Raw genomic sequence first — 144179 nt, 5'->3', positions numbered from 1 at the left:
CCTCAGTGCCCAGAACCAGGTCCAAACACCAAGAATTTATAAGCTTGAGGTTGTTGTGTTTAAATTCCATAGCTAAACCCCATGATCTTCCCTTCGTATCAGAGGTCACAAAAGACCACTTCGACATTATTTTACTAAGAAATGCTGACACAAATTCTCCATTACCCAAGGTTTTTTGTTTCATATGTACATCAGGGCACGTATTCTTAAAAATGTATTTCAAAGATAGCTTCTTATGGGTGCTAGAAAACCCTTGATAATTGAAGGATAATAAAATCATTTGTCACCCATGTCAGGGGATTCGCTGCTCTAAGCACCCCTTTTAGAGAGAGTTTTTTCCCATCCACTATATCCAGTTTTGATTTAATCTTGGCCCTAGATATATTAGATTTCCTACTTCTAGTCTTCCCAGATTTTGGAGGCTCTTTAATTCCACCTAGACCTCCTATGGAGGCTATGGAAATTTCCTTCTTGTTTGATGGACACAAGTTATAGTGGGAGGCAAAAGAAAATGAAGAGGGGAGGAGGTCAACTCGGGATGAATCGGGGAAGACATATAGATGTTAAGAGTATGGATAGTTGTAATGATATTGTCCATACCAAACGATAAACTTGAGATGGAGGAAAGTCTAAAAACAACAACCTAGAGGGACGAGGCCTTCGTAATACATCAAGTAAAGAGTGAGAAGTATAAGATAAAGAGTATGAGGGAGGTAAACTAGCACCTGTAGGCTGGGAAGGAGGACCAATGACTTCAATATATCCTTGACCTTCCAGTCTCTGGCCATTCCCCTATTCATGTTGGCATCCAATTATCTGGTGTTGTGCTTCTTCAACCTCCATTGGGTCGTGCTCAAGATCCCGCTGCTCCCCTGCTTCCTGATTTTGATTTTCTCCTTCATCCTCTACATTTTTTGGCTCTTCATCTCTTGGGACTCCCCTTTGTCTTCTTCTTTTACCAAAACTCAAGGGACAGACTCACACCAAATGGCCATGTTTGTGACATTGATGGCATCTAAAGTGAAATTCATCATAATAATTTATCTGAGTGTGTGATTACCCCTGTAGGTGCAATTTGATTTTTTCTATCAACCCCTCCCTTGGGTCTAGCTTTACAAAGGTTCGAGCCACAATCCTGCTCTTGGTCTCCTTGAAAGACATGTCTTCTTCAAGAAATATCCCCAGTTTTTTCTCAATCTCATTAAAAACGTCTTTCATCCAGAGCCGAGGAGGCAAGACTAGTGGCCGGACCCAGACTAGTATCTCCTCAAGTTTTTATCTTTGTGCATTGAATAATGAAGTCCATTTATTGAACAAAATCGTTGAAATCGTGAAGCACCAATTTCGCTCAAGAACCCATTCAAGTGCTTTGTGTTTTCTAAATAAGACCATAAACTACCCCCTGGCCAATATGATCACCTATGATTGATTTTCTTGTGCCCCCCTCCAAGCCTTTTGTAACACCCTCCTCCCACATCTACCCAAGCAACTGGCTAGTCGGGGTAAACATGCGATGAGAGGCTACTATGATATGATTCAACCTCCTAGGTAACCTTAAGGAAATGGAATTGATGGAAACACAACACACAAACCTCCCTCAGGTGCTTCAAGACCCCTAGGAACTAATCCACCACTCCAAGTGACAAACCCTTGAGTTAACCTAGCATTTACATGAATTAAACCCAGATTCTCTCCCATGACAAGGCATGCATGTGACTGTAAACCTATAGTCACTCCCACAGCTCCTGCAAGGGAGAGACTATAGTCTCTATCAGCCAGTTTTGTGCTAGAGACTGCGAGATTTAAACCACTTTTTCATGGCTAGTCTCCAAACAAATGCCCAAAACTTGATGAGAATTTCCAAGGCAATAAATGACACCAAAGAAAATCCTCTAACACAAAACTTGATTAAGGGCTTGACCTAACCAATCCTAACCATGACAGAATTTGTATCAAACACTTAGTAAGTATGCAACCTACAGGGGTAAATAACAGGTCTGAGCATAGGGGTCTCATACTTATATGAGATTTTCTATGGAGCATTGTCTCCTTATCCAATTAGCTTACATTTAATCCATTAGGTCATAGGTACATTGGTCATTCAATAACAAGTAATAACATCATGAGAGCCATACATAACTGTTGTCATAAAATACATACATAACCAGCATGGTAGGGACATATATAACAATGAAATAGCAGCCATATAAACCACATATAATCCATCATAATGCTCATATATACAAGAAGAAATAACCTTTCATTACTAATGCAAAATCCAAACCCAGGATTGGACTTCCACACTCCACCCGACCATAGAATGGTTGAGCCAAATCTCTCTTCATCCATTCACCCCCGTGCCATATTCCAAGCATGAATGTGGGATCTCATAGAACACATCAAGCATAACTCATCCAAGGATTCTAGAGGCCATCCACCTCAACCCATTAAACAATTATTCCACCTCACGGTCATACATCACAAAACCAACATCATATTGACCTCTATCCTAGCCTTCCAAGGCTCCAAAGTGTTTGTCAAACCAAGGCTCCAGGACTAGAAACTCAACCCACATCTTTTATCAGGCTCGAGAGCATTTGTCAAACCAAAGCTCTAGTACTAGTAACTCAACCCATCAAGGGATCCAGAGTGCTTTTCGAAACAAGGCTCCAAGACTAGTAACTCAACCAAAGCTAAGGAACATGAGAACCAATAAAAAACAAGCAATGCAAGTAAACCCACAATCACCATGGCTATCTCGAAAATGGAAAGGTTAGGCAATCCAATGTTAATCCCAGCCATCCTCCATGCCAATGATAGATCATAACTAAGAAACCACATGCACGTGCCATGCATGCCAAAAATAGTGAGGAAAAGATACATGCAACTTGGTATCTACAAGTAAATCCTAATGTAGTTGTTGATCCCAATGCCCTCTTGCACTTTCCTATTCTCCCTTTGCCTTCTTGATCCAAGAATCCAAGTATGCCACCCCTCTAAGAGTGCTCCAAGAAAACTCTAAGTATCCAAGAGTATGAGAGAGAGAGAGAGAATAATGAGAAAGCTCCAAAACTGAACTGACCAAGTCTTTCCCGCTGATCCTCATAAGCCTTTTTATTAATGAGGCCTCTATTTTTTTCATTTTCCGTTGTTTTCCTTCAATTTCCCCTCACATCCAACCTGTGACCTTTCACCTATCTTTTCTATTAATTTCCATTATTTTCATTAATAAAATTCCAATTAATGCGTCATGCCTTTCCAAAACCTTTTCCATTGCCTTTGCCAATTTCCTTAGCCATAATAAACTGAATCAACACCCACTAGGATGTTTCCCCCACAATTCAGCTTGGAATACGTGTCCCATCACGATGGCCATATATATATTTTACATGGAATTTTCACCAGGGATGTTACAGAACCCTCCCCCTTGGGGGAAACTGTCCTTGGTGTTCAATGACACCTACAACCAACAAGACCACTGAAAACAAAACATACTGCCAATGGAGCTTTATAACATAGCTCATTTTTGTATTTACAATGACGTTCTACTAAAATAAAACATCATGACAACATGACAACATATCGCATAGTGTAGCTTTATAACACAGCTAATTATAGTATTTACAATAATCACATATACACATCTGCTTCAACCAAAAAATAACCATACTATCTATGGAGCTTTATAAACTAGCTTGATATTGTATTTACAATAATATACACATATATAGATATGCACATTTGCTCAACTAGCAAATAAAAGTATACAATGCTTGCATCCGCAATAAGGGAATCCAGAGGCTCACACCTCCACCCTCAAAGTAATACTAGGATTCACCTCCTTCATAGGAAGTCCAGAATCCATTGCAAAGTCAGATTTACATACAATGTCTAGTGCTATAATCTCGTGCCACTTGTCCTCTCAGTGAACAATTACCAACTCATTGTTCCAGGGCACACTCCCAATGTGCATTTGATACCATCTAGTAATGCTAATGACCAAAACAAATCCATCAATGACCTTCCCTTCTCTGCTACTTAGTCCCTCAGGAAATATGAGCACCCCTTCTGTGTAGTCACTCACCTTCCAAGTTCCACTGGCACCCCCATCTTGGGAATTCCATCCCTTGGCAAGGCTTCCTCGCATCGGAATTTACAAAAACCAAGGCATATACCTGCCTCAAAACCATCATACTGGTCATAACATGCTCATAGAAATCAATGGACACAATTTGGTACCAGTGTCCCACAATTGCCCTATTCCTAAATTCTTTACTAGCATACTACTGCATTTTCTATTTCCTTTTGTTGTTGCAAATTCTTGCATTCGATTTCAATCACCCAACTAGGCATTTCATGCATTCCTATACCAAACACATAACTTCCATTAGATTTAAAGTATATTGAAATAAATTCACATCATACCTCATTGGTAGCTCATCAATAGGGTACATTTTCAATCATGTTCGCTTCTTGTCACAACAAGTCAAACTAGCATATTAGACCAAATCAACATGTATAAAAAAATATTTCATTAGGTTAGCTCAAAACATAACCAACATAGATCAAAATCATAAATCACATGTAGCCATCATAAACCAGAATCATAATTCACATGAAATCATCATATATCATAATCATAAATCGCATGCATAATAAAACTGAAATAATATACCGATACTTATCCTTTAATCGATCTTACTTCTACCTTTATTCTTATTTCATTCACACATTGGATTGGTTGCGACACCCGAAAAATACCCAGTGCCTTCTCCTCAACTAGGTGCACATATAAATAGTGTGCATCACACACATTCAACCACACACAACATACAACTCCATGCAATACATGCACCTACACTTGACATACAACACATACACCTACACCCAGTGCATAACACAATACATACACCTACACACGGTGTACAACACAACACAATACATCTATACCCAATGTACAACACCATACAATACATTTACTTACACCTGGCGTACAACACAACAAAATACATTTACTACAAAAAGTAAAGCACAAGGAATACACATGTCACGATACCATGACTACACAATGCACATACATAGTACCACATGCCTGCAACGCCTCATGTATGACATGCACGTAATACCACATGTATACTAGTACCATATGTACAACATGTACACAGTACCACCTGTACAAAGCACCACCTACATCATGTGTGCATAGAATCACATGTACATGGCACCACCTGCACAATATGTACACAACTCCACATGTACATAGCACCACATGTACAATGTGTACACAATACCACATGTACACACTACCACATGCACACATGTACATGACACTACATGTACACAACACCACTTGTACAACATGTACACGTCACTACATGCACACAACACCACTTGTAGAATCATGCACACCACACCATATGTGTATAACGCCACATGTACAACAGGCAAGCAAAACCATATGTACATAGCAATGCATATACAACATGTACATGGCATCATCTATACACAATACCACATATCCAACATGCGCAAAGCACCATATGCACACAACAACGCATATCTGTCATGCACACAACACCATATACCCAATATGTACATAGCACCATCTATACCCAACACTGAATATGCAACATTCATACAAGACTATCTGTACTAATACCCTGTACATAATATTACATTGTTGGACACCTAATCCTCTAAGGGTTGGTGTGGAAGCTGAATAGCCAAAGGGAGTCCAAAAGGCCACTTGGAATATGAATCCAAGGGTCACACCATGTACTATAAATGTATATCTTGTCAATAATAGACGTACTTTCATGTGTATCTTTCATATTCTTTTGCTGCCATGTATGTATTTAACATGGTATGAGAGTGGGTACCTTCCTAACTTGCTCAATATTGTGTGAGACACTAGTTTTTTGGCATTAGTGCGCATTTCAGCTCTGCCATCTATTATTTTGTTGTCATTCTCAGCCTGGTGTGCAAAACGCTCCTCCTCACTATACACCTACTCTAATGCTCTGAATTCTGCATGAAAACCTTGGTGCCCCTCATAACTGTATTTTTTAGTATATTGTTCCTATGCATGCGCTATTGCGTCCTGTCAGATAAACCATAATGTGTGGCCTTCACCGTGGGTTTCTCAACCACTAGTGTGGTTTTCTTCATCACTACGCATTTATGCATTAGATTTTTTTTCCCTACCTTTCCTTGCCAACTCTGTCATAACTCCTATTTCGCTACACAAAACCACCATTTTTTCTTGACTGTGCTAACATACTAGTTCTTTTTCCTTGAATTCTTGTCAGACCAGAGTGTTATTTTTGGCATAATCCATAATACCCATCTGTGCCAAACTCCTGAGGCCATCGACTAAAAAAAAAACAAAAACAAAAACCCTTGACCTTTTCGTTCTTGGGATCTCTCTATGAAACTTGGTATAACGCTCCCTCTCCTAGTGCCATCATGATTCAATCTGTTAAGTGATGTGGGGAATTCACGCTATTACACTTTCGATATCTCTCTACCTACACAATTCATAAAATCCTTGTGCATTGGTTCTAACCTGGACACTGGTATGACCTATCATTGTCGCCTCCCTCCTTCAACACCTTAGATTCTAGTTGCACTCCCAAACAATGTCCAAATCATCTGAGTAACAAAACGATGAAAATAACCAAAAGAGAAGCCTGAAAATTTAATTTTGTGAAGCTGTACATATAGTTTTAAAGGTGTGATTCGGCACGGGCACGCCGAAATTTTTCAAAATACCTAGGGGACAACTTTTGATAAATAGATTCCATTAAATTTATAGAGTCGTGCTCTCATTTTTGTTGTCCTGCTCAGCCAAAGGGGGCAAGTTAAGATCCATCAGAAAAGGGGTCTTCCTCTACGAGGAAGAAGAGGTCTTTTGCTCATAAATCGCAGCAAAGGGAGAATTGTTATGAGATTCGAACTCGGGCCGGAAGTTACTCCCCAAGCCGACTTTACGTCTCTTGCTTGAATCCAAAGTCAGAGCGGATGGAAAATCCAAGCTGAGGCCTTAAGATCATGAGGCCACTGGTGCTAAGCGTGCAGTGTTCTAATCTAGGAGGGGTATCTCTCCCCATACTAGTGCCTATTTAGTTTGTAATTCATTAGCCCACACTTCTTGAATCTTGCAAGTTGCCTTTGGTCACGCCTATCATATACAAATATGGCATGTGTGTTCAGTTCACCTTTGGTTGCTCCAGGTTTTTTACATCAGTTTCTTCATGAGTGTTTGGCATAGGCAGCTTCCTTCTCCCAACTGTTTAGATTGGTGATTTCTTCAAATGTGCTTGGGATACTAGCATATATCGTTTGGAGCGTGCAATTGAACATCGATAGCTGAATGTAGGTAATTTAATTCCTCTCTATTTATCATATCAATCTGAGATTTGAAATCACACTCTGCAACTGTAAGAGGTGCTTCCTTCACTCCTGGTAAGTTTCTAAAATTCTTGAGGTGCTCCTATAGCTGTCTATGTACCTCAACAACCTTCGCGGTTCACTCTCTTAGGTAGTTTTCATTCTTTTGAGCACCATGGAGCTTCTCCTTCACTTCCTGCAAATGCAATTGCTGATCATCGACAACTTTGTTTAGCCGAAGGCCATGATACTTGAGTTCCACATACACCTTATGTGCATATTCAACATATTTTTCATGGAGTAATTTGTAATGATCATGAAGAATAGAGTGGCCTTCAATAGAGTCAGCAGTCAAAGACCATCCTGATGATGAAACTTGAGGAATAGGAATGTCTTTTGGCCCAAGCAAAAGTTCTTTACTCATAATCTCCATACTTCCCATTTCAGAAGCTTCTAGGCTCTGATCATTTTCTTTAGAGCAGTCGATTTGAAGAGGGTGCAACTCTCTTTGAGTCTTCATCTCTATTACAACACACTCGCAAGCAGAGGTAAGCGCTAAGAGCCACGATTTACCAAATGAATCTAGGAGGGTAGTGACACCAAGCAATATTATCACTTGCGTTCTCCTACAATTCCAGGTTTGTGTGTGCTTCCTGGATCGCTTTTTATATGCATGTATCCACCTTTACATCAAAGACCGAGTTGATTTCTTACACCTATAGCAGCTTGTTTGGAGTGTCAAGTTGGGTTCAAATGGTCCTAGATCATCCCATTCAATCTTTCTCCATTGGGATAAATACCAGGTATATTCTCTGCATTATTGTTGTAAAAGTTTGGCATTGCTCTCTGTGTTGGTTTGAAACATTGAAGGTTGCGAATTGAGTTTTATTTATTTTATATTATTGTTGATGAATTGAGTTGACCTATTGAAGTTTAAAAATGACTCAGATTAGCAATTTATTAGAGTTATTAAGAACTCTAATTATTTCAAATACTGAAAGCACAATCAACATTAGCCAGGAAAGTATTTTTTACATTCAAACTTGCTTGCAACATACACAAGAGAAGATTGATTTTTTGGAGCTTGAATCTCAGCTTCAGCAAGATGATTTACAACAACATAAGCATCATGACATCCATCAGTAGCCAGCAAGTGGTCAAATCAGTAACATTGAGACAATATCCCATCAACAGAAAATCAATAATGTCAATCTAGTACCCAATGAAGGAGTAGAATTGCATGTATAAGTAGAAGTTTATTTTTCACTTCCCAAGCCCATCGTCATACCTTGGGAAGAGCTTGTCCACAACAAGAATAGAATAGGTCTTGGAAATAATAAGGAGGCTTTCTTTCATATTCTAGATTACTCATATCCCATTCAGTTTCAGAGTGTTGGATTCCTTCATGATATTTCACCTTCAGTTGTTCCAGGTTCTGCTCCTCTTCCACAGCAGCAACAACAGATTATGAAATGGAAACATTGTGACTGAGTTTTCCATATGAAAGATCATTGTTTTGATCTTCATCCATGTAATAATTGTCATAAAACCAGTCATTCTTCAAATATATGCTTCAAAAACAAGTCTACTGTAAGAACAAAGATTCATCTTGGATGGATCACTTCTTGACAATGGGCATCAACAGCCAAGAAGATATTTCAGTCATATGTCATAACTTGTTCTAGAGTATTGAACAGTCTTGCAGTTGATTTTTCTCCATCATCTCACCTTGTATCTGACAGGGGGGGAAGTGATGGTCATCTACAAGCTTCATAGCCACATCGAGCAAGCCTGAGCCACAACCTCCATACCAAATTCAGAGTTGTAGCCAAAGACAAAGATGCCCTTGATAATGCCTTTAGTTGGTGATGCCTCTTCAAAGAATTGGAGACTCTTCCTCTAGTAGAAGAATTCAATTTCTTGCCATTTTTGGAAGAGTTCTAGAAATTGCATTAAGCATTCCAAAGTTGTTGGTAATCCTTAAACCATCACAGGTTGAGACCTCCCTTTCAAGTTGAGGTTCTCCCTTTTATTCGTGGGGAGACCTCCCTTTCAAGGTTGAAGGTTTCCCTCTTCAAAATATCAGGAGCACTTCCTCTAGCAGAAGACCTCAGCTTCATGCCAGATTTGGAACAGTTCTAGGAAATGCACTAAGAATTTGAGTTTTGGTGGTCATCCTTAAACCACCTCCCTTATACCAACATTTCAGAGAGCACATTCATACACAACCCTTCAGATTGGGGGGGAATGTTGGACACCTAATCCTCTAATGGTTGGTGTGGAAGCCAAACATCCAAAGGGAGTCCAAGAGACCACTTGGAATATGAATCCAAGGGTCACACCATGTACTATAAATGTATATCTTCTCAATAATAGATGTACTCTCATGCTTATCTTTCATATTCTATTTCTGTCATGTATGTATTTAACATACATAAACAACATGTACATACACTACATATACACCACACCGCATGCACACAACATCATAGATGCAAAAAGTACAACATATACAACATATGCACAATAGTTGTACCACACATCAAAAACTACACTGACTCTTTACAAAGCAACCTTGCTCGTTGTGTCTTATCCATGCTTGCCCCAACATGCCGCAAACCACACTTCTTTTCATTCCAGCTGATATACTTGGTATATACATGTCCATAACATAAACATAATACAATCACATAATATCAACTCATAACCACATGATATTAAGCTCGTATATTTGTCATGACTACTCTTCCCGCTTGATTCCCATAAATCAGGAACCTCGTCATGCCATTCTCCTGCATAAGCAGTCATTCCTCAATGAAAACGATTCCTAATGACCTATCAGATAGTGACATAGATAAATGGATACATACATATGCATAAACATCAACATATACATATAAACATCAACATAATCAAGATCATAAGCTAATTAACACATGACATAAGGTCTAGCTTAAGAGAACTTCCTTATTTGTGCATAACATGCACAACACAGAGAACAACATTTTCCAACATGGCCAAGGAATCTGACACGTCAGATCCATTTACTTTACCTTCTCTAGTTACCTTTCTTATATTTGTACTCTCAACATCCATTTACCACAATGGACACAACCAATCCAACCGATTGTCATAGTCTTATCTTTCACTGCGCTTACTCATGCATAGAGCTTCATTTGAATCTTACATTACCTCTTGGGTACCACACAGCTCTCCCGAGCTCCATCAACTTTCCTCTTTCCCAACCAATTCCCAAGACTCAAAACATAAAATGCAAGCACGAGAAACAAACAAGAAGAAAAACCGTGAAAACCAATAACAACACGAATCTGCAACCAAATTGGTATGACCATACACTAGACATAAAAAAATCCACAAATCAAGCGCAACAAATCATGAAATACCAAAAGCACAAGACTGAAAAAAACACTACGACTCAATCCCCATGGTTCCTAGGGAAACTCAACCAGATCCTTCTTCAAGATTTCATGGAAATTCCTTTTTCCATGTAATCCATTACATCATACTGCTATCAACACATAACCGTCAATTCATAAATAAACATAAAAATACACTGGTTACCTTATCTCGCTATGCTAAGCACATTGCTTTCAACTAAAAACATATGAGCCATCTATTAAGGGACTCGAATTCTCTTGACAGATCCACCTATGACTAGAGACTGGATAATATACATGTCAAGTAAATGTTCATGAATATAGCATGTATCCACATAATTTCAGAAAAAATCAAGGTTAGGAAGACTTCCTATATGCAAAGCACTCATTCATTCGAAATTAGGGTTTCCAAACATAGCCAAAGGAATTCCTGTCCAATTCCTTTCTTTTACCCTTTTTACCTTGCTACAATTGAGTCTTACTATGTGCTATCACATCATCCCACTATTAGTTATATAAACACATCAACTATTACATTATCATGCTAATACCAAGCATGTTACCCTACAAAGTCTCACACATGTCAACCATATGTTTCAAACATCAAGACACTCATATGTATCAATTTGAAATCAACCTTTACCAAGACTAATAATCATGTCATAATCCATAGTCAATTCTTAGTCATTATACCTAAAGCTACAACTATCACCTACTTACATACCAACTGTCTCAACACATATGTATTAGTACAACCATCTTAAAACGAGATCATTTGAACACATACTCATATTATGAAATTAATCATTCACCGATTTGCAGACATACCATGTTAATTAAATCAACTAAGCACATAATAGACACCAAACTCTCAACACCAAATAGATGACATAATCAAGAATGAAGCACCAAGTATACTACATAAGAAAAATCATACCTTAGCGTACCTTAGAGGAGGCTATCTTGTCTACACAATCAATCTAGTTAGCAAGATATAACTTTACAACATGTCAACTCAAACATAAATAAGATCACGATATACATAACACTGACTAACTAACATCTTCACATCATAAACTCATGAGCATTTATCGTTCATGCATAACAAACATGTGTGCAAAGTCATCACAAATATGTGAGCTCATACTTGAATATGGTAACCATAACTATCTACATAGGCTAATTCATTTTAGCATGATACAATTTTCATCAAGATATTAATGTTAAAACCCTAGTCATCAAGTTAACTAACATATAAAAATAACAAGTTAACCTATGGCATACTCATCAATAACATATAACATGATCATCAAGTTATCTAACATAAACAAAAATAACAATCCATACAACCACAGGTTAATATGATTCATGACTATCTGAGACATGTGCATATGACTATACTAATCAACTATCATCTATCATGTATGTAACCATAGCATCACAACAAGTTATAAACCTAGTGCATATAATAATCCTTAACTTACATACCTACACGCTAAACATACAATACATGTATGACGATCTACTCTTGCCTCGAGGTCCCATGCTGCAACTTCAATTTAATGATTTGCATCTCATGTTCTGTCTCAGCCAACACATTAGCATCATAATAACCAATAGCACCATGATGACCCAAATTGCAGACAATGACTTCACAAGGCATATTTGACCTACTGTTCATGCATAACTATAACCAAGACCGTACATGCATAACAACTGCATATATATATATATATATATATATATATATATATATATATATAGATAACACATGAGTACAGAACCATATACACGACATTATAGCTAGAGTAAAATCATCAATGCATGACCATATTACCTACTACCAACCATAGTCCTAATTACGCTCGTTAGTAATGAATCTGGTTGGCTAGCTTTGGGAGAGCAAGGAAGATGGAAAGATATAACGGAAAACCTATGAACCCTTATTATATACGTAATTACATATAATAAAGTAACTTGAGAGATAAGACAAAAAAATGTTGCTATTATATATGTCATTATTCATGAATGAATGAGATATGTCATTATTAATTTCTTCCAATAATGAATGAGATATATTATATATGTCATTATGGTCGAAAAATATTATCTTACATTACATGAGCCATTGAGAGAGATTGGGGTATTTTTGACCTACTTTGATAAATATCGTCACTCATCTGATTAGGAGAGAGTGGTTCATGAATTATATATGTAATTATGCATTCATTCATTCTCTATCTACCTACCTTACTACCTAACCCAGCTAACCTACCTGTACACCTCACCTGCATACCTAAACTACCTTCCTAGCCTACCTTTCTAGAAGCCCATGCAAAAACAGATGTTTGATCATCCAATCAAATCTCTAAATACCAAACCCATAACTAGGCAGGAGATACTTTCTAAACCTTCTGGTCGAGCAAGATCCTCCTCTCCCTCTGCCTTATGGTCGAGCGGCCTTACAGCACCTTATGGTCAAGCAACTGAAGTTCCTCTCCTACTATTGAGAGCCTGCTTACGCATCCTCTCCCATTGGTTGAGCCATGCTTCGCATCCTCTCATTGGTCGAGCCATGCTTAGCATCCTCTCCTGTTGGTTGAACCTTAAAAATGCTTCCTCTCCTTATTAGTCGAGTCATGCTTACGCATCCTCTCCTTAATTGAGAGTGTGCCAATGCCACCTCTCTTTCCTAACATCAAGTGAGCGATAAATCCCTCTCCCTCTCCCTTTGGTTAAGCATTTAAATAACCTCACCCATATGAATGAGTGAGTGACTCCCTCCCTTCTTCCCTTCATCCGGCAGAGGCAACAAACAAAGTAGCCTCGGTGATAGATCCATCTCGTGATCTTGTGGGCTATTAGTCCTTCACTACTCTATGCTCTGATATCTACGTTCCTACTCAAATTGTTAATATGTACAATTTTTGGGGAATCCTTTACTAGGGAATGATCAGGGATAATGATTTCTTGATAGATAATGCAAAGAACTACTAATGACCTATTGATTTCTCGTCCAATTAAAACGCTTTTGCCTCAGTTACAAGCCCTTAGTTCCATTGATCCTTCGTCAACTAAGGTCCCGCCCAAACGATCGATGTGTAATGGAGTGGATTCGGGGTGAAACTAGCGGCAATTGAAGTGCACAAAAATCATCCCCACTTAGTTAGTTCCTATAGAACTTGAAGGGCCTTTCAAGTATTTGAACTTTGGGATAACCTGGAGTGCAACTAGAACTAGCGAGTCAGAAATCAGGGTGCAATGAGCGAAGGAATGCACGAACCCTTAGTTCCACCCAAAGTGAACAAAATTGATCCAACCAATGATTTTTCGATCAAGTACCTTAGAACCAACCTTATATCCTAAAGAAATATTTCTTTCCTCTCCCTCTCCCTCTCCCTTATGGTCGAGCCTGCTATAGCATCCTTATGGTCGAGCGGCCTAACGACACCTTATGGTTGAGCTTGTTGTAGCATCCTTATGGTCGAGCGACTATGTTCCTCTCCCTTATGATCAAGCCCTGCCAGGGGCATCCTCTCTTGTTAGTTGAGTAAGAAATACCTCACCCTTATGGGTGAGAAATAAAGAACCTTGGGTCTTGAGATCCAGCTTAATGCTTCCAAGGCCTCGTCGCTTCGATGAATCACTTGAGCCCCGATACATTTTTGGTGCCATGGAGCTAGACCAACAAGCTATTATGCTTTCTTCGAAAGATGGCCACCCTTTCAGCTTTCAATATGTAACTAAAAGCCTATCTAAGAAGTTAGTGACTTCTAACTTTCAATATGATACGCCTTACTTAGGGGTGTGACAAGTACACAAGCTCCTTCCCCTCCCTCTCCCTGGAACTCACCAAGTGCTTTCCTATTGTTAGGTCCCTTTGGGGCAGGTGGGTAAATAGTAGGGGGGAGGGTGAGCGGCTTCTCGCTCCTCACCCTCGACTGATGCACTTCAATGAACCACACTTCCGAAGGCTTTAGGTAAACTGGTGCTTTATCAATTCCCTCACATCCATCTGATGCATCCGATACATCAGGCATTGGACCTGCTTCACACTGCACCAAATTCCCATCAATCGATCAATCACTCAGGACGGAAAATTGTTCATGATTCCAGTCATGATGCACAAGCAGGCTCGACTATAAGCCCACCAGCCAATAAGCATCAAGGAAGGTAGGGCTCGTCTAACAGGAGAGGAATTATAGCAGTAATTACACCATGACCTTCTGCATGACAACACCAACCACATCACGTGGACTTGATAATATGTGAACACTGATGTGCATAACAATGCATATTCAACCAAACACACATGAAGCCATAATCCATGACAACACCTTCAACCTTTACATGTCGACATCACTACAACCATGCTCAACACCATGCAAATGAAACAAGCACATGGAATACATGCACAAGGAAGACATATGAAACCAACATGAATGCATGACCAACACACAGCCCAAGGAGAGCACAACCACGCTTTGATAACACTCTGTAATACCCTCCTCCCACATATACCCAAGAAACCGGTCGGCCAAGGTAAACATGTGACAAGAGGCTACCATGACATGATTCAACCTCCTAGTTAACCTTACAGAAATGGAATCGATGGAAACACAACATACAGACCTCCCTCAAGTGCTTCAGGATCCCAAGGAGCCAATCCACCACTCCAAGTGCCCAACCCCTAAGTTAACATAGAATTTAAATGAATTAAACCCAGAGTCGCTCCCATGAAAAGGCATGCATGCAACTGTAAACCTATCGTCGCTCCCATAGTGCCTACAATGGTGAGACTATAGTCTCTATCAACCAGTTATGTGCCAGAGACTGCGAGATTTAAGCCACTTTTTTAGGGCTAGTCTCCAAACCAATGCCTGAAACTTGATGAGACTTTCCAAGACAATAAATGAAACCAAGGAAAAGCCTCTAACAAAAACTTTATCAAGGGATTGATCTAAAAAATCCTAACCATGACATAAATTTTGTCAAACACTTAGTAAATATGCAACCTACAGGTGTAAATAATAAATCTAAGCATAGGGGTCTCATACTTATCTGAGATTCACTATGAAGAATTGTCTCCTTATCACATTAGCTGACATTTCATACATTAGGTCATAGATACAATGATCATTCAATAACAAGTAAGAACATGATGAGAGCCAAACATAATTGTTGTCATAAAATACATACATAACCATCATAATAGGGACATAAATATCAATGAAATCATAGCAAAATACACCTCATATAATCCATCATAGTACTCATAGAAATACCAGGAGAAATAACCTTTCATTGATGATGCAAAATCCAATCCCGGGTTGGGACTTCCATGTTCCACCTAGTCGTAGAATGGCTAAGCCAAATCTCTCTTCAGCCATTCACCCCTATGCCTTATTCGAAGCATGAATGTGGGATCTCATGGAAAACATCAATTAAAACTCATGAAGGGCTTCCAGAGGCCATCCACCTCAACCCATTAAACAGTGATTCCACCTCACTGTCAGACATCATAAAACCAACATCAGATCGACCACTATCCCAACCTTCCAAGGCTCTAGAGTGTTTGTCCAACCAAGGCTCTAGGACTAGTAACTCAACCCGTAGCTTTTACCGAGCTCCAGAGCATTTGTCCAACCAAGGCTCTAGGACTAGTAACTCAACCCAACAAGGGCTCCAGATCGTTTGTCCAGCTAAGGCTCCAAGACTAGTAACTCAACCCAAGATGATACAAAACTCTAGAGTGTTTGTCCAACCAAGGCTCCACGACTAGTAACTCAACCCAAGCTATGGAACATGAGAACCAATAAAAAACAAACAATGCAAGTAAACCCACAATCACCATGGCTATCTAGGAAATGGCAAGGCTAGGCAATCCACTGTCAATCCCAGACATCCTCCATCCCAATGAAAAATAATAACCAAGAAATCACACGCATGTGCATGCCAAAAATAGTGAGAAAAACATACATGCAACTCAGTACCTGCAAGAAAATCCCATTATAGTTGTTGATGTCGACGCCCTCTTACGCTTTCTTTCTCTCCCTTTCCCTTCTTGATCCAAGAATCCAAGTATGCAACCCCTCCAAGAGTGTTCCAATAAAACTCTAAGTATCCAAAAGTGTGAGAGAGAGAGAATAATGAGAGAGAGATCCAACACTGAACTGACCAAGTCTTGCCCACTGATCCTCAGAAGCATTTTTATTAATGAGACCTCTATTTTCTTCATTTTCCATTATTTTCCTTCAATTTCCTCTTCACATGCAATTTGTGACATTTCACCTTCCTTTTCTCCTAATTTCCATTATTTTCATAAATAAAATTCCAATTAATGCCTCATGCCTTCCCAAAGCCTTAGTGATTGCCTTTGCCAATTTCCTTAGCCATAATAAACCAAATCAACACCCACTAGGATGTTTCCCCTACCATTCAACTTGGAATATGTGTCCCATCACCGTGGCCTTATATATATTTTTACATGGAATTTTCACCAGGGATGTTACACTAGACCCACCAAATTTTTGTATGCTTGATTATGTTTAAACAAAATATTTCAGTGAGTTTTGGATCAATATAACTATGTCTTGATCCATAATAATTAACATGGATATGGGATAATAAATGGTTTTGTCTCCTCAATAGATTTCTATTGACTACTTATTTTCCAGAATCTTAGCTCTCGGATAAAATTTATGACCAATTGAAGTTTGGCCTAGTTTCCCCAATTTGTTCCTATATAACATATTTTTGTTAATTTTTTGGAGTTTTTGGATACCAAAATTACAATTTGAAGTCAATCGCTATATTCTATCATCCAAGATATTCTCATATATTTTTCTATGCACAATATGAGATCTAAGAAAGGATTTATACCTCCTAGAATTAGATTGGTGCTTCATTTACCTTCTAAACTTTTCAAGCGAAAATTTTACATAGAGACTATATTTTGCACATGTAGTATCTTACTAGAAAGATACAACTAATCTCTAAGAAGTAAAACAACAAATATAATATAAACACAATAAGAATACTTATCTTACAATAAGCACCAACCGGTTATAAACCTTAGATGTTATACCCCACCATGTGACCTCACTACTCTAGTACTTAGTATTGGATCACCCTCAAGTTGGGGCTAGGAGTACTCCACTAGGGCAAAGGCTCACCTAAAGCTACCTATGGTCCACATTCAACACAAAACATGGTTAGGGACAATATACCAAACCTAACAACACTCCAACCTATATGTTATGGGGAAATTTCACTTGAGTTAGTGGGTTACTTCTAACTTAGCAAATCAGATAATGGTTTGCCTAGATTTGTGTTTGATCGTGAAAAGAGATCAAATCAAATTTAAGACAAGAAATTGTTAGAAAAAAATCTTTAAAAAATGATTTTTCACTCTATTTCTAAGTGCATATCTATTGTTGGCCTGTTTCTGATCTTATTTCTTGCCTTGAATGGGAAAGATCAATTATGGTAGATTGAACCTTTTTCAGCTACCTAAAAGGCTAGATATCGGGACTAACCTTTTTCCAAACTTTAAACAAGTTGATTCCACCCACATTTCTAGTCATATCCATGAATGGCGAAGATGCAAGAGGTTAGTCTGAACTAAACTCCCTAACGATGTTCTTAGAGGCTAGTTCACTTGATCCCTTTATCCTTAGATTTCCCAAGGTGGCCATTTTATGTGCTCAAGGTCTCGATCTAGTGGGCACTTTGTACAATATTCTTCCTAATTCTCCTCACCGTTCAACAAAACCAGCCTGACCCAAACGAAGGCCACACTCTGAGGCAATTATTGGTTATTTTCCTTCGATACAATGAGCCAGTTAGTTGCTCATCTCAAAAAATGATGGTCACTTCTCAAGCCCCAACAAGTGCCCCTAGCTCTGAAGAAGAACCCACTTCTTCTAAGAATTCCATCGAGGTTCTTACGGTGAAATCCACATCGCCTAAGAACCCTCAGTGACCTAGCAAGAGAAAGAACATTGTTATGCGTAACATTGTTATGCATGAACATTGTTATGTGTAATGTTTAGACAATATACTCATTTAATAAGAGTTTGGACCATATGAATCTCATGGATTCGAGGCTTTACATTCATTATCTCTCTAGCTTAGTCTCGTATATAAGTAGGGTACGATAATGAGTAGATGTGAATTGCATTGTTTAGAGAGCATCTCCATTTCATTACATTGCTATGTTAGACCTAAGTGATTTCACAATTGGATACTATCGAGTGTCAATATCATATATGCGTCTATGATGGATTTCTTCATAAGTAGATCATGGCACACTCTTCTTCTTCTTCGTCTTCTTCTCTTTTTCATTGAATGGTGTAAGGATAAAATATTACAAGAAATAACATAAATTTTACATTGTGATTTCAATTTTTACGCATAAAAATATAAGGGGGATTTACTTTAGTTATATTTTCATCCTTTTAAATTTTATACATCAAATCAATTGAAATTTAGAATCATCAATCATATACTTTAAAGATATTTTGTATACAAGATAATTAATTTTAACATGGGATCACAAACATGTTAATATATCATCATTTGAAATAACTAAAAAGTCATATTTAAATACTTTAATACAATATAAACTTTTAGATTGTCTAAGGTTTGAGATGGTTAGTCTCAAAATTCTAAAAACTAGTTTTCAATAAGATTCTATGCTTGGGATATTACTACCACCCAATTTGAAGTAATCACAAGCACATTTAAAAGTGGAATATTGTCAAGTTCATTGAAACATATCCCAAATGATTATCATAGACCATATTCTCAATTTATTAACCCTAGTGTCATGGATATTTCAAGACTTAAAACACTACCAAACATCATTGGAAATCTAGCATGTAGGGCTCTTGCTACTACCTTCAACATTGATGATCTGAACCACCCAAGATATTAATATCCCCATCTACAAAAATATTACTACCACCATTAGTTGGTGATCAAATTCACAATAAACAATGTCATCCTACTCTTGAAAAAAAAATTACTACCACCTTATAGTCTTTAATGTTTGAAAACATACAATGCATTGTGGTTTCCTAAGAATTGTTCCCAGGAGAGTGATATAAGAATAAATGAATATTGATCTTAAGTATTTTGCTTAACCAAATTCCTAATCCAAAATCACAAATACTATGATCATAAAATTGTAAAATAGCATAGCATTTCATCAAGAAACAACCAACATCAACAATGGGCATGAAACCTCTTTTATAATGCATATCATTGTAACATTTTCAAATATTTAATTATTAACCTTCTCTCCTCTCATATAAGAGCTATTTTTTCCTTGAGAATGAATTTTCAAGTGTGAAAAATAAGATAGAATTAAATTACTTCTCTTTTCCTTTTAAATATTAACTTTAAGATAATATTTACGAGCCCTTTTTAAATTCAAAAACTTCCTAATTTCTAAACTGAAATATCCTTCCTCTTAAGTGCATTTCCCCATTCTTCACCAAATTGTCCGCTTATAATAAGTTGATTCCTTGAAAATACTAGAACAATGATTACACCAACCACATAAAACCTATACATAAAAAACATCCCAACATGAATTTTGTTAAAAAAAAAAAAAAAAACATGCACATAAACCACATTGCAATAAGGCGTCTAACAATGCATCCAAAACTTATGATAGAGTTTTCCAGTTGTTCATGGAAAGATAAAAATAATTATGCATCCAAACTTATGATAGAGTTTTCCAGTTGTTCATGGAAAGATAAAAATAATTACAATCCAAACTTATGATAGAGTTTTCCAATTGTTCATGGAAAGATAAAAATAATTACAATTCAAATTTATGATAGAGTTTTCCAGCTGTTTATGGAAAGATAAAAATAATTATGCATCCAAATTTATGATAGAGTTTTCCAGTTGTTCATGGAAAAATAAAAATAATTACACCGTAAGACGTTCCCTGTGAGAAAGACTACCCCAGGGTAGCACCTTCTAAATATTAGATAATTGAATAATATTCAATCATCAGATAAATAGTCAGGTAATAGTTAATAACAGTTTCACCCTAATAGTGAGTTAATATAATAATAGCTAAAGGCCCCTCGCCAACATTTTGTATTGCGTGTCACCGCCTTTGAGAAATTGTCTGTTACATTTTTCTGAGTTATGAAGCTTCTGATCTCCGAGAAGAACATCACTCTTGTTTCATTGCTGAGAGTTTTCCTAAAGGAGTCGACAACATTGGAGAATCCCTGAATTCTACAATACACAAGGCCAAGAGAAATGCAGGAAAAATAAATAGCCCAGGCATTAAACTTGACTTAGGATAAGCTCAACGAAATACTCCACCAACAGAGTCACAGCTGAACAAGGATAAATTTGCATTCTTCAGTGAGAAATGGTCAAGTGTTGCATAACACATCTATCTGGGAAGCGATGTTGTTTCCAAAAATAGAGGGGTTCTCTGTGAGAATAGCATAACTCACATTGAATTGTATTGGTTTTGTTTGTCCAAAATATTTTAAGTCAGATTTGGTGTATAATACACTGTGGTTGCAAGATAGCCCTTCCGAAGACATCAAAAGTATTATGTATGATGTGTTTGATTATTTTGAGGAGGTAAGAGAACTAAGTTGCAGAGTTCTTATTCACTGCTGTGAGGGAGTGTCTCGTTCAAACTCCTTGGTAACTGCATATCTTATGTGGAGAAAAGGTCAGAGCTTTCAAGATGCATTTCAATATGTTAAAACAGCTCGCGGTATCACAAATCCAAACATGGGTTTTGCTTTCCAATTATTACAGTTCCAGGAAAGGGTACATGCAATGAAAATATTTGGCCTAGCAAAATATACAACGGGAAAAATCAACTAGGCAGTGCAATGTTAGAAGCATCATCACCTGCGCACGATATCACTGATCCTTCCTTTCTCGAAAGTGATTCATCCCATGCAAGTATATTGAAGGAGAACAATGACCGTGAATGGAAGTGTCCAATTTTGTATGAGTGACCCAAGATAGAAAAAATTGACATGTTTGATCCACATTATCTTGGTTCTAGAGAAATTTTCATTTTATTAGCACCAAGCAAAGCCCGTGGGGATGCAGAGTTTCCAAAAGTAGTCTCTCTTTGGGTAGGTTGTGATTTGATGGTTGAGAAAGAAATAGTTCAATCAAATGGTAACATAGGTAAAAGTCAATTCAGAGATATTGACTAGGTACAAATTCGTGACAATTTCCTCGAGTGAATGAATCTGCAACAAGATATTCCTATCATAGTATACAAGGTCATCACTAGTATTCAGAAGTTGTTTTTCTTATTTTAATTGAAATGTTTGATTTTGTTAATTAAACATAGTTTTTGTACCCCACACATATTTATCATTTTTGTGAGATACACAATTATGTCAAAATATCATAGATATGTTAGTTAATAGTTACTAATAAACACAATAAATATTTAGTGAGAAGTGAAAACTTCCTTACCCTCGCATGCTAGATACTCCAAATACCTTTCATATGATGAACTAAAATCCACACCATCTTTGTAAAAAATTACCTCTAGAAATATAAATGAGAAAATACATGAAAAAAATTACCTTTAAAGATATAAATGACAAAATACATGAAAAAGAACTTTGCTTTTCCCAACTGTGTTCCTCTTTGGTTATTTTTATTGTGTTGGGTTCTTTCTTCTTTGGGCGGGGTGAAGCAAAGGGTTTGATATTTTTTTCCTTAAGCTGCATTACATTTGATTTAGTTTTTTGGATTACCAAAGCATTAAAACCAATTTTAATCGTGTTTAATTGCTCTTTGATTCTGGTCGTTGAAGTTTGAAACTAATTCATGTTGTTTATATTGATTTTTGGGGCATTTGATTTTTTTGAAAATTATGTAAATCTATTGACTCTAATGTTTGGAGTTTGGAATTTTAGAGTAGGAATTTTTTGTTGTTGTTGTTTAAGAATAGATCTTGCAGATGATATAAAAATATTTGATATTTTTTTGCGTTTATTTTGTTGATGATGATTTACAGGTGGTTAGAGAAAATGAATAACCGAATGAGTTTTGGGATAATTTCATTAGAAGATTGAAGCCAATAACATGTATATAGAAAAGTTGAAAAAAAAACGAAATAATAAGCTCATCTGCTGCATTTTTATAAAGATGGTGAGAAGAGGACAACCTGATCCTTTTTAGAAAAAGGTATATTGTCTTCCAGTCTCGATTTTTCTACTTGCAATGTTTTTCATTTTCTTCATTTTTTTTTAGCTTTGTGCATGCAAATATTAATTTTCCTTTCGGGCTTTTATTTAGACTACTCTGGCAGTGCTAAACTTTTATTTTTAGTATCTCATTTTCTTCAATTTTTTTTTAGCTTTGTGCATGCAAATATTAATTTTCCTTTCGGGCTTTTATTTAGACTACTCTGGCAGTGCTAAACTTCTATTCTTAGTATCTTATCGATTGCAGTATATCCAAATAAACGGAGCTTGGCAAGGCAGTGGTCACAAGCTCGGGCTTGGTCATGCAACTATTATATCCAAACGAACTTTTGTATTAGTGGCAAGCTTTTTTAGTGTAGATTATTGCAAAGTAACTGTAATTGATCCGCAGCTTGAAAAATTCGATGCAATTGTGCATCTATTGACTGCACCCAAATCAATACATTTGTTAGGAACTGTATATGCTCTAGTGTCTCTGCAGTCAGTTTTTCACAGCGAGATGATTTACAACACCAAAGGTGTTCACAAGAACCTCCTATGTCCCTTCTCCATCTCTTCGATGGAGTAGCCAGAATAAATCAAACCCAACAAATTCTTTTCCAATAACAATTTAAAGCAAAATCTAAATATTGTTTGGGCAATCAGCAGAATGCCGGGTGACACAATTAGCAGTAGGGATTATGGGGTAGCTAACTACACTGGAGATTAGTTACGCACAAGTATCTCAACAAATTTGTGGTCTTTAATTGCATTTTATTAACTTGAAAGCAAATCTCTGAAGGCATTTCTATCCTTTTTAATGACCTTGGTCTTGGTGAAAATCACTTTACTGGGCAACTCTAAATCTTGTTAACATGGCACTTAGATTTGTCCTCTTGTGGGGTACCTTTATTGCAATTGATATTCAGGAGCTTATATTTTGTCTCACTAGTGTCTTGTCATTTAACCTTTGACGTCCTTATTGTGGGTCTGAATTGAACCTCATATAACTCTTTTGCCTGACCTCAAAATTTATTCCACAACCTTGTTTTTTGAAAATATATGATGCATATCATGAGACGGTTCAATAAAAAGTTCCTCTAGATTTAAGATTCAATTGTCGTCGTTATTTTCTTAAGATTGTTCAAATTTCACTGCAATTAAATAAGATATTTTTCCCTTCAAATGTTGTTATATAACTGTGCTTTACAACTAAGAAACAATAATGTGTGGTCATTCATTATTCAATTGAATTTATGGTTTTGGTTTTGTTTGATAAGTTACAGTAACCACCAAATTTGTTGATATTTTGCTGCAAATTGGTTGCGAACTAAATGGTAGGTTGTTTTTTACTTGAGAAGCTCCCGGTTGGAAAGGCAAAAAGAAAAACACAATATTTAACACACACAAACCATAGGAGCTGCTGCTATTTTATTGATCACACAAAATTTGATTTTTACAATGAACCATGTAAAGGGCATTTAAACTTTTTCTACTAGAGACTTGCCTACAATAACTTGACATGCAACCACACACTAAACTAGTCTATCACTTAAATTTACTTGAATCAACACTCAATTAACTGACTCTCTAATTTTAACCAATCATTCATGCATGCAGAAATAATTACAATTTCTACCAGAAACCATTTTGACTTGAATCAACACTTAATTAACTGACTTTCTAAATTTAACCAACTATTCATGCATGCAGAAATAATTACAATTTCTAACAGAAACCATTTTGTAATAGAGCTATGGATGACCATTTTGGAATAGAACTATGGATTGTACAACTACTTAATTGAAATAGAAAAATTAAGGATTTTGTTGAGATGCAGCAGATATATAAAGTAGATGTCTTTGTTATGCTTTATTGAAAGTAAAATAATTTAACGGAGAATCATACACAAGAATCTGCGTTCTACTCTGGGATTGGAAGTGGTTAAGGGTATAAGATTGTTTTATTCAATATGTTATTGGTAATTGTTTTGGAAGTGGTTAAGGGTATAAGATTGTTTTATTCAATATGTTATTGGTAATTGTTTTTTGTTGTTGAGGATATGGACCTTACATCTTATTATGGATCTTTTGTGTAGATGTAAGAACACTATCAAAGACCAAAACAACACTACAACAACATTGAATGACCAAAACAACACTGCAACAACATTGAATGGCTTACATACATTACTTTTATAAGCAACGGAAAATATTGTAACTAAACTTACATATGCAAGAACTAGTGATATGGGAACAGTTATAAGCAACGGGAAATATTGTAACTAAACTTATAAGGGAACAATTAGAAATGAAGCAACTACAGGTGAACAATTGCACATTCACAATCTTAGAGGTGAATAACAGAAGAAACCACTTGAAAGTAACAACAACATTGAATGGCTTAGCATACATTACTTTTATAAGCAACGAGAAATATTGTAACTAAACTTACATATGCAAGAACTAGTGATATGGGAACAATTATAAGCAACGTGAAATATTGTAACTAAACTTACAAGGGAACAATTAAAAATGAAGCAACTACAGGTGAACAATTGCACATTCACAATCTGAGAGGTGGAGTATTAATAACAGAAGAAACCACTTGAAAGTAACAACAATGCCACCTCATGCATTTACATTTCCATGTAATATAAATTAAAAACTTGAAATGGAAAACAACCTGCAAGCTGATATATAAAACAAAACGAAACCGAGGTTATCTATATCCGAATCAAAGATTGTGTTCAATCTAAATGGTTATTTGTTACAGGACAGGTCAGAGATTAATACTTTAATCTTGTTAGAGATTATTACCTTAACCTTGATATGTGGTGTTTTAGTTGTTTCTGATGTTCTTATTAGGTGGTTGTTTTTAGTTTTATGGATTCCTTTGGATTTGATTTTTGTCCCTTGTTTTTCATTTTCTTATTCTTCTCTTTATTATTAATATTCTAATCGGTATTATTAATAGTCCAATAGGTAGGGTTGAGTACATGCTATTTCTAAAACACTTACTCTTGAAAATAAAGGTTTTGTTCTAAGGTCTTTGCTATTATTTTCAATGCTACTGCATTAAGTTAAGGTATTTCCTTAGCCACATTTCCTTTGCCATATGTAATACAATTGGTAATAAATCATCCATAGTAAAGATGGCATCCCCCTCCAGAGGTTTACCAGCGTTCCGTGCAATATTATTATACATATTCAAAGCATAACACACGAATATTCATGTTCAGAAATAAATATTTCATGCGATATAAAGAAAGAAAATCGTCCGAGCATGCTCATCTTCTAGTTACATGCAACATAAGAAGTTATCATCGTGAGTCATTGGGATATACATTTGAGCATGATAATGAGCCCAGGACCGTGAATTGTGGGTGCACATCTCGGAGTACGGATTTAACGATTCAATCCCTTTGTCCCTTCCATCTGAATTTTAAGTCTGATCGTATCTATCTTTAGCATAATAAAAAAAGAAATCGATAGCTATATTATGTGAAGCAAAATGGAAAGATGGTTCTCTATAACTACAGAAAAATGGAAAACATCTCTCCCAAACATTATAACTACAGAAAAATGGAAAACATTTGCTTGGATTGAATTTGATGCCGAACATCATATTCGATTAAATTCAAAATAAACCCTTTCAATAAGCAAAAGACTATCGCCTGGTCAATCTCCATCATCTGTATGTATTCGCCATGCCAACGATTTATTCATTGTTGGCCAGCATCTTTCCTCCTGGTAGAACCAATCTCTGTGCTAATCCGACTCTACATTGTACAAGATCCAAGGATGATCTACATGATTCCAATCATCACGATTAAACAAAGTTTGGACCATCCTAAACAAAGTTTGGATATCAAGAAACTGGAAAGAAAATAAAAACTCACTCAAGATTTGAACCATCACTCCAACCATCACGTTCAAACAGTAATTTAGTACCTCGCCCATCCTAAAAAATGTTTGGATATCAAGAAACTGGAAAGAAAATAAGAACTCACTCAAGATTTGATTGCAAGAAAATCTGCGCGTGCGGTCCTTCTGCAGCATTCCAAGAACGAGATGCTTTGCGGATTCCGATATGGAGGGCAAGGAGGGGTCACTCAGCTTCGGTTCTGTATTTTGTATTTGGCCATACATGACCGCGGCATCCTCAACTGGATAAAACGGTGTCCTCCCGAAGAGCAGACGGTACAACACCGCTCCTGCGCTCCATACATCAACCTCGTACGAGTACCCAGTTCCGCCCAACATCTCTGGAGCAGAATATCCCAATGTCCCCACGTTATCCATTTTGAGTACATTCTGATGACCTGCAAAAAAAAATAATCCATCAATGTACTACAAGGGACTGCAAAATTTACAAATAAATCTTCAAGAAAATTTCTGCAACGTACCAATCCAAATTGACCTATCAAAATTCCCAAGTTTAAAATCCCATGAACAGGGGTCTGCATTCTTTGCAGTGTTTGTAATAAAGATGCTCGACGGCTTTACGTCTCTGTGGATGATATTCCAATGGTGGCAGTCTTGAAGCGAATGGACAAGAGATGTGATAATTGCGGCTGCTAGACTCTCAGGAACGGCGCCATAGCCGTCAATAAAACGCTGGAGATCTCCCCCATCACACAGCTCTAAAATCATGTACACATCCGTTGACGAGCCATATTTCGCCACCCTTTCCTGCACGTAGTGGGCTATGGGCTTCAAGGTTGCTGGGTGTTTGCCAAGAGTTTGGAATATCTTCATTTCATTCAATGCATTATTGGTCGCGGGTATCATTTTACACGCGAATTGCTCTCCTGTTGTCCTGTCAATGCATTTGTATACCACTCCCGACCTTCCTCTACCAATCTCCTCCCGAAATTCATAAAGTTTATGGACGAGAGATTCGTGAGCGTCTTCATCTTCATACTGTCTGCTCCAACAATGGCAAAAAATATTTATAGCTTGCATGGCTTTAACGTCCTTCAAACGATTCATGATATAAATTTAATCGGAGCAGTTTTTTCGAATCTAATCGCGAACCCACGGGTGGATAAAGAACAGCCTCGAGATTCAAGAACAGCCTGGCTTCTCGGTTGTACCGGTAAAGAGGAGCGCTCAGAATCCGAAGAAGAAGCAGAAGCAGAATGCGATTGCGAGGAAACAATGTAAGCAGCGGTATCTATTTATACCATTTCTTACTATTACCATAACCAAACCGTCGTTATAGAACTGTTATTTGAGTATTACCGGAAGGAACGATTGTTCAAAGATAATTTGGGATAACGTATGAATCGAGAAATGCATCCGTTGGGATGTGGTGAAGGCTGCATGATTCATAGAAAAGGTTATACGTGGTATTTGATGGACTATGGTGGCAACGGGTGTTTCTTGACCTGTATCTAATTTTTTTTTAATGAAAAAAAACGCTAGATAGCATTCTGTTTCTTGACCTGTAGCCATTCTTTCCAAGTGTATCATCCATGCACTCTCTGAAGGCTCTAGGTGGCCATTAATATCATCATAACCATGTAATATCTGAGCCTTCGTCAAATCGTCCCAGCTGCAATAAATTGAAAAAGAGGGTCGTATTATTATTTATAGGCAGAGGATCTGGTTGGGAGGTTATTTCCTGTTTTCTCATTATACATTGTTGACCTAGATAGCATTCTACATCTCCAGAATTGTAAACTAACCTAGATAGCATTCTACATCTCCAAAATTGTGTAACTATTTTGGAGGACGCAAATTATGCATCCTCGACCATCGGGAGAGGACCTTCTGAGCTACTTCAGCTGAACAGATAGTCTCTTGAATGTACAGAATGGATGGTCGATGTTTTTGAATCAACCTATTCATGGATCGTTCTTTGGAGGCCATCCCTATGCCCCTCATATTATGGGATAGCACAATCATCCTTTCACCTGAGGGGGATGCTTTGCTAAGGGCCCCAAGTATCATTTGCTACCTACCTTCCAGTATTTCTCTTTCCGCGGCATTTGGCACTACAAACCAAGAAGGGACTGCAATTCTAAGTCTGCCATGAAGCCCGGTACGAAATAGAATTTATTTACAGTAAAATCCCTAGCTACTGTAGCAAATTGGCTTTGAGCCCTCTCCCAACCTGCTAAGGAAGAAGGGTAGCAAGGAAGGGGTAGGAGGGAAATTAAATGATTAGATTTTAGCAATTTGTAAATTTGTCAATTGCAGCAGGAAATTAAATTTTAATGGGTCAATTTTAGATTTTAGAGTGGCCCAAAATTAGATTTTAAAAATTTGTCCATTGTTTATTGTTTATGTTGCTATTATTGAGTAGGAGGATTCTTTGCATAGAGGGGTCTACAAAATGATAATTTTGGATTGAATTGAGGTATCAAAAAATTTAAATATATATAATGAGAAATGTTGTTAAGATCCATTACATGAAATTGTTAAAAGATTTCTTTAAGCAAGTATGTTCATATAAAGAGGGAAAGAGAATATGAGGTTTAACATAAGGTGAACATCAACTAACTTTTAAGGAGGTGGAAAATATTTCTAATTCTATGAATAATGTTATTAATAAATTCAAATAGTCTTAGGTAGCCCATTATTTTTGGGAATAATGTTATTAATAAACTTTAAGTAGTTGTAGGTAGCTCAAAAATACCTTATTAGAAGTTAGTCATAGTTTAGTTTACATTACTCATTCACATTAGTTATTTTTAGTTGTGTTACTTATTAGTTAGTCATATGTTTTAACCCGTGACTAAACTAGTCATTTATGTTAGTTGTTTTTAGTTGAGTCACTTAAAATTGCTAATTTTTGGTAGTATTTCACTTGGAAAAGTTGGGGTGACTAACTTTTTTAGTCACTAATTTCTCATTTTCTACTAGTGTAATTTGTCCAAAATTCTAACATATTTAACAGTTTTAACATGATAAAAAAAATCATCTATAGTATTATGAAACAAAAAATTGTAAGTTAACATGTAGGAAATCAAGATTCAGAAGAGGTGATAGGTGCTTGATCTTTGGCACTGGAACTCAGGGGAGCTAGAGGAGCAGGATCACATTGGAGAAGGGACTTGATATAGCCCAACAACATATGCATTATACAAATAAGGTTGTAGATTTGCAGTTGTTCATGAAATTTTAATCAAGATCATAAGACAAAAACCTACTCTACTGCTCTGCGGACATTAATTCACAATTAAAAAAAAAATTCTCTGATATGCAAGAAGAAATAACACATATGCAACAAGTATTTTTATCTGGGGAAAGAAATATGCTAAAAATCCCAATTCCCACTTCCATTAATCAAATGAATAGAGATGTATTACAATTTTTTTTCTTAATCAAGCACACTCTGCAAGTGCGTAACCTATCTCTTTGCTCACTAAAGGCCTCTAACCCAAATTTATTCCATTTTTGCCTCTGCTTGAGCTCCTATTTCCTCTCAGTGTTCCTTGATCTAAGCGAACTTTTGTATTATTGGCAAGCTTTTTTAGTGTACATTATTGCAAAGTAACTGTAATTGATCCGCAGCTTGAAAATTTTGATGCAATTGTGCATCTATTGACTGCACCCAAATCAATACATTTGTTAGGAACTGTATATGCTCTAGTGTCTTTGCAGTCATTTTTTCACAGCGAGATGATTTACAACACCAAAGGTGTTCACAAGAACCTCCTATGTCCCTTCTCCATCTCTTCGAGGGAGTAGCCAGAATAAATCAAACCCAACAAATGCTTTTCCAATAACAATTTAAAGCAAAATCGAAATATTGTTTGGGCAATCAGCAGAATGTCGGGTGACACAATTAGTAGTAGGGATTATTGTAAATGTGTTAGAAAACTTGCACAGATGAATTTAGCTAGTAAAGGTTGAACACACAACTTTGCAGAGCAAAAACACTAAAAGAAAATCGAAAGAACAAAAGAATGATTCATTAGAAAATAGGTTACAATGCTCATGATATAGCATTACTGGGTGAACATCCCAAGGTAATGCACTATAGTGGTGATCAATGAGAATACTCAACACCTACAACAAGTTTCGGAGAGAACTAGCCAGTTGCGGAGTGAAAGAAGGAGAAAATCAGGGAGTAAATCATGCAGAAAAACTAACCAGTTACGGAGTTAAAGAAGGAGAAAATCAGGGAGTAAATCATACAGAAGAACTAACCAGTTGCGGAGTTAAAGAAGGATCAAATCAAGGAGTAAATCATGCAAAAGGAATCTTGCATGTGGTCCCATGCCCTAACTCATAGTTCGCATGTAGGTGTGTAGTACTTCCAAACCCCCCCCCCCTGAACACCACTATGGGGAAAAATAGAAATGGGCCCTGGAAACTAAGGCCAAAGGTCACCCAAAATATAGTGCAACTTGTACTAAAATTGAGGAAAGAGGGAAAACCTCATGGGAAAAACCCCCTCAAAATACAATGTAATCAAAAGAAAAGAGGAAGAAAAGACAGTTGCTAAGCAACTGTGTCCTTCACTCCAAGACGATTGCGCAGAGAGCGAAACTTCTGCTTAGTGAATTTCTTGGTGAAGATGTCTGCAATTTGTTCTGCTGAGGGACAGAACTGCAAATCAATGACCCGATCATGTACTAAGTCTCTGATGTAGTGCATATGGATCTCTATGTGCTTCATCCGTTGCCGTTGTACTAGATCCCTGCAAAATTTGAGAGTGCTCTGGTTGTCACACCAGATGACAATGGGCTGGTGGAACTGGACGCCCAACTCAATGAGGAAGTGTTGTAGCCATAGAGCCTGAATGGTGATGTTGACTACTCCTCTGTACTCAGCCTCAGCTGAAGAGAGAGCAATAGCAACCTGCTTCTTGCTCGACCAACAAATAGGGCCAGATCCTAGACTGAGTGAATATCCGGAGGTGGATTTGCGATCAATGTTGTCTCCCGCCTAATTAGAATCTGTGAAGCCAAGGAGATTCAATGCAGTGCCTGCTGCATAGTGAATCCTGAAGGTGATGGTGCCCTGCACATATCAGAGGATGCGCTTGGCAGCATTCCAATGTAGCTCATGCGACTCCTGCATGTATCTGGAAATTGTCCCTACTGCATATGAGAGATCTGGTCTGGAGTGGGTGAGGTACAATAAGCTCCCCACTAGCTGTCGGTAGAGAGTGCTATCAACTAATGGAGTGTCACCTCCATCCTCAAGGTGGACCCCAGACAGAAAAGGAGTCGGTGTTGGCTTGCAGTCAGTCATGCAAAATCTCTCGAGGAGATCTCATGCATACTTAGCATGAGAGAGTTTGATGCCTGTGGCATCTTGGCTGATCTCAAGACCAAGAAAGAAGTGTAATGGACCCATGTCCGTCATCAAGAACCTATCATGCAAGGCCCTCTTGACTGTAGCAATGGCTGAAGCCGAGCTGCCGGTGATTAGGAGATCATCCACATACAAAACTAAGATAAGAAGAGAATCATGTGTCCTAAGCATGTAAACATTTGGATCAAACTTACATCTTTCAAAGTTTTGTGATAAGAGAAAAGAATCCATCTTCGCATACTAAGCTCTCGGGGCCTGCTTAAGGCCGTAGAGAGATTTCTTTAGTCTGTAGACCAAAGATGAATCCTGAATGAAACCATGTGGTTGCTCCATGTAGATCTCCTTAGATAGGTCTCCGTGAAGGAAGGCATTCTTCACATCCATCTGATGTACTTCCCACCCCTGGGCAGCCGCAATGGCAAGTGTAAGGCATATGGAATCCATCTTTGCCACTGGAGCAAAGGTATCATCATAATCAATTCCATGCACTTGTTGGAAGCCTTTGGCTACTAGCCTTGCTTTCCGTCTGGTGATTTGCCCATCTGCAGCACTCTTGGTCCTGTAGACCCATTTGCATCGGACAAGTTTCCTTTCTGAAGGAAGGGGGACCAGATCCCAAGTCTCGTTCTTGAGGAGGGAGTTACACTCCTCCTCCATGGCGGACTCCCAAGATGGATGCCCAGCAGCGTCAGCATAAGACTGTGGATCAGAAGACTGAACCAAATGGCAATGCCAGGATGACGATGGTTCAGTGGTAGTGAGGACAAGAGGAGGCTCAATAAACTCTGAGCTAGTCCTCTGCAGATCAAAATTATCCCCCACAAGACCATTTCTAGCAGCTGGGTGATCTTGTGCATATATCTCACGTAAGCTCCTTGTTCTCTGATTTATGCCAGGGGAATATGATTCACTGCTAGAAGCCCGATCTGGGCTTGGATGTGGATCATCATTTTCATGCACTAGATTTGTATCTGAAGACTTTTTCTCTGCATCTGCATGCTCTACCTCGGCATCTACATGCTCTGTATCTGCATCTGAGTGTACTGAGTCATCATCTCGGACATGAGGTAGATAAAAAGTGTCTGCATGCAGCGATTGAGGTGCATGCGAGAGACTTTCCTCAAATTTGACACTTCGCTCAATGATGAGCTTGTCCGTAGAGGGAATCACGAGTCGGTATCCCTTCACACCATCAGGGTATCCAACAAAGATGCACTCAATGCTCTGTGGATCAAGAGCTTTCCTCTTTTCAGAGGGGATCCTGGCCCATGCTCGGAAGCCAAAAACACGGAAGTGGGTGACCTCTGGTTTAGTGCTGCTCCAAGCCTCAAAGGGGGTCTGATCCTTGACAGACCTATGAGGAGATTTGTTCTGGATGTAGTTAGCACATTTAAGTGCTTCAGCCCATAGCTTATGAGGCAGTGACTTAGCATGAAACATGCCGGAAGCCATCTCTTTAAGAGATCGATTCTTTCTCTCAGCAACTCCGCTCTTCTGCGGAGTGTATGGAATTGTGTACTGCAACTGTATGTCAGACTAAAGGCAAAGATTTGAAGTGTTGTGTTAACATATTACCCCCATTGTCTGTACAGAGGGCTTTGATCTTTCTCTCTGACTGTGTCTCAACTAGTGCTTTGAAATCTTCAATGTGTGCAAAAACTTTAGATTTGGCCCTGAGAAGATACACCCAAGTATACCGTGAGAAATCATCAATGAATGTAAGCACATAACTTGCTTTGTTGATGGAAGGATGAGGAAAAGGCCCCATGAGATCACTACGGATCAGATCTAGAGGAGAGGATGCTCTGTGAGTCTTTTCGGTGTCAAACTTTTCTCTAGGATGTTTGCCAAGGACACACCCTTCACAAACTCCTTTGGAGAAACTGATATTTGGCAAGCCTTCCACCATCTCATTCTTGCTTAGTTGCTGCATATACCTGTAATTTAAGTGACCAAACCTCTCGTGCCAAAGCCTACTACTATCATCAGCATGTGTAAGCAATAAGGAGGATTCAGATGGGAGGTCCTTTGCATGCATCCAAAGAGGAATAGACTTCCTTTGCAGCAGCCATATGATGTGATGCACCAGAATCTATAATCCATGCATCAGGAGAAGAATTAATTGCAACTAAAGCATAAAAATTGTTACCTTTCCCATGTGGCTGATCCTCAGTTTTCTTCTTGGCGCCCTAAGGGAAGTGGTACCCAAGGTTGTGCTTCTGAAGGATTTTTGCCATTTGGTCAATTTGTTTCTTCATGCAAGAGGATTCTGGATGGAGTCCTCTTTGACAATAGGTGCATATGTTTCCTTTCTTCCCTTGCTCATTTCTCGAGCCAGAGGATTCATTGAAGGGCTTGGTGAACCCTTCCTTCTTTGGATGGGAATGTGTTTTTCCCTTGTCTTTTTGCTGCTAATTTTTCTGATTTGAATCAGATCTGTGATTTTTATTGTGGCTGCCATCATGCACAGCAAGTGCATGCGCTTTTGGAGGTTTGATTTTCCCCATGCCAATGAGTTTATCTTGCTCGAAAATAAGGGACTCCATAAATTCTTTGAGAGAAGGCATAGTGTAGGATTTATCTGCTGCGAGCCTTACTGAATGAAATGTAGACACAAAGACGGAATATTCCAGTCCAAGCTTTGACATAATAGAGAGAACTTGGCGACTCTCCTCCTTGGATTTGTCAATTCCACAACCCTTGAGTTGCAGCAATAGATCATTATATTCGGTGAAGAAGTCTTGAATTCTGTCATAGTTTTGTGGATCCAATGGCAGCAGCTCCACTTTGAGCAAATGTCCTTTCATCTCATCCTGTTTCCTATAAAGATCTTCAACCTTTTTCCAAATCTCATTGGGAGTATTGCAGGCAGATAGATGAAACTGCAACTCTGGAGAGATGCACATGCATATGGATCCGTGGGCCTCATCCATACAGTTGAGGTACTTGGATTTCTCTATGGCCGAAGTGGGTTCTACTTCTGTAGCCATGGTAATCCTATACAACGCTTTATGACGAAGGTATCGAGCCATTTGGTCCTTCCATTCATGATAGTTGTACGGTGTTAGGATCGATGCTTTGGGAAACTCCATTTTTCTATCGATCTTCGATCTCCAAACTGTAATACCTGCAAAATAAAGTGTTGGTGCGCCTTTTATCTAGCAACCTGTGGGCTCTGATTCCATGTAAATGTGTTAGAAAACCCGCACAGATGAATCTAGCTAGTAAAGGTTGAACACACAGCTTTGCAGAGCAAAAACACTAAAAGAAAATCAAAAGAACAAAAGAGTGATTCATTAGAAAATAGGTTACAATGCTCATGATATAACATTACTAGGTGAAGATCCCAAGGTAATGCACTATAGTGGTGATCATTGAGAAGACTCAACACCTACAACAAGTTCCAGAGAGAACTAGCCAGTTGCGGAGTGAAAGAAGGAGAAAATCAGGGAGTAAATCATGCAGAAGAACTAACCAGTTGCAGAGTTAAAGAAGGAGAAAATCAGGGAGTAAATCATGCAGAAAAACTAACTATTGCGGAGTTAAAGAGGAGCAAATCAAGGAGTAAATCATGCAAAAGGAATCTTGCATGTGGTCCCATGCTCTAACTCATAGCTCACATGTAAGTGTGTAGTACTTCCAACAATTATGGAGTAGCTAACTACACTGAAGATTAGTTACGCACAAGTATCTCAACAAATCTGTGGTCTTTTATTAACTTGAAAGCAAATCTCTGAAGGCATTTCTATCCTTTTAATGACCCTGGTCTTATCTGTGGTCTTTTATTAACTTGAAAGCAAATCTCTGAAGGCATTTCTATCCTTTTAATGACCCTGGTCTTGGTGAAAATCACTTTATTGGGCAACTATAAATCTTGTTAACGTGGCACTTAGATTTGTCCTCTTGTGGGGTACCTTTATTGCAATTGATATTCAGGAGCTTATATTTTGTCTCACCAGACTTGTGTCTTGTCATTTAACCTTTGACGTCCTTATTGTGGGTCTGATTTGAACCTCATATAACTCTTTTGCCTGACCTCAAAATTTATTCCACAACCTTGTTTTTTGAAAACATATGATGCATATCATGAGACGGTTCAATAAAAAGTTCCTCTAGATTTAAGATTCAATTGTCGTCGTTGTTTTCTTAAGATTGTTCAAATTTCGCTGCAATTAAATAAGATATTTTTCCCTTCAAATGTTGTTATATAACTGTGCTTTACAACTAAGAAACGATAATGTGTGGTCATTCATTATTCAAATGAATTTATGGTTTTGTTTGATAAGTTACAGTAACCACCAAATTTGTTGATATTTCTAAGTGGTAGGTTGTTTTTTACTTGAGAAGCTCGTGGTTGGAAAGGCAAAAGAGAGAAACACAATATTTAACACACACAAAGGATAGGAGCTGTTGCTATTCTATTGATCACACAAAACTTGATTTTTACAATGAACCAGGTAAAGGGCATTTAAACCTTTTCTACTAGAGACTTGCCTACAATAACTTGACATGCAACCACACACTAAACTAGTCTATCACTTAAGACTTGAATCAACACTCAATTAACTGACTCTCTAATTTTAACCAATCATTCATGCATGCAGAAATAATTACAATTTCTAACAGAAACCATTTTGACTTGAATCAAAACTCAATTAACTGACTATCTAATTTTAACCAACTATTCATGCATGCAGAAATAATTACAATTTCTAACAAAAACCATTTTGGAATAGAGCTATGGATGACCATTTTGGAATAGAACTATGGATTGTAAAACTACTTAATTGAAATGGAAAAATTAAGGATTTGGTTGAGATGCAGCAGATATATAAAGTAGATGTCTTTGTTATGCTTTATTGAAAGAAAAATAATTTAACGGAGAATCATACACCAGAATCTGCGTTCTACTCTGGGATTGGAAGTGGTTAAGGGTATAAGATTGTTTTATTCAATATGTTATTGGTAATTGTTTTCTGTTGTTGAGGATGTGTACATTACATCTCATTATGGATCTTTTGTGTAATGTAAGAACACTATCAAAGACCAAAACAACACTACAACAACATTGAATGGCCAAAACAACATTGCAACAACATTGAATGGCTTACATACATTACTTTTATAAGAAACGGAAAATATTGTAACTAAACTTACATATGCAAGAGGTAGTGATGTGGGAACAATTATAAGCAACGGGAAATATTGTAACTAAACTTACAAGGGAACAATTAGAACTACAGGTGAAGAATTGCACATTCACAATCTTAGAGGTGGAGTATTAATAACAGAAAAACCACTTGAAAGTAACAACAACATTGAATGGCTTAGCATACATTACTTTTATAAGCAACAGGAAATATTGTAACTAAACTTACATATGCAAGAACTAGTGATATGGGAACAATTATAAGCAACGTGAAATATTGTAACTAAACTTACAAGGGAACAATTAGAAATGAAGCAACTACAGGTGAAAATTGCACATTCACAATCTTAGAGGTGGAGTATTAATAACAGAAGAAACCACTTGAAAGTAACAACAATGCCACCTCATGCATTTACATTTCCATGTAATATAAATTAAAAACTTGAAATGGCAAACAACCCTGCAAGCTGATATATAAAACAAAACGAAACCGAGGTTATCTATATCCGAACCAAAGATTGTGTTCAATCTAAATGGTTATTTGTTACAGGACAGGTCATAGATTATTACTTTAATCTTGTGAGAGATTATTACCTTAACCTTGATATGTAGTGTTTTAGTTGTTTCTAATGTTAATATTAGGTTGTTTTTAGTTTTATGGATTCCTCTGGATTTGATTTTGGTGATTTGTTTTTCATTTTTTTAATTCCTCTTTATTATTAATATTCTAATAAGTTTATAAGGTCTTTGCTATTATTTTCTATGCTACTGCATTAAGGTATTTCCTTTGCCACATTTCCTTTGCCATATGTAATATAATTGCTAATAAATCATCAATAGTAAAGATGGCATCCCCTCCTGAGGTTTACCAGCGTTCCGTGCAATATTATTATACATATTCAAAGCATAGCACACGAATATTCATGTTCAGAAATAAATATTTCATGCGATATAAAGAAAGAAAATCGTTCGAGCATGCTTATCTTCTAATTACATGCAACATAAGAAGTTATCCTCATGAGTCATTGGGATAGCTATATTATGTGAAGCATAATAAAAAAAATCGATAGCTATATTATGTGAAGCAAAATGGAAAGATGGTTCTCTATAACTACAGAAAAATGGAAAACATCTCTCTCAAACATTATAACTACAGAAAAATGGAAAACATTTGCTTGGATTGAATTTGATGTCGAACATCATATTCGATTAAATTCAAAATAATTCTCAAATATAAACTGTTTAAAGATAATTCAATGATTTATTCAAATGTACATGTATAAAATGGATGTCAAAATAAAAGAATTATAAACCCTTTCAATAAGCAAAAGACTATCGCCTGGTCAATCTTCATCATCTGTATGTATTCGCCATGCCAACGATTTATTCATTGTTGGCCAGCATCTTTCCTCCTGGTAGAACCAATCTCTGTGCTAATCCGACTCTACATTGTCCAAGATCCAAGGATGATCTACATGATTCCAATCATCACGATTAAACAAAGTTTGGATATCAATTTTTAGTTTCTCATTTTTGGCTAATATCTAACTATTTCTGCATTTGCTCCTTAACATTGCAAGCATTCAGTATTTTCTTGAGTAGAGTCGGCTAACTGTCTTCCGCTTTTAGTTGAGCTAAGCAAACAGAATCGGCAAGAGCTGGCGCCATCTTCTCAGCAAAATGGATTATATACTTGAGAGTCATTCACTGACTCTGTGGCTTTACCGTGTATGCCCAGTAATAATCCCAGTTCAACTTGGTTAACCTTTGGATTGCTTCTGCCTTTTCTTTAGCTTTCTGTTTCCAGTTTGTTTTCCTCATTGCTTTCTTGCAATTTCCGGGGCTTGCAGGTGATTGAGCAATTAGAAGCTTTCATTCTCGAGCAATTTTCTCAGCGATGCGCGATTAGCGCTAGGCGCTAATCGCGCATCGGAAACTGCCTCCTTGCCTTGATCCGGGCTTCTCTGATGCGTTTTTCGCCTTTTGCGCCTCTTTCTCTTATCGGGTATAAACCTCAAAATTTGTAAAAATAATGATTTCGTGAGCTCTTGACCCTAAGCATTAAACTGTCTGTTTCTGATATCAGCATCGTTTAGTACCCATTTAACAATGGTTGTATATGAGAGATCTGTAATGGATGGCTTAGCAGAATTCTGTGAATCTGCGGCTCTGTTGCATGCAGTGTCTGTGTATAAGGGCGCCATTTCTCTGTCTTTGGACATTGGAGCCTTACCCTTTTTCCCCATAGTTTCCTGCACATTTCTTTGTGTAACTTTTGTTCTTCGTTCCTGCAGTTCACAAGTGAGGTGAGAGTAATGATAATAAATAATGACAGGAAAGCTTTAAATGCCAAGGATATGCAAAAACACGCCACCTTACGTGAACTGGCTCTTCGGAAAACACAAAACCATATTTTATTAACAACTGGCATGTAACTCATTAATTATCATTAAAGCGCGTAACCGGTTCTTGGTTTATGGAAAAAAGCTTTTTGAATAACGAGCCAGAACCAACTGCGATGGAGAGATTTTGCGATTTGGTTTGCAATATCGCAGATCGCTGCATCGCATTACCGCAATATCATCGTGTTGTTCTATCGCAAGGTTGCTTGATCACAATATCGCAATATCGCAATATCGCCTAATCGTTACTGTTGATGTGCTTTATGCGAATTGCGATTTTGCGATATGCAACATCACATATCAGTGATTTTTAGGTTTCCAATGTGAGTGCTCATTAATGCATGCGATGCGATGGAGTTTCGCATTGCAATCTCTCATTTTTTTATCATTTTGGCTCATAAGAAGGTACCCTATCATTCTTTGCGCGATGCGATATTTCTTAAGGAGTGACTTTACTTTCTTCATCATGAAACTTAAGCCTTTTAGATTTTTCAAAAGTATTTTCCTAAGTCCATGATGGTAAATTTTATCCAAAAGGAAATATAAGCACTAATTGATTTTTTAAATTTTTTGACTAAGGGCCCCCACTTATTTAGTATTAGCAATAACACCAGATAAGGAGGGAGGTTGTTGGTGGCCACAACACATCCTTATGGTCGAGCGACTATGTTCCTCTCCCTTATGATCAAGCCCTACCGGGGCATCCTCTCTTGTTAGTTGAGTAAGAAATACCTCACCCTTATGGGTGAGAAATAAAGAACCTTGGGTCTTGAGAGCCAGCTTAATGCTTTCAAGGTCTCGTCGCTTCGGTGAATCACTTGAGCCTCGATACATTTTTGGTGCCATGGAGCTAGACCAACAAGCTATTATGCTTTCTTCGAAAGATGGCCACCCTTTCGGCTTTCAATACGTAACTAAAAGCCTATCTAAGAAGTTAGTGACTCCTAACTTTCAATATGATACACCTTACTTAGGGGTGTGACAAGTACACAAGCTCCTTCCCCTCCCTCTCCCTGGAACTCACCAAGTGCTTTCCTATTATTAGGTCCCTTTGGGGCGGGTGGGTGAATAGTAGGGGGGAGGGTGAGCAGCTTCTCGCTCCTCATCCTCGACTGATTCACTTCAATGAATCACACTTCCAAAGGCTTTAGGTAAACTGGTGCTTTATCAATTCCCTCGCATCCATCTGATGCATCTAATACATCAGGCATTGGACTTGCTTCACACTGCACCAAATTCCCATCAATCGATCAATCACTCAAGATGGAAAATTGTTCATGATTCCAGTCATGATGCGCAAGCAGGCTCGACCATAAGCCCACCACCCAATAAGCATCAAGGAAGGCAGGGCTCGTCTAACAGGAGAGGAATTATCGCAGTAATTACACCATGACCTTCTACATGACAACACCAACCACATCACATGCACTTGATAATATGTGAACACTAATGTGCATAACAATGCATATTCAACCAAACGCACATGAAGCCATACTCCATGACAACACCTTCAACCTTTACATGCCGGCATCACTACAACCATGCTCAACACCATGCAAATGAAACAAGCACATGGAATACATGCATAAGGAAGACATATGAAACCAACATGAATGCATGACCAACACACAGCCCAAGGAGAGCACAACCACGCTTTGATACCACTCTGTAATACCCTCCTCCCACATCTACCCAAGAAACCGGTCGGCCAAGTTAAACATGTGACAAGAGGCTACAATGACATGATTCAACCTCCTAGTTAACCTTACAGAAATGGAATCGATGGAAACACAACATATAGACCTCCCTCAAGTGCTTCAGGACCCCAAGGAGCCAATTCACCACTCCAAGTGCCCAACCCCTAAGTTAACATAGAATTTAAATGAATTAAACCCAGAGTCGCTCCCATGAAAAGGCATGCATGCGACTGTAAACCTATAGTCGCTCCCACAGTGCCTACAAGGGTGAGACTATAGTCTCTATCAACCAGTTCTGTGCCAGAGACTGCGAGATTTAAGCCACTTTTTTAGGGCTAGTCTCAAAACCAATGCCTGAAACTTGATGAGACTTTCCAAGACAATAAATGAAACCAAGGAAAAGCCTCTAACAAAAACTCTATCAAGGGATTGATCTAAAAAAGCCTAACCATGACATAAATTTTGTCAAACACTTAGTAAATACGCAACCTACAGGTGTAAATAACAAATCTAAGCATAGGGGTCTCATACTTATCTGAGATTCACTATGAAGAATTGTCTCCTTATCACATTAGCTAAAATTTCATACATTAGGTCATAGATACAATGATCATTCAATAACAAGTAAGAACATGATGAGAGCCAAACATAACTATTGTCATAAAATACATACATAACCATCATAATAGGGACATAAATATCAATGAAATCACAGCAAACTACACCTCATATAATCCATCATAATACTCATAGAAATAACAGGAGAAATAACCTTTCATTGATGATGCAAAATCCAATCCTGGGTTGGGACTTCCATGTTCCACCTAGTCGTAGAATGGCTAAGCCAAATCTCTCTTCAGCCATTCACCCCTATGCCTTATTCGAAGCATGAATGTGGGATCTCATGGAAAACATCAATCAAAACTCATGAAGGGCTTCCAGAGGCCATCCACCTAAACCCATTAAATGGTGATTCCACCTCACTGTCAGACATCACAAAACCAACATCAGATCGACCACTATCCCAACCTTCCAGGGCTCCAGAGTGTTTGTCCAACCAAGGCTCTAGGACTAGTAACTCAACACATAGCTTTTACCGGGCTCTGGAGCATTTGTCCAACCAAGGCTCAGGACTAGTAACTAAACCCAACAAGGGCTCCAGATCGTTTGTCCAACTAAGGCTCCAAGACTAGTAACTCAACCCAAGATGACACAAAACTCTAGAGTGTTTGTCCAACCAAGGCTCCATGACTAGTAACTCAACCCAAGCTATGGAACATGAGAACCAATAAAAAACAAACAATGCAAGTAAACCCACAATCACCATGGCTATCTAGGAAATGGCAAGGCTAGGCAATCCACTGTCAATCCCAGACATCCTCCATCCCAATGAAAAATCACAAGAAATCACATGCATGTGCATGCCAAAAATAGTGAGAAAAACATACATGCAACTCATTACCTGTAAGAAAATCCCATTATAGTTGTTGATCTCGACGCCCTCTTACGCTTTCTTTCTCTCCCTTTCCCTTCTTGATCCAAGAATCCAAGTATGCAACCCCTCCAAGAGTGCTCCAATAAAACTCTAAGTATCCAAAAGTGTGAGAGAGAGAATAATGAGAGAGAGCTCCAACACTGAACTGACCAAGTCTTGCCATTGATCCACAGAAGCCTTTTTATTAATGAGACCTCTACTTTCTTCATTTTCCATTATTTTCCTTCAATTTCCTCTTCACATGCAATTTGTGACATTTCACCTTCCTTTTATCCTAATTTCCATTATTTTCATAAATAAAATTCCAATTAATGCCTCATGCCTTCCCAAAGCCTTAGTGATTGCCTTTGCCAATTTCCGTAGCCATAATAAACCAAATCAACACCCACTAGGATGTTTCCCCTACCATTCAACTTGGAATATGTGTACCATCACCGTGGCCTTATATATATTTTTACATGGAATTTTCACCAGGGATGTTACACTAGACCCACCAAATTTTTGTATGCTTGATTATGTTTAAACGAAATATTTCAATGAGTTTTCGATCAATATAACTATGTCTTGATCCATAATAATTAAAATGGATATGGGATAATAAATGGTTTTGTCTCCTCAATAGATTTCTATTGACTACTTATTTACCAAAATCTTAGCTCTCAGATAAAATTTATGACCAATTGAAGTTTGGCCTACTTTCCCCAATTTGTTCCTATACAACATATTTTTGCTAATTTTTGGAGTTTTTGGATACCAAAATTTCAATTCGAAGTCAATCACTATATTCTATCATCCAAGATATTCTCATAGATTTTTCTATGCCCAATATGAGATCTAAGAAAGGATTTATACCTCCTAGAATTAGATTGGTGCTTCATTTACCTTCTAAAATTTTCAAGCAAAAATTTTACATAGAGACTATATTTTCCACATGTAGTATCTTACTAGAAAGATACAACTAATCTCTAAGAAGTAAAACAACAAATATAATTTCAACACACAATAAGAATACTTATCTTACAATAAGCACCAACCGGTTATAAACCTTAGATGTTATACCCCACCATGTGACCTCACTACTCTAGTACTTAGTATTGGATCACCCTCAAGTTGGGCTAGGAGTACTCCACTAGGGCAAAGGCTCACCTAAAGCTACCTATGGTCCACATTCAACACAAAACATGGTTAGGGACAATATACCAAACCTAACAACACTCCAACCTATATGTTATGGGGAAATTTCACTTGAGTTAGTAGGTTACTTCTAACTTAGCAAATCAGATAATGATTTGCCTAGATTTGTGTTTGATCGTGAAAAGAGATCAAATCAAATTTAAGACAAGAAATTGTTAGAAAAAAATCTAAAAAAACGATTTTTCACTCTGTTTCTAAGTGCATATCTATTGTTGGTCTGTTTCCGATCTTATTTCTTGCCTTGAATGGGAAAGATCAATTTTGGTAGATTGAACCTTTTTCAGCTACCTAAAAGGTTAGATATCGAGACTAACCTTTTTCCAAACTTTAAATAAGTTGATTCCACCCACATTTCTAGTCATATCCATGAATGGCGAAGATGCAAGAGGTTATTCTGAACTAAACTCCCTAACGATGTTCTTAGAGGCTAGTTCACCTGATCCCTTTATCCTCAGATTTCCCAAGGTGGCCATTTTACGTGCTCAAAGTCTCGATCTGGTGGGCACATTGTACAATATTCTTCCTAATTCTCCTCACCGTTCAACAAAACCAGCCTGACCCAAACGAAGGCCACACTCTGAGGCAGTTATTGGTTATTTTCCTTTGATACAATGAGCCAGTTAGTTGCTCATCTCAAAAAAATGATGGTCACTTCTCAAGCCCCAACAAGTGCCCCTAGCTCTCAAGAAGAACCCACTTCTTCTAAGAATTCCATCGAGGTTCTTACGGTGAAATCCACATCGCCTAAGAACCCTCAGTGACCTAGCAAGAGAAAGAACATTGTTATGCGTAACATTGTTATGCATGAACATTGTTATGTGTAATGTTTAGACAATATACTCATTTAATAAGAGTTTGGACCATATGAATGTCATGGATTCGAGGCTTTACATTCATTATCTCTCTATCTTAGTCTCATATATAAGTAGTGTACGATAATGAGTAGATGTGAATTGCATTGTTTAGAGAGCGTCTCCATTTCATTACATTGCTATGTTAGACCTAAGTGATTTCACAATTGGATACTATCGAGTGTCAATATCATATATGCGTCTATGATGGATTTCTTCATAAGTAGATCATGGCACACTCTTCTTCTTCTTCGTCTTCTTCTTTTTTTCATTGAATGGTGTAAGGATAAAATATTGCAAGAAATAACATAAATTTTACATTGTGATTTCAATTTTTACGCATAAAAATATAAGGGGGATTTACTTTAGTTATATTTTCCTCCTTTTAAATTTTATACATCAAATCAATTGAAATTTAGAATCATCAATCATATACTTTAAAGATATTTTGTATACAAGATAATTAATTTTAACATGGGATCACAAACATGTTAATATATCATCATTTGAAATAACTAAAAAATCATATTTAAATACTTCAATATAATATAAACTTTTAGATTGTCTAAGGTTTGAGATGGTTAGTCTCAAAATTGTAAAAACTAGTTTTCAATAAGATTCTATGGTTGGGATATTACTACCACCCAATTTGAAGTAATCACAAGCACATTTAAAAGTGGAATATTGTCAAGTTAATTGAAACATATCCCAAATGATTATCATAGATCATATTCTCAATTTATTAACCCTAGTGTCATGGATATTTCAAGACTTAAAACACTACCAAATATCATTGGAAATCTAGCATGTAGGGCTCTTACTATTGCCTTCAACATTCATTATCTGAACCACCCAAGATATTAATATCCCCATCTACAAAAATATTACTACCACCATTAGTTGGTGATCAAATTCACAATAAAAAATGTCATCCTACTCTTGAAAAAAATTAATACCACCTTATAGTCTTTAATGTTTGAAAACATACAATGCATTCTGGTTTCCTAAGAATTGTTCCCAGGAGAGTGATATAAGAATAAATGAATATTGATCTTAAGTATTTTGCTTAACCAAATTCCTAATCCAAAATCACAAATACTATGATCATAAAACTGTAAAATAGCATAGCATTTCATCAAGAAACAACCAACATCAACAATGGGCATGAAACCTCTTTTATAATGCATATCATTGTAACATTTTCAAATATTTAATTATTAACCTTCTCTCTTCTCATGTAAGAGCTATTTTTTCCTTGAGAATGAATTTCCAAGTGTGAAAAATAAGATAAAATTAAATTACTTCTCTTTTCCTTTTAAATATTAACTTTAAGATAATATTCACAAGGCCCTTTTTAAATTCAAAAACTTCCTAATTTCTAAACTGAAATATCCTTCCTCTTAAGTGCATTTCCCCATTCTTCACCAAATTGTCCGCTTATAATAAGTTGATTCCTTGAAAATACTAGAACAATGATTACACCAACCACATAAAAAACATCCTAACATGAATTTTGTCAACAAAAAAATGTAAGTTTTAACCCTATACAGAAATTACCTGCATACGAATTCTTAAACAAAGAAAATAAACAATGCGAGAGCATAACCCATAAAACACATATGCACAGAGATTTTTCCCTGGATCCCAAAACCGGGACTACCAGCTTGATTTTTCATTATGTTCCTTTCAATGTTACAATACATATTTATACATGCCGAAGCATCCAATACCATGGACCGAAAACCATCGCGTCCAATACCATGGACCGAAAACCATCGCGTCCAAAAAACATGTGCAAAAATCATGCAAAAAACCATAGGTGGGTCAACCCAACCTAACATATGGTCCAAAACCAAAATTTTCCAGGGCACTGCCCCGGACCCCATAAAGTGGTGTTACGGGTGCCCTTCAAACCCCTATTAACTACGTGGAAAGAATATAACACAACCCAACAATCTCCCATTTGTTGTTTTCTTTACACAGGGGGCCACAGGAGAGCTTAGTCATTTTTTCAGCCCTGAGATTCCCATTGCTTCTCTACACCAAGAGAACTTCTCAGAGCTCACAGATTTTGTCAATGCATCTGCAGTATTCCTCAAAGTGTCCACCTTTACTAGCAACACCTTTCTGTCTTCTATCATATCCCTCACAAAGTGATATTGAACATCAATGTGCTTTGTCTTTGAATGATAAGCAGGGTTCTTTGCCAAGAAAATTGCACTTTGGCTGTCACAGTCTATTCTTATAGCTCCCTGTACTAACCCCATACTTGAACACAATCTCTGCAACCAAACTACTTCCTTGCTTGCATGAGTGGCTGCCATGTATTCCGCCTCTGTAGTTGATAATGCCACTACAAATTGTTTCTTACTCATCCAACTGACTGCACCTCCAAATATGTTAAACACAGACCCACTTGTAGATCTTCTCTGATCCAGATCTCCAGCCCAGTTTGCATCAACAAAGCCATGAATATCCAACACTTTGTCCAATCCTGGTCTTCCTTGGTAGCACAAACCATAATCACTAGTGCCACGCAAATACCTGAAAACCCGCTTCACTGCTATCCAGTGCTCCTTCCCAGGTTTTGACATAAACCTGCTCAATACTCCCACTGCATGTGCAATGTCTGGTCTAATACAGACCATTGCATACATCAGGCTACCCACTGCACTTGCATATGGAACACGGGACATGTCCTCTTCCTCTTCTTGTGTCTTGGGACACTGTTCAGCAGATAACCTCACACCTACAGGAATAGGAACTTTCACCGGTTTACTATCCTGCATATTAAACCTCTGGAGTATTGTCTCGACATACTTCCTCTGGTTTAACCAGAGCTTCCTCTTTGACCGATCTCTTTTAATTTCCATGCCCAAAATATAGTTTGCAGCACCAAGATCTTTCATGTCGAATTTGGAGGACAATTGGGTCTTCAAATCCTGGATAATTTCTTTGTCATTTCCAACCAGCAACATATCATCCACATACAAGACCAGATAAATAATACGGTCACCAATTAATTTAAAATACACATAATGATCTGCTTTTCTTCTGGTGAAGCCAAGTCCCCGTATAAATGTATCAAATTTCTGATACCACATCCTCGGTGACTGTTTTAACCCATACAGAGACTTCTTTAACTTGCATACCAGTTCTTTCTTACCCTTCACCGCAAAGCCTTCAGGTTGCTTCATGTAGATTTCCTCTTCCAAATCCCCGTGAAGAAATGTTGTCTTCACATCCATCTGTTCTACCTCAAAATCAAAAGTAGCAGCAATAGATAAAAGTAATCTAATAGAAATTACCTTGGCAACAGGAGAAAAAATATCACCAAAATCAATTCCCAGCACCTGGGAATAACCTTTTGCAACCAACTGAGCTTTGTATTTCTCCACCTTTCTTTCTGCATTTGTCTTCTTCTTGAACACCCATTTGCTGCCAATGGGTTTCCTTCCAGCCGGCAACTCCACCAGATCCCAAGCCTCATTTTTTTGCAAAGATGCCATTTCATCGACCATGGCCTATTTCCAGAGTTTTCCATCCTCTGAATCCACTGCTTCCTTCACAATTCTGGGATCATTATCAGTAACAGACAAAGCAAAATTTGAACTGAAATCAGATGGACTATACCTTTCTGGCTGCCTTCTTTCTCGAACTGATCTTCTCACAGCCGGAGTTTGTGGCTCTTCATTTTCTGATTCCTCCTCTGCTGCAGAGTCTGATTCTTCCTCCTTTGGCTCAAACTCTATCTTCTCAGGTTCCTTTGGTTGGACTTCATGTTGAATAACATCTTTTACCTCTCTGAACAACACATCTCGACTGTACACAACCTTCCATGTGACTGGGTTCCAAAGCTTATAACCCTTTAAACCATCCTTATACCCAATAAAGATGCACTTTTCAGATTTACTATCCAACTTGGTCCATTTCTCCTTTGGAACATGTACATAGGCATCACATCCAAATACCCTTAGATGTGAAAGAGAGGGTTTCTTACCAGTCCATACTTCTTGTGGAGTCTTATCCTCCAACGCTGATGAATGTGATCTGTTGATCAGGTAACATGCAGTATCCACCGCCTCTGCCCAGAATTCTTGTCCTAACCCGGCACCACTGAGCATGCTTCTTGCCCTTTCCATCAACGTCTTGTTCATTCTTTTTGCAACTCCATTTTGCTGAGGTGTATATGGAGTAGTCTTCTACCGTGCTATACCACACTTCTTACAAAATTCTTCAAATTCCTTGCTACAAAATTCTCCACCATTATCTGTCCTCAGCACCTTTATCTTCTTCTCTGTCTGATTTTCCACCAGAGCCTTAAATTCTTTAAACCTGTCAAAGACTTCAGATTTCTTCTTAAGAAAATATATCCATGTATTCCTTGAGAAGTCATCTATGAATGATACATAGTACACAGACTTACCCAGTGATGGAACCTTCACAGGTCCAAACACATCATTGTGCACAAGCTCTAATATCTGTTTCGTCCTATTACCACCAGAGGGGAAACTCACCCGATTTTGCTTCCCATATACACAATTTTCACAGAAATCAAAATCCAGAGAGCAATTATTCATACCTTCTACCATACCTTTACCCCTTTACCATGAAGTATTCGAAGGCCCTTCTCTCCAATATGTCCAAGCCTTTGATGCCACAACATGGTCTTCTCTTCAGAGACCACTAGATTCTCTACTCCATTTTCAGGAACCATAGAACTATTGCACCCATCAACAACAGTGCTACCTTGCAGCTTGTACAGAGTTCCAATCTGAACTCCCCGCATTAATATCAGTGTTCCTCGAATCATCTTGCAGGTATCTTTCTCGAACACCGTCTTTACACCTGCATCATCCAACTTGCTTACAGAAATTAGATTTCTGTCCAATGCAGGAATATGTAGAACACTCGGAAGTGTTCTAACCCTTCCACCTTGCAACTTCAACTTTACTTTTCCCCGACCAATGATTCTAGCCTTCCTATCATCTCCTAAGAAGACATCACCACCATCGTATTTCTCATACTCGTAGAACCACTCTCTATGGGGAGTGAAGTGAAAGGATGCACCTGAGTCAATCAACCATACCTCATGATCTACATGTGTCCTTGAAGAAGCCAAGTACACATCCCCACCTTCATCTGAGGTGGTTTTCGCCTCTGCAGAAGGAGCATCATTAGATCCATTTCCTTTATCAGGAGCTTTAGATTTACAATCCCTTCTGAAGTGCCCTTCCTTTCCGCATTTCCAGCACACCACCTTTGTAGGTTTTCCTGGAGATTTAGATCTCCCTCTAGATTTAGATCTCCCACTCGATGACTTATTTTTGTTTCTGTTCTGGGACCGTCCTCGTACAGACAAGGCATCACCATTCTGGTTGTCCATATTTTTCCGTCTCGTATCCTCCGTCAGCAAGGCTGAGACTATTTCATCAAACTGCAAAGCAGTTGCATTGCTACCTATTGCAATAACCAGACTATCCCACGAATCTGGTAGAGAACACAACATACTGATGCACTTATCTTCATCTGAAATTTTAATATCAACAGATAATAACTAACTTACCACAGTATTAAACGCATTCAGATGCTCTGTCACCAAGTCTCCATCCTTCATCCTCAGGTTATACAGCTTTTTCCGCAGGAACAATTTATTCACCAGAGACTTAGATTGGTACAAAGTCCCTAACTTGACCCACAAATCCTTTGCTGTAGCTTCCCCTGATACATTCATCAATACTGAATCTGAGACACACAATCGTATTGTGCTCTTTTCCTTCCGATCCAACTTCTTCCATTCTTCATCGGTCACTCCCGATGGTTTAGTACCCGGATCTATCGCGATCCACTGATCTTTATCCACCAACAGATCCTCCATCTTGAGTTTCCACAACTCAAAATTCTGACCATTGAACTTCTCAATCTCTATCTTTCCACTGCTCGCCATCTTCTTTCACCACCAGAATCGATCTCGCAGATCTCCCACTGAACAGGGTCTACCACAGGCCCGAGCGAAACCCCTCAGCAACAAAGGCGTCCCCTTGAAGCCAAAACAGCTTCGATACCAAATGTAAGTTTTAACCCTATACAGAAATTACCTACATACGAATTCTTAAACAAAGAAAATAAATAATGCGAGAGCATAACCCATAAAACACATATGCACAGAGATTTTTCCCTGGATCCCAAAACCGGGACTACCAGCTTGATTTTTCATTATGTTCCTTTCAATGTTACAATACATATTTATACATGCCGAAGCATCCAATACCATGGACCGAAAACCATCGCGTCCAATACCATGGACCGAAAACCATCGCGTCCAAAAAACATGTGCGAAAATCATGCAAAAAACCATAGGTGGGTCTGCCCAACCTAACATATGGTCCAAAACCAAAAATTTTCGAGGCACTGCCCCGGACCCCATAAAGTGGTGTTACGGGTGCCCTTCAAACCCCCTATTAACTACGTGGAAAGAATATAACACAACCCAACAAAAAACATGCACATAAACCACATTGCAATAAGGTGTCTAACAATACATCCAAACCTATGATAGAGTTTTCCAGTTGTTCATGGAAAGATAAAAATAATTACGCCGTAAGACGTTCCCTTTGAGAAAGACTACCCCAGGTGCCACCCTGCACCACTATGCACCTTCATATTTAATGTTAGATGATTGAATAATATTCGATCATCAGATTAATAGTCAGTTAATAGTTAATAATAGTTTCACCCTAATAGTGAGTTAATATAATAATAGTTAAGAGCCCCTCGCCAACCTTTTATATTGCGTGTCACCGCCTTTGAGAAATTGTCTTTTACATTTTTCTGAGTTATGAAGCTTCTGATCTCCGAGAAGAACATCACTCTTGTTTCATTGTTGAGAGTTTTCCTAAAGAAGGATTCGACAACATTGGAGAATCCCTGAATCCTACCACACACAAGGCCAAGAGAAAAGCAGGAAAAATAAATAGCCCAGGCATTAAACTTGACTTAGGATAAGCTCAACGAAATACTCCACCAACAGAGTCACAACTGAACAGGGATAAATTTGCATTCTTCAGTAAGAAATGGCCAAGGGTTGCATAACACATCTATCTGGGAAGCGATGTTGTTGCCAAAAATAGAGGGGTTCTCTGTGAGAATGGCATAACCCACATTGAATTGTATTGGTTTGTTTGTCCAAAATATTTTAAGTCAGATTTGGTGTATAAGACATTGTGGTTGCAAGATAGCCCTTCCGAAGACATCAAAAGTATTATGTATGATGTGTTTGGTTATTTTGAGGAGGTAAGAGAACTAAGTTGCAGAGTTCTTATTCATTGTTGTGAGGGAGTGTCTCGTTCAAACTCCTTGGTAACTGCATATCTCATGTGGAGAAAAGGTCAGAGCTTTCAAGATGCATTTCAATATGCTAAAACAGCTCGCGGTATCACAAATCCAAACATGGGTTTTGCTTTCCAATTATTACAGTTCTAGAAAAGGGTACATGCAATGAAAATATTTGGCCTAGCAAAATATACAATGGGAAAAATCAACTATGCAGTGGAATGTTAGAAGCATCATCACCTGCGCACAATATCTCTGATCCTTCCTTTCTCGAAAGTGATTCACCCCATGCAATTATATTGAAGGAGAACAATGACCGTGAATGGAAGTGTCCAATTTTGTATGAGTGACCCAAGATAGAAAAAATTGACATGTTTGATGCAGATTATCTTGGTTCTAAAGAAATTTTCATTTTATTAGCACCAAGCAAAGCCCGTGGGGATGCAGAGTTTCCAAAAGTAGTCTCTCTTTCTTTGGGTAGGTTGTGATTCAGTGGTTAAGAAAGAAATAGTTCAAGTGGATGGTAACATAGGTAGAAGTCAATTCAGAGATATTGACTAGGTACAAATTCATCACAATTTCCTCGAGCGAATGAATCTGCAACAAGATATTCCTATCATAGTATACAAGGTCTTCACTAGTATTCAGAAATTGTTTTTCTTATTTTAATTGAAATGTTTGATTTTGTTAACTAAACATGGTTTTTTACCCCCACAAATATCTATCATTATTGCGAGATACACAATTATGCCAAAATATCATAGATATGTTAGTTAATAGTCACTAATAAACACAAAATGAATATTTAGTAAGAAGAGAAAACTTCCTTACCCTCCCATGCTAGATACTCCAAATATCTTTCATATGATGACCTAAAATCCACACCATCTTTGTAAAAAATTACCTCTAGAAATATAAATGAAAAAATAGATGAAAAAATTTACCTCTAGAAATATAAATGAAAAAATACATGAAAAAAATTACCTTTAGAAATATAAATGAGAAAATACATGAAAAAGCACTTTGCTTTTCCCAACTGTGTTCCTCTTTGGTTATTTTTATTGTGTTGGGTCCTTTCTTGTTTCAGGGGCAGGGTGAAGCAAAGGGTTTGACATTTTTTTCCTTCTTAAGCTGCATCACATTTGATTTAGTTTTTTGGATTACCAAAGCATTAAAACCAATTTTAATGGTGTTTAATTGCTCTTTGATTCTGGTCGTTGAAGTTTGAAACTAATTCATGCCGTTTATATTGATTTTTGGGGCATTTAATTTTTTGAAAATTATGTAAATCTATTGATTCTAATGTTTGGAATTTGGAATTTTGGAGTGGGAATCTTTGTTGTTGTTTAAGAATAGATCTTGAAAATGATAGAGAAAATAAGAACCAAATGAGTTTTGGGATAATTTCATTAGAAGATTGAAGCCAATAACATGTATATAGAAAAGTTGCCCAAAAAAAAATAATAAGTTCGTTTACTGCATTTTTATAAAGATGGTGAGAAGAGGACAACCTGATCCTTTTAAAAAAAAGGTATATTGTCTTCCAGTCTCGATTTTCATTTTCTTCATTCTTTTTTTAGCTTTGTGCATGCAAATATTAATTTTCCTTTCGGGCTTTTATTTGGACTACTCTGGCAGTGCTAAACTTCTATTCTTAATATCTTATCGGTTGCAGTATATCCAAATAAACGGAGCTTTTCAAGGCAGTGGTCACAAGCTCGGGCTTGGTCACGCAACTATTATACGAATTTCGTCATCAATCTAGTATATCTAAACGAACTTTTGTATTATTGGCAAGCTTTTTTAGTGTAGATTATTGCAAAGTAACTGTAATTGATCCGCAGCTTGAAAAATTCGATGCAATTGTGCATCTATTGACTGCACCCAAATCAATACATTTGTTAGGAACTGTATATGCTCTAGTGTCTCTGCAGTCAGTTTTTCACAGCGAGATGATTTACAACACCAAAGGTGTTCACAAGAACCTCCTATGTCCCTTCTCCATCTCCTCGATGGAGTAACCAGAATAAATCAAACCCAACAAATGCTTTCCAATAACAATTTAAAGCAAAATCTAAATATTGTTTGGGCAATCAGCAGAATGCCGAGTGACACAATTAGCAGTAGGGATTATGGGGTAGCTAACTACACTGGAGATTAGTTACGCACAAGTATCTCAACAAATTTGTGGTCTTTAATTGCATTTTATTAACTTGAAAGCAAATCTCTGAAGGCATTTCTATCCTTTTAATGACCTTGGTCTTGGTGAAAATCACTTTAGTGGGCAACTCTAAATCTTGTTAACATGGCACTTAGATTTGTCCTCTTGTGGGGTACCTTTATTGCAATTGATATTCAGGAGCTTATATTTTGTCTCACTAGTGTCTTGTCATTTAACCTTTGACGTCCTTATTGTGGGTCTGATTTGAACCTCATATAACTCTTTTGCCTGACCTCAAAATTTATTCCACAACCTTGTTTTTTGAAACATATGATGCATATCATGAGACGGTTCAATAAAAAGTTCCTCTAGATTTAAGATTCAATTGTCGTCGTTATTTTCTTAAGATTGTTCAAATTTCACTGCAATTAAATAAGTCCCTTCAAATGTTGTTATATAACTGTGCTTTACAACTAAGAAACAATAATGTGTGGTCATTCATTATTCAATTGAATTTATGGTTTTGTTTGATAAGTTACAGTAACCAGCAAATTTGTTGATATTTTGCTGCAAGTTGGTTGTGAACTAAATGGTAGGTTGGTTTTTACTTGAGAAGCTCGCGGTTGGAATACAATATTTAACACACACAAACCATACGAGCTGCTGCTATTCTATTGATCACACAAAATTTGATTTTTACAATGAACTAGGTAAAGGGCATTTAAACCTTTACTAGAGACTTGCCTACAATAACTTGACATGCAACCACACACTAAACTAGTCTATCACTTAAATTGACTTGAATCAACACTCAATTAACTGACTCTCTAATTTTAACCAATCATTCATGCATGCAGAAATAATTACAATTTCTAACAAAAACCATTTTGACTTGAATCAACACTCAATTAACTGACTTTCTAATTTTAACCAACTATACATGCATGCAAAAATAATTACAATTTCTAACCGAAACCATTTTGGAATAGAACTATGGATTGTACAACTACTTAATTGAAATAGAAAAATTAAGGATTTGGTTGAGATGCAGCAGATATATAAAGTAGATGTCTTTGTTATGCTTTATTGAAAGTAAAATAATTTAACGGAGAATCCTACACAAGAATCTGCGTTCTACACTGGGTTTGGAAGTGGTTAAGGATATAAGATTGTTTTAGTCAATATGTTATTGGTAATTGTTTTCTGTGGTTGAGGATGTGGACCTTACATCTCATTATGGATCTTTTTTGTAGATGTAAGAACACTATCAAAAACCAAAACAACACTACAACAACATTGAATGACCAAAACAACACTGCAACAACATTGAATGGCTTACATACATTACTTTTATAAGCAACGGAAAATATTGTAACTAAACTTACATATGCAAGAACTAGTGATATGGGAACAATTATAAGCAACGGGAAATATTGCAACTAAACTTATAAGGGAACAATTAGAAATGAAGCAACTACAAGTGAACAATTGCACATTCATAATCTTAGAGGTGAATAACAGAAGAAACCACTTGAAAGTAACAACAACATTGAATGGCTTAGCATACATTACTTTTATAAGCAACGAGAAATATTGTAACTAAACTTACATATGCAAGAACTAGTGATATGGGAACAATTATAAGCAACGTGAAATATTGTAACTAAACTTACAAGGGAACAATTAGAAATGAAGCAACTACAGGTGAACAATTGCACATTCACAATCTTAGAGGTGGAGTATTAATAACAGAAGAAACAACTTGAAAGTAACAACAATGCCACCTCATGCATTTATATTTCCATGTAATATAAATTAAAAACTTGAAATGGCAAACAAACCCTGCAAGCTGATATATAAAACAAAACGAAACCGAGGTTATCTATATCCGAACCAAAGATTGTGTTCAATCTAAATGGTTATTTGTTACAGGACAGGTCAGAGATTATTACTTTAATCTTGTGAGAGATTATTACCTTAACCTTGATATGTAGTGTTTTAGTTGTTTCTAATGTTAATATTAGGTTGTTCTTAGTTTTGTGGATTCCTTTGGATTTGATTTTGGTGATTTGTTTTTCATTTTTTGTATTCCTCTTTATTATTAATATTCTTTATTATTAATATTCTAATAAGTTTATAAGGTCTTTGCTATTATTTTCTATGCTACTGCATTAAGGTATTTCCTTTGCCACATGTCCTTTGCCATATGTAATATAATTGCTAATAAATCATCAATAGTAAAGATGGCATCCCCCTCCTGAGGTTTACCAGCGTTCCGTGCAATATTATTATACATATTCAAAGCATAACACACGAATATTCATGTTCAGAAATAAATATTTCATGCGATATAAAGAAAGAAAATCGTTCGAGCATGCTCATCTTCTAATTACATGCAACATAAGAAGTTATCCTCATGAGTCATTGGGATAGCTATATTATGTGAGGCATAATAAAAAAAAAAATCGATAGCTATATTATGTGAAGCAAAATGGAAAGATGGTTCTCTATAACTACAGAAAAATGGAAAACATATCTCTCAAACATTATAACTACAGAAAAATGGAAAACATTTGCTTGGATTGAATTTGATGCCGAACATCATATTCGATTAAATTCAAAATAATTCTCAAATATAAACTGTTATAAACTGTTTAAAGATAATTCAATGACTTACTACAATGTACATATATAAAATGGATGTCAAAACGATGAATCACACTGGTTGGTTCGAAACACGTCCACAAATGATTTATCTTGTGATTTTCCTAGAAAATCTTCTCTTAAACTTGATATGGATTACAGAAGCCTCAATTCAACAATAATAAACCCTTTCAATAAGCAAAAGACTATCCCCTGATCAATCTTCATCATCTGTATGTATTCGCCATGCCAACGATTTATTCATTGTTGGCAAGCATCTTTCCTCCTGCTAGAACAAATCTCTGTGCTAATCCGACTCTACATTGTCCAAGATCCAAGGATGATCTACATGATTCCAATCGTCACGATTAAACAAAGTTTGGATATCAAGAAACTGGAAAGAAAATAAAAACTAACTCAAGATTTGAACCATCACGTTCAAACAGTAATTTAGTACCTCGCCCATCCTAACAAATGTTTGGATATCAAGAAAGTGGAAAGAAAATAAGAACTCACTCAAGATTTGATTGCAAGAAAATCTGCGCGTGCGATCCTTCTGCAGCATTCCAAGAACGAGATGCTTTGCGGATTCCGATATGGAGGGCAAGGAGGGGTCACTCAGCTTCGGTTCTGTATTTTGTATTTGGTCATACATGACCGCGGCATCCTCAACTGGATAAAACGGTGTCCTCCCGAAGAGCAGACGGTACAACACCGCTCCTGCGCTCCATACATCAACCTCGTACGAGTACCCAGTTCCGCCCAACATCTCTGGAGCAGAATATCCCAATGTCCCCACGTTGTCCATTTTGAGTACATTCTGATGACCTGCAAAAATAAATAATCCATCAATGTACTACAAGGGACTGCAAAATTTACAAATAAATCTTCAAGAAAGTTTCTGCAACGTACCAATACAAATTGACCTATCAAAATTCCCAAGTTTAAAATCCCATGAACAGGGGTCTGCATTCTTTGCAGTGTTTGTAATAAAGATGCTCGACGGCTTTACGTCTCTGTGGATGATATTCCAATGGTGGCAGTCTTGAAGCGAATGGACAAGAGATGTGATAATTGCGGCTGCTAGACTCTCAGGAACGGCGCCATAGCCGTCAATAAAACGCTGGAGATCTCCCCCATCACACAGCTCTAAAATCATGTACACATCCTTTGACGAGCCATATTTCCCCACCCTTTCCTGCAGGTAGTGGGCTATGGGCTTCAAGGTTGCTGGGTGTCTGCCAAGAGTTTGGAATATCTTCATTTCATTCAATGCATTATTGGTCGCGGGCATCTTTTTACACGCGAATTGCTCTCCTGTTGTCCTGTCAATGCATTTGTGTACCACTCCCAACCGTCCTTTACCAATCTCCTCCCGAAATTCATAAAGCTTCTCGACGAGAGATTCGTGAGCGTCTTCATCTTCATCCCGTCTGCTCCAACAATGGCACAAAATATTTATAGCTTGCATGGCTTTAACGTCCTTCAAACGATTCATGATATAAATTTAATCGGAGCAGTTTTTTCGAATCTAATCGCGAACCCACGGGTGGATAAAGAACAGCCTCGAGATTCAAGAACAGCCTGGCTTCTCGGTTGTACCGGTAAAGAGGAGCGCTCAGAATCCGAAGAAGAAGCAGAAGCAGAATGCGATTGCGAGGAAACAATGTAAGCAGCGGTATCTATTTATACCATTTCTTACTATTACCATAACCAAACCGTCGTTATAGAACTGTTATTTGAGTATTACCAGAAGGAACGATTGTTCAAAGATAATTTGGGATAACGTATGAATCGAGAAATGCATCCGTTGGGATGTGGTGAAGGCTGCATGATTCATAGAAAAGGATATACGTGGTATTTGATGGACTATGGTGGCAACGGGTGTTTCTTGACCTGTATCTAATTTTTTTTTAATGAAAAAAAACGCTAGATAGCATTCTGTTTCTTGACCTGTAGCCATTCTTTCCAAGTGTATCATCCATGCACTCTCTGAAGGCTCTAGGTGGCCATTAATATCATCATAACCATGTAATATCTGAGCCTTCGTCAAATCGTCCCAGCTGCAATAAATTGAAAAAGAGGGTCGTATTATTATTTATAGGCAGAGGATCTGGTTGGGAGGTTATTTCCTGTTTTCTCATTATACATTGTTGACCTAGATAGCATTCTACATCTCCAGAATTGTAAACTAACCTAGATAGCATTCTACATCTCCAAAATTGTGTAACTATTTTGGAGGACGCAAATTATGCATCCTCGACCATCGGGAGAGGACCTTCTGAGCTACTTCAGCTGAACAGATAGTCTCTTGAATGTACAGAATGGATGGTCGATGTTTTTGAATCAACCTATTCATGGATCGTTCTTTGGAGGCCATCCCTATGCCCCTCATATTATGGGATAGCACAATCATCCTTTCACCTGAGGGGGATGCTTTGCTAAGGGCCCCAAGTATCATTTGCTACCTACCTTCCAGTATTTCTCTTTCCGCGGCATTTGGCACTACAAACCAAGAAGGGACTGCAATTCTAAGTCTGCCATGAAGCCCGGTACGAAATAGAATTTATTTACAGTAAAATCCCTAGCTACTGTAGCAAATTGGCTTTGAGCCCTCTCCCAACCTGCTAAGGAAGAAGGGTAGCAAGGAAGGGGTAGGAGGGAAATTAAATGATTAGATTTTAGCAATTTGTAAATTTGTCAATTGCAGCAGGAAATTAAATTTTAATGGGTCAATTTTAGATTTTAGAGTGGCCCAAAATTAGATTTTAAAAATTTGTCCATTGTTTATTGTTTATGTTGCTATTATTGAGTAGGAGGATTCTTTGCATAGAGGGGTCTACAAAATGATAATTTTGGATTGAATTGAGGTATCAATAAAAATTTAAATATATATAATGAGAAATGTTGTTAAGATCCATTACATGAAATTGTTAAAAGATTTCTTTAAGCAAGTATGTTCATATAAAGAGGGAAAGAGAATATGAGGTTTAACATAAGGTGAACATCAACTAACTTTTAAGGTGGAAAATATTTCTAATTCTATGAATAATGTTATTAATAAATTCAAATAGTCTTAGGTAGCCCATTATTTTTGGGGAATAATGTTATTAATAAACTTTAAGTAGTTGTAGGTAGCTCAAAAATACCTTATTAGAAGTTAGTCATAGTTTAGTTTACATTACTCATTCACATTAGTTATTTTTAGTTGTGTTACTTATTAGTTAGTCACATGTTTTAACCCGTGACTAAACTAGTCATTTATGTTAGTTGTTTTTAGTTGAGTCACTTAAAATTGCTAATTTTTGGTAGTATTTCACTTGGAAAAGTTGGGGTGACTAGCTTTTTTAGTCACCTAGTCACTATTTTCTCATTTTCTACTAGTGTAATTTGTCCAAAATTCTAACATATTTAACAGTTTTAACATGATAAAAAAAATCATCTATCGTATTATGAAACAAAAAATTGTAAGTTAACATGTAGGAAATCAAGATTCAGAAGAGGTGATAGGTGCTTGATCTTTGGCACTGGAACTCAGGGGAGCTAGAGGAGCAGGATCACATTGGAGAAGGGACTTGATATAGCCCAACAACATATGCATTATACAAATAAGGTTGTAGATTTGCAGTTGTTCATGAAATTTTAATCAAGATCATAAGACAAAAACCTACTCTACTGCTCTGCGGACATTAATTCACAATTAAAAAAAAAATTCTCTGATATGCAAGAAGAAATAACACATATGCAACAAGTATTTTTATCTGGGGAAAGAAATATGCTAAAAATCCCAATTCCCACTTCCATTAATCAAATGAATAGAGATGTATTACAATTTTTTTTCTTAATCAAGCACACTCTGCAAGTGCGTAACCTATCTCTTTGCTCACTAAAGGCCTCTAACCCAAATTTATTCCATTTTTGCCTCTGCTTGAGCTCCTATTTCCTCTCAGTGTTCCTTGATCTAAGCGAACTTTTGTATTATTGGCAAGCTTTTTTAGTGTACATTATTGCAAAGTAACTGTAATTAATCCGCAGCTTGAAAATTTTGATGCAATTGTGCATCTATTGACTGCACCCAAATCAATACATTTGTTAGGAACTGTATATGCTCTAGTGTCTTTGCAGTCATTTTTTCACAGCGAGATGATTTACAACACCAAAGGTGTTCACAAGAACCTCCTATGTCCCTTCTCCATCTCTTCGAGGGAGTAGCCAGAATAAATCAAACCCAACAAATGCTTTTCCAATAACAATTTAAAGCAAAATCGAAATATTGTTTGGGCAATCAGCAGAATGTCGGGTGACACAATTAGTAGTAGGGATTATTGTAAATGTGTTAGAAAACTTGCACAGATGAATTTAGCTAGTAAAGGTTGAACACACAACTTTGCAGAGCAAAAACACTAAAAGAAAATCGAAAGAACAAAAGAATGATTCATTAGAAAATAGGTTACAATGCTCATGATATAGCATTACTGGGTGAACATCCCAAGGTAATGCACTATAGTGGTGATCAATGAGAATACTCAACACCTACAACAAGTTTCGGAGAGAACTAGCCAGTTGCGGAGTGAAAGAAGGAGAAAATCAGGGAGTAAATCATGCAGAAAAACTAACCAGTTACGGAGTTAAAGAAGGAGAAAATCAGGGAGTAAATCATACAGAAGAACTAACCAGGAGTTAAAGAAGGATCAAATCAAGGAGTAAATCATGCAAAAGGAATCTTGCATGTGGTCCCATGCCCTAACTCATAGTTCGCATGTAGGTGTGTAGTACTTCCAACACCCCCCCCCCCCTGAACACCACTATGGGGAAAAATAGAAATGTACCCTGGAAACTAAGGCCAAAGGTCACCCAAAATATAGTGCAACTTGTACTAAAATTGAGGAAAGAGGGAAAACCTCATGGGAAAAACCCCCCTCAAAATACAATGTAATCAAAAGAAAAGAGGAAGAAAAGACAGTTGCTAAGCAACTGTGTCCTTCACTCCAAGACGATTGCGCAGAGAGCGAAACTTCTGCTTAGTGAATTTCTTAGTGAAGATGTCTGCAATTTGTTCTGCTGAGGGACAGAACTGCAAATCAATGACCCGATCATGTACTAAGTCTCTGATGTAGTGCATATGGATCTCTATGTGCTTCATCCGTTGCCGTTGTACTAGATCCCTGCAAAATTTGAGAGTGCTCTGGTTGTCACACCAGATGACAATGGGCTTGTGGAACTGGACGCCCAACTCAATGAGGAAGTGTTGTAGCCATAGAGCATGAATGGTGATGTTGACTACTCCTCTGTACTCAGCCTCAGCTAAAGAGAGAGCAATAGCAACCTGCTTCTTGCTCGACCAACAAATAGGGCCAGATCCTAGACTGAGTGAATATCCGGAGGTGGATTTGCGATCAATGTTGTCTCCCGCCTAATTAGAATCTGTGAAGCCAAGGAGATTCAATGCAGTGCCTGCTGCATAGTGAATCCTGAAGGTGATGGTGCCCTGCACATATCAGAGGATGCGCTTGGCAGCATTCCAATGTAGCTCATGCGACTCCTGCATGTATTTGGAAATTGTCCCTCCTGCATATGAGAGATCTGGTCTGGAGTGGGTGAGGTACAATAAGCTCCCCACTAGCTGTCGGTAGAGAGTGCTATCAACTAATGGAGTGTCACCTCCATCCTCAAGGTGGACCCCAGACAGAAAAGGAGTCGGTGTTGGCTTGCAGTCAGTCATGCAAAATCTCTCGAGGAGATCTCGTGCATACTTAGCATGAGAGAGTTTGATGCCTGTGGCATCTTGGCTGATCTCAAGACCAAGAAAGAAGTGTAATGGACCCATGTCCGTCATCAAGAACCTATCATGCAAGGCCCTCTTGACTGTAGCAATGGCTGAAGCCGAGCTGCCGGTGATTAGGAGATCATCCACATACAAAACTAAGATAAGAAGAGAATCATGTGTCCTAAGCATGTAAACATTTGGATCAAACTTACATCTTTCAAAGTTTTGTGATAAGAGAAAAGAATCCATCTTCGCATACTAAGCTCTCGGGGCCTGCTTAAGGCTGTAGAGAGATTTCTTTAGTCTGTAGACCAAAGATGAATCCTGAATGAAACCATGTGGTTGCTCCATGTAGATCTCCTTAGATAGGTCTCCGTGAAGGAAGGCATTCTTCACATCCATCTGATGTACTTCCCACCCCTGGGCAGCCGCAATGGCAAGTGTAAGGCATATGGAATCCATCTTTGCCACTGGAGCAAAGGTGTCGTCATAATCAATTCCATGCACTTGTTGGAAGCCTTTGGCTACTAGCCTTGCTTTCCGTCTGGTGATTTGCCCATCTGCAGCACTCTTGGTCCTGTAGACCCATTTGCATCGGACAAGTTTCCTTTCTGAAGGAAGGGGGACCAGATCCCAAGTCTCGTTCTTGAGGAGGGAGTTACACTCCTCCTCCATGGCGGACTCCCAAGATGGATGCCCAGCATCGTCAGCATAAGACTGTGGATCAGAAGACTGAACCAAATGGCAATGCCAGGATGACGATGGTTCAGTGGTAGTGAGGACAAGAGGAGGCTCAATAAACTCTGAGCTAGTCCTCTGCAGATCAAAATTATCCCCCACAAGACCATTTCTAGCAGCTGGGTGATCTTGTGCATATATCTCACGTAAGCTCCTTGTTCTCTGATTTAGTCCAGGGGAATATGATTCACTGCTAGAAGCCCGATCTGGGCTTGGATGTGGATCATCATTTTCATGCACTAGATTTGTATCTGAAGACTTTTTCTCTGCATCTGCATGCTCTACCTCGGCATCTACATGCTCTGTATCTGCATCTGAGTGTACTGAGTCATCATCTCGGACATGAGGTAGATAAAAAGTGTCTGCATGCAGCGATTGAGGTGCATGCGAGAGACTTTCCTCAAATTTGACACTTCGCTCAATGATGAGCTTGTCCGTAGAGGGAATCAGGAGTCGGTATCCCTTCACACCATCAGGGTATCCAACAAAGATGCACTCAATGCTCTGTGGATCAAGAGCTTTCCTCTTTTCAGAGGGGATCCTGGCCCATGCTCGGGAGCCAAAAACACGGAAGTGGGTGACCTCTGGTTTAGTGCTGCTCCAAGCCTCAAAGGGGGTCTGATCCTTGACAAACCTATGAGGAGATTTGTTCTGGATGTAGTTAGCACATTTAAGTGCTTCAGCCCATAGCTTATGAGGCAGTGACTTAGCATGAAACATGCCGGAAGCCATCTCTTTAAGAGATCGATTCTTTCTCTCAGCAACTCCGCTCTTCTGCGGAGTGTATGGAATTGTGTACTGCAACTGTATGTCAGACTAAAGGCAAAGATTTGAAGTGTTGTGTTAACATATTACCCCCATTGTCTGTACAGAGGGCTTTGATCTTTCTCTCTGACTGTGTCTCAACTAGTGCTTTGAAATCTTCAATGTGTGCAAAAACTTTAGATTTGGCCCTGAGAAGATACACCCAAGTATACCGTGAGAAATCATCAATGAATGTAAGCACATAACTTGCTTTGTTGATGGAAGGATGAGGAAAAGGCCCCATGAGATCACTACGGATCAGATCTAGAGGAGAGGATGCTCTGTGAGTCTTTTCGGTGTCAAACTTTTCTCTAGGATGTTTGCCAAGGACACACCCTTCACAAACTCCTTTGGAGAAACTGATATTTGGCAAGCCTTCCACCATCTCATTCTTGCTTAGTTGCTGCATATACCTGTAATTTAAGTGACCAAACCTCTCGTGCCAAAGCCTACTACTATCATCAGCATGTGTAAGCAATAAGGAGGATTCAGATGGGAGGTCCTTTGCATGCATCCAAAGAGGAATAGACTTCCTTTGCAGCAGCCATATGATGTGATGCACCAGAATCTATAATCCATGCATCAGGAGAAGAATTACTTTCAACTAAAGCATAAAAATTGTTACCTTTCCCATGTGGATGATCCTCAGTTTTCTTCTTGGCGCCCTAAGGGAAGTGGTACCCAAGGTTGTGCTTCTGAAGGATTTTTGTCATTTGGTCAATTTGTTTCTTCATGCAAGAGGATTTTGGATGGAGTCCTCTTTGACAATAGGTGCATATGTTTCCTTTCTTCCCTTGCTCATTTCTCGAGCCAGAGGATTCATTGAAGGGCTTGGTGAACCCTTCCTTCTTTGGATGGGAATGTGTTTTTCCCTTGTCTTTTTGCTGCTAATTTTTCTGATTTGAATCAGATCTGTGATTTTTATTGTGGCTGCCATCATGCACAGCAAGTGCATGCGCTTTTGGAGGTTTGATTTTCCCCATGCCAATGAGTTTATCTTGCTCGAAAATAAGGGACTCCATAAATTCTTTGAGAGAAGGCATAGTGTAGGATTTATCTGTTGCGAGCCTTACTGAATGAAATGTAGACACAAAAACGGAATATTCCAGTCCAAGCTTTGACATAATAGAGAGAACTTGGCGACTCTCCTCCTTGGATTTGTCAATTCCACAACCCTTGAGTTGCAGCAATAGATCATTATATTCGGTGAAGAAGTCTTGAATTCTGTCATAGTTTTGTGGATCCAATGGCAGCAGCTCCACTTTGAGCAAATGTCCTTTCATCTCATCCTGTTTCCTATAAAGATCTTCAACCTTTTTCCAAATCTCATTGGGAGTATTGCAGGCAGATAGATGAAACTGCAACTCTGGAGAGATGCACATGCATATGGATCCGTGGGCCTCATCCATACAGTTGAGGTACTTGGATTTCTCTATGGCCGAAGTGGGTTCTACTTCTGTAGCCATGGTAATCCTATACAACGTTTTATGACGAAGGTATCGAGCCATTTGGTCCTTCCATTCATGATAGTTGTACGGTGTTAGGATCGATGCTTTGGGAAACTCCATTTTTCTATCGATCTTCGATCTCCAAACTGTAATACCTGCAAAATAAAGTGTTGGTGCGCCTTTTATCTAGCAACCTGTGGGCTCTGATTCCATGTCAATGTGTTAGAAAACCCGCACAGATGAATCTAGCTAGTAAAGGTTGAACACACAGCTTTGCAGAGCAAAAACACTAAAAGAAAATCAAAAGAACAAAAGAGTGATTCATTAGAAAATAGGTTACAATGCTCATGATATAACATTACTAGGTGAAGATCCCAAGGTAATGCACTATAGTGGTGATCATTGAGAAGACTCAACACCTACAACAAGTTCCAGAGAGAACTAGCCAGTTGCGGAGTGAAAGAAGGAGAAAATCAGGGAGTAAATCATGCAGAAGAACTAACCAGTTGCGGAGTTAAAGAAGGAGCAAATCAGGGAGTAAATCATGCAGAAAAACTAACTATTGTGGAGTTAAAGAGGAGCAAATCAAGGAGTAAATCATGCAAAAGGAATCTTGCATGTGGTCCCATGCTCTAACTCATAGCTCACATGTAAGTGTGTAGTACTTCCAACAATTATGGAGTAGCTAACTACACTGAAGATTAGTTACGCACAAGTATCTCAACAAATCTGTGGTCTTTTATTAACTTGAAAGCAAATCTCTGAAGGCATTTCTATCCTTTTAATGACCCTGGTCTTATCTGTGGTCTTTTATTAACTTGAAAGCAAATCTCTGAAGGCATTTCTATCCTTTTAATGACCCTGGTCTTGGTGAAAATCACTTTATTGGGCAACTATAAATCTTGTTAACGTGGCACTTAGATTTGTCCTCTTGTGGGGTACCTTTATTGCAATTGATATTCAGGAGCTTATATTTTGTCTCACCAGACTTGTGTCTTGTCATTTAACCTTTGACGTCCTTATTGTGGGTCTGATTTGAACCTCATATAATTCTTTTGCCTGACCTCAAAATTTATTCCACAACCTTGTTTTTTGAAAACATATGATGCATATCATGAGACGGTTCAATAAAAAGTTCCTCTAGATTTAAGATTCAATTGTCGGCGTTGTTTTCTTAAGATTGTTCAAATTTCGCTGCAATTAAATAAGATATTTTTCCCTTCAAATGTTGTTATATAACTGTGCTTTACAACTAAGAAACGATAATGTGTGGTCATTCATTATTCAAATGAATTTATGGTTTTGTTTGATAAGTTACAGTAACCACCAAATTTGTTGATATTTCTAAGTGGTAGGTTGTTTTTTACTTGAGAAGCTCGTGGTTGGAAAGGCAAAAGAGAGAAACACAATATTTAACACACACAAAGGATAGGAGCTGTTGCTATTCTATTGATCACACAAAACTTGATTTTTACAATGAACCAGGTAAAGGGCATTTAAACCTTTTCTACTAGAGACTTGCCTACAATAACTTGACATGCAACCACACACTAAACTAGTCTATCACTTACGACTTGAATCAACACTCAATTAACTGACTCTCTAATTTTAACCAATCATTCATGCATGCAGAAATAATTACAATTTCTAACAGAAACCATTTTGACTTGAATCAAAACTCAATTAACTGACTATCTAATTTTAACCAACTATTCATGCATGCAGAAATAATTACAATTTCTAACAGAAACCATTTTGGAATAGAGCTATGGATGACCATTTTGGAATAGAACTATGGATTGTAAAACTACTTAATTGAAATGGAAAAATTAAGGATTTGGTTGAGATGCAGCAGATATATAAAGTAGATGTCTTTGTTATGCTTTATTGAAAGAAAAATAATTTAACGGAGAATCATACACCAGAATCTGCGTTCTACTCTGGGATTGGAAGTGGTTAAGGGTATAAGATTGTTTTATTCAATATGTTATTGGTAATTGTTTTTTGTTGTTGAGGATGTGTACATTACATCTCATTATGGATCTTTTGTGTAATGTAAGAACACTATCAAAGACCAAAACAACACTACAACAACATTGAATGGCCAAAACAACACTGCAACAACATTGAATGGCTTACATACATTACTTTTATAAGAAACGGAAAATATTGTAACTAAACTTACATATGCAAGAGGTAGTGATGTGGGAACAATTATAAGCAACAGGAAATATTGTAACTAAACTTACAAGGGAACAATTAGAACTACAGGTGAAGAATTGCACATTCACAATCTTAGAGGTGGAGTATTAATAACAGAAAAACCACTTGAAAGTAACAACAACATTGAATGGCTTAGCATACATTACTTTTATAAGCAACAGGAAATATTGTAACTAAACTTACATATGCAAGAACTAGTGATATGGGAACAATTATAAGCAACGTGAAATATTGTAACTAAACTTACAAGGGAACAATTAGAAATGAAGCAACTACAGGTGAACAATTGCACATTCACAATCTTAGAGGTGGAGTATTAATAACAGAAGAAACCACTTGAAAGTAACAACAATGCCACCTCATGCATTTACATTTCCATGTAATATAAATTAAAAACTTGAAATGGCAAACAACCCTGCAAGCTGATATATAAAACAAAACGAAACCGAGGTTATCTATATCCGAACCAAAGATTGTGTTCAATCTAAATGGTTATTTGTTACAGGACAGGTCATAGATTATTACTTTAATCTTGTGAGAGATTATTACCTTAACCTTGATATGTAGTGTTTTAGTTGTTTCTAATGTTAATATTAGGTTGTTTTTAGTTTTATGGATTCCTCTGGATTTGATTTTGGTGATTTGTTTTTCATTTTTTTAATTCCTCTTTATTATTAATATTCTAATAAGTTTATAGGGTCTTTGCTATTATTTTCTATGCTACTGCATTAAGGTATTTCCTTTGCCACATTTCCTTTGCCATATGTAATATAATTGCTAATAAATCATCAATAGTAAAGATGGCATCCCCCTCCTGAGGTTTACCAGCGTTCCGTGCAATATTATTATACATATTCAAAGCATAGCACACGAATATTCATGTTCAAAAATAAATATTTCATGCGATATAAAGAAAGAAAATCGTTCGAGCATGCTTATCTTCTAATTACATGCAACATAAGAAGTTATCCTCATGAGTCATTGGGATAGCTATATTATGTGAAGCATAATAAAAAAAATCGATAGCTATATTATGTGAAGCAAAATGGAAAGATGGTTCTCTATAACTACAGAAAAATGGAAAACATCTCTCTCAAACATTATAACTACAGAAAAATGGAAAACATTTGCTTGGATTGAATTTGATGCCGAACATCATATTCGATTAAATTCAAAATAATTCTCAAATATAAACTGTTTAAAGATAATTCAATGATTTATTACAATGTACATATATAAAATGGATGTCAAAATAAAAGAATTATAAACCCTTTCAATAAGCAAAAGACTATCGCCTGGTCAATCTCCATCATCTGTATGTATTCGCCATGCCAACGATTTATTCATTGTTGGCCAGCATCTTTCCTCCTGGTAGAACCAATCTCTGTGCTAATCCGACTCTACATTGTCCAAGATCCAAGGATGATCTACATGATTCCAATCATCACGATTAAACAAAGTTTGGATATCAATTTTTAGTTTCTCATTTTTGGCTAATATCTAACTATTTCTGCATTTGCTCCTTAACATTGCAAGCATTCAGTATTTTCTTGAGTAGAGTCGGCTAACTGTCTTCCGCTTTTAGTTGAGCTAAGCAAACAGAATCGGCAAGAGCTGGCGCCATCTTCTCAGCAAAATGGATTATATACTTGAGAGTCATTCACTGACTCTGTGGCTTTACCGTGTATGCCCAGTAATAATCCCAGTTCAACTTGGTTAACCTTTGGATTGCTTCTGCCTTTTCTTTAGCTTTCTGTTTCCAGTTTGTTTTCCTTATTGCTTTCTTGCAATTTCCGGGGCTTGCAGGTGATTGAGCAATTAGAAGCTTTCATTCTCGAGCAATTTTCTCAGCGATGCGCGATTAGCGCTAGGCGCTAATCGCGCATCGGAAACTGCCTCCTTGCCTTGATCCGGGCTTCTCTGATGCGTTTTTCGCCTTTTGCGCCTCTTTCTCTTATCGGGTATAAACCTCAAAATTTGTAAAAATAATGATTTCGTGAGCTCTTGACCCTAAGCATTAAACTGTCTGTTTCTGATATCAGCATCGTTTAGTACCCATTTAACAATGGTTGTATATGAGAGATCTGTAATGGATGGCTTAGCAGAATTCTTTGAATCTGCGGCTCTGTTGCATGCAGTGTCTGTGTATAAGGGCGCTATTTCTCTGTCTTTGGACATTGGAGCCTTACCCTTTTTCCCCATAGTTTCCTGCACATTTCTTTGTGTAAATTTTGTTCTTCATTCCTGCAGTTCACAAGTGAGGTGAGAGTAATGATAATAAATAATGACAGGAAAGCTTTAAATGCCAAGGATATGCAAAAACACGCCACCTTACGTGAACTAGCTCTTCGGAAAACACAAAACCATATTTTATTAACAACTGGCATGTAACTCATTAATTATCATTAAAGCGCGTAACCGGTTCTTGGTTTATGGAAAAAAGCTTTTTGCATAACGAGCCAGAACCAACTGCGATGGAGAGATTTTGCGATTTGGTTTGCAATATCGCAGATTGCTGCATCGCATTACTGCAATATCATCGTGTTGTTCTATCGCAAGGTTGCTTGATCACAATATTGCAATATCGCAATATCGCCTAATCGTTACTGTTGATGTGCTTTATGCGAATTGCGATTTTGCGATATGCAACATCACATATCAGTGATTTTTAGGTTTCCAATGTGAGTGCTCATTAATGCATGCGATGCGATGGAGTTTCGCATTGCAATCTCTCCTTTTTTTATCATTTTGGCTCATAAGAAGGTACCCTATCATTCTTTGCGCGATGCGATATTTCTTAAGGAGTGACTTTACTTTCTTCATCATGAAACTTAAGCCTTTTAGATTTTTCAAAAGTATTTTCCTAAGTCCATGATGGTAAATTTTATCCAAAAGGAAATATAAGCACTAATTGATTTTTTAAATTTTTTGACTAAGGGCCCCCACTTATTTAGTATTAGCAATAACACCAGATAAGGAGGGAGGTTGTTGGTGGCCACAACACATCCTTATGGTCGAGCGACTATGTTCCTCTCCCTTATGATCAAGCCCTACCCGGGGCATCCTCTCTTGTTAGTTGAGTAAGAAATACCTCACCCTTATGGGTGAGAAATAAAGAACCTTGGGTCTTGAGAGCCAGCTTAATGCTTTCAAGGTCTCGTCGCTTCGGTGAATCACTTGAGCCTCGATACATTTTTGGTGCCATGGAGCTAGACCAACAAGCTATTATGCTTTCTTCGAAAGATGGCCACCCTTTCGGCTTTCAATACGTAACTAAAAGCCTATCTAAGAAGTTAGTGACTCCTAACTTTCAATATGATACACCTTACTTAGGGGTGTGACAAGTACACAAGCTCCTTCCCCTCCCTCTCCCTGGAACTCACCAAGTGCTTTCCTATTATTAGGTCCCTTTGGGGCGGGTGGGTGAATAGTAGGGGGGAGGGTGAGCAGCTTCTCACTCCTCATCCTCGACTGATTCACTTCAATGAATCACAGTTCCAAAGGCTTTAGGTAAACTGGTGCTTTATCAATTCCCTCGCATCCATCTGATGCATCTAATACATCAGGCATTGGACTTGCTTCACACTGCACCAAATTCCCATCAATCGATCAATCACTCAAGATGGAAAATTGTTCATGATTCCAGTCATGATGCGCAAGCAGGCTCGACCATAAGCCCACCACCCAATAAGCATCAAGGAAGGCAGGGCTCGTCTAACAGGAGAGGAATTATCGCAGTAATTACACCATGACCTTCTACATGACAACACCAACCACATCACATGCACTTGATAATATGTGAACACTAATGTGCATAACAATGCATATTCAACCAAACGCACAGGAAGCCATACTCCATGACAACACCTTCAACCTTTACATGCCGGCATCACTACAACCATGCTCAACACCATGCAAATGAAACAAGCACATGGAATACATGCATAAGGAAGACATATGAAACCAACATGAATGCATGACCAACACACAGCCCAAGGAGAGCACAACCACGCTTTGATACCACTCTGTAATACCCTCCTCCCACATCTACCCAAGAAACCGGTCGGCCAAGTTAAACATGTGACAAGAGGCTACAATGACATGATTCAACCTCCTAGTTAACCTTACAGAAATGGAATCGATGGAAACACAACATATAGACCTCCCTCAAGTGCTTCAGGACCCCAAGGAGCCAATTCACCACTCCAAGTGCCCAACCCCTAAGTTAACATAGAATTTAAATGAATTAAACCCAGAGTCGCTCCCATGAAAAGGCATGCATGCGACTGTAAACCTATAGTCGCTCCCACAGTGCCTACAAGGGTGAGACTATAGTCTCTATCAACCAGTTCTGTGCCAGAGACTGCGAGATTTAAGCCACTTTTTTAGGGCTAGTCTCAAAACCAATGCCTGAAACTTGATGAGACTTTCCAAGACAATAAATGAAACCAAGGAAAAGCCTCTAACAAAAACTCTATCAAGGGATTGATCTAAAAAAGCCTAACCATGACATAAATTTTGTCAAACACTTAGTAAATACGCAACCTACAGGTGTAAATAACAAATCTAAGCATAGGGGTCTCATACTTATCTGAGATTCACTATGAAGAATTGTCTCCTTATCACATTAGCTAAAATTTCATACATTAGGTCATAGATACAATGATCATTCAATAACAAGTAAGAACATGATGAGAGCCAAACATAACTATTGTCATAAAATACATACATAACCATCATAATAGGGACATAAATATCAATGAAATCACAGCAAACTACACCTCATATAATCCATCATAATACTCATAGAAATAACAGGAGAAATAACCTTTCATTGATGATGCAAAATCCAATCCTGGGTTGGGACTTCCATGTTCCACCTAGTCGTAGAATGGCTAAGCCAAATCTCTCTTCAGCCATTCACCCCTATGCCTTATTCGAAGCATGAATGTGGGATCTCATGGAAAACATCAATCAAAACTCATGAAGGGCTTCCAGAGGCCATCCACCTAAACCCATTAAATAGTGATTCCACCTCACTATCAGACATCACAAAACCAACATCAGATCGACCACTATCCCAACCTTCCAGGCCTCCAGAGTGTTTGTCCAACCAAGGCTCTAGGACTAGTAACTCAACACATAGCTTTTACCGGGCTCTAGAGCATTTGTCCAACCAAGGCTCAGGACTAGTAACTAAACCCAACAAGGGCTCCAGATCGTTTGTCCAACTAAGGCTCCAAGACTAGTAACTCAACCCAAGATGACACAAAACTCTAGAGTGTTTGTCCAACCAAGGCTCCATGACTAGTAACTCAACCCAAGCTATGGAACATGAGAACCAATAAAAAACAAACAATGCAAGTAAACCCACAATCACCATGGCTATCTAGGAAATTGTTGGAAATAATACTAAGAGGGGGGGTGAATCAGTATTATCTAGCAATTTAACAAATCTTCCTTATTTGATCTTTTGAATTATTCTTGCATATCAGTACCATAAAATAATGAGCATGAACAAAGAAAATAGACAGTCACACCAAAGAACACAAGATGTAAGGTGGAAACCCAATGTGGGAGAAAACCACCTGCTGCAATATGTCTCTATCTTCTTTCAATTTAGAAATTCTTTTACAATGATTTTGTACTGGTGCAGTCCTTTACCAGTACGCAGGCTGCAACCTGCAAAGAGCTACAACTCTCTCTCGTTTTCCAGTCTCTCCTGGAAGGGAGCTACAACCCCCTACTTCTTTTCATACAAGGACCACTTTTCATAAATTTTCAAACTGGATCCATAAGCATTAATTGATCATCAAGTGTAAGAGAATCACCCAATCAACTGTAGTAACCAGATCAACAATAATAGGACCAAAACCCAGAACACAACAATGAGAAACAAGGATTTTAAGAGAAGGAAGCACCCTGCTCAACTGCCAGCCTGAGTCCGGACTCACCCTGTTCAACTGCTAGCCTGAGTCCCTGGACTCACCCTGCTCAACTGCTGACCTGAGTCCCTGGACGCACCCTGCTCAACTGCTAGCCTGCGTCCCGGACGGACCCTGCTCAACTGCTAGCCTGCGTCCCTCGCACTGAGTCTATTGAACTGCCTGCGTCCCGGCGCACCAGAACCCTTCCTGCACCTGCGTCCGGCGCACCTGAAACGCTTCGCTCCTGCGTCCCGGACGCACCTGAACCCTTACTGTACCTACGTCCCTCTGGGCAAAGATGATTTCAAGACTTTAGAAGTAACCCAGACAATCAGATCTACAGATCCGAGCAAGAGCCGAAGAGATCTCGGTCCATCAGATTCGCCTTGTTTAGATCTAGACCAGATCTTACCCTCATAAGATGTTCAACCAAAAACATGATTAATCCAAATGAACTCCTTTGCTTTATATAGGCAAGCTCCTCCCCAAAACATGGAACAATACCACGAGCCGACACCATAGAAACACAAAACCGTCGGCTAGAAACCACACAAGAAACCCCCACGTGCTTTTCTCTGTCTTGAAATGTGTGCACTGGGTGGACGCACCCCCTGAACGGCTGGCCTGCGTCCCTGGACGCGGGTTCTGCATGGTATACCTGCGGGGACGCACTTTCTGAACAGATTGCCTGCGTCCTTCTTAAAAATAGAGAGCTGATCATCAAGAATAGTGATCTATCACCTGAATGGGTTGCCATCAAGGACAACACCTTAATCATAATGCCAACAATCTCCCCCTTTGGACTTGATGGAAACCTCATGATCTTCAGCTTCATTCTCCCCCTTTGACATCAAGGGCAAAGGGTATGCTCCCCCTACGCTCATGCTCCCCCTATGAACCTGATCTGCAGCAACGTACCACCATGAAAGAGATAGAGACATATTGCAGCTATTTCCAAGATCTCCTTCTCCATAATGCCAACAATGCATTATGTGCTCCCCCTGAGCCTATACCACCAATAAGAAGATGTTCAACAATAAGATGATGCATCAACAACCCCCAGCTTTTGCCTGAGGTATTCAAAAGTGTCCCTGGGCAACGGTTTGGTGAAAATATCAGCAACTTGTTCCTTAGAAGGAACATACTCCAACTTGACCTTCTGTTCAAGTACTTGTTCCCGGAGAAAATGGTACTTGATTGGTATGTGCTTGGTTTTTGAATGCATAACCGGATTCTTTGAGATGCTGATTGCACTTGTGTTGTCACATAAGATAGGGATTGGAGGTGTACAAGTGATTTGATAATCCTGCAAAGTCTGCATCATCCAAAGGAGTTGGGTGCAACAAGATGCAGCAGCAACATATTCTGCTTCAGCTGTAGACAAGGCAATTGAACTCTGTTTCTTGCTGAACCAAGATACCAGTCTGGAACCCATAAAGAACGCACCACCACTTGTGCTTTTCCTGTCATCCACGCTTCCGGCCCAATCTGCATCTGTATAAGCATGAAGAGTGAGATCTGTATCTCTAGGATACCATAAGCCATAATTTTGAGTCCCTTGAAGATATTTGAAAATTCTCTTCACTGCCTGAAGATGAGTTTCCTTCGGATTTTCCTAAAATCTTCCAACTATTCCAACTGCATGCATGATGTCCGGTCGGGTACCTGTCAAATATAGTAAACTTCCAATCATAGATCTGTAGGTTGGTTGATGTACTGCTGCAGATTCATCATTTGCACTGAGACTACATCCTGTGACCATGGGTGTACATACTGGTTTTGCATCTTCCATGCCATATTTCTTCAAAATCTGCTTGAGATACTTGGTTTGAGATAAAAGGATTCCTCCTTCCTTTTGTTGGATTTGCAAACCAAGGAAGTATGTCAGTTCTCCTAGCAAGGACATTTCAAATTCTTTCTGCATGACTGAGGCAAAGCTTTGACTCATAGCTTCTTCATTGCTGCCAAAAATAATGTCATCTACATACACAACAAGTATTAGCAATTTGTCATTTTCAACTTTTATATATAGATTGCTATCTGCTGAACCTTTTGAAAAACCTTGTTGATGAAGATATTTGTCCAACCGGTAGTACCAAGCCCTTGGGGCTTGTTTGAGACCATAGAGAGCCTTTTTCAATCGGCATACAAGATTTGGATCATTTCCAAGAATGAACCCATCTGGCTGTTCAATGTACACTTCTTCTTCCAAGTCTCCATTCAGAAAGGCTGATTTTACGTCCATTTGAAATACTTTGAAGTTCTGAAAACTTGAGAGAGCAAGGAACATTCGGATGGCCTCAAGTCTTGCAACAGGAGCAAAAGTTTCTTCAAAGTCTATTCCTTCTTGCTGTGCATACCCTTTACAAACAAGTCTGGCTTTGTTTCTAATTACTTCTCCATTTTCATTCAATTTATTTTTGAAGACCCATTTTGTTCCGATAACATTCTTATCCTTTGGTCTAGGAACCAGCTCCCAAGTGTTGTTCTTTTCGATTTGCTCAAGTTCTTCATCCATTGCTTTCACCCAACATTCATCTTTGCATGCCTCTTTCACATTTTGTGGTTCAGTAGAGGAGAGTAATGCCAAATAGCTTGAAGCTTCTGCAACTGTTCTTCTAGTTTGTATACCTGCTTCTTTCTGTCCCATGATCTGAGATTCTGGATGGTTCTTCTGAACATATCTGGATGGAGTCTTTTCTTCTATTCTTGTTCGTTCTTCTGCGTCTTCGTGAGGTTCTTCTTGAGATTCTTCTTGAGGTTCTTCTTCTTCATCATTCTGTTTTTGAGGGTAGCTTTCATCTTCTTCGATGTCTTCACGATGTGTTTGCCTAGGAATGTATCCCTTCTCATCAACCACTACATCAATGCTGTCAACAATTCTGCCAAGTCTTTTATTGTAGCATTTGTATGCTTTTCTATGTGGAGAATAGCCAAGAAGAATGCCTTCATCTGCTCTAGGATCAAGTTTGCCAAGCTGCTCCTCAGTATTCTTGATATAGCATTTGCTCCCAAAGATTTTGAAATGCTTTACTGAAGGAGTTTTACCACTCCAGAGCTCATGAGGAGTTTGAGTGCTGTTCACCCGAACATTTGTCTTGTTGAGAATAATAACCGCAGCATGTGCAGCTTCACCCCAGAAAGTTGCGGGAGTTCCTGATTCATCAAGCATAGCACGAGCCATTTGTTGGATTGTTCTGTTCATTCTTTCAACAACTCCATTTTGCTGAGGAGTTCTAGCTGTAGAGAATTCTCTCCTTATCCCATGTTCATCACAGAAATCGAAAAATTCATTTGAAGTAAATTCCCCACCTCTGTCGGATCTGAGGCACTTAATTTTGTGACCTGATTCATTTTCAACCAAGGCTTTGAAGGATTTGAATTTTTCGAATGCTTCATCTTTGTGCTTCATAAGTCCTAACCAAACAAACCTGGAGAAATCGTCAATAAATAATATCAAGTATTCCTCTCCTCTAGGTGTTCTTTTCCTGAATGGTCCACATACATCTGTATGTACTAGCTCAAGAGGCATGCTAGCTGATCCTTCTTTCTCTGGAAAGTTAGTCCTGGTTTGTTTTCCAAACTGACATGATCTGCATATGGTGTTGTCAGGAATTTTGATATCTGGAAGATCGCGAACTGCCTGATATTTGCATGCTTTCCTTATTTGAGAGAAGCTTAGATGTCCCAACCTTCGATGCCATAACCAGTGCTCTTCATCCTTGCTTAGATAGCATTGTTGTTGTCCTTCTTCAAATATGTATAGATTATTTGGAGTTCTTTTCCCTTTGAGAACTGTTTTACCTGTATCAAGATCACGAACAAGACATCCATTTGATCTGAATATAACCTCGGTTCTTTGATCACACATCTGGCTGACACTTAGTAGATTATGCTTCAATCCATCAACAAACAAAACATTTCCAGCCTTAACATCTTCTTTTAAAGGAGCAATACCTTTTCCTTTTATAGTTGCAGGAGTATCATTTCCAAAAGAGACTTTCTTTCCCTTTTCTAAAATAGAATAAGACTCAAGTTTTTCTTTATCACCTGTCATATGCTTCGAACATCCACTGTCAATGTACCATAGATTTTCCTGTCCTTCTGCATAAAATGCTATCCCACATCTTTCTGTTTGAGGTTCCTTTATTCTCCATGTTTTGGTTCCTGAGGCTTGTTCCTTTTTCCGTTCTTGTTCCTTTCTTTCCTGAAACCTGCTTCTGCATTCAAAGTCTTCATGACCAAAATTATTGCAAATAGAACATTCAACTTCATTTTCAAGAGCCGAAAAGCTGTTATAGGTCTTTTTTGTAATCCCTGTCATACTTCTTTGTTTTTGAGCTTCCCTAGTCATGATTGTTTTATACGCAACACATTGAGCTGCTTTGTGACCAAAGTTATGACAAGAAAAGCATTGTCCATTGAAGAAGCTTCTGCGGTTATTGAATCTACCAGCCAACTGATTGTAATTTCTATTTTCATCTATTTTTGAACCAAACTGGGAAGATTTTACCTGTGGCTGGTTGTGGCTTTTGTTCACCCTTAAGCTGGATTGCCCCTGATAGTTTCTGTTTGAAGTTTGTCCCTGCTTTACCTGATGATCTTCATTGTGCTTTTGCTCATTTCTTCTTGCTGCATCAAGATAACTTTTTGAAGTGGATGCTTGAGAAGTTTCTCCATTATAGCCCAGACCTGTCTTATTTAGTGGAGACCGCTGCACACTGATAATCTCATCCAAAGTTTCAGATCCTTTGACAAACTTGAGATTAATAGCTTTTGTTTTCTCAATTTCTTTTCTAAGACCAACAATTTCACCTTCTAATTTTTCAAGATGTTTTTCCTTTTCATCAATTTGAAATTGTAGAGTATCAATGATCATGTTCTTTTCTTCTATACATCTCTTGAGTCTAGTAATTTCATCATAAAGGTTATCCACATCTACAGCATCCTCATAATCATCATCTTCAAATGCCATTAACAACCTATATTTATTACCTTGTTCATCTTCATCACTGTTTGATAAGCCATCACTATCTTCATGGGTGTAGTAGCTTTTCTTATTTGCACTTTGTTTCTTGTTCCATCTAGCTGGTTCCTTTCCTTTATCCTTATAAGGACATTTTGCAGCATAATGACCTACTCTTCCACAAGCAAAGCATTTGAAAGGTAGCTTACCTCTGAACCTTCCAGAACCCCTTTGAAGATTTCTGACAAAATTTGATTCTTCTTCCTCTTCTTCTGGAACATGGCTTGCTTCATAGTGATCTTCTTTGCCTGATGCCTTAAAAGCAGCCTCCCTTCTGTCTGATGGACCTCCCTTTCTCATTTCATAAGCAGTTAGAATTCCATGTAGCTGAGACATAGTGAGAACACGGAGATTTTCTTTTTCTTCTATTGCAGATACTTTAGATTCAAACTTGGGGGATAATGATCTTAGAATCTTTTGAACTACTATAGACTCTTTTATTTCTTCACCCAAATTTTTCATACAATTAACAATCTCATCTACCCGAAGAAAATAATTAGCCACACTTTCATCATTATACATCTTGAGAGTCTCATATTGAATCCTGAGAGTTTGAAGTTTAGCTTGTTTTACCTGTTCATCTCCTTCATAGCTCGTGATCATTTTGTCCCATATTTCTTTTGCTGATTTGAAGTGCATTACCTTCATGAATTCTGTTTCGGATATACTTCCTAATAGAGTACTGACTGCTTTTGCATTTGTTTCATACTTCTTTTTCTCAGCTGGATCTGTAGGAGTAGCTGAAGGAAAAGCATAGCCTGTTTCTACAATGTCCCAAACTTCTGTACCATGAGATTGAAGATATGCAGTAACTCTTACCTTCCAATAATTGAAGTTTGTCCCATCAAAAACCGGTGGCCTGATTGATGCTTCTCTCTCGTAGTTGCTGATGATGAACGATCTACCTTCAAGCGATCAAGCTAGTCTGAAGGACCTGCTCTGATACCAATTGTTGGAAATAATACTGAGAGGGGGGGTGAATCAGTATTATCTAGCAATTTAACAAATCTTCCTTATTTGATCTTTTGAATTATTCTTGCATATCAGTACCATAAAATAATGAGCATGAACAAAGAAAATAGACAGTCACACCAAAGAACACAAGATGTAAGGTGGAAACCCAATGTGGGAGAAAACCACCTGCTGCAATATGTCTCTATCTTCTTTCAATTTAGAAATTCTTTTACAATGATTTTGTACTGGTGCAGTCCTTTACCAGTACGCAGGCTGCAACCTGCAGAGAGCTACAACTCTCTCTCGTTTTCCAGTCTCTCCTGGAAGGGAGCTACAACCCCCTACTTCTTTTCATACAAGGACCACTTTTCATAAATTTTCAAACTGGATCCATAAGCATTAATTGATCATCAAGTGTAAGAGAATCACCCAATCAACTGTAGTAACCAGATCAACAATAATAGGACCAAAACCCAGAACACAACAATGAGAAACAAGGATTTTAAGAGAAGGAAGCACCCTGCTCAACTGCCAGCCTGAGTCCGGACTCACCCTGTTCAACTGCTAGCCTGAGTCCCTGGACTCACCCTGCTCAACTGCTGACCTGAGTCCCTGGACGCACCCTGCTCAACTGCTAGCCTGCGTCCCGGACGGACCCTGCTCAACTGCTAGCCTGCGTCCCTCGCACTGAGTCTATTGAACTGCCTGCGTCCCGGCGCACCAGAACCCTTCCTGCACCTGCGTCCGGCGCACCTGAAACGCTTCGCTCCTGCGTCCCGGACGCACCTGAACCCTTACTGTACCTGCGTCCCTCTGGGAAAAGATGATTTCAAGACTTTAGAAGTAACCCAGACAATCAGATCTACAGATCCGAGCAAGAGCCGAAGAGATCTCGGTCCATCAGATTCGCCTTGTTTAGATCTAGACCAGATCTTACCCTCATAAGATGTTCAACCAAAAACATGATTAATCCAAATGAACTCCTTTGCTTTATATAGGCAAGCTCCTCCCCAAAACATGGAACAATACCACGAGCCGACACCATAGAAACACAAAACCGTCGGCTAGAAACCACACAAGAAACCCCCACGTGCTTTTCTCTGTCTTGAAATGTGTGCACTGGGTGGACGCACCCCCTGAACGGCTGGCCTGCGTCCCTGGACGCGGGTTCTGCATGGTATACCTGCGGGGACGCACTTTCTGAACAGATTGCCTGCGTCCTTCTTAAAAATAGAGAGCTGATCATCAAGAATAGTGATCTATCACCTGAATGGGTTGCCATCAAGGACAACACCTGAATCATAATGCCAACAATCTCCCCCTTTGGACTTGATGGCAACCTCATGATCTTCAGCTTCATTCTCCCCCTTTGACATCAAGGGCAAAGGGTATGCTCCCCCTACGCTCATGCTCCCCCTATGAACCTGATCTGCAGCAACGTACCACCATGAAAGAGATAGAGACATATTGCAGCTATTTCCAAGATCTCCTTCTCCATAATGCCAACAATGCATTATGTGCTCCCCCTGAGCCTATACCACCAATAAGAAGATGTTCAACAATAAGATGATGCATCAACAACCCCCAGCTTTTGCCTGAGGTATTCAAAAGTGTCCCTGGGCAACGGTTTGGTGAAAATATCAGCAACTTGTTCCTTAGAAGGAACATACTCCAACTTGACCTTCTGTTCAAGTACTTGTTCCCGGAGAAAATGGTACTTGATTGGTATGTGCTTGGTTTTTGAATGCATAACCGGATTCTTTGAGATGCTGATTGCACTTGTGTTGTCACATAAGATAGGGATTGGAGGTGTACAAGTGATTTGATAATCCTGCAAAGTCTGCATCATCCAAAGGAGTTGGGTGCAACAAGATGCAGCAGCAACATATTCTGCTTCAGCTGTAGACAAGGCAATTGAACTCTGTTTCTTGCTGAACCAAGATACCAGTCTGGAACCCATAAAGAACGCACCACCACTTGTGCTTTTCCTGTCATCCACGCTTCCGGCCCAATCTGCATCTGTATAAGCATGAAGAGTGAGATCTGTATCTCTAGGATACCATAAGCCATAATTTTGAGTCCCTTGAAGATATTTGAAAATTCTCTTCACTGCCTGAAGATGAGTTTCCTTCGGATTTGCCTGAAATCTTCCAACTATTCCAACTGCATGCATGATGTCCGGTCGGGTACCTGTCAAATATAGTAAACTTCCAATCATAGATCTGTAGGTTGGTTGATGTACTGCTGCAGATTCATCATTTGCACTGAGACTACATCCTGTGACCATGGGTGTACATACTGGTTTTGCATCTTCCATGCCATATTTCTTCAAAATCTGCTTGAGATACTTGGTTTGAGATAAAAGGATTCCTCCTTCCTTTTGTTGGATTTGCAAACCAAGGAAGTATGTCAGTTCTCCTAGCAAGGACATTTCAAATTCTTTCTGCATGACTGAGGCAAAGCTTTGACTCATAGCTTCTTCATTGCTGCCAAAAATAATGTCATCTACATACACAACAAGTATTAGCAATTTGTCATTTTCAACTTTTATATATAGATTGCTATCTGCTGAACCTTTTGAAAAACCTTGTTGATGAAGATATTTGTCCAACCGGTAGTACCAAGCCCTTGGGGCTTGTTTGAGACCATAGAGAGCCTTTTTCAATCGGCATACAAGATTTGGATCATTTCCAAGAATGAACCCATCTGGCTGTTCAATGTACACTTCTTCTTCCAAGTCTCCATTCAGAAAGGCTGATTTTACGTCCATTTGAAATACTTTGAAGTTCTGAAAACTTGAGAGAGCAAGGAACATTCGGATGGCCTCAAGTCTTGCAACAGGAGCAAAAGTTTCTTCAAAGTCTATTCCTTCTTGCTGTGCATACCCTTTACAAACAAGTCTGGCTTTGTTTCTAATTACTTCTCCATTTTCATTCAATTTATTTTTGAAGACCCATTTTGTTCCGATAACATTCTTATCCTTTGGTCTAGGAACCAGCTCCCAAGTGTTGTTCTTTTCGATTTGCTCAAGTTCTTCATCCATTGCTTTCACCCAACATTCATCTTTGCATGCCTCTTTCACATTTTGTGGTTCAGTAGAGGAGAGTAATGCCAAATAGCTTGAAGCTTCTGCAACTGTTCTTCTAGTTTGTATACCTGCTTCTTTCTGTCCCATGATCTGAGATTCTGGATGGTTCTTCTGAACATATCTGGATGGAGTCTTTTCTTCTATTCTTGTTCGTTCTTCTGCGTCTTCGTGAGGTTCTTCTTGAGATTCTTCTTGAGGTTCTTCTTCTTCATCATTCTGTTTTTGAGGGTAGCTTTCATCTTCTTCGATGTCTTCACGATGTATTTGCCTAGGAATGTATCCCTTCTCATCAACCACTACATCAATGCTGTCAACAATTCTGCCAAGTCTTTTATTGTAGCATTTGTATGCTTTGCTATGTGGAGAATAGCCAAGAAGAATGCCTTCATCTGCTCTAGGATCAAGTTTGCCAAGCTGCTCCTCAGTATTCTTGATATAGCATTTGCTCCCAAAGATTTTGAAATGCTTTACTGAAGGAGTTTTACCACTCCAGAGCTCATGAGGAGTTTGAGTGCTGTTCACCCGAACATTTGTCTTGTTGAGAATAATAACCGCAGCATGTGCAGCTTCACCCCAGAAAGTTGCGGGAGTTCCTGATTCATCAAGCATAGCACGAGCCATTTGTTGGATTGTTCTGTTCATTCTTTCAACAACTCCATTTTGCTGAGGAGTTCTAGCTGTAGAGAATTCTCTCCTTATCCCATGTTCATCACAGAAATCGAAAAATTCATTTGAAGTAAATTCCCCACCTCTGTCGGATCTGAGGCACTTAATTTTGTGACCTGATTCATTTTCAACCAAGGCTTTGAAGGATTTGAATTTTTCGAATGCTTCATCTTTGTGCTTCATAAGTCCTAACCAAACAAACCTGGAGAAATCGTCAATAAATAATATCAAGTATTCCTCTCCTCTAGGTGTTCTTTTCCTGAATGGTCCACATACATCTGTATGTACTAGCTCAAGAGGCATGCTAGCTGATCCTTCTTTCTCTGGAAAGTTAGTCCTGGTTTGTTTTCCAAACTGACATGATCTGCATATGGTGTTGTCAGGAATTTTGATATCTGGAAGATCGCGAACTGCCTGATATTTGCATGCTTTCCTTATTTGAGAGAAGCTTAGATGTCCCAACCTTCGATGCCATAACCAGTGCTCTTCATCCTTGCTTAGATAGCATTGTTGTTGTCCTTCTTCAAATATGTATAGATTATTTGGAGTTCTTTTCCCTTTGAGAACTGTTTTACCTGTATCAAGATCACGAACAAGACATCCATTTGATCTGAATATAACCTCGGTTCTTTGATCACACATCTGGCTGACACTTAGTAGATTATGCTTCAATCCATCAACAAACAAAACATTTCCAGCCTTAACATCTTCTTTTAAAGGAGCAATACCTTTTCCTTTTATAGTTGCAGGAGTATCATTTCCAAAAGAGACTTTCTTTCCCTTTTCTAAAATAGAATAAGACTCAAGTTTTTCTTTATCACCTGTCATATGCTTCGAACATCCACTGTCAATGTACCATAGATTTTCCTGTCCTTCTGCATAAAATGCTATCCCACATCTTTCTGTTTGAGGTTCCTTTATTCTCCATGTTTTGGTTCCTGAGGCTTGTTCCTTTTTCCGTTCTTGTTCCTTTCTTTCCTGAAACCTGCTTCTGCATTCAAAGTCTTCATGACCAAAATTATTGCAAATAGAACATTCAACTTCATTTTCAAGAGCCGAAAAGCTGTTATAGGTCTTTTTTGTAATCCCTGTCATACTTCTTTGTTTTTGAGCTTCCCTAGTCATGATTGTTTTATACGCAACACATTGAGCTGCTTTGTGACCAAAGTTATGACAAGAAAAGCATTGTCCATTGAAGAAGCTTCTGCGGTTATTGAATCTACCAGCCAACTGATTGTAATTTCTATTTTCATCTATTTTTGAACCAAACTGGGAAGATTTTACCTGTGGCTGGTTGTGGCTTTTGTTCACCCTTAAGCTGGATTGCCCCTGATAGTTTCTGTTTGAAGTTTGTCCCTGCTTTACCTGATGATCTTCATTGTGCTTTTGCTCATTTCTTCTTGCTGCATCAAGATAACTTTTTGAAGTGGATGCTTGAGAAGTTTCTCCATTATAGCCCAGACCTGTCTTATTTAGTGGAGACCGCTGCACACTGATAATCTCATCCAAAGTTTCAGATCCTTTGACAAACTTGAGATTAATAGCTTTTGTTTTCTCAATTTCTTTTCTAAGACCAACAATTTCACCTTCTAATTTTTCAAGATGTTTTTCCTTTTCATCAATTTGAAATTGTAGAGTATCAATGATCATGTTCTTTTCTTCTATACATCTCTTGAGTCTAGTAATTTCATCATAAAGGTTATCCACATCTACAGCATCCTCATAATCATCATCTTCAAATGCCATTAACAACCTATATTTATTACCTTGTTCATCTTCATCACTGTTTGATAAGCCATCACTATCTTCATGGGTGTAGTAGCTTTTCTTATTTGCACTTTGTTTCTTGTTCCATCTAGCTGGTTCCTTTCCTTTATCCTTATAAGGACATTTTGCAGCATAATGACCTACTCTTCCACAAGCAAAGCATTTGAAAGGTAGCTTACCTCTGAACCTTCCAGAACCCCTTTGAAGATTTCTGACAAAATTTGATTCTTCTTCCTCTTCTTCTGGAACATGGCTTGCTTCATAGTGATCTTCTTTGCCTGATGCCTTAAAAGCAGCCTCCCTTCTGTCTGATGGACCTCCCTTTCTCATTTCATAAGCAGTTAGAATTCCATGTAGCTGAGACATAGTGAGAACACGGAGATTTTCTTTTTCTTCTATTGCAGATACTTTAGATTCAAACTTGGGGGATAATGATCTTAGAATCTTTTGAACTACTATAGACTCTTTTATTTCTTCACCCAAATTTTTCATACAATTAACAATCTCATCTACCCGAAGAAAATAATTAGCCACACTTTCATCATTATACATCTTGAGAGTCTCATATTGAATCCTGAGAGTTTGAAGTTTAGCTTGTTTTACCTGTTCATCTCCTTCATAGCTCGTGATCATTTTGTCCCATATTTCTTTTGCTGATTTGAAGTGCATTACCTTCATGAATTCTGTTTGGGATATACTTCCTAATAGAGTACTGACTGCTTTTGCATTTGTTTCATACTTCTTTTTCTCAGCTGGATCTGTAGGAGTAGCTGAAGGAAAAGCATAGCCTGTTTCTACAATGTCCCAAACTTCTGTACCAAGAGATTGAAGATATGCAGTAACTCTTACCTTCCAATAATTGAAGTTTGTCCCATCAAAAACCGGTGGCCTGATTGATGCTTCTCTCTCGTAGTTGCTCATGATGAACGATCTACCTTCAAGCGATCAAGCTTTTCTGAAGGACCTGCTCTGATACCAATTGTTGGAAATAATACTGAGAGGGGGGGTGAATCAGTATTATCTAGCAATTTAACAAATCTTCCTTATTTGATCTTTTGAATTATTCTTGCATATCAGTACCATAAAATAATGAGCATGAACAAAGAAAATAGACAGTCACACCAAAGAACACAAGATGTAAGGTGGAAACCCAATGTGGGAGAAAACCACCTGCTGCAATATGTCTCTATCTTCTTTCAATTTAGAAATTCTTTTACAATGATTTTGTACTGGTGCAGTCCTTTACCAGTACGCAGGCTGCAACCTGCAGAGAGCTACAACTCTCTCTCGTTTTCCAGTCTCTCCTGGAAGGGAGCTACAACCCCCTACTTCTTTTCATACAAGGACCACTTTTCATAAATTTTCAAACTGGATCCATAAGCATTAATTGATCATCAAGTGTAAGAGAATCACCCAATCAACTGTAGTAACCAGATCAACAATAATAGGACCAAAACCCAGAACACAACAATGAGAAACAAGGATTTTAAGAGAAGGAAGCACCCTGCTCAACTGCCAACCTGAGTCCGGACTCACCCTGTTCAACTGCTAGCCTGAGTCCCTGGACTCACCCTGCTCAACTGCTGACCTGAGTCCCTGGACGCACCCTGCTCAACTGCTAGCCTGCGTCCCGGACGGACCCTGCTCAACTGCTAGCCTGCGTCCCTCGCACTGAGTCTATTGAACTGCCTGCGTCCCGGCGCACCAGAACCCTTCCTGCACCTGCGTCCGGCGCACCTGAAACGCTTCGCTCCTGCGTCCCGGACGCACCTGAACCCTTACTGTACCTGCGTCCCTCTGGGAAAAGATGATTTCAAGACTTTAGAAGTAACCCAGACAATCAGATCTACAGATCCGAGCAAGAGCCGAAGAGATCTCGGTCCATCAGATTCGCCTTGTTTAGATCTAGACCAGATCTTACCCTCATAAGATGTTCAACCAAAAACATGATTAATCCAAATGAACTCCTTTGCTTTATATAGGCAAGCTCCTCCCCAAAACATGGAACAATACCACGAGCCGACACCATAGAAACACAAAACCGTCGGCTAGAAACCACACAAGAAACCCCCACGTGCTTTTCTCTGTCTTGAAATGTGTGCACTGGGTGGACGCACCCCCTGAACGGCTGGCCTGCGTCCCTGGACGCGGGTTCTGCATGGTATACCTGCGGGGACGCACTTTCTGAACAGATTGCCTGCGTCCTTCTTAAAAATAGAGAGCTGATCATCAAGAATAGTGATCTATCACCTGAATGGGTTGCCATCAAGGACAACACCTTAATCATAATGCCAACAATCTCCCCCTTTGGACTTGATGGCAACCTCATGATCTTCAGCTTCATTCTCCCCCTTTGACATCAAGGGCAAAGGGTATGCTCCCCCTACGCTCATGCTCCCCCTATGAACCTGATCTGCAGCAACGTACCACCATGAAAGAGATAGAGACATATTGCAGCTATTTCCAAGATCTCCTTCTCCATAATGCCAACAATGCATTATGTGCTCCCCCTGAGCCTATACCACCAATAAGAAGATGTTCAACAATAAGATGATGCATCAACAACCCCCAGCTTTTGCCTGAGGTATTCAAAAGTGTCCCTGGGCAACGGTTTGGTGAAAATATCAGCAACTTGTTCCTTAGAAGGAACATACTCCAACTTGACCTTCTGTTCAAGTACTTGTTCCCGGAGAAAATGGTACTTGATTGGTATGTGCTTGGTTTTTGAATGCATAACCGGATTCTTTGAGATGCTGATTGCACTTGTGTTGTCACATAAGATAGGGATTGGAGGTGTACAAGTGATTTGATAATCCTGCAAAGTCTGCATCATCCAAAGGAGTTGGGTGCAACAAGATGCAGCAGCAACATATTCTGCTTCAGCTGTAGACAAGGCAATTGAACTCTGTTTCTTGCTGAACCAAGATACCAGTCTGGAACCCATAAAGAACGCACCACCACTTGTGCTTTTCCTGTCATCCACGCTTCCGGCCCAATCTGCATCTGTATAAGCATGAAGAGTGAGATCTGTATCTCTAGGATACCATAAGCCATAATTTTGAGTCCCTTGAAGATATTTGAAAATTCTCTTCACTGCCTGAAGATGAGTTTCCTTCGGATTTGCCTGAAATCTTCCAACTATTCCAACTGCATGCATGATGTCCGGTCGGGTACCTGTCAAATATAGTAAACTTCCAATCATAGATCTGTAGGTTGGTTGATGTACTGCTGCAGATTCATCATTTGCACTGAGACTACATCCTGTGACCATGGGTGTACATACTGGTTTTGCATCTTCCATGCCATATTTCTTCAAAATCTGCTTGAGATACTTGGTTTGAGATAAAAGGATTCCTCCTTCCTTTTGTTGGATTTGCAAACCAAGGAAGTATGTCAGTTCTCCTAGCAAAGACATTTCAAATTCTTTCTGCATGACTGAGGCAAAGCTTTGACTCATAGCTTCTTCATTGCTGCCAAAAATAATGTCATCTACATACACAACAAGTATTAGCAATTTGTCATTTTCAACTTTTATATATAGATTGCTATCTGCTGAACCTTTTGAAAAACCTTGTTGATGAAGATATTTGTCCAACCGGTAGTACCAAGCCCTTGGGGCTTGTTTGAGACCATAGAGAGCCTTTTTCAATCGGCATACAAGATTTGGATCATTTCCAAGAATGAACCCATCTGGCTGTTCAATGTACACTTCTTCTTCCAAGTCTCCATTCAGAAAGGCTGATTTTACGTCCATTTGAAATACTTTGAAGTTCTGAAAACTTGAGAGAGCAAGGAACATTCGGATGGCCTCAAGTCTTGCAACAGGAGCAAAAGTTTCTTCAAAGTCTATTCCTTCTTGCTGTGCATACCCTTTACAAACAAGTCTGGCTTTGTTTCTAATTACTTCTCCATTTTCATTCAATTTGTTTTTGAAGACCCATTTTGTTCCGATAACATTCTTATCCTTTGGTCTAGGAACCAGCTCCCAAGTGTTGTTCTTTTCGATTTGCTCAAGTTCTTCATCCATTGCTTTCACCCAACATTCATCTTTGCATGCCTCTTTCACATTTTGTGGTTCAGTAGAGGAGAGTAATGCCAAATAGCTTGAAGCTTCTGCAACTGTTCTTCTAGTTTGTATACCTGCTTCTTTTTGTCCCATGATCTGAGATTCTGGATGGTTCTTCTGAACATATCTGGATGGAGTCTTTTCTTCTATTCTTGTTCGTTCTTCTGCGTCTTCGTGAGGTTCTTCTTGAGATTCTTCTTGAGGTTCTTCTTCTTCATCATTCTGTTTTTGAGGGTAGCTTTCATCTTCTTCGATGTCTTCACGATGTGTTTGCCTAGGAATGTATCCCTTCTCATCAACCACTACATCAATGCTGTCAACAATTCTGCCAAGTCTTTTATTGTAGCATTTGTATGCTTTGCTATGTGGAGAATAGCCAAGAAGAATGCCTTCATCTGCTCTAGGATCAAGTTTGCCAAGCTGCTCCTCAGTATTCTTGATATAGCATTTGCTCCCAAAGATTTTGAAATGCTTTACTGAAGGAGTTTTACCACTCCAGAGCTCATGAGGAGTTTGAGTGCTGTTCACCCGAACATTTGTCTTGTTGAGAATAATAACCGCAGCATGTGCAGCTTCACCCCAGAAAGTTGCGGGAGTTCCTGATTCATCAAGCATAGCACGAGCCATTTGTTGGATTGTTCTGTTCATTCTTTCAACAACTCCATTTTGCTGAGGAGTTCTAGCTGTAGAGAATTCTCTCCTTATCCCATGTTCATCACAGAAATCGAAAAATTCATTTGAAGTAAATTCCCCACCTCTGTCGGATCTGAGGCACTTAATTTTGTGACCTGATTCATTTTCAACCAAGGCTTTGAAGGATTTGAATTTTTCGAATGCTTCATCTTTGTGCTTCATAAGTCCTAACCAAACAAACCTGGAGAAATCGTCAATAAATAATATCAAGTATTCCTCTCCTCTAGGTGTTCTTTTCCTGAATGGTCCACATACATCTGTATGTACTAGCTCAAGAGGCATGCTAGCTGATCCTTCTTTCTCTGGAAAGTTAGTCCTGGTTTGTTTTCCAAACTGACATGATCTGCATATGGTGTTGTCAGGAATTTTGATATCTGGAAGATCGCGAACTGCCTGATATTTGCATGCTTTCCTTATTTGAGAGAAGCTTAGATGTCCCAACCTTCGATGCCATAACCAGTGCTCTTCATCCTTGCTTAGATAGCATTGTTGTTGTCCTTCTTCAAATATGTATAGATTATTTGGAGTTCTTTTCCCTTTGAGAACTGTTTTACCTGTATCAAGATCACGAACAAGACATCCATTTGATCTGAATATAACCTCGGTTCTTTGATCACACATCTGGCTGACACTTAGTAGATTATGCTTCAATCCATCAACAAACAAAACATTTCCAGCCTTAACATCTTCTTTTAAAGGAGCAATACCTTTTCCTTTTATAGTTGCAGGAGTATCATTTCCAAAAGAGACTTTCTTTCCCTTTTCTAAAATAGAATAAGACTCAAGTTTTTCTTTATCACCTGTCATATGCTTCGAACATCCACTGTCAATGTACCATAGATTTTCCTGTCCTTCTGCATAAAATGCTATCCCACATCTTTCTGTTTGAGGTTCCTTTATTCTCCATGTTTTGGTTCCTGAGGCTTGTTCCTTTTTCCGTTCTTGTTCCTTTCTTTCCTGAAACCTGCTTCTGCATTCAAAGTCTTCATGACCAAAATTATTGCAAATAGAACATTCAACTTCATTTTCAAGAGCCGAAAAGCTGTTATAGGTCTTTTTTGTAATCCCTGTCATACTTCTTTGTTTTTGAGCTTCCCTAGTCATGATTGTTTTATACGCAACACATTGAGCTGCTTTGTGACCAAAGTTATGACAAGAAAAGCATTGTCCATTGAAGAAGCTTCTGCGGTTATTGAATCTACCAGCCAACTGATTGTAATTTCTATTTTCATCTATTTTTGAACCAAACTGGGAAGATTTTACCTGTGGCTGGTTGTGGCTTTTGTTCACCCTTAAGCTGGATTGCCCCTGATAGTTTCTGTTTGAAGTTTGTCCCTGCTTTACCTGATGATCTTCATTGTGCTTTTGCTCATTTCTTCTTGCTGCATCAAGATAACTTTTTGAAGTGGATGCTTGAGAAGTTTCTCCATTATAGCCCAGACCTGTCTTATTTAGTGGAGACCGCTGCACACTGATAATCTCATCCAAAGTTTCAGATCCTTTGACAAACTTGAGATTAATAGCTTTTGTTTTCTCAATTTCTTTTCTAAGACCAACAATTTCACCTTCTAATTTTTCAAGATGTTTTTCCTTTTCATCAATTTGAAATTGTAGAGTATCAATGATCATGTTCTTTTCTTCTATACATCTCTTGAGTCTAGTAATTTCATCATAAAGGTTATCCACATCTACAGCATCCTCATAATCATCATCTTCAAATGCCATTAACAACCTATATTTATTACCTTGTTCATCTTCATCACTGTTTGATAAGCCATCACTATCTTCATGGGTGTAGTAGCTTTTCTTATTTGCACTTTGTTTCTTGTTCCATCTAGCTGGTTCCTTTCCTTTATCCTTATAAGGACATTTTGCAGCATAATGACCTACTCTTCCACAAGCAAAGCATTTGAAAGGTAGCTTACCTCTGAACCTTCCAGAACCCCTTTGAAGATTTCTGACAAAATTTGATTCTTCTTCCTCTTCTTCTGGAACATGGCTTGCTTCATAGTGATCTTCTTTGCCTGATGCCTTAAAAGCAGCCTCCCTTCTGTCTGATGGACCTCCCTTTCTCATTTCATAAGCAGTTAGAATTCCATGTAGCTGAGACATAGTGAGAACACGGAGATTTTCTTTTTCTTCTATTGCAGATACTTTAGATTCAAACTTGGGGGATAATGATCTTAGAATCTTTTGAACTACTATAGACTCTTTCATTTCTTCACCCAAATTTTTCATACAATTAACAATCTCATCTACCCGAAGAAAATAATTAGCCACACTTTCATCATTATACATCTTGAGAGTCTCATATTGAATCCTGAGAGTTTGAAGTTTAACTTGTTTTACCTGTTCATCTCCTTCATAGCTCGTGATCATTTTGTCCCATATTTCTTTTGCTGATTTGAAGTGCATTACCTTCATGAATTCTGTTTCGGATATACTTCCTAATAGAGTACTGACTGCTTTTGCATTTGTTTCATACTTCTTTTTCTCAGCTGGATCTGTAGGAGTAGCTGAAGGAAAAGCATAGCCTGTTTCTACAATGTCCCAAACTTCTGTACCAAGAGATTGAAGATATGCAGTAACTCTTACCTTCCAATAATTGAAGTTTGTCCCATCAAAAACCGGTGGCCTGATTGATGCTTCTCTCTCGTAGTTGCTCATGATGAACGATCTACCTTCAAGCGATCAAGCTTTTCTGAAGGACCTGCTCTGATACCAATTGTTGGAAATAATACTGAGAGGGGGGGTGAATCAGTATTATCTAGCAATTTAACAAATCTTCCTTATTTGATCTTTTGAATTATTCTTGCATATCAGTACCATAAAATAATGAGCATGAACAAAGAAAATAGACAGTCACACCAAAGAACACAAGATGTAAGGTGGAAACCCAATGTGGGAGAAAACCACCTGCTGCAATATGTCTCTATCTTCTTTCAATTTAGAAATTCTTTTACAATGATTTTGTACTGGTGCAGTCCTTTACCAGTACGCAGGCTGCAACCTGCAGAGAGCTACAACTCTCTCTCGTTTTCCAGTCTCTCCTGGAAGGGAGCTACAACCCCCTACTTCTTTTCATACAAGGACCACTTTTCATAAATTTTCAAACTGGATCCATAAGCATTAATTGATCATCAAGTGTAAGAGAATCACCCAATCAACTGTAGTAACCAGATCAACAATAATAGGACCAAAACCCAGAACACAACAATGAGAAACAAGGATTTTAAGAGAAGGAAGCACCCTGCTCAACTGCCAGCCTGAGTCCGGACTCACCTTGTTCAACTGCTAGCCTGAGTCCCTGGACTCACCCTGCTCAACTGCTGACCTGAGTCCCTAGACGCACCCTGCTCAACTGCTAGCCTGCGTCCCGGACGGACCCTGCTCAACTGCTAGCCTACGTCCCTCGCACTGAGTCTATTGAACTGCCTGCGTCCTGGCGCACCAGAACCCTTCCTGCACCTGCGTCCGGCGCACCTGAAACGCTTCTCTCCTGCGTCCCGGACGCACCTGAACCCTTACTGTACCTGCGTCCCTCTGGGCAAAGATGATTTCAAGACTTTAGAAGTAACCCAGACAATCAGATCTACAGATCCGAGCAAGAGCCGAAGAGATCTCGGTCCATCAGATTCGCCTTGTTTAGATCTAGACCAGATCTTACCCTCATAAGATGTTCAACCAAAAACATGATTAATCCAAATGAACTCCTTTGCTTTATATAGGCAAGCTCCTCCCCAAAACATGGAACAATACCACGAGCCGACACCATAGAAACACAAAACCGTCGACTAGAAACCACACAAGAAACCCCCACGTGCTTTTCTCTGTCTTGAAATGTGTGCACTGGGTGGACGCACCCCCTGAACGGCTGGCCTGCGTCCCTGGACGCGGGTTCTGCATGGTATACCTGCGGGGACGCACTTTCTGAACAGATTGCCTGCGTCCTTCTTAAAAATAGAGAGCTGATCATCAAGAATAGTGATCTATCACCTGAATAGGTTGCCATCAAGGACAACACCTGAATCATAATGCCAACAGAAATGGCAAGGCTAGGCAATCCACTGTCAATCCCAGACATCCTCCATCCCAATGAAAAATCACAAGAAATCACATGCATGTGCATGCCAAAAATAGTGAGAAAAACATACATGCAACTCATTACCTGTAAGAAAATCCCATTATAGTTGTTGATCTCGACGCCCTCTTACGCTTTCTTTCTCTCCCTTTCCCTTCTTGATCCAAGAATCCAAGTATGCAACCCCTCCAAGAGTGCTCCAATAAAACTCTAAGTATCCAAAAGTGTGAGAGAGAGAATAATGAGAGAGAGCTCCAACACTGAACTGACCAAGTCTTGCCATTGATCCTCAGAAGCCTTTTTATTAATGAGACCTCTACTTTCTTCATTTTCCAATATTTTCCTTCAATTTCCTCTTCACATGCAATTTGTGACATTTCACCTTCCTTTTATCCTAATTTCCATTATTTTCATAAATAAAATTCCAATTAATGCCTCATGCCTTCCCAAAGCCTTAGTGATTGCCTTTGCCAATTTCCGTAGCCATAATAAACCAAATCAACACCCACTAGGATGTTTCCCCTACCATTCAACTTGGAATATGTGTACCATCACCGTGGCCTTATATATATTTTTACTTGGAATTTTCACCAGGGATGTTACACTAGACCCACCAAATTTTTGTATGCTTGATTATGTTTAAACGAAATATTTCAATGAGTTTTCGATCAATATAACTATGTCTTGATCCATAATAATTAAAATGGATATGGGATAATAAATGGTTTTGTCTCCTCAATAGATTTCTATTGACTACTTATTTACCAAAATCGTAGCTCTCGGATAAAATTTATGACCAATTGAAGTTTGGCCTAGTTTCCCCAATTTGTTCCTATATAACATATTTTTGCTAATTTTTTGGAGTTTTTGGATACCTAAATTACAATTTGAAGTCAATCGCTATATTCTATCACCCAAGATATTCTCATAGATTTTTCTATGCACAATATGAGATCTAAGAAAGGATTTATACCTCCTAGAATTAGATTGGTGCTTCATTTACCTTCTAAAATTTTCAAGCAAAAATTTTACATAGAGACTATATTTTCCACATGTAGTATCTTACTAGAAAGATACAACTAATCTCTAAGAAGTAAAACAACAAATATAATTTAAACACACAATAAGAATACTTATCTTACAATAACCACCAACTGGTTATAAACCTTAGATGTTATACCCCACCATGTGACCTCACTACTCTAGTACTTAGTATTGGATCACCCTCAAGTTGGGCTAGGAGTACTCCACTAGGGCAAAGGCTCACCTAAAGCTACCTATGGTCCACATTCAACACAAAACATGGTTAGGGACAATATACCAAACCTAACAACACTCCAACCTATATGTTATGGGGAAATTTCACTTGAGTTAGTAGGTTACTTCTAACTTAGCAAATCAGATAATGATTTGCCTAGATTTGTGTTTGATCGTGAAAAGAGATCAAATCAAATTTAAGACAAGAAATTGTTAGAAAAAAATCTAAAAAAACGATTTTTCACTCTGTTTCTAAGTGCATATCTATTGTTGGTCTGTTTCCGATCTTATTTCTTGCCTTGAATGGGAAAGATCAATTTTGGTAGATTGAACCTTTTTCAGCTACCTAAAAGGTTAGATATCGAGACTAACCTTTTTCCAAACTTTAAATAAGTTGATTCCACCCACATTTCTAGTCATATCCATGAATGGCGAAGATGCAAGAGGTTAGTCTGAACTAAACTCCCTAACGATGTTCTTAGAGGCTAGTTCACCTGATCCCTTTATCCTTAGATTTCCCAAGGTGGCCATTTTACGTGCTCAAGGTCTCGATCTGGTGGGCACATTGTACAATATTCTTCCTAATTCTCCTCACCGTTCAACAAAACCAGCCTGACCCAAACGAAGGCCACACTCTGAGGCAGTTATTGGTTATTTTCCTTTGATACAATGATCCAGTTAGTTGCTCATCTCAAAAAAATGATGGTCACTTCTCAAGCCCCAACAAGTGCCCCTAGCTCTCAAGAAGAACCCACTTCTTCTAAGAATTCCATCGAGGTTCTTACGGTGAAATCCACATCGCCTAAGAACCCTCAGTGACCTAGCAAGAGAAAGAACATTGTTATGCGTAACATTGTTATGCATGAACATTGTTATGTGTAATGTTTAGACAATATACTCATTTAATAAGAGTTTGGACCATATGAATGTCATGGATTCGAGGCTTTACATTCATTATCTCTCTAGCTTAGTCTCATAGATAAGTAGTGTACGATAATGAGTAGATGTGAATTGCATTGTTTAGAGAGCGTCTCCATTTCATTACATTGCTATGTTAGACCTAAGTGATTTCACAATTGGATACTATCGAGTGTCAATATCATATATGCGTCTATGATGGATTTCTTCATAAGTAGATCATGGCACACTCTTCTTCTTCTTCATCTTCTTCTTTTTTTCATTGAATGGTGTAAGGATAAAATATTGCAAGAAATAACATAAATTTTACATTGTGATTTCAATTTTTACGCATAAAAATATAAGGGGGATTTACTTTAGTTATATTTTCCTCCTTTTAAATTTTATACATCAAATCAATTGAAATTTAGAATCATCAATCATATACTTTAAAGATATTTTGTATACAAGATAATTAATTTTAACATGGGATCACAAACATGTTAATATATCATCATTTGAAATAACTAAAAAATCATATTTAAATACTTCAATATAATATAAACTTTTAGATTGTCTAAGGTTTGAGATGGTTAGTCTCAAAATTCTAAAAACTAGTTTTCAATAAGATTCTATGGTTGGGATATTACTACCACCCAATTTGAAGTAATCACAAGCACATTTAAAAGTGGAATATTGTCAAGTTAATTGAAACATATCCCAAATGATTATCATAGATCATATTCTCAATTTATTAACCCTAGTGTCATGGATATTTCAAGACTTAAAACACTACCAAACATCATTGGAAATCTAGCATGTCGGGCTCTTACTATTGCCTTCAACATTCATGATCTGAACCACCCAAGATATTAATATCCCCATCTACAAAAATATTACTACCACCATTAGTTGGTGATCAAATTCACAATAAAAAATGTCATCCTACTCTTGAAAAGAATTACTACCACCTTATAGTCTTTAATGTTTGAAAACATACAATGCATTGTGGTTTCCTAAGAATTGTTCCCAGGAGAGTGATATAAGAATAAATGAATATTGATCTTAAGTATTTTGCTTAACCAAATTCCTAATCCAAAATCACAAATACTATGATCATAAAACTGTAAAATAGCATAGCATTTCATCAAGAAACAACCAACATCAACAATGGGCATGAAACCTCTTTTATAATGCATATCATTGTAACATTTTCAAATATTTAATTATTAACCTTCTCTCTTCTCATGTAAGAGCTATTTTTTCCTTGAGAATGAATTTCCAAGTGTGAAAAATAAGATAAAATTAAATTACTTCTCTTTTCCTTTTAAATATTAACTTTAAGATAATATTCACAAGGCCCTTTTTAAATTCAAAAACTTCCTAATTTCTAAACTGAAATATCCTTCCTCTTAAGTGCATTTCCCCATTCTTCACCAAATTGTCCGCTTATAATAAGTTGATTCCTTGAAAATACTAGAACAATGATTACACCAACCACATAAAAAACATCCTAACATGAATTTTGTCAACAAAAAAATGTAAGTTTTAACCCTATACAGAAATTACCTGCATACGAATTCTTAAACAAAGAAAATAAACAATGCGAGAGCATAACCCATAAAACACATATGCACAGAGATTTTTCCCTGGATCCCAAAACCGGGACTACCAGCTTGATTTTTCATTATGTTCCTTTCAATGTTACAATACATATTTATACATGCCGAAGCATCCAATACCATGGACCGAAAACCATCGCGTCCAATACCATGGACCGAAAACCATCGCGTCCAAAAAACATGTGCGAAAATCATGCAAAAAACCATAGGTGGGTCAACCCAACCTAACATATGGTCCAAAACCAAAATTTTCCAGGGCACTGCCCCGGACCCCATAAAGTGGTGTTACGGGTGCCCTTCAAACCCCCTATTAACTACGTGGAAAGAATATAACACAACCCAACAATCTCCCATTTGTTGTTTTCTTTACACAGGGGGCCACAGGAGAGCTTAGTCATGTTTTCAGCCCTGAGATTCCCATTGCTTCTCTACACCAAGAGAACTTCTCAGAGCTCACAGATTTTGTCAATGCATCTGCAGTATTCTTCAAAGTGTCCACCTTTACTAGCAACACCTTTCTGTCTTCTATCATATCCCTCACAAAGTGATATTGAACATCAATGTGCTTTGTCTTTGAATGATAAGCAGGGTTCTTTGCCAAGAAAATTGCACTTTGGCTGTCACAGTCTATTCTTATAGCTCCCTGTACTAACCCCATACTTGAACACAATCTCTGCAACCAAACTACTTCCTTGCTTGCATGAGTGGCTGCCATGTATTCCGCCTCTGTAGTTGATAATGCCACTACAGATTGTTTCTTACTCATCCAACTGACTGCACCTCCAAATAGGTTAAACACAGACCCACTTGTAGATCTTCTCTGATCCAGATCTCCAGCCCAGTCTGCATCAACAAAGCCATGAATATCCAACACTTTGTCCAATCCTGGTCTTCCTTGGTAGCACAAACCATAATCACTAGTGCCACGCAAATACCTGAAAACCCGCTTCACTGCTATCCAGTGCTCCTTCCCAGGTTTTGACATAAACCTGCTCAATACTCCCACTGCATGTGCAATGTTTGGTCTAATACAGACCATTGCATACATCAGGCTACCCACTGCACTTGCATATGGAACACGGGACATGTCCTCTTCCTCTTCTTGTGTCTTGGGACACTGTTCAGCAGATAACCTCACACCTACAGGAATAGGAACTTTCACCGGTTTACTATCCTGCATATTAAACCTCTGGAGTATTGTCTCGACATACTTCCTCTGGTTTAACCAGAGCTTCCTCTTTGACCGATCTCTTTTAATTTCCATGCCCAAAATATAGTTTGCAGCACCAAGATCTTTCATGTCGAATTTGGAGGACAATTGGGTCTTCAAATCCTGGATAATTTCTTTGTCATTTCCAACCAGCAACATATCATCCACATACAAGACCAGATAAATAATACGGTCACCAATTAATTTAAAATACACATAATGATCTGCTTTTCTTCTGGTGAAGCCAAGTCCCCGTATAAATGTATCAAATTTCTGATACCACATCCTCGGTGACTGTTTTAACCCATACAGAGACTTCTTTAACTTGCATACCAGTTCTTTCTTACCCTTCACCGCAAAGCCTTCAGGTTGCTTCATGTAGATTTCCTCTTCCAAATCCCCGTGAAGAAATGTTGTCTTCACATCCATCTGTTCTACCTCAAAATCAAAAGTAGCAGCAACAGATAAAAGTAATCTAATAGAAGTTACCTTGGCAACAGGAGAAAAAATATCACCAAAATCAATTCCCAGCACCTGGGAATAACCTTTTGCAACCAACTGAGCTTTGTATTTCTCCACCTTTCCTTCTGCATTTGTCTTCTTCTTGAACACCCATTTGCTGCCAATGGGTTTCCTTCCAGCCGGCAACTCCACCAGATCCCAAGCCTCATTTTTTTGCAAAGATGCCATTTCATCGACCATGGCCTCTTTCCAGAGTTTTCCATCCTCTGAATCCACTGCTTCCTTCACAGTTCTGGGATCATTATCAGTAACAAACAAAGCAAAATTTGAACTGAAAGCAGATGGACTATACCTTTCTGGCTGCCTTCTTTCTCGAACTGATCTTCTCACAGCCGGAGTTTGTGGCTCTTCATCTTCTGATTCCTCCTCTGCTGCAGAGTCTGATTCTTCCTCCTTTAGCTCAAACTCTATCTTCTCAGGTTCCTTTGGTTGGACTTCATGTTGAATAACATCTTTTACCTCTCTGAACAACACATCTCGACTGTACACAACCTTCCGTGTGACTGGGTTCCAAAGCTTATAACCCTTTAAACCATCCTTATACCCAATAAAGATGCACTTTTCAGATTTACTATCCAACTTGGTCTGTTTCTCCTTTGGAACATGTACATAGGCATCACATCCAAATACCCTTAGATGTGAAAGAGAGGGTTTCTTACCAGTCCATACTTCTTGTGGAGTCTTATCCTCCAACACTGATGAAGGTGATCTGTTGATCAGGTAACATGCAGTATCCACCGCCTCTGCCCAGAATTCTTGTCCTAACCCGGCACCACTGAGCATGCTTCTTGCCCTTTCCATCAACGTCTTGTTCATTCCTTTTGCAACTCCATTTTGCTGAGGTGTATATGGAGTAGTCTTCTACCGTGCTATACCACACTTCTTACAAAATTCTTCAAATTCCTTGCTACAAAATTCTCCACCATTATCTGTCCTCAGCACCTTTATCTTCTTCTCTGTCTGATTTTCCACCAGAGCCTTAAATTCTTTAAACCTGTCAAAGACTTCAGATTTCTTCTTAAGAAAATATATCCATGTATTCCTTGAGAAGTCATCTATGAATGATACATAGTACACAGACTTACCCAGTGATGGAACCTTCACAGGTCCAAACACATCATTGTGCACAAGCTCTAATATATGTTTCGTCCTCTTACCACCAGAGGGGAAACTCACCCGATTTTGCTTCCCATATACACAATTTTCACAGAAATCAAAATCCAGAGAGCAATTATTCATACCTTCTACCATACCTTTACCCCTTTACCATGAAGTATTCGAAGGCCCTTCTCTCCAATATGTCCAAGCCTTTGATGCCACAACATGGTCTTCTCTTCAGAGACCACTAGATTCTCTACTCCATTTTCAGGAACCATAGAACTATTGCACCCATCAACAACAGTGCTACCATGCAGCTTGTACAGAGTTCCAATCTGAACTCCCCGCATTAATATCAGTGTTCCTCGAATCATCTTGCAGGTATCTTTCTCGAACACCGTCTTTACACCTGCATCATCCAACTTGCTTACAGAAATTAGATTTCTGGCCAATGCAGGAATATGTAGAACACTCGGAAGTGTTCTAACCCTTCCACCTTGCAACTTCAACTTTACTTTTCCCCGACCAATGATTCTAGCCTTCCTATCATCTCCTAAGAAGACATCACCACCATCGTATTTCTCATACTCGTAGAACCACTCTCTATGGGGAGTGAAGTGAAAGGATGCACCTGAGTCAATCAACCATGCCTCATGATCTACATGTGTACTTGAAGAAGCCAAGTACACATCCCCACCTTCATCTGAGGTGGTTTTCGCCTCTGCAGAAGGAGCATCATTAGATCCATTTCCTTTATCAGGAGCTTTAGATTTACAATCCCTTCTGAAGTGCCCTTCCTTTCCGCATTTCCAGCACACCACCTTTGTAGGTTTTCCTGGAGATTTAGATCTCCCTCTAAATTTAGATCTCCCACTCGATGACTTATTTTTGTTTCTGTTCTGGGACTGTCCTCGTACAGACAAGGCATCACCATTCTGGTTGTCCATATTTTTCCATCTCGTATCCTCCGTCAGCAAGGCTGAGACTATTTCATCAAACTGCAAAGCAATTGCATTGCTACCTATTGCAATAACCATACTATCCCACGAATCTGGTAGAGAACACAACATACTGATGCACTTATCTTCATCTGAAATTTTAATATCAACAGATAATAACTAACTTACCACAGTATTAAACGCATTCAGATGCTCTGTCACCAAGTCTCCATCCTTCATCCTCAGGTTATACAGCTTTTTCCGCAGGAACAATTTATTCACCAGAGACTTAGATTGGTACAAAGTCCCTAACTTGACCCACAAATCCTTTGCTGTAGCTTCCCCTGATACATTCATCAATACTGAATCTGAGACACACAATCGTATTGTGCTCTTTGCCTTCCGATCCAACTTCTTCCATTCTTCATCGGTCACTCCCGATGGTTTAGTACCCGGATCTATCGCGATCCACTGATCTTTATCCACCAACAGATCCTCCATCTTGAGTTTCCACAACTCAAAATTCTGACCATTGAACTTCTCAATCTCTATCTTTCCACTGCTCGCCATCTTCTTTCACCACCAGAATCGATCTCGCAGATCTCCCACTGAACAGGGTCTACCACAGGCCCGAGCGAAACCCCTCAGCAACAAAGGCGTCCCCTTGAAGCCAAAACAGCTTCGATACCAAATGTAAGTTTTAACCCTATACAGAAATTACCTGCATACGAATTCTTAAACAAAGAAAATAAATAATGCGAGAGCATAACCCATAAAACACATATGCACAGAGATTTTTCCCTGGATCCCAAAACCGGGACTACCAGCTTGATTTTTCATTATGTTCCTTTCAATGTTACAATACATATTTATACATGTCAAAGCATCCAATACCATGGACCGAAAACCATCGCGTCCAATACCATGGACCGAAAACCATCGCGTCCAAAAAACATGTGCGAAAATCATGCAAAAAACCATAGGTGGGTCTGCCCAACCTAACATATGGTCCAAAACCAAAAATTTTCGGGGCACTGCCCCGGACCCCATAAAGTGGTGTTACGGGTGCCCTTCAAACCCCCTATTAACTACGTGGAAAGAATATAACACAACCCAACAAAAAACATGCACATAAACCACATTGCAATAAGGTGTCTAACAATACATCCAAACCTATGATAGAGTTTTCCAGTTGTTTATGGAAAGATAAAAATAATTACGCCGTAAGACGTTCCCTTTGAGAAAGACTACCCCAGGTGCCACCCTGCACCACTATGCACCTTCATATTTAATGTTAGATGATTGAATAATATTCGATCATCAGATTAATAGTCAGTTAATAGTTAATAATAGTTTCACCCTAATAGTGAGTTAATATAATAATAGTTAAGAGCCCCTCGCCAACATTTTATATTGCGTGTCACCGCCTTTGAGAAATTGTCTTTTACATTTTTCTGAGTTATGAAGCTTCTGATCTCCGAGAAGAACATAACTCTTGTTTCATTGTTGAGAGTTTTCCTAAAGAAGGATTCGACAACATTGGAGAATCCCTGAATCCTACCACACACAAGGCCAAGAGAAAAGCAGGAAAAATAAATAGCCCAGGCATTAAACTTGACTTAGGATAAGCTCAACGAAATACTCCACCAACAGAGTCACAACTGAACAGGGATAAATTTGCATTCTTCAGTAAGAAATGGCCAAGGGTTGCATAACACATCTATCTCGGAAGCGATGTTGTTGCCAAAAATAGAGGGGTTCTCTGTGAGAATGGCATAACCCACATTGAATTGTATTGGTTTGTTTGTCAAAAATATTTTAAGTCAGATTTGGTGTATAAGACATTGTGGTTGCAAGATAGCCCTTCCGAAGACATCAAAAGTATTATGTATGATGTGTTTGGTTATTTTGAGGAGGTAAGAGAACTAAGTTGCAGAGTTCTTATTCATTGTTGTGAGGGAGTGTCTCGTTCAAACTCCTTGGTAACTGCATATCTCATGTGGAGAAAAGGTCAGAGCTTTCAAGATGCATTTCAATATGCTAAAACAGCTCGCGGTATCACAAATCCAAACATGGGTTTTGCTTTCCAATTATTACAGTTCTAGAAAAGGGTACATGCAATGAAAATATTTGGCCTAGCAAAATATACAATGGGAAAAATCAACTATGCAGTGGAATGTTAGAAGCATCATCACCTGCGCACAATATCTCTGATCCTTCCTTTCTCGAAAGTGATTCACCCCATGCAATTATATTGAAGGAGAACAATGACCGTGAATGGAAGTGTCCAATTTTGTATGAGTGACCCAAGATAGAAAAAATTGACATGTTTGATGCAGATTATCTTGGTTCTAAAGAAATTTTCATTTTATTAGCACCAAGCAAAGCCCGTGGGGATGCAGAGTTTCCAAAAGTAGTCTCTCTTTCTTTGGGTAGGTTGTGATTCAGTGGTTAAGAAAGAAATAGTTCAAGTGGATGGTAACATAGGTAGAAGTCAATTCAGAGATATTGACTAGGTACAAATTCATCACAATTTCCTCGAGCGAATGAATCTGCAACAAGATATTCCTATCATAGTATACAAGGTCTTCACTAGTATTCAGAAATTGTTTTTCTTATTTTAATTGAAATGTTTGATTTTGTTAACTAAACATGGTTTTTTACCCCCACAAATATCTATCATTATTGCGAGATACACAATTATGCCAAAATATCATAGATATGTTAGTTAATAGTCACTAATAAACACAAAATGAATATTTAGTAAGAAGAGAAAACTTCCTTACCCTCCCATGCTAGATACTCCAAATATCTTTCATATGATGACCTAAAATCCACACCATCTTTGTAAAAAATTACCTCTAGAAATATAAATGAAAAAATAGATGAAAAAATTTACCTCTAGAAATATAAATGAAAAAATACATGAAAAAAATTACCTTTAGAAATATAAATGAGAAAATACATGAAAAAGCACTTTGCTTTTCCCAACTGTGTTCCTCTTTGGTTATTTTTATTGTGTTGGGTCCTTTCTTGTTTCAGGGGCAGGGTGAAGCAAAGGGTTTGACATTTTTTTCCTTCTTAAGCTGCATCACATTTGATTTAGTTTTTTGGATTACCAAAGCATTAAAACCAATTTTAATGGTGTTTAATTGCTCTTTGATTCTGGTCGTTGAAGTTTGAAACTAATTCATGCCGTTTATATTGATTTTTGGGGCATTTAATTTTTTGAAAATTATGTAAATCTATTGATTCTAATGTTTGGAATTTGGAATTTTGGAGTGGGAATCTTTGTTGTTGTTTAAGAATAGATCTTGAAAATGATAGAGAAAATAAGAACCAAATGAGTTTTGGGATAATTTCATTAGAAGATTGAAGCCAATAACATGTATATAGAAAAGTTGCCCAAAAAAAAATAATAAGTTCGTTTACTGCATTTTTATAAAGATGGTGAGAAGAGGACAACCTGATCCTTTTTAAAAAAAGGTATATTGTCTTCCAGTCTCGATTTTCATTTTCTTCATTCTTTTTTTAGCTTTGTGCATGCAAATATTAATTTTCCTTTCGGGCTTTTATTTGGACTACTCTGGCAGTGCTAAACTTCTATTCTTAATATCTTATCGGTTGCAGTATATCCAAATAAACGGAGCTTTTCAAGGCAGTGGTCACAAGCTCGGGCTTGGTCACGCAACTATTATACGAATTTCGTCATCAATCTAGTATATCTAAACGAACTTTTGTATTATTGGCAAGCTTTTTTAGTGTAGATTATTGCAAAGTAACTGTAATTGATCCGCAGCTTGAAAAATTCGATGCAATTGTGCATCTATTGACTGCACCCAAATCAATACATTTGTTAGGAACTGTATATGCTCTAGTGTCTCTGCAGTCAGTTTTTCACAGCGAGATGATTTACAACACCAAAGGTGTTCACAAGAACCTCCTATGTCCCTTCTCCATCTCCTCGATGGAGTAACCAGAATAAATCAAACCCAACAAATGCTTTCCAATAACAATTTAAAGCAAAATCTAAATATTGTTTGGGCAATCAGCAGAATGCCGAGTGACACAATTAGCAGTAGGGATTATGGGGTAGCTAACTACACTGGAGATTAGTTACGCACAAGTATCTCAACAAATTTGTGGTCTTTAATTGCATTTTATTAACTTGAAAGCAAATCTCTGAAGGCATTTCTATCCTTTTAATGACCTTGGTCTTGGTGAAAATCACTTTAGTGGGCAACTCTAAATCTTGTTAACATGGCACTTAGATTTGTCCTCTTGTGGGGTACCTTTATTGCAATTGATATTCAGGAGCTTATATTTTGTCTCACTAGTGTCTTGTCATTTAACCTTTGACGTCCTTATTGTGGGTCTGATTTGAACCTCATATAACTCTTTTGCCTGACCTCAAAATTTATTCCACAACCTTGTTTTTTGAAACATATGATGCATATCATGAGACGGTTCAATAAAAAGTTCCTCTAGATTTAAGATTCAATTGTCGTCGTTATTTTCTTAAGATTGTTCAAATTTCACTGCAATTAAATAAGTCCCTTCAAATGTTGTTATATAACTGTGCTTTACAACTAAGAAACAATAATGTGTGGTCATTCATTATTCAATTGAATTTATGGTTTTGTTTGATAAGTTACAGTAACCAGCAAATTTGTTGATATTTTGCTGCAAGTTGGTTGTGAACTAAATGGTAGGTTGGTTTTTACTTGAGAAGCTCGCGGTTGGAATACAATATTTAACACACACAAACCATACGAGCTGCTGCTATTCTATTGATCACACAAAATTTGATTTTTACAATGAACTAGGTAAAGGGCATTTAAACCTTTACTAGAGACTTGCCTACAATAACTTGACATGCAACCACACACTAAACTAGTCTATCACTTAAATTGACTTGAATCAACACTCAATTAACTGACTCTCTAATTTTAACCAATCATTCATGCATGCAGAAATAATTACAATTTCTAACAAAAACCATTTTGACTTGAATCAACACTCAATTAACTGACTTTCTAATTTTAACCAACTATACATGCATGCAGAAATAATTACAATTTCTAACCGAAACCATTTTGGAATAGAACTATGGATTGTACAACTACTTAATTGAAATAGAAAAATTAAGGATTTGGTTGAGATGCAGCAGATATATAAAGTAGATGTCTTTGTTATGCTTTATTGAAAGTAAAATAATTTAACGGAGAATCCTACACAAGAATCTGCGTTCTACACTGGGTTTGGAAGTGGTTAAGGATATAAGATTGTTTTAGTCAATATGTTATTGGTAATTGTTTTCTGTGGTTGAGGATGTGGACCTTACATCTCATTATGGATCTTTTTTGTAGATGTAAGAACACTATCAAAAACCAAAACAACACTACAACAACATTGAATGACCAAAACAACACTGCAACAACATTGAATGGCTTACATACATTACTTTTATAAGCAACGGAAAATATTGTAATTAAACTTACATATGCAAGAACTAGTGATATGGGAACAATTATAAGCAACGGGAAATATTGCAACTAAACTTATAAGGGAACAATTAGAAATGAAGCAACTACAGGTGAACAATTGCACATTCATAATCTTAGAGGTGAATAACAGAAGAAACCACTTGAAAGTAACAACAACATTGAATGGCTTAGCATACATTACTTTTATAAGCAACGAGAAATATTGTAACTAAACTTACATATGCAAGAACTAGTGATATGGGAACAATTATAAGCAACGTGAAATATTGTAACTAAACTTACAAGGGAACAATTAGAAATGAAGCAACTACAGGTGAACAATTGCACATTCACAATCTTAGAGGTGGAGTATTAATAACAGAAGAAACAACTTGAAAGTAACAACAATGCCACCTCATGCATTTATATTTCCATGTAATATAAATTAAAAACTTGAAATGGCAAACAAACCCTGCAAGCTGATATATAAAACAAAACGAAACCGAGGTTATCTATATCCGAACCAAAGATTGTGTTCAATCTAAATGGTTATTTGTTACAGGACAGGTCAGAGATTATTACTTTAATCTTGTGAGAGATTATTACCTTAACCTTGATATGTAGTGTTTTAGTTGTTTCTAATGTTAATATTAGGTTGTTTTTAGTTTTGTGGATTCCTTTGGATTTGATTTTGGTGATTTGTTTTTCATTTTTTGTATTCCTCTTTATTATTAATATTCTAATAAGTTTATAAGGTCTTTGCTATTATTTTCTATGAGGTATTTCCTTTGCCACATTTCCTTTGCCATATGTAATATAATTGCTAATAAATCATCAATAGTAAAGATGGCATCCCCCTCCTGAGGTTTACCAGCGTTCCGTGCAATATTATTATACATATTCAAAGCATAACACACGAATATTCATGTTCAGAAATAAATATTTCATGCGATATAAAGAAAGAAAATCGTTCGAGCATGCTCATCTTCTAATTACATGCAACATAAGAAGTTATCCTCATGAGTCATTGGGATAGCTATATTATGTGAGGCATAATAAAAAAAAAATCGATAGCTATATTATGTGAAGCAAAATGGAAAGATGGTTCTCTATAACTACAGAAAAATGGAAAACATATCTCTCAAACATTATAACTACAGAAAAATGGAAAACATTTGCTTGGATTGAATTTGATGCCGAACATCATATTCGATTAAATTCAAAATAATTCTCAAATATAAACGGTTATAAACTGTTTAAAGATAATTCAATGACTTACTACAATGTACATATATAAAATAGATGTCAAAACGATGAATCACACTGGTTGGTTCGAAACACGTCCACAAATGATTTATCTTCTCTTAAACTTAATATGGATTACAGAAGCCTCAATTCAACAATAATAAACCCTTTCAATAAGCAAAAGACTATCCCCGGATCAATCTTCATCTGTATGTATTCGCCATGCCAACGATTTATTCATTGTTTGCCAGCATCTTTCCTCCTGCTAGAACAAATCTCTGTGCTAATCCGACTCTACATTGTCCAAGATCCAAGGATGATCTACATGATTCCAATCGTCACGATTAAACGAAGTTTGGATATCAAGAAACTGGAAAGAAAATAAAAACTAACTCAAGATTTGAACCATCACGTTCAAACAGTAATTTAGTACCTCGCCCATTCTAACAAATGTTTGGATATCAAGAAAGTGGAAAGAAAATAAGAACTCACTCAAGATTTGATTGCAAGAAAATCTGCGCGTGCGATCCTTCTGCAGCATTCCAAGAACGAGATGCTTTGCGGATTCCGATATGGAGGGCAAGGAGGGGTCACTCAGCTTCGGTTCTGTATTTTGTATTTGGTCATACATGACCGCGGCATCCTCAACTGGATAAAACGGTGTCCTCCCGAAGAGCAGACGGTACAACACCGCTCCTGCGCTCCATACATCAACCTCGTACGAGTACCCAGTTCCGCCCAACATCTCTGGAGCAGAATATCCCAATGTCCCCACGTTATCCATTTTGAGTACATTCTGATGACCTGCAAAAATAAATAATCCATCAATGTACTACAAGGGACTGCAAAATTTACAAATAAATCTTCAAGAAAGTTTCTGCAACGTACCAATACAAATTGACCTATCAAAATTCCCAAGTTTAAAATCCCATGAACAGGGGTCTGCATTCTTTGCAGTGTTTGTAATAAAAATACTCGACGGCTTTACGTCTCTGTGAATGATATTCCTTTGGTGGCAGTCTTGAAGCGAATAGACAAGAGATGTGATAATTGCGGCTGCTAGACTCTCAGGAACGGCGCCATAGCCGTCAATAAAACGCTGGAGATCTCCCCCATCACACAGCTCTAAAATCATGAACACATGCTTTGACGAGCCATGTGTCTCCACCCTTTCCTGCACGTAGTGGGCCATGGGCTTCACGGTTGCTGGGTGTTTACCAAGACTTTGGAATATCTTTATTTCATTCAATGCATTATTGCTCGCGGGCATCATTTTACACGCGCATTGCTCTCCTGTTGTCTTGTCAATGCATTTGTATACCACTCCCGACCCTCCTCTACCAATCTCCTCCCGAAATTCATAAACCTTAAAGACGAGAGATTCGTGAGCGTCTGCATCTTCATACCGTCTGCTCCAACAATGGCAAAAAATATTTACAGCTTGCATGGCTTTAACGTCCTTCAAACGATTCATGATATAAATTTAATCGCAGCAGTTTTTCTGAATCTAATCGCGAACCCACGGGTGGATAAAGAACAGCCTCGAGATTCAAGAACAGCCTAGCTTCTCGGTTGTACTGGTAAAGAGGAGCACTCAGAATGCGAAGAAGAAGCAGATGCAGAATGCGATAGCGAGGAAACAATGTAAGCAGCGGTATCTATTTATACCATTTCTTACTATTACCATAACCAAACCGTCGTTATAAAACTGTTATTTGAGTATTACGGGAAGGAACGATTGTTCAAAGATAATTTGGGATAACGTATGAGTCGAGAAATGCATCCGTTGGGATGTTGCGAAGGCTGTAGGATTCATAGATAATGCTATACGTGGTATTTGATGGACTATGGTGGCGATGGGTTTCTCTTTACCTGTAACTCATTTGTGATGTAAATATGTGATAGGGCTGATTTGTGACAATTCTATTTTATGGTTAGGTTTTGAAAGAAACCGTGAATATGTAGTACATAGAATTTTAGATTACATATACCCAGTATAAATTTATATTAAATATGGATTTAATATGAGTTAAAGGGAGTAATTTTTTTTATAAGCTAATATTATTTTAATGTTTTGAATAGTTAATTTTTTTAATTTTTTTAGATTTTTAATTTTTTTTTTAATTTTAATATATATGGACAAAATTTCAACTTTCTTGATGGGATGCTTTGACATCATACTTGGCTGTAGAATAAACCTCTCGGCTTAACAACATATAAAGTAAGATTTTTTTAGGGAGTAAGGTTTGCTTTTTGATATCTTTAAATCCCTCTAGATTAGTTTAGTATGGTTTGCTTCGTGCTTTCCTTATACATATACATTTGACTCCATATCTGCTTCCCTTTGAGTCATATTATTGCACTCTAGTACAAAGAGTTTTCTCTTCAAAGTTTTGCAATCAATAGTGTTACATGTGAAAAATCAAATAATATATTTTCCTTATATGACTACATTCTTCTTGTCATTAATGGGAATGATCCATGTGTCTATTGATGCCATATTCCATGAAAATTAATGATTCTTTCAACTTCTTCATCATGATGTTGATATTGATATTGATCTTCATGTTGATGTTGATGTTGATATTGATCTTCGATAAAATATTTCTTCCTAATGATAATGTTAATATGATTTCACATTTGATGGTTTTCCTTCTCTTTGCATACCCATTTTATCTTTTTTCCTTTTAGAGATAATGACCTCCTCTGTCCTCTTTGAGTGTTTTTTGTTTACTCTAGCCTTGGAAACAATATCATCATATTCCACATGCATATCAACTAGATGGAGTTGAACTTCTTCAAATATCTTCTAATGAATTTCTTAGATCTTTTCTTATTTTTTCTTTTGAATGGCAATCTGACCCCATCTATCAAATTTCAAACTCTTTCACTTCTATAATTTATTTCTAATATTGCCTCATGCGTGTCTAGGTCTTCTAAAATCTTATTTTCCTTTCCAACCTAGGTTTTATTCTCCTTTTCAACCTTATAGCTGTCTAGACAAACCAAACTTTTGTATGCTTGATTCTCTTTAAATAAAATATTTCAATGAGTGTTGGATCAATATAACTATGTCTAGATCCATAATAATTAAAATGGATATGGGATAATAGATGGTTTTATCTCCTCAATAGATTTCTATAGACTACGTATTTACACAAATCTTAGCTATGGATAGAACTTATGACCAATTGAAGTTTGGCCTACTTTCCCCAATTTGTCCCTATACAACAACTTTTTGCTAATTTTTGGAGTTTTTCGATACCAAAATTTCAATTCTAAGTCAACAGCTATATTCTATCATGCAAGATATTTTCATATATTTTTTTTCTATGCCCAATATGAGATCTAAGAAAGGATTTATACCTCCTAGAATTAGATTGGTGCTTCATTTACCTTCTAAATTTTTCAAGCTAAAATTTTACATAGAGACTATATTTTTCACTTGTATTTTACTGGAAAGATATAACAGATCTCTTTCACTTTAGATAGAATGGACACTATGGTCTAATTGCACATACAGTTCCTGAAACTATTAGTGTCAAAAAAAAATTGTTTATGGCCTCAAAAATGTCTCGAAAGTTCAAAACCCCAAAAATATAAAGAAGAAATGTCACAAATTACTATTTTTCCTATGCAAGTGGAAATTCAAACTTGGTTAAAATCTTTTCAAACTTAATTATGAAATATCTTATAACTATATGAAAGTATAAAAGTCATGCTAACTCTCCAAAAACAAGATCAAATAATTAACCCATTTCTATTAGATAAAGGACTTAAGTATGCATGATTTTTGTTGGACACTTGTACCCATGCAACTATCTTTTTCCTCTTCTCTATGTCTTTCTTTCCCACCCGGGCCTTACAATCCATGTCAAATATTACTAACCGTCATTGATATTGGAGGGTCCCACTTTTTCTAGCACCAATCCATGTGGCTCCTTGTTAACAACTACTATTATGGGACTGTATAGCTTCACACCTTTATCTCTAGTACACAACTTACATGTCCTCAAGATATGAAGGTTGTGATCAATTTGATCTACTGATAAGGATCATATTCATTTTAGTAGATATTCATATATTAATTATGTCACTTGCAATTAAAGGATCTAATGGTTAAGTTCAACCTAGATATCATGGTGGAGATTAATCCAATCTAATGATCTAGTTTGAGTTTGAGTTTAGAGATGATCATAGGTTAACCATGATTGTTAACCAAAGTTATAGATTATGTTTGGAATTATATATAATTAGAGGTTAACCGTGCATATTAACTTTAAGAAATCCAACAATGGATGATTCAATTGTCCAAATTGAATTTTCGAATAAATATGTTCACTTGATAATGCACTACATCACATCTAAGGAGTATAATGATGGAGATTCATATGATCCAACGAATCATATTGAATTTAGGATTGGAAGTGATTAATCAATGATAAGAACCATCCATCTCACATTAACCTTTGCGAAAAAACCTATCGGCCTATCAAAATAAACAACTACCTGGAGTCCCAAGATTGTCACTAATTTCATACTATCGAATTTCAAATTTTCAAAAAAAAATTCAAAATTTCTCAATTCTTTCCTAATTATATCAATATAGATTATTTCCCATAATTTTTTCATCACCATGAAACCTATAGGTTTAATCCCTACAATATATCCTTTTCTTACCGAATTCAATGCTAAATCATATAAAACTATCAACTTGACTCATGTAACAATGATTTTTTCATTTTTTATCCAATTTCTCCTCTGGATTTTACCCTAATTTGGATGTTTTACCAAACATTGTAATTTTCCTCCATGCCCAACTCTACAATTTCATAATATCGCTGAATAATAATGGTTTGTAGCTATGAATAATAATAATTTCCTGTATGTGATCAAGGTTTAGAATTTTTACATTTTCTCTTCTTAAAAAGATTCGTCAAACAATTATCAACAAACTTGAAACTTTGTTTTGACAAGTCAAGATCAACCCCATACAACCCAAACCCAAATAGTGGATTTTCACCTTTATATCATATTGTAACACCCCAAACCACCCAAAATGAGGTGAACTAACACTAATCTCTATATATAGTCCCACAAATTTCAATTCCTTTAAACCCGGAGGATAATATTCATCTTTAATTTCAATTAGCTTGTTAGGAAACCAACTAGCAAAAAGATAGAAAAGATAGATCAACACTTTAGAATTCAGCCTCTTCGAGGGGGCAACCTCCTTTACATTACACAAATGAACAATTCTTCAATGATACAAATGAAAAGACCTCATTTCTATATATAGGAGTCTAAGGGGTCATAATATAATTAGAGACGACATAACAATAATAATGTAAGGGCACAAAAATAACATAGTGGGCTTCTATGGGGCACAATAATAACAATATGGGGACTACATGGGCACAACAATGTAATAAGGGGGTTGTAATGATAACAATAAGGGGTTAAACTAGTAGTATAGGGACTTAACATGCCCCTCTCCTTCAAAAAGTGTTGTCCTCAGCGCTTGAGTAGTTCTTGATACTTCTATATAAAATTCTCCTCCTTCCATGTGGAATCTTCAGCAGGTAAGTTCTTCCACTTGATGAAATACTCTGAAATTGATCGATTTAGTAGTTATCGACTTCTTGGTTCTGTGAATGCTTCAAGTTCCAATATGATTTTTCCTTCCTTGTCAAGTTCTGGAAATATTGTTGGAACTGGGATCTTCGGAAAATTTTGAATGAGTTCCCACCCTGCTTCACCATTATTCCATTCATCCCTTGCTTTGTTTATCAAATTTGGTTGGATAATTATACCAACCTCTACCATTTCTGCAACCATATGTTCAATTTCACTCCTTTGGGCATATGGATATCTATAAGGCCTAATGTTTGGAGGAACACTTCCTGGAATCAAATGAATAGCATGATCATGATCACGAATACGTGGGAGACCTTTGGGAGTCTCAAATACCTTGGAATGATTGTCCAAGACTTTTTGGCGATTTGGAGAAATAGATGATTTCGATGTTGGAACCATTAGCGAACATAATTGTGCAATTACACCTCATTTTTCTTTCTTTAGAAGCTTTGTCATTATATTAGAACTGATTATCTTTCCTGGTTTCCCTATGATACCCCTTAATTCAAATTCCTTTCCTTCCGAAGAAAATTTCATGAAAATTTCTTGAAAATTAAAAGCTATTGTACCCAAGGATTGTAGCCATTGGACTCTTAATACAACATCAATACCACCCATTGGAACGGAAAGCATTGGGCTATTCAATACATATTCTCCCATGGATAGCTTCATATTATGGCACTTTCCAGATAAATTTATGGTTCCTCCACTTACAACCATCACTTCACACTCTGGTGTTGGATATAGGAAGCAATTCAATTCCTTGGCTATCTTACAATGAATAAAGTTATGAGTACTACCCAAATCAATCAACATTATTACCATTTTCTTCTTGATATGTCCTTCTATCTTTATAGTTGAGGAGTGGCAATTCCGACCAATGCATTACAAGATATGGTCGGATTCATTTCTTATTTCTCTAGGGTTGGTTCCTGGTGAGTATCCTTTTCTTTTGATGTTTCTTGATACTTTTCTTCTTGATATTTCACTTCTTGAACCTTCTTCTTCTTGATATTTCCTTCTATCTTGAGAGTTTGAAGAGTGGTAATTCCTACCATTGCAATACAAGATATGGCCGTATTCATTTTTTCTTTCTCTAGGGTTGGTTCCTGGTGTATATCCTCTTCTTTTGATGTTTATTGATCCTTTTCGTCACTAGGAGGCCTTTCTTGTAGCATCTTTGTCCCACCTTCCTTCAAACCTTCCATGTCTTTCTTCAAATCTTCCATGTCTTTCTTCCAATATGCTTTCATACCATTGATATCAGCTTCCATGGCATAGTTAAAACTATTTATTATTTGCTTCTCTAGAATATCATTTACCCTTATATTTAATTTTTGAAATTCCTCAATGTGCTCTGCCATTGAACCCTTTTGTTTGAGATTTATCAATTGGCTAAAGAAGATGTTGCTCTTGGTATCCTCATAATGTGCTATCATTTCCTCTGTGAAAATTGACCACGTGACAAGTGGTTTACGAGAACAAAGCTCCTTATACCATAAAAATTGATTTGGTTCTAAATAATTAGATGCAATACATACATTTTGTAACAGTGGTACACTATGTAGATCAAAATATTTCTCCATCTGTGGTATCCAATTTACCGGATCCTTGCCATCAAACTTCCTCATCTCACTTTTTCTTGATTTTAGGAGCTCGATATTGAAACAACTATAACTCTGTAATTTCATATTTTTAAGTTTTGAAATTTTGGCCTGTAATATCCCTCTAAGTCCTATTTCTAAATCCGCAAGTTTGATCACAATTGGATTCCCAAAGAAATATTTATTCCCAATCTCCCGCAATGACCTAATTATAGACTAGTTCCGTAGAGTGAACTTGTATGACGTTTCACGTGTCAATGTTTCCACCTTAGGTTCTGAACATTATACCCAAACAAAATACAATCCATCCTCTTTCTGTAGCTTCTTACGAAATTTCAATCTGATGCTCAAAGAGAAAGTTATGATGATTTTCTCAAGGTCACCTATTTAGGAAGTAATTCAGGAGTCTACAAAAACCCTAACTTTCTCATATCATATATCCGAAAATATAGTGACACAAGCTCTGAAATTTTGACCCAAGGTTCAAACTGCTTTATTCTCAAATGGGTTTTGTTTTTAGCTTTTGAAACTTCATATCGAAAACATTATAGCCAAAATTCCACAATCACCTGTTTTAGATGAAATTCTGGAGCTTACAAAAACCCTAACTTCCTTAGATCATTTCTCCAAAAAAGTAGCATGCCAAGATCTAAAATTTGGACCCGAGGTTCAGACCGACTTCTTCTCAAATGGGTTTTTGTTTTAGCTTCTAAAACTTTGTAGCAAAAACATTATAACAAAAATTCCACGATGCCCTGTTTAGAGTAGCGAAACCCTAGAATCCAAAGCTCTGATATCAAATGTTAGGAAACCAGCTCACAAAAAGATAGATCAACGCCTTAGAATTTAGCCTCTTCAAGAGGCAACCTCCTTTAGATTACACAAATGAACAATTCTTGGATGATACAAATGACAAGACCTCTTTTCTATATATAAGATTCTAAGGGGTCATAATATAATTAGAGTCGACATAACAATAATAATGTAAGAGCACAATAATAGTGGGCTTCTATGGGGCATAATAATAACAATATGGAGACTAAATGGGAACAACAATATAATAAGGGGGTTGTACTAATAACAATAAGGGGTTACACTAGTAGTATAGGGACCTAACATAGCTACTCTGTAATATAATTTGGTTAATCTATTAACCCTATTTCTTATTAATTAATAATCATAGTACCGTAATTAACCTATATTCATTCATGCAAGTACATAATGTGCAACATATAATATGCCCATAATAGTATATTAAGCATCTAGAAAATACTTAAAATTTATTAGAAACCCTAAACATAAGAAATAACACACAAAAATAATTTAAACGCACAAATAGAATACTTATCCATAAAGCTTCTCGACGAGAGATTCGTGACCGTGTTCCTTGTCATGCCATGTGCTCCAACAACGGCACAAAAGTGTTATGGCTTGCAGCATGGCTTCAACGTCCTTTAGGCGATTGACGATTAAAATTTAACACCACGGTCTGTTGATCGGAGTCGTTTTTTCGTATCTAATCGGGAACCCAGGCGTGGATAAAGAATAGGCTAGAGATTCAATAATGTACCGCTAAGGAATAGGGCTCAGAATGCGATTGCGAGGAAACAATGTAAGCAGCGGTATCTATTTATACCATTTCTTACTATTACCATAACCAAACCGTCGTTATAAAACTGTTATTTGAGTGTTACCGGAAGGAACGATTGTTCAAAGATAATTTGGGATAACGTATGAGTCGAGAAATGCATCCGTTGGGATGTGGTGAAGGCTGCATGATTCATAGAAAAGGTTATACGTGGTATTTGATGGACTATGGTGGCAATGGGTGTCTCTTGACCTGTATCTCATTTTTTTTTAATGAAAAAAACGATATATATATATATATATATATATATAAAATTACAGGTTGTATTTTTTTTAATGAAAAAAAAGCGATATATATATATATATATATAAAAGAATATAAGAGTACAGGTTGTATATTTTTTTAAAAGTACATGTTATATATTTTTAGTTTTTTCAGTATTAAATTATTCATAATGATTCTGTTTAGTATTAAATGATTCATAATGATTAATAGTGTTATATGTGAGAAAACCAAATAATATGTTTCCCTTATATGGTTACATTCTTCCAGCCATTAATGAGAATGATTCATCATGTCACATTTTATGAAAATTGATGATTTTTCCAATTTCTTCATCATAATGTTATATTATTTTCTAGCTTTCTATAAAATATTTCTTCCTAATGATAATGTTAATATGGTTTCACATTTGATGGTTTTTCTTCACTTTGCATACCCATTTTATCTTTCTTCTTTTTAGAGATAATAATATCCTCTATCCTCTTTGAGTGTTTTTTTGTTTGCTCTAGCCTTGGAAGCAATATCATCATATTTGACATGAACATCAAGTAGATGGAGTTCAACTTCTTCAAATATCTTCTAATGAATTTCTTATATATTTTCTTCTTTTTTCTTTTGAAGTGGCAATCTGACCCATCTATCAAATTTCGAAGTCTTTCATTTCTATAATTTATTTCTAATTTTACCTCATGAGTGTCTAGGTCTTCTTCAATATTACTCTCCTTTCCAACCTTTTCAACCTAGGTTTTATTCTCCTTTTGAACCTTGTAGCTCTCTAGACCAACCAAATTTTTATATGCGTTATTCTCTTTAAACAAAATATTTCAACAAGTTTTGGATCAATATAACTATGTCTCGATCCATAATAATTAAAATGGATATGGCATAATAGATGGTTTTGTCTCCTCAATAAATTTCTATTGACTACTTATTTACCAAAATCTTAGCTCTTTGATAAAAGTTATGACTAATTAAAGTTTGGCCTACTTTCCCCAATTTGTTCCTATACAACATATTTTTGCTATGATTTGGGGTTTTTGGATACCAAAATTTCAATTCTAGGTCAATTTATATATTCTATCATCCAAGATATTCTCATAGATTTTTCTATGCCCAATATGAGGTCTAAGAAAGGATTTATACCACCTAGAACTAGATTGGTGCTTCATTTACCTTCTAAACTTTTCAAGTGAAGACTTTACATAGAGACTATATTTTACACTTGTAGTATCTTACTAGAAAGATATAATTAATCTCTTTCACTTTAGATATAATGGACACTATGGACTAATAGCACATACAGTTCCTGAAATTATTAATGTCATAAAATGTTGCTTTTGGCCTCAAATATATCTCGAAAGTTCAAAACCTCAAAAATATAAAGAAGAAATCTCACAAATTATTATTTTTCCTATGCAAGTGGAAATCCAAACTTGGTTAAAATATTTTCAAACTCAATTAAGAAATATCTTATAGCTATATGAAAGTATGCAAGTCATGTTAACTCTCCAAAAACAAGATCAAATGATTGTCCCATTTCTTTTAGATAAAGGGCTTAAGTATGCAATATTTTTGTTGGACACTTGGCACCCATGCAACTATCTTTTTCCTTTTCTCTATGCCTTTCTTTCCCACTTGGGCCTTACAGTCCATGTCAAATATTACTAATTGTCAATGAGATGGGACAATCCCACTTCTTCTAGCACCAATCAATGTGGCTCCTTGTTAACATCTATTATGATGGTAGGGTATGTCTTCACATCTTTATCCCTAGTACACAACTTACATGTCCTCAAGATATGATGTTTGAGATCAATTTTATCTAATGATAAGGATCATGTTATTTTTTGTGGATATTCAGTTATTAATTATGTCACTTGAACCTAAAACATCTAATGGTTGAGATCAACCTAGATATGATGGTGGAGATTAATCCAATCTAATGATCTAGTTTGAATTTGAGTTTAGAGATGATCGTAGGTTAGCCATCATTGTTATCCAAAGTTATAGATTAAGTTTGGACTTATATATAGCTAGAGGTTAACCATGCAATTTAACTTTAAGAAATCCAACAATGGACAATCCAATGGTCCAAATTTAATTTTAGATTAAATATGTTCACTCGATAATGCACCACATCACATCTAAGGAATATAATGAAGGAGATTCATATGATCCAATGCCTCACATTAAATTTAGGCTTGGAAGTGATTAATAAATGATAAGAACCCTCCATCTCACATTATCCTTGTGAAAAAACCTATCTGCCTATCAAAATAAACAACTTGTTGGAGTCCCAAAATTGTCACTAATCTCATACTATGGAATTTCAAAATTTCAAAAAAAAAAATCAAAATTTCTCAATTCTTTCCTAATTATATCAATATAGATTATTTCCCATAATTTTTTCATTGCCATGAAACCTATAGGTTTAATCCCTACAGCACATCCTTTTCTTCCTGAATTGAACGCTAAAACTATCAATTTGACTCTTGTAACAATGATTTTTTTTTTATCCAATTTCTTCTCTGGATTTCACCCAAATCTAGAGGTTTTACCAAAGGTCGTAATTTTCCTCCATGCCCAACTCTACAATTTCATAATATAGTTGAATAATAATGTTTTGTAGCTATAAATTTTGAAATCTATGCCTCATACAACTCATCTAAAATCTAACTTTGATCATTTCTCGTATGTGGTTAAGGTTTAGAATTTTTACATTTTCACCTGTTGAGGAGATTTTCAAACAATTATCAACAAACATTAAATTTTGTTCTAACAAGCCAAGATATACCCCATATATATTTTTGACCTCCTTTTCATTTAGAGGCATCAACATTGGGTTGATCCTCCTAAGTTTTTGTTTAAAAGGCTTTTGGTCTCCTTTTATGGGAATCTTATGTTGTATAATGTTGTTGTCATAAGATTTAAAATCTTCATAACTCCATGCAAGCACATCTATGAATATATTGAACAAGTTTATGTACTTTTTCTTTTCATGTGGGGGTAAATATTTGGATAATTTAACCATCTTGGGTTCTTGTTCAGCTGCTATGTTACATTCTTCAACTTTAGCTCCAGTAGGTTTGATTTTAGGCTTTTTGGCTACATCATTAAAATCAAACAATCCTATAAGGGGACTAACCCTCTAGGAAAAACATTGTCTTTCAATTGTAAGATTTCTAATTCTTCTTTTTCTTGATCTATTTCATCAATTATAATTTGGTCACACTCTTATGTACACTATCTTCTATGTCAAAATCTACATCTATATTAGCACACTCAAACTCATCCTTTTATTGTAAAAAACTTTCAATTTGTTCATCGTTTCCAAAGGCTTGACAGTATATGATATTGCCCGGTACTATTGGTTTGTTTTTTACCTCAACAATGTATTGGTGACTAGGATGGTATGGAAATTTGCAAGTACTATCTGAATTAGTCAGAGCATCAGCTAGGATGTTTTGACCTCTGAAGATCACAGACAATTCATCCTCAACTAAACATTCAAGAAAATCGAAAACATGATTCCTATAGGCTCTTAACCTTGGCTGTTAAGCAGAGTATTCCCCTTTGATCTATTTTATTATCAGTTTGGAGTCCCCGTGAATTTAAATTCTCTTGGTACCTAGCTTCAATAAAAGTTGTAACCCTAGAATTAAGGCTTCATATTCAGCTATGCGCAAGACCCTCCAAACCTTCTCTCAATCTCTTTGGTCATGTCAGAAATGACATCTATCAGATCAGTCATCAATCTAGTATGACACATATCTCATTCATGCATAATGACATATATAATGAATGAAATGACATGAATGACATGACGTAGATAATAGTTTCAATTTACTTATTGGGTGGGGGGGCGGTGGTCGAGCCCCGTTGCCAATTCAATTTACTTATTGGGTTAGTGATTTGTTTGTTAATTTGAAACCCATACACCTGCGCCTGATCCCTGTTTACTGATAACCCCATCAAAATCCAAATTCATAAAGGTTCATTTTTTTATCATTTTCCACCATATTTTTTTTGCATTCCTCAATTTCGCACAAATCAGTTTCTAAATTGGTAATTTGTTCATTTATGTTTCCATCATTGTACAAAATGAAACAATCAAGGTCTGAATGGAATGAATATAAGGGATAATTGTGAGTTTATCCTGACTGCTAACCATAAATTTCATTAGTTTTTCCATATATAGTCTCCTCTACTGACCAAACAATGGAATGGTAGCATAGGTCATATCCATTTGAAGGGTTCCTTGCAGTTTAGCTCCCCGTGAGCAAGACAGTAACATGCCATATTTAGGAGGCATGTCAGCAACAACTGTGTCCGTTACCACGCTCTTGGATGGTATTTGTGCTAAATTGACACATAAATCCTTAATGAGACCTAGGCATTTTACTTTACTTGAATCAAAAGAATATAGAGCTTTGTATTTTCTAGTGATATCCAGTCCCAGTTTTCCATGACAACCTTAGGCATGAGATTGTGAGAAGCCCTTGATTCAAGCATTGCATTGTGCAAAATTTTAAAATGAATGTTTAAACTGATGTAAAATGGAGGTACATCTCCTTCTTAGGTTTTTCCATCAACTTCAAGCCCAAATAATATTTCTAGTTGATCATCAGATACATTCACTGTATTTGTACCTTCCCTTATATTCAAAGCTTTCATCACTTGTGATTTGTATGTGGTTTATCATAAGTTCTATTAGAGGAATGGATATTTTAAGTTTTGCCCATTCATGTTCTATGATGAATGATGTTTGAGTTTTGTTTAGATTGAGGGCATCTTGTTTCTCAACAGCATCCTTTTGGGAAATATCCTTTTGCTGGCTAGTAGAGGGGCTATCAGTTTGATTTTCTGTGAAGACGGTATCAAATATCTTTGGAGTTGGAACATCTACATTCTTTTTAGCAGGAATGTCAAGATTTTTCTTAGTAAGGGTGTCAGCTTCCTTTTTATTGGGAGTATCAATATTCTTTTTAGTAGGATTATTAGTTGTTTTCCTACTTCATAGGTTATATTGCATATGAACTTCCATAATTGCATTTTCAAAACCTTGCTGTAATCTTCTGATTCCTCAAGATTTACTTCATCTTGTGAAATTAGGAAAATGTCTTATTCTTCTTGAGTAAGAAATGTAGAGTCATTATCATTTATTCCCATTAAATTGATCTGAGTATCATTAAGGTCTTCTGCTAATTCTCCCTCCTCATTTGTACAGTTTTCTTGAAATGAAGGTCTGATCTACTGATCCAGACCTTTTTGTTCCCTTTATTTGATTTGGGGTGGATTTCTCCTAAAATTAGGATTTCTGATATGGGGAGTAGGTTGGTTTTCTCTAGGAGGAGCCCTATCAACTGTACTTATCCTCTCCATCATCCTCTCCATCGTTATAACTAGATTATCTATTTTATAATCGATGAAGAAGAGGAGGAAGGTTCCTCCTTGATAGTAACCCTTTGTTCAATTTTTAGTTTCTCTTTTTTGGCTAATAAATTAGCCTCAACTTTAAGGGCATTAGCTTGCATTTCCTCTAATGTAGTAGGATCTCTCTCTCTCAGTTGGTATGCCATATCCACATCAAATCCTTTAGGGAAATGGATAAGAGCCAGGTGTGGTGGAGGTTTAATAGAAGTTGGAATTGCATTATAAACTTTATTAAACCTATCACAATATTCTTCCACAGTTTCATTAGGTCCTCTTTTTAATTTTTTATACTCATTCAGAATCTGAAGGGGATTCTTTTTGGTTTCCTTCCTATTTAGGAAATCATGATGAAAGGCATCAAGATCAGCTATACTAGCTGCTGCTAAATTTTTGAACCATTTTCTTACCTCTCCACCTAAAATTTGGGCAAAAAGTCTCATCTTTACATCGCTTTCATCCACTTCCTGAAGATCAAAGAAATCAGTCATGTTATCTACATGTTTTTGTGTAGTGATGGCACCACTGCCATCAAATTGAAGAATTCTACTTTGATAACCTTGGGCCATAGGATGCAATTTCTTAGGTAATACCAAGGGATCATAACGAGCTACCATGATTTGTTTATGGGATTGAATAATAGATGAGCTTATGGGAGGTATAGACGTAGGAGTTGCTAAAATAGGTTGGGTTATTGTCTGTGATACTATTGGAGACATAGTGGAGATTATGGAAGAAGTGGGACTAATTGATGCAGGATGGACAGATTGAGAGGAAATAGCAGATGTTGTAATAGTCAGGGAATAAAGTTCAACATAACATAGGCTTTACATACAGCTTGATCAAGTTCTAATACTAGATCTTGTAACTTGTTGAAGTTTTGGAGGACTTGCTGATCAAAATCTGATTCAACAGATTGATCTTCAGATATATAGGGTTGTAGCACGGATTGATCAATTATTGTTTCATCCACAAAACATTCAGACTTAGTCCTAAATAGACTATGTTCAAATGGAAATTCAAACTGAATATCCTGTATAGTGACAAATTTCTCTGGGAGAGAGTTTGCCCTAGGTAGGGGACTATTGCTTCCTTGACTTTTAGCTAAGCTTCTTTTTCTAATCAATTTTTCAGGGTCATCAAAGATCTTGGGGGGTTCTAGATCAGGATGTGATCTGGTGTGAACTTGATCCAAAATGGATCTAACATAGACTTCTAAGTCTATGAATTTTCCTCACAGAGGAAAATGAAAGTCAAATGATGCTCTTGGGAATAGTCTCATTGTATAGATCTCTTCATTCTGGATCTAACACAATTTGAATGGGCTAAAATGGACTTCGAATGAGGAAGTTATTGTTAAAAGAAATTTGCCCATTGTCCTTTAAAAAGGAGGCAATTTTTTATTAAATGGACTTAAGGGTTCCTTAAAGAAATCGCATCAAAGAAAAGCCAAGCGGAGTTTTAAAGGACCTGGCCTTAAGGAATTGTGATAGCGGCAACGCGATTGCATGTGGACTGTTAGATCGGACGCGCAGATCAACAGTGGAGATGGCTTTATCGCATCGCACAAAACCATGGGTGAAGGGCCAAGATCCATGCCATTGTGACTTGCGATAGCGATACACTGACGTGATCGGCGATCAGTGATCGGTTCGCACAATAAAAAGGGTCGTTGGTGTGCAACAATTCGATGTGCGATCAACGATAGTGCTGATGCGAGGGGGCCAATAGCGATACGCCGATGCAATGGGGCCAATAGCAATATGCGATGCACCAATATCGGTGATCGGCGATCGATGGATCCCTAATATAAAGGGCCATTGACATATGCGATTGCAATTTGCAATTAGGGCGCAGACCCGATAGGTTTATAAGCGCGATTTCATATCATTTGAAATCTGGATTTACGGGTTTTCTTTGTATTTTCCCATGTGTTCGGTTTTTGGCCATACACAAAGCAATTGCGATATGCGATGAAAGGACGGACCTGAAAGGCTTATAAGGGCGATTGCATATTGTTTGAGTTCCAGCTATAACGCTCATGATGGTGTTTTCGTGAGTTTCCTGTGTATTTTCGTTATGTGGTCTAATTCGCGAATTATGCAGAGGAGGGCCAAACAACCGGGTTTCCCATGCCCACTGGTTCATTTCAATGGAAAATTGCTTCTTGTAATGAAACAGTCGGTCTTCGATGATGGAGGCAGACTGTAACTGATGTATTACAAACAGCACAGGGAGCTCAATTGACAGGGGGCTAAAGGTTGCTGAGATTTTCTTGGAGGTCGAGCAAACCACTGATAACACAGAGAGGTAGAGTTATGCTCAGGAGAAGCACAGAGAAGCCCAAGAGACTCATAGATGCTTGAATGCTGAGTGTAAGCCTAGAGGAGGCAGTCTGCAGAGTTGGGGTGACTCAGGAGTAGAGGGTCGCTTGGAGGTCAAGCGAAACCAAAAGCTCGAGCCAAGAGCCAAGAGCCAAAGCCGAGAGCATAGGTAGAAGCCATCAGAGGTTGGAGGCAGAACAGCAAAGAGATCGAAATGATCAAGTTGTTGCTGGTGACCATTGTACTGAAGACAGAAGAAGGATTCCAGAGACAATACAGAATTCTGAGGGAGTTAGAGAATACAGAAGCTCAAGAAGCTCAGAGCACTAACTGAAGGAGTTAAGTCCAAAGAAGCCTAGATCTGTTTGCAGCTAAAGGACAGCCAGCGAGATAATATGGCACTCTAAGCCCAATGGTTCAATTGTAATCCAATGGAGTCAAGTGTAGCATTTGTAAAAGAATTGAAGCCATAATCCCAAAGAGCCTAATCGAGTTGATTAGAGCTCACGGAGACGTAGCCCAAGAGGTTTCGGTGAACTCCTAATTAAACTTTTTGTCTATGTGGTTGCTTATCTATTACATCTTGCTATTATGTGTATGATTCTTATTTGCTGCATTGTATACTATTATGAGTTTTATTTCAGCATAAGAAAATGAACTTAAAGCACATAAACAATTAAAGACAAACACAAGCATACACCTATTTCAAGTTCTTAATTCCACATTTATCAATCATAAGCATAGATCTTGGGAATATATAAGCTTTGGAGTGGGAGAGGTTCTTGTAAGCTTGACAAGAAGCCTTTAGGCCCCATTTCAGATTAGGTGTATCAGAGCATCAGGTTAATTAACCCCACCTTCAAAGAAGGTGATATCAGAGTTAAGTTATACCAGAGCTGGTTATATCAGAGTAAGTTATACCATAGCAAGTTATATCATGATGCAGGTGATATTAGATCGAGATGCCTGATTGACAGAGCAATCTATATGCTTGTTTGACTTGAAAGGCATTCAAACAGTAGAAATAATTTAGATGTTTGATTGTTTGTAAACTGACTGTTGTTTGAGTTTGCAGAGGTGAAAGCTATTGATAACTAAGTCCAGGAGAGGAAAAGAAGGAAGAAGGGCTGAAGGCATTCTTCTTATCCCAAAGGACCTCAAAGAAATCCTTGAAGTACAAGTGGTTTGTTGCAAAAGGTTGCTTGAATAAGCTCTTTGTTAATCTTGTTTGAAGTTATTTTGTTCATTTTGATAATGACAACTTCTACAAGTGAGTCCTCAAATTCTTCCTTCATCACAAGATTCTTTGAGGATGACATGAAGCAAGACTTGTTCACCATGATGGATATGGTGAGATAAATGTATGAGGATGGAAGGAAGAGCATCATACTTAGAGAGCAGTTGAATTCCATGAAGGAAGAGAAGCAGTTGCTTTCTGATAAATTGCAGGAAATGGAGAGACAACTTCATATTGCAAATATGGACATGGAAAGGATGCATGAGTTGGAGACATAGCTCTTTGTTGCCAAGGAAGCCTTGGTTAAGTATCAGCTTGAAGAAGAGGTAAATAATTCTAGTTTGTCTTCAAATTCCTCTAAGAATATTTATATTGGTTCTTTTGAAAAACATACCAGAGGCATAGGTTCCAAGTTAATGTCCAAGATGGGCTATGAAGGAAAAGGCTTGGGCAAACATGCATAAGGTATTGTTGATCCAATAATAGTTGATGAAAGGCCTAGGTATTTGGGTCTTGGCTATGGACAAGCTTATGGAGAAAGTTCCAAAGCTGCCATGAAGACAATTGAAACAATTCCAAGAAGGAGTTTCATTTCAGGTCTTCTACCTCAAAAGTGTAAAGATTGTATTCATTGGGAATGCAATAACTTGAAACATCATTTTCAGGAAGAAGATGTTCATCAACATACACTTGAACCAGAGTGTTGTGGAAACTCTAAAACCCTTGAAGAGGTTGATGGTGTTCCAAAGGGAGCTAATTCTTCATTCAATTCACCTCCTCATGAAGGCAATAAAGGTGAAAAGGAAAGGTATAAATCTAGTTATAATCATATTCCTTTTGATTATGCTCATCATGATAAATTTCCATATAAGTATGGGAAAAGAATTGCATGTTCCTTTTGTGGTCTGGATAACCATAATGTTTCTAGATCTTGGAAGAGAATGGCCACATACAGGAAAGTTTTGAAGGAAAGGAAGAAAGAAGCCAAAGGGCCATTGGACAAGGCAAATCATGCTGTCAAGAAGATGCACATGTATTGCACTTACTGCCATAAGCAAGGACATATTGCTGCAAAATGTTGGACTCTGAATCCAACAATGCTTCCACGAAACTTGAAGAAGGTGGAAAGAGAGAATGGCAAGAATGGGAAGAAAGATTCCATGAATGATGTGTTTCAAGATGATTCACATGTTGTTGTTGATGTGCAGACAAAGGTAGCACCTTTGAAATGGAATGGTAAGAAATGGTTAGAGTTCTTATCCAATTAAGATTGCATGTCTATTGATATAATGCATCTATTTGCATTTATTTGTTAATGGAATGCAAGCTGCAAGTTTTTACCAAGAAGGTGAATGGAAAAAGTTGAGTAGGAGACTCACTTTATTGCTGCAACATTATGTTCATTTCAGCTTCGAAAGTACAATGTACTTAAGCAAAAGTTGAAGGATGAAATGCATGCAGGAGAATGATGTGCACGAACATAGGGATGTTGATGATTTCCTTGTATTTGAACATGTATGTGTGATTAACTTGAAGGGTTGATTACTTTGTTGTAAACATGCATGTCATGCAATATTGACTTGAGAAAAGTTGATTTGGTCTCCAAGATGGAGATGATGATGAAGTGTTTCATCTTTGAAAAAGAACTTTAGGGTCATATTTTTCTACATGCTTGACTTGAAGGATCAATTGTTTTAAAAGCATGTTATGTTGGCTTGTTATCTAGTCAATCATTTGTATGTGGATGTAAGGACATGGAGGTGTTCGCAAGATGTGAAATATATTTCTTTTGATGAAGCAAGAGTTTAGGCCATCCAGTTGTTGTTTGTAATCTTATTGTTTTTAACAGTTGTTGTTGACAATATTTCAAACAAGTAAAAATGTAAATTTTTGTGAAGCAGATGTAACTTCACATTGGTTTAAGCCACCTTGGATCAATGATCAAGGCAGAGAAGTTAAAACTACCTTTTGTAACCTTCTCAGCATGAATTCTGCACGAAGTCAAGGAGGAATACAGTTCTTCCCAGGAGTACAAGCACATCCAGGAAGGAAAGTGTTTAAAGGCTTTGGTTCAGAGGCACTATGCAAGGCAAGTGTATGGAGGATGAAAGAAGAGGGTGAGGTACTCTCATTTACTGTTCAAATCAGTATATCAGTCCTTTGAAGTCCAAAAGCTTTTTAGTGGGAAGGCGTGATCCAAAATGGATCTAACATAGACTTATAAGTCTATGACTTTTCCTCACAGAGGAAAATGAAAGTTATCACATCGCACAAAACCATGGGAAAAGGGCCAAGATCCGTGCCATTGTGACTTACGATAGCGATACGCCGATGCAATCGGTGATCGGATCGCACAATAAAAAGGGCTGTTGACATGTGACAATGCGATGTACGATCAGCGATAGCGCCAATGCAAGGGGGCCAATAGCGATACGCCAATGCGATGGGGTCGATAGCAATATGTGATGTGTCGATATCGGTGATCGACGATCGATGAATCCCCAATATAAAGGTCCGTTGACATATGCGACTGTGATTTGCGATCAGGGATGAACCTGATAGGTTTATAAGCGCGATTTCATATCATTTGAAATCCAAATTTATGGGATTTCTTTGTATTTTCCCATGTATTAGGTTTTTGGCCATACACAAAGCGATTGCGATATGTGATGAAAGGACGGACCCGAAAGGCCTATAGGGGCGATTGCATATTGTTTGAGTTCCGGTTGTAACACTCATGATGGTGTTTTCGTGAGTTTCTTGTGTATTTCTATTATGTGGTCTAATTCAGGAATATAAGAGGAGGGCCAAACGATCGGGTTTCCCGTGCCCGCCAGTTCATTTCAATGGAAAATTGCTTCTTGTAATGAAACAGTCGGTCTTCGATGATGGAGGCGGACTGTAACTGATGTATTACAAAAAGCATAGGGAGCTCAATTGACAGGGGGACTGAAGGTTGCTGAGATTCGCTTGGAGGTCGAGCGAACCACTGATAACACAGAGAGGTAGAGTTATGCTCAGGAGAAGCACAGAGAAGCCGAAGAGGCTCATAGATGCTTGAATGTTGAGTGTAAGCCCAGAGGAGGCAGTCTGCAGAGTCAGGGTGACTCAGAAGTAGAGGGTCGCTTAGAGGTCAAGCGAAACCAGAGGCTCGAGAGAGCCAAGAGACAGAGTCGAGAGCCAGAGCTAAGAGCCAGAGCCAAGAGCTAGAGAGCCAAGAGCCAAAGTCGAGAACCAAAGCCAAGAGCCAGAGCCGAGAGCAAAGGCAGAAGCCACCAGAGGTTGGAGGCAGAACAGTAAAGAGATAGAAATGATCAAGTTGTTGCTGGTGACTGTTGTACTAAAGAAAAAAGAAGGATTCCAGAGACAATACAGAATTCTGAGGGAGTTAAAGAGGCTAGAAGATCAAGAAGTTCATAGCACTGACTGAAGGAGTCAAGTCCAGAGAAGCCTAGATCTGTCTGCAGCTAAAGGACAGACAGCAGGATAATATGGCACTCTAAGCCCAATGGTTTAGTTGTAATCGAATGGAGTTAAGTTTAGCACGTGTAAAAGAATTGAGGCCATAATCCCAATGAGCCTAGTTGAGTTGATTATAGCTCACGGAGACGTAGCCCAAGAGGTTTGGGTGAACTCCTAATTAAACTTGTTGTCTATGTGGTTACTTATCTGCAACATCTTGCTATTATGTGTATGATGCTTATTTGCTGCATTGTATACTATTATGAGTTTTATTTCAATATAAGAAAATGAACTTAAATCACATAAACAGTTAAAGACAAACACAAGCATACACCTATTTCAAGTTCTTAATTCCGCATTTATCAATCATAAGCATATCTTTGGAATACATAAGCTTTGGAGTGGGATAGGTTCTTGTAAGCTTGACAAGAAGCCTTTAGGCCCCATTTCATATTAGAACTCTTTTTGGAGCTCATATCCAATCATGCCAGCAAGTGTTGCATTATCAATCTGAACTTTATCAAGTCATTCTCATAAGCATAACATAATTCATCTTGTCACTATAAGAGAATTCATACATAAAGGATGAGTCATGTAGGTTCCATTCTTCATGCCAAATCACAACTATCATTATTCCAACCATTTTGCTAAGAATAAGGAGGCCAGTCTCGAAATACCCACATAAGTCATCATGCTCTCATAGTATCAATATCATGGAAAATCATTAATTGTCAAATCAAATCACTAGGCATCAGGTCAAGTCCAAATTTCTATTGTAGAAATATCTATAGTCAAAGAACATCTCAATCATCAATTCAAAGTTATTATCAAGCATCATGACAAAACACTTTTCATATATACCAGTAATGCCAAATCATGCCAACCTCTAGTAGCACAAACATAGTGACATATCTATATGTATTTCTCGATCACCTGCAAACACAAGTTCAGTCTGCATGTTCATGTTCTGGAAAACATTCAACCTTTTCCTATTAGCAGATCTTGTTGTTATCTACAATACATCTGTGGTCATGATATCTTCCAGGTGACTATCTCATTCATGCACAATACTTCATTATATGATCAACAATTTAACTCAATAACTTCATAAATCAGTTAATAATGGCAGACTATGTCAGTGATATCATGATTTAGAGTTCAGATAGCTTCAAAAAGCTTTAGATAATGGTCAACAACAGTCAAACCTTTGGTGTCTCTCTTCAGGTTAGCATGGGAGAGACTTTAGTTTCTTGGACGTTGTCTAGGCCTTAGCATGCGTGCGACCAAGGGTGAAATCTCCTAGATCTATGACTATGACCAGAGAAGAAACCCTAATTTATGTAGAAATTTTGAATAATATGACACATATTCACAGAGATTATCCTAGTTATACATTACTTGTGGAATACATGCATAACACATAACCTCCTCTACGTTGATCATCAATTTACAGAAGCAGAAACAAAAACATGTGCACACAGAAGCATCAATCAAACATATCAACACAGTATTTTCCCGGGGAAAGCATCTCGCTAAAAACAACAACTATCTGTATATTATATTGATTGAATCATGTAACAATACATAGTACAATACTCATCCCAAGTACTCAGTACTATCTCCTCATGCTACACACAATACAGCTTAGATCTGATCTCCAAATCTCCCCCGCTACTTGCCTGCCTCCACTACACAATACCTACTGAGAATGAATGAATCAAAACTCATTCCAAGTTCTTATTTACCTTGGAAAATTCAGTCACACTGGAAATCACATGATCACAGGCTATCTACTGGGCATACTCAATCTTGTGCAAATCTTATGCACAACTGATAGCTACAACTCACCCTTTCACTTATCTCCACCACTTGTCTCCACTGAACTGTCCATGCACTGAGTTAACTTATGTATTCTTCAGTTGCATTATGAGTTAATAATTATGAATTAATTAATAACTAATTCACCCAACTCATCTCTAGTCTATTGATCAGTTAGACTAAATACAACTAGTTTAACTAAGTCAAATTGAACACAACTCCATCAACTGCTCCTCCAACTCCACAGAACTCAATCACCTAAGTCCTAACTGAAGTCCTTCATGCAATAGCTCAGTCAACCCATAGGTTACCACATGATTCCTTCTGGGATATGCATGTGCCACATCCGTAGCTCAACCTGAAGTGATCCAAGAGAATAAGATAAAGTTTAGAGTCCAAATATTATTAAGGGCTAATAATATTTGACTGTTCTATATTTAGACTGATAGTCACTCCGCTGTGATTTAAAAATAGAAGTCCATCTATTTTTCCCAACATGACCAATCATCCATAAACAACATCCTACAACTCATAGACATGATCCATATGTCTAAAAATAGGCATAGTCTAAAATAGACTTGCGCCAAAAATAGCCTGCGGGCCCACTTAGTGAAGGCAACTCCTTTTCACTAAGCTCCATCATCTTGTTGCATTCTCAACAATCATTTCTTGTTGCAAACTTTTCAACAATTTATGTATAGGCTTCAGATCTAAAACTCTATTGCAAATCAATATTGTCAAATGCACATAAATCATATTTCAATAGCATATAATTAAGGGTAAGAATCTTGAGAAGTGATTCTCCCTCTGACTAGGGATTTTCATCATTCATCTTCATTCATGTATGCAACCTGTATCGACTTGAGTCATGCAACAATAGATCTATTAGATCATAAACATATGGTTATCAACATCATGACATGAATCTTTCATCAAAGGTTAGACTCAAAGCAACAGATAGATGCAGCATCATATCTCAAAGATTATGAACACAATAGAATTTTCTATCAAGTCACTCCATGCCATCAAGACAAGGTAGCAAGAGATTTGGAATATCAGTCTTATACTTATACCTCTCACATCAAGGTTTCCATGCAATTCATGATCAATGAGATCAGATTATGTCATTCAATAAAACTTTACCAAAACAACAAGAGTGTCAATCTCTCTTTCCATATGCTTTCATCATGCTTGCAAGCATTACCAACAAACTCATGTATAGGATTCAATGAATTACCCTTCTATATGAAATCCATCATGACAAGTATCAAGAGTATCATTTTCTAGAGCCAAGGTGCTAACCTTCTTTAGAAGATCAACATATCGAACACAGAGATCATAGATGTTAGCCAAACATCAAGTGTATCAATGTATCAACATTAGATAGCCTCATAGAATTCAAGAAGGTCAACATTTTCAACACTAAGTGCATAATTTCATCATAGGAGACATATATGCAAGTCACTTTCCTATGCATGTATGAGCCATTAAAGAAAGAGGCATTTTCATCATACCTTAGGGCTTACCGAGCCAATAGTTGAAACATAACATACCATGCATACCTTGAGGTATTCAAATACCTGAAAACCTACTCATTAGACATAGGTTGCTTGAAGCACTTTTTCATCTTTTCATTAAGTACCTCTTTATCTCTTTCTAGATCTGCATCTCAAAAATGATCCTCAAGAAGGATCTACACATCTCATCTCATCAAGGAGGCTAGAAAAATCCATATACTCAAATACATATGCAGGAAGTAATAAACATTATCATTATATCCATAGGTCTGACAAGTAAGAAGCATCATAAGTCAAGAAATACTTATCTTTAATGAGAGGTGATCCTCTCCCTCTTTAGCTAATCTTCAAGAGTCGTCAATGTCCATGGTCCATATACCAATGTTGTCTTAAAGTATCCAAACAGATCTGCTATGGATTATCCCATCTAGGGCTTCATAAAATCTCCCACAAGTGCTTGAGACCCTAGATCTGAGCTAGGTCACCCTCATCAACACTGTTGTGAGTGACTGAAACTTCTAGGTCGCTCTCATGGATACTGTATGTGAGACATTGTGACTGCAGAGTCACTCCCAGGAGTCTCTATGCGTACGACTTTGGAACTAAACTAAAAAGACCCAAATTCACTCCCTAGCTGAGTTGTACGATGAACTAACAAACTAAAGTCACACCCTTGTTGAGTTGTGTGAGAGATTTACATGACAGGGTCACTCCCAGGGCTACCTGGTGTGAGCGGTTGGGGACCAAAACCTTCTTATCTACCTCTAAACCCAGATTCACTCCCATAAGCATCTATGTAAGCATCCAAGGGTATACAGTTTCTCTCCTAGGATTTTGTGCCAGCAACCAAGGACCAGAATGCCTCAGTCATTTGAGCTATTCAAGGTGGAATTTTACCGCAGTTGAAGAACTTAACAGAAAGAAATGTATGTGTGAACACTGACAGTTGATTGGTTAATTGAATCATCAAATTGCAATTATAGTGTTGGAATGGGGTGTGAGATAAAACCACCATGACATATTAACACCACCTATAATCGAGATTAAAAACATGACTACAAGTCTCATGATTATGATATCTAGCTTCTGAATGAAACAAAGTTGGGAAATTAAAATTTCTTATCTGAAATTTTTGAGTATAGCTCAATGAAAACTAAATGTTGTGACATGGGTGAAACGATGAGGCATGGATCTCAAGAAGAGGCATTCCTTAATGGCATTGTAGCCCTATGTCACTTTATTTAACTCATGGTAGAAATTCATAATCGGTACCCTGAATTTAAGACTCCATGAGCAGTGTAGTGGAGCATGACAAACTGTTACTTCGCCGTAAGACTCTAATGATTACCCCACGTAGGAAATATTTTAACCGAGTAAATTTTTTAGAATGGGGGTTTCCTAGGCCCACAAAGGTGAGAAGTTGATGGGGACCCATGTAGGAAAGTCTTTGGCCGGGTTGACTACCAATAATGGGGGTTTCTTGGGCCCACAAAGGTGAGTAGCTAATGGGATCCCATGCAAAAAAAGAAAAGACTTGGATAAGGAGATAGTCTGGAGTGGGGGTTGCTTGGGCCTGGAGGGCTGGGTAACTAGTGGGAGAACAAATATTCTTACTCTCATTAGGATTTGAGCATGAGGGGCCTTATTTGGATATGTACAAAAAGACTATTTGGAGCAGTATAACCTCCATTGCATGCTTGATTTAGTTTAGAAACCACTCAATGAGGTAGATTTAAAGATGGATTTGGATAAAGGCTGCATGGAGCTATGAAACATTGATTATTTGATTTTTCTGTGAAATCACTCAATGCTTAAGAGACAGAGGAAGCAAAGAGTAACTATAGAGATAAGTATCAATTATCAATTTAAAGAATTTCTCTGTTGAAGTTGTGGTTTGAATTAATTTATAATTTTATGATTAAGCTCATAAGAATTATATGCTTATGATATAGGTAAATTATTTATCTAACCAACAAATATATATGAGGTTGATTAAGAAACAAAGTAATATCAGCATGGTAATATCATAGGAGTGCAATGGAAACATACTAGAGCTGAAGACTTCAAAAACTAGGCAATTATGATGACACTAGAACCCTATGATATGCATTGATTGCCATGAGATATGTTGTGATAGATTTGGTATGTTCTTAGAGAAATCCAGAGGAATGGATTAGTTATAAGACTCCATCAAGAACATTTCTATGCAAGGAATGGATCACTGGAGCCATCCTGGGTCCTGCCCTACTTTTTGACTTTTACCAAAGGGAGGGGGGTCCCGGATTTTGTCATATATGCCTAGTCTTCCATGGTGCCACGTCAAATTCCTACTACATTCCATACCAATAAACTTCCACATGTCACCAAGTGCCACATATTCTTAGTACCATGTCCCTATCCCATATTTGTCATTGAACTTTACTCTTACCTAGAGCTACGTTGTCAATGGTTAGGGATAATCCTTGAATAAGGCCACTTAAGCCATAGTTAAGCAGTTTGCAACCAAAATATCTTACCATGCCACTTGGCCAACTTAACTACCAATGCATCATCATCAACCAATCGACCATTTCCACATCACCTTTCTCCACCCCATCTTACTAACTTCATAATGTCACCAAGGTGATGTCATCCTATCATGTGGCATCATCTGGTGGTGCCATGTTTGACTTGAAAATAGGCCACTTGACCACTAGAGGGTTGATTCCACCTAACATATATCACACATATTGTGTTCCATGTTAATGGCTCGAACACATCATCTTTGTCATGTTAATAGTGCCACATCCTAATGGTCCTGGGTCCTTTGCCCATTCCATACGTAGAACATCACACACATCTTAGGTCACATGACTAGGGATTAAGGTTAATCCCAAATTAAGCCTAGATTAAGTTCCTCCACATCATTCCACTCCTCACACAACACCTAAGTGGCATACATGAAAACATCCTCTACTCCTATCAGTGATCGCCATGTGGTCTTAGGGTTGTGGGCTCCATTGACCCCACCCCATCACGTTTTCAACTATTCTTCATTATAAATGATCCACACAAATCCATGTCACACTAGTCAAAAATCCTTTCAAATTATGGCCCACTTCATTCAACTTAGAAAGCTAGGGGTCACTCACATGTCATCATGATCCTAGCTTCTTTCAGACTAGGCTCCACTTCATTCTATTTAGGGAGCCTGGGGAAGTGCACACATCATGCTATGGGTTCCTACCCATGCCTACATCATCATGCATAATTTATTTAATTCATAGTGTTTGTATTTCACACACATCATCACAGTCTTGACCCTTTTTACATTGTGCCCCTTTCAAATCTAGTTGGGGCACCCGGGCCAAAAGCCCGTAAAACTAATCACTTTGCATTCTTACCAATAATTGGATGGAAGGGAAAATGATTTGGACTTCATTTTTTTAAGTTAAAGGAACAAGGACCCAAGGTCAAGAGGCCATAACTAATGACCCATTAATAACTATGAGGTCAAGTATTGGAAGCTAATAATCTCTAAGATTGGAAGGGAGTAAGGCCCAACACCAAAGTCACACAACACTTCATAGCTTAGTAGAGGAAAAAACTAGTCGACTCAACCAAATTGGTCTACTATGGAACTCATTAAAGGAACCATGCTCAACAATTGACTAAGATAATATAGAGTTATAAGTCACTTGTAACAAGATATTGAACATCATAGTCCAAATTCACGTCATATAGATTCATGTCACACTAATCATAGCCATACAGATTGATGACCCAATCATGAATATAGTTAGTGAACACACCATCTAGACAATCATGCTTATGCATGTCACTAACTCTTTAGCTTAAAGCAATAGCAACAATACAGATTTCTATGAAACCAAATTAACCATGAGAATATATATGCTAGCATTCAAACCAACATAACCATGAGAACATGCAAACAAGAATTCAACATCCATGACACAAGTATATACATGAGTAAATACACGTATTTGATTAACTTGAATGGTTGACAATTGAGGGAGGGAATTCAAATCTCCACCCAACATTAGGCCAACTACATTGTAGTATTTCTTATAACTAACCACCCCTAAGGCGAATTCAAAGTCAGAGGACTTCTCAAGGGAATTCCACACCAATATCAAATTACTAGACCAAAGAGGGAGTGTGTTATCTTGGTGGTTTATCAATTGCCTCTTGCAGTAAGCACCATAGTGATTTATCTGCCTCTCTAATATAGATCACATGGGTTCATCCAAGCCTCAGTGAATCATTATCCAACCATATTTATATTGAATGATGTCTCATTACAAAGAATTGAAATGCAGCCATTTTTTCTTCTCCTTTTTGTTTCCTTCCTCATCACTCCTCTTTCCTTCACAATATCCTTTGCGCTCTACTTTCCCCTTCATGTTTGTTGTGTCATTCTTCCTCCCCCATTCCCTCCCTAATTTTCATTCCCATGTCTTTTCTTTTCTCTTGCTTGTTGAATTCTCCAACATATACCGCAAGATAGGGTGGTCACATGGGCCTCATCCTTCACTGCAGATTTCCCATACACAAATTAAATTCTTTTTGTGTAGACCATTAATTCATCTAGGAGATAGATGGGAAAAAATAAATGAAGTGGGTGTGTTTTTGGGCTTGAACATAACACAAGAAACTCCTCCTCATCCTCAGACTTCTAAATCCATGTCCACTCCTCTAGCTTAGCCATATTTTAAATTTTTACATAATTTCACATAAATGATTATGCATATTGACATTTAGATGGGGGTAGAAAAAAGGGCTATTATATATCCCACCCCCTTAAAGGAACATCGTCCTTGGTGTTCTATAATCAAAACAAAAATTAATTATGTGAGCTTTATATATACATAGCTCTTTACATCAATGACATCTTCCATGTCCCGAGTTTCTACTTGAGCATTGTATTCCATATTTCATGGTCTGGTCACCACTCGACTGCCTGACATTCTAACAGATTTCAGCATGGTTATCTTTCTCTCCTCAAGACTTCCATGGGAAACAAACTCAACTTCATTTCTTCCTAGAACACACCCAATACATTTTTTATCCCAATGAGTATGCATGAAATTAAGCACTTTATATTCTATGGTTTAGATTTTGGAACTCTAGGGTTCTTTATTTATGTTAAAATGCCATTATTTCTTCATCTTGTAATAGCTTTTTGAAATTTTTTATAACTCCCATCTCTCTTTATTCAGAGATAGTTACCACCATTCTAGCTGTTTTTTTTCTATAGTATTCTATTTTTTATTTATTAATTGAAGTATGGTTTTTCACTAGTATATATATATATATATATATATATATATATATATATATATATATATATATATATATATATATATATATGGGTTTTTCACTATTTTACTACACTCTATTGTATTTATATGCATGTGTGTTTCATTTCATTTCCTTCCTTTCATTTAATTCCTTGTACAACCCATATCAATGGAATTAAATAAATATGCTCCTTATTGTTCCTCAATGCATGTCCTTGATGAGGTCAGGCTATATAAAGTTAAGTTTTGATCTAATTCCAATTGGGAATAATCACTTTTTCTAACCCAAGCAACCTCCCATGGTTGAAGAAAAAAATATGATGGAGTTGGAGATCCTTGCATGATAGAGGAATGAGATGATGGATAAATTTACCCAAATCCTTCAATTTATACCAACATAGTCAAGACACCTTCAACAAGTAGAAATTACATAGGTGTGACACCCTTCAAGGTAAAAAATAACTTTTATATAATCTTATTTAAATGATAAATAGATGCAGATGCTTTGGGAAAATGTTAAACTATGTTATAGGGCTATTTATTTGTCCAAAAAAAATTCTTAAAATGAAAATATCACCTTTGTTCTCCTAAGAGACCTTCCCCATCTCCAATATTGGTGGAAAGATTATCAGGAGAGACACAATGAAGATGAGTCTATGATATTCAAGATAGGACACACATGGGCCACTTTTGTTGATTATGTCGAGGGAGAATTATACTTTTTTGGGAACTATCATTACTAATACATAAGATTTAAAACACTACAACATGAGAGATAACAAATGGTGCTAGATTACACCAATATTTTCCATAACTTGTGCTCAGTGCTCAATATCAGAGACTCTATGAGGCACCTAGTTCTAAATTATTGTAGTGGTATGCATAGGTACATCCAAATGGATATGGATTTATTAAAAAGATCATCACAAGGAGTTGTTTATCAATATGCTATCAAAAATGAGTAGAAATTGAAGCAAAGGAAAAAGTGGGAGTTCAGGTTTACAAATATACCACAAAAGAAGGCTAGAAAAGGTAGTCATAACTCATATAACAAGGGACATAGTAAGGAGATCCAAACTTAAGATAATAATAATAATAATAACCATTTCATAGGAAAATAAGGGTAAAATAAGGATAATGGAAAGTGGTGTGAGTTCCATAAAATCCCTTTGCAAAACACTGATCAATGCCACTCAAAATAATCATTATTGGTTGATTTTAAGGAAAAAGAAGTAGATCATGGCTCATTTTTTGATTCATAACTAGATAAAGGAAATCATATCATTGGTGTAGAACATATTGCTACCACTTAAACTGCAAAGATCCAACCAAAATAGTTAAATGATATTATGGAGGGGGAGCACCTCTTCCATTCATAGATGTGGGTGAACGGGACCCCACTATGTTTCATGATTAATAGTAGGATCCAAAAGAACTTGATCTTAGTAAAGGTCATCAATACATTGAAGTTTCCAATAGTGCCACACCCCAACCATACACCATTGGTTGGTTTAACCATGGATAGACATCAATGTCAACCAGCAATGTTATCTGTCCTATGGCATCAATCCCTTCAAATATGAGTTGTTGTTGATGTTTCCCCACTCAAAGTTTGTGATCTTATTTTAAGAAAAAATTATATGTAGAAATATCATGGTGTTTATGAATAATGTCCCTATAGTGTCATTATTACTCTATTCATGGTTCAACTCTATAGGGTACCAAAGGTATTTCCAACTACCACAATTTCATTGATATTAGAAAAACATTTACAAAAATAAATCTCCTAAACTACAAAATTTGTCCTCTCCGTGGATTGGTTAGAAGGTGAAGGGAAGGTCATTTCCACCACCATATCCTCAACATGGGGCCTCTCTACACAATATAAGAAAGTTGACAAGAATGTATAAGCATACACAAATATCTTCACTTCATTTGAAGGGGTGCCTTTGCAATGCCAGGTCAAACACTCAATTGACTTGATACCTAGGGATCCTTTACTTAATGGCCTAATATATAAATGCTCTCCCTTGGAGAATGAGGAAATAAAACATCATATTCATGATATCATCCAAAAGGGGCACATTATACTATGCTCCTCATATTGTAACTATGGATTTAATATGTATTTATTATAGATCCATAAACAAAATCACTATTAAAAACATATTTTCAATCCCTAGAATTTATGATCTTCTTGGTCAAATTAAGGGTTCCAAGTTATTTAGTAATATTGATCTAAATTTAGGTTACCACCAAGTTCTAGTTAAACAGGTCGATGTATGGAAGAAAACCTTCAAGTCTAAAGAAGTCCTTTTGAGTGGTTGGACATGCCCTTTGGCTTGAATAGTCCTCTAGTAGTGTTCATGAGGATGACAGATGATATCCTATGGAAATTCACAAAATATTTTTTGGTTACATATTTTTACGACATCCCCATATTCAATGGAAGCCAGAAATACAATTTGTAGCACATTCAACAGGTCTCAAGCACCCTACAATAGCACAAGTTATGTACCAATCTAGAGAAATGCTCCTTTGGCATGTATCAAATTAAATATTTGGGATATGTCATGGATTATCATGGGATGTATGTGGACCCAATCAAGATCTAAGTTATTTGAGATTGGCTAGTCTCGATGACCCTAACAATGCTCTATAGCTTATTGGACCTTGGGAACTTCTATTTAAGGTTCATGTTAATATTCTAATAAGTTTATAGGGTCTTTGCTATTATTTTCTATGCTACTGCATTAAGGTATTTCCTTTGCCACATTTCCTTTGCCATATGTAATATAATTGCTAATAAATCATCAATAGTAAAGATGGCATCCCCCTCCTGAGGTTTACCAGCGTTCCGTGCAATATTATTATACATATTCAAAGCATAGCACACGAATATTCATGTTCAAAAATAAATATTTCATGCGATATAAAGAAAGAAAATCGTTCGAGCATGCTTATCTTCTAATTACATGCAACATAAGAAGTTATCCTCATGAGTCATTGGGATAGCTATATTATGTGAAGCATAATAAAAAAAATCGATAGCTATATTATGTGAAGCAAAATGGAAAGATGGTTCTCTATAACTACAGAAAAATGGAAAACATCTCTCTCAAACATTATAACTACAGAAAAATGGAAAACATTTGCTTGGATTGAATTTGATGCCGAACATCATATTCGATTAAATTCAAAATAATTCTCAAATATAAACTGTTTAAAGATAATTCAATGATTTATTACAATGTACATATATAAAATGGATGTCAAAATAAAAGAATTATAAACCCTTTCAATAAGCAAAAGACTATCGCCTGGTCAATCTCCATCATCTGTATGTATTCGCCATGCCAACGATTTATTCATTGTTGGCCAGCATCTTTCCTCCTGGTAGAACCAATCTCTGTGCTAATCCGACTCTACATTGTCCAAGATCCAAGGATGATCTACATGATTCCAATCATCACGATTAAACAAAGTTTGGATATCAATTTTTAGTTTCTCATTTTTGGCTAATATCTAACTATTTCTGCATTTGCTCCTTAACATTGCAAGCATTCAGTATTTTCTTGAGTAGAGTCGGCTGACTGTCTTCCGCTTTTAGTTGAGCTAAGCAAACAGAATCGGCAAGAGCTGGCGCCATCTTCTCAGCAAAATGGATGATATACTTGAGAGTCATTCACTGACTATGTGGCTTTACCGTGTATGCCCAGTAATAATCCCAGTTCAACTTGGTTAACCCTTTGGATTGCTTCTGCCTTTTCTTTAGCTTTCTGTTTCCAGTTTGTTTTTATCATTGCTTTCTTGCAATTTTCGGGCTTGCAGGTGACTGAGCAATTAGAAGCTTTCCTTCTCGAGCAATTTTCTCAGCGATGCGCGATTAGCGCTAGGCGCTAATCGCGCATCGGAAACTGCCTCCGTTCCTTGATCCGGGCTTCTCTGATGCGTTTTTCGCCTTTTGCGCCTCTTTCTCTTATCGGGTATAAAGCTCAAAATTTGTAAAAATAATGATTTCGTGAGCTCTTGACCCTGAGCATTAAACTGTCTGTTTCTGATATCAGCATCGTTTAGTACCCATTTAACCATGGTTGTATATGAGAGATCTGTAATGGATGGCTTAGCAGAATTCTGTGAATCTGCGGCTCTGTTGCATGCAGTGTCTGTGTATAAGGGCGCCATTTCTCTGTCTTTGGACATTGGAGCCTTACCCTTTTTCCCCATAGTTTCCTGCACATTTCTTTGTGTAACTTTTGTTCTTCATTCCTGCAGTTCACAAGTGAGGTGAGAGTAATGATAATAAATAATGACAGGAAAGCTTTAAATGCCAAGGATATGCAAAAACACGCCACCTTACGTGAACTAGCTCTTCGGAAACACAAAAAACCATATTTTATTAACAACTGGCATGTAACTCATTAATTATCATTAAAGCGCGTAACCGGTTCTTGGTTTATGGAAAAAAGCTTTTTGCATAACGAGCCAGAACCAACTGCGATGGAGAGATTTTGCGATTTGGTTTGCAATATCGCAGATTGCTGCATCGCATTACTGCAATATCATCGTGTTGTTCTATCGCAAGGTTGCTTGATCACAATATTGCAATATCGCAATATCGCCTAATCGTTACTGTTGATGTGCTTTATGCGAATTGCGATTTTGCGATATGCAACATCACATATCAGTGATTTTTAGGTTTCCAATGTGAGTGCTCATTAATGCATGCGATGCGATGGAGTTTCGCATTGCAATCTCTCCTTTTTTTATCATTTTGGCTCATAAGAAGGTACCCTATCATTCTTTGCGCGATGCGATATTTCTTAAGGAGTGACTTTACTTTCTTCATCATGAAACTTAAGCCTTTTAGATTTTTCAAAAGTATTTTCCTAAGTCCATGATGGTAAATTTTATCCAAAAGGAAATATAAGCACTAATTGATTTTTTAAATTTTTTGACTAAGGGCCCCCACTTATTTAGTATTAGCAATAACACCAGATAAGGAAGGAGGTTGTTGGTGGCCACAACACATCCTTATGGTCGAGCGACTATGTTCCTCTCCCTTATGATCAAGCCCTACCCGGGGCATCCTCTCTTGTTAGTTGAGTAAGAAATACCTCACCCTTATGGGTGAGAAATAAAGAACCTTGGGTCTTGAGAGCCAGCTTAATGCTTTCAAGGTCTCGTCGCTTCGGTGAATCACTTGAGCCTCGATACATTTTTGTGCCATGGAGCTAGACCAACAAGCTATTATGCTTTCTTCGAAAG

General features: G+C 37.6%; 1 protein-coding gene and 1 pseudogene across 1 annotated transcript; one reads left to right on the top strand and one right to left on the bottom strand.

Moving 5' to 3' along the window:
- The first annotated feature begins 18377 nt into the window (after positions 1–18377).
- Positions 18378–21659, top strand: LOC149150978 (protein-tyrosine-phosphatase MKP1 pseudogene; annotated as a pseudogene).
- A 5228-nt stretch (positions 21660–26887) lies between these two features.
- On the bottom strand, positions 26888–110186 carry LOC149150977 (uncharacterized). Its single transcript, XM_089443002.1, has 9 exons — positions 109601–110186; positions 109342–109516; positions 58102–58622; positions 57843–58017; positions 28440–28549; positions 28030–28168; positions 27399–27919; positions 27145–27314; positions 26888–26953 (listed from the first exon to the last, which is right to left on the bottom strand). Exons 1-9 carry the CDS (start codon positions 110184–110186, stop codon positions 26888–26890), a joined length of 2463 nt encoding a protein of 820 aa, XP_089299128.1.
- Between the last annotated feature and the right edge of the window lie 33993 nt (positions 110187–144179).

This window comes from Pinus tabuliformis, chromosome 9 (assembly GCF_031772625.1).
Source record: "Pinus tabuliformis cultivar Carrire ecotype Pingquan chromosome 9, CPIR1, whole genome shotgun sequence".
Lineage (NCBI taxonomy): Eukaryota > Viridiplantae > Streptophyta > Pinopsida > Pinales > Pinaceae > Pinus > Pinus tabuliformis.
The sequence above is the reverse complement of the archived record's forward strand: the minus strand, read 5'-3'. Positions and strand labels throughout refer to the sequence as shown.

Bases quoted from the DNA above. Each gene is read 5' to 3' on its own strand.
- LOC149150977 (XM_089443002.1), bottom strand. From the start codon at position 110,186: ATGAATCGTTTGAAGGACGTTAAAGCCATGCAAGCTGTAAATATTTTT. The intron at 28,550-57,842 runs GTATGACCAAAT...AATTTATTGCAG, and splicing joins GTTGAGGATGCCGCGGTCAT to CTGGGACGATTTGACGAAGG. The intron at 26,954-27,144 runs GTCATGTATGGC...AACATTTTTTAG, and splicing joins ATCCAGTTGAGGATGCCGCG to GATGGGCGAGGTACTAAATT.